Raw genomic sequence first — 144,179 nt, 5'->3', positions numbered from 1 at the left:
CACAGCTAGAGCCCCTGTTGGATGAGACGTGGTGCTTTTGTTTGATTTGTTTTTAAACCACTACAGCATTAGTTGCTGCTTCATCTGGACTGTTGACATACGGCCCACCACCTAGAATGAGTCATCAGAGTGAGGTCATCTAGATGAATTAAAGCCCTAATTACACAAGCAAAAGGATTTACAAGCCTGCACAGAGAACAATGTTATGAGTAACCATAGGTTGCACAGATTCGCAGATAACAAGTATTTGTCGTTTCAAATATTTGCACTGTGAAACTGTATTGGAGATAGTGTCATAGAATTCACTCACAACCGAAACCTAAATCATTATTTCAGTACAAAATTAAATTCCAAAGACCTTATCATAAGAGAGCACGCTTCACTAAGGTTGTGATCTCATTTTATCTATTCAGGTAAGTGTTGCCCTATGCAAGGCTGAAAATTTACTGCTTATTTTTATTCTTTTCTTTTCTCTTAAATGAACAGCCATAGATCTTTTGTGGGATGAAATCCCATTCCCTCTGAATCAGTATATCAGTAATATATTTATGCCTATTGGGAATACATATATTCACTTCCTAATTTAACAAATTCCCCTTCAACTTTATATTTTTCTATGATGTCCTGGTTAGTTTCTTAAAGCGTGTTTTTGGTCTGAATCTTTTTCTTCCTGTGGGGAATACACAATCTCCTTGCAATCCAGTTGGAGTTATTGCTGCCAACCGCTGTCAACATGGTGAGGAAGCAGACAGCCATGTATGTATGGACCCTCATGAGCAGCACACTACACAAGGATGGTGTTTACATCATTAACCTTATCTCATGTCAGTTCTTCATACAGTCCTTTTTCCAAATGTTAAATAGAGAAAAAAAATAGAGCTGGCACACAGAAGAGATTTGTTACCTGCTGGGAGACAGCAGCTGCCAGGTTTCCCCCAGCACTATCTCCAGACACAGCAATGCGTCCTGGGTCCACAGAGTACTGGGCCAGCACCCTCTTCTGGAGGAAGTGTTTGACCACATTGTATACATCCTCATATGGGACAGGGAAATGGTGAGCAGGGGCAAGGCGGTACCTGAAAATAAACCATAAATAAACATGAGCTTTGAATGGGGCATGTGCACAGACCAACCATGATGACATTTGCAAGGGGATAACACTTGGTAAAGTATAAATAAAAAAGGCTGTACAAAATTTAACCCAGACTTAGGGCACATGTACAGTGTTATTTTACTTTCTTATTACTTCTAATATTGAATACAAATAGCAGGTTTGAAGATGAGCTTTTTTCATTTCATGTGGACATGTTTGAGAGAACAAACAGAGAAGTCGCTCTCCCAGGCTGTAAAAGACAAGGTGATCTCACTACACTGGCCTGTTATACAACCTCTGCACAGTCTATGTTTAGACAAGACATATGAGGGAAATTCTAGAGGAAACTGACAAGTTATCATGATGCACATGAACTGAAACCAGTAACATAAATTCACCAGATTTATCTAAATGATTCATTTTCATTCAAGCTTTATTTAAATATGTATCTCCTTGACCAAATACATTTTCTGGCAAATGATGAATGATGAATGATGATAAAATCAAATAAAAGTAGTGACACAAAACTTTTTTTTTTTCAAGAAAATTATCTCCCAAAATAAAACTACATTAAAAAATGGAAAACAAAATAAATGTTTTATAATTTTCAATAAAGTAAACAACTGAATAAACTGCTAAACCTTGTTTTTTTTTTTTTTTCTTCACAGTTTTTATTCCCTGTTGGTGCCATCTCTACAAGTGTTTCAATCTAGAAACCATCTGTTACACATAAGAGATTGCGAAATGCTGGAATTACTCTTACTCTCAAATTGCATACAGGAATTTGGATGAGGCAGATAAGGCAACATCTCCAAACATCCCACAGAGCAATCCACTCTGCCTCCCAACAGTCAAATCCTATATGTCTACAAGCCCAACCAAATTAGTATGATTGAGTGCTAATCTTCCACCCAACTGTTGATCAGTAACGGCGGAAAAGCTATGAATAGCGAGGTGGAAGGACAGAGAAAGTAATGGTGAATGAAAGTTACAGCACTGAGGGTCACAGCTAAAGCCGGATGTGCCAAAGAACAACAGTGAGTGTAGCTGTGACAGGGAAAAGCTTTGCCAGACCCAAATGAAAACCTGTTAGCTTCACTCTACTGCATCCTCACTTCCATCTAGCCTGTGATTAATGAAGGCAGACAGGCGCATGACAACCAAAAAACCGTGAGAGACAGAAAGAAAGAGCAGGGGGATAAAAAAGAATGTAAGAGGAAATTCTGAGCTAAATAATTAATCCATTAAATGTGCCTGTCCCTGCAACACTTTCATGCTCTTTGCGGGCAAACTGTAATTACTCTGTCAATTTCGACATTTTGTGCAGTATATTACCATAACTGCATGTAACTGGTTATAAAATATGAAATACTTACTCTACAGAAAGAACCACTGCATCTAGCTCAGTGACTATTTTTCTGGCCAGGAAATCGTACGGACTCATCCCTGCAAAGACAGTGAAGACAGAAACACAGATCAGATTCTGAAGCAACACAAACCACCACAGGAAGTCACATCCTGACATCACGTCTCCTTACACAGAGGTAACACTGCACTAACAGGGATGAACCTACCATACAGTCAAAAGGTCCTTCCTGGAAAGATCTGTCACTGTAACTGTTACAACTGTTCAACAGATTGCAAAAACAGCATGAGATGTGTCAGATTGCATGTCATGTCTTTACGTTTTGGATTAGCAAGGGTAACCACCCTCTAAGCTTCCCACCGCTCCTGCAGACGGCGTGTTATTTCCTTGGGAAACTGTGAAACCGTGGTGGCTTTTGTTTGATAGTTTTTTTTTCCAGTATTTATGATCCCTTCATAACAGCTGTCATAATGAGTCCATATAAAACTGGAAAGTTATTTGGCACATCAATCAAATCGTGAAATGTCTGAGTGCTTTCTCAGAGTTGAACAGTTGAATTATTGCATGATGAACACATCACAAGAATGTGTATTATCCATCCATCCATTTTTCTGTCCATCATTAAAAGTCACAGAGTCATAATTCTGTGTGATAAAGGAGAAGACGGGCCCACCCATCAACTTACTGGCGCTCCCCAGACACCATCCTCCACCATGCAGGTATATGACAGCTCTCCTGAGCTCACTGTCACCACCCTGCTGTTTTGGCTGGTACACCACCACCTCCACTCCATCAAAGTTCTCCTCCGTCACCTTCACATGCTCGTCAGACACAGGCACCACCTTTTCAACCAGAGTAATGAGGTACATTACCCCCATATAGTCCTTCAGCCCCAGTAATTCACTGAGGTCTGCCTGTAGAGGGAAACACAGCATGAAACATAGAGAAAGACATTACATTTGTCATTGTTCATCAAACCTGAAACGCATATTACCTTTTGTACTTACAATTAGGCTACTGTAAGTCAGTTTATCCTAAAATAAACATATATCCCAAAGCTTATAATCTTAAAATGAGAAAAGTTTAAACAATGTGGTCATATCACAGAGTGTGGGATGCTATGGTCATGTGAATTTTTTTTAAAAATGTCAACAATCCCCTGCAGGTAGTTGTTCTGAGTAACCACATGAACCGAAAGCATGACCCATACTTTCATTCTTTTATTTTTGATGAGCTAGGCAGCCAGTGGCTGGCATGAGGCTAATCAGCTGATGTTCCTCTACAGCGGCTATAAACTCATCAAAGACACATGCACTCAAAGCTCTATGTGCCTTCAGGCACTTCCATCTGTCTGAAAAAAAACCCTATATCTCTATCATAATAGAAGGTTCGAATAAAAATACTTTTTATCCTGTTCATCTGTTATTTACTATAAAATGTACAGCACATTCTCCATGAGTAAGGTCTAATTAATAAATAAAACACTTGTTGTAATCACACCCTCATCCGGGAATCAATCATTTAAAAGAATGGCTGTACGCCTGGTCAGGGAGCATGAATTTTGCTACATAATTCAACAATGTAGGCCCAAATAAGAGGTTTGGCTCTGTGATGCACTACATCTTACATGATGATAAAAACAAACAGAATTTCTTACCTTATGAAAGAATTTTTCACGCTAAAATGATATTCTTTCCCCCATGAAGACTGTCACAGAGAAACTTTGGAACTGAACATTATTCCCCAACAGCACAAATAACAATGTCCTGTTATGTTACAGGGAGTAGCTTTGCAACTGCCCTTTTTCCCACCGCTAAATATTTCTTAAGATGTATGTTAACTACCACTACTACCTAAACACTACTCAGTGAGTGCCTTGCTAGTTGTTAAATGGTTATTTAACAATATTTCAAAAGGTGCTATTGACATGAAATTTTCACCAGAACAACCCAAGTAATCCACACATACAAAGAAACCAAACCATAGATGTCCATAAATTAAGTTATGTGTATTAATGTGAAATGACAGAGGGGAAAATGCATCGAACACATAAAGAAAGGGAGGTGCAAAAAGGCATGGAAAGCCAAGACACCAGCTGAAATCAGTAATTAGAAAGCAATCCTTCCCCTTGTCAGTGCAAATTAATATCAGCTGGTTCAGTCCCAACTGATGGCCTATAAAAAAGGCACCTCATTACCAAGAAACATCTCATGATGGGTAAAAGCAAAGAGCTCTCGCAAGAGCTTTGCAACCTTACTGTTGCAAAACATACTGATGGCATGGGTTATAGAAGGATTTCTAAACCACTGAATTATCAGAAGAGTTGTCCAAGAGCCAAAGGCCACTCGTGGAGTGCTTCAGAAAGACCTGGACTTAGCAGATTCCATGGGCCTCTTCTATGAACTCTGATCTTTAGTTTTCAATAGATTTTCTATGGGCTTCTAATCAGGTGATTGGCTGGGCCATTCTAGCAGCTTTATTTTCTTTCTCTGAAACCAATTGAGTTTTCTTTGCTGTGAATTTGGGATCATTGTCTTGAAATGAAATGTCCAGCCTTGTTTCATCTTTGTCATTCTGGTAGATGGTAGCAGATTTTTAACAAGGTTGTCTTGGTACATTTTTCTATTCGTGACATATTTTGCAGCGCCCGGGGAGCGGTGGGGGTTAGGTACCTTGCTCAAGGGTACCTCAGCCATGGACACCGGGACGGGAAATCGAACCAGCGATCCACCGGTTACGGGTCCGACACCCTAACCGCTGATCCACGACTGCCCAATTATATGAAGTTTTCCAGTGCCGTATGCTGAAAAACAGCCCCACACCATGATGTTCCCACCTCCAAACTTCACTGGTATGGTGTTTTTGGGTGTGTATTATGGCATCCAAAGAGCACCTGCTCAAGGTCGGTTTATGGCGAAATGATCCACTTCCAGATTATGGCCCCAACAGTGCTATCTGGAACATTCATCAGTTTGGAAATCCTTCTATAACCAATGCGATCAGTATGTTTTGCAACAATAAGGTTGCGAGAGCTCTTTGCCTTTACTCATCATGAGATGTTTCTTGTGACACCTTGGTAATGAGACACCTTTTTATAGGCCATCAGTTGGGACTGAACCAGCTCATATTAATTTGTTTTCTAATTACTGATAGATTTCAGCTGGTGTCTTGGCTTTCCATGCCTTTTTTGCACCTCCCTTTCTTCATGTGTTCAATACTTTTTCCCTGTGTCATTTCACATTATTACATTTAACTTAAATTATGGACATCTATGGCTTGATTTCTTTGCATGTGTGGATTGCAATGGATGTTACTGATGTCTGATGAAATCTGCAATGTCAATAGCACCTTTAGAAATATATTTACTGAGAAAAATGGTGACATGTTCAATACTTATTTTACTCTATGCGCATCATTTAATAAAGACAAAGTGTGGTAAAATAAACTGCTGCTCATTTCTACAGCCTACAGTTACAACCATGTGTGCTGCGTGCTGTGTTTAAAGCCTATAAAGATTCATGTCAGCCGCATCACAACGGACTACAGTAAACCACAGGCGTCCAACGGTCATTAACAAGTCCAGTTTCCTTAATAGGGTCTATTATTAGAACAGGTGAGCAGGGACTATACAACACATGGATTAGCATCTGACATAATCTGGTGTAACCAGCATGTACATCCACATCAGCAAAATACAATAAACGTTTAACCTGCCACTTGACTACTCTGAGCGAACACACCTAAGGAAGACAATGTTAAATATTTGTAATTTAATGCGTAACGCATGCGTAAATCATATATATACAACTGTAATGAGTGAGAAACCCATGCATGTCCACTTGCAGTGGACATGGCTTATTCTATAGGGATTTAAATCCAAAGTAATTATCAACACCAGCAGACATAACAGCCTGCAAGAATACCGGGTTTTCCTTACCAGGTGGCTGAGACTCCTGAAGAAAGAGTTGGTCAGCATGAGTTTCCATCTCTCCTCAATCTCCTCCGGAAGGGGCTCATAAATATAATAAGCGGTAAAAGAGCAGAGAGCAACGAATAAAATGATGCTTCCCAACCTCATTTTACGACGTGCGGGGTACAAACACAAACAGACTGTTGGTTGCGCTTGTTAACAAGTAGCTCCGGTGCGCGACAAAACGTACGCTCGGAATTAATTTTGGATCCACTCAAAGCTAAATATGACAGCACGTGTTTGTTGTCATTTGGTGTTTATCGGCGTGCATGTTCGGAGCTTTTCTTCCCTGCTCGTGCGCGTTTCGTAACGCATGTCTGTCTCGTGGAGAAGCAGAATTAATTTAGGTGTCAGTGATACGGATACAGGAGCGCGCACCCTGTGTACTCACGAGGCAGAACCGTCCCACCTTGGCCCGTGCCGCAAATTCCGCAGGTGCCTCCAAAGCGAGCGAGCGAGCGAGCGCGTGCGACAAAACTTTGTGCCAAGATGCAACTGATGCACACAAATATCGCAGCTTATAAAAACAGGAGTGACTCGCGTATTCAACTTTGCACGCCCCCCACCCCAGGAATATTAGGCCTGCAGTGATTTTCTTGGGTGAATGTCACTCCAGATCCCTGTAGCTGAAAGTGGCAGCTGTGCTCTCCACGAGATCCGCATGTGCTTCTCGGGTAGCCTAAGCTTTAAAATGAGAGAATACCTCAATATAGGTGTAACACGACTTGTAGCAGCAGCATGAATGAAATGACTCTGTAGTGCAGCTTAACAGCTATAGTTGCAAGGCAGCATAAGCTAATTATATTACTGGTAACAGAGTCAGATGAGATGTCTCGTTTCTTGGCAGGGCTTGCTGTCACGTTTTGGGGGGAAAAAAAGAAAAGCTTCAGTGCTGTAAAAGTTTGACCAACAGGTTTTAAGTGCAGTATTTATTTAATTTTTTGTTAGTTTGTTTTTTTCTCAGATCACCGGACACTATTTTTTTGTAGTTTAATGGGATTTTGATGTCCACGCCTTCATGCCAGAGGTACAACATTCACCACAACATGGTATTTGTGTGGGAAACAGTCCACGGGTGTGACAGGTGAGCAGTACTATTTGAAGGAGAATTTAAGCCTGACTGGGGTTGATTTAGGCCATTAAGTACTGACAAACCTCATCCATATTAGAGTTCGCAAAACGAAAAGCTAAAGTAGCGCAATAAATACTCACGCAGTATTCTCATAGGGCAGGTTGATGACATCACTCTACTCACAGAGGCTTTCACCAACCCTTTGGTGCAGACTACTTTATTTTAGCTTTCCATCACAGCCTGTTCACACTGTCCAGCAGGATAAATGACGAGTATGGAGTCGCTCTTAAAGAGGAGAGGGGCTAACATCTCCAAAGGAAACTCTGTGTGTTGCACAGTAGTTTTATCTGCAGCCTTCATCTTAAACCTACACCACATACCTCCACGTGACTTTGTGTTGACCTCTGTGTTAGGACCTTTTCCAACCTTCTCTCAGTCAAACTGGAATTTGTAATTGGACCGTGTTTAGGAGCAGGCAAGTGTCTCCTTCCATCAGCCATCAAACTTTATTGAGATGCCACCTCCAAGATCCAGGGTGTTATGGAGGCTTGGTGAAAGTCTGTGTAAGACTGATCACTGCTGGGTGGTAGAATAATAAATCTCTTCTTTGAGTACAAAATCATACTTCAGATACTCCGGGTTTTTTGCTGGAATTCTTTCCCTGCTTTTCACTTCCAACCACTGGCCTGCACTCGGCTTCTGAGGGAGACCACCTCAGCTGGTTAGTAAATCTTTCATGGAGCTGTCTTCACACTTTGACAGCGGGGAGGACGGCTGTCGAAGGGCGCGTGGGTGGGGATGCTGTCTCACAACTACGTAGAGCCATGCTGTGCAGTGCTCTAACACGTGGCCGCCAGACACCCTGCTGTGTGTGGGGGTAGCTCAAACAGATGTGAAATTGTCTGAAGACTCAAACACTGAAGTACAAATGCATGTGAATGCGTGTTCATGCGTTAAAGTGTGTGTGCGCTTGCCCGTGTAAGCCCGTGCACATGCTCACATATGAGTGAGCGTGCACACAGACAGGTCACGTTCCATTCCTTTGTGCATGCACAGTCTTGAGTTCAGCACGTCTAGAGAGGCACATCAAATTCTTATAATTAAGGAATTCAATTCAGGCTTCAATTGCCTGTGATGAGTATGAGAGGCAAACTTTGTGGCTTTTTAATTTGCAGAGCCCCTGCTGAGGCAAAGGAGACGAGCTGCACGACAAAGGGCATCTGAAGACACGCGTTCTGGCTGAGATGTAGAAGAGACCCCTTTAGATATAAAAATCAGATAACAGGTTTGGGTGCACTGCTAACTTCAGCCAACTAACGTCGGACATCATTTACATCGCTTCTCAATAAACTCAGAATCCCTCGTAATGATGCAAACTGACTCTTGACATTTGCAAATTTATTATGGATAAACATTGGCTGGCTCCCTTTATATGTAAAAATCTTTTTAAACAAATTACTTAATCTTATCTTTTGCCTACATGTGTTTGAACTGTTGTTAGCAAGCTGTTAACACTGGCTTCATTCCTGTCTGGTGAGAACAGGGGAACCTGCCTACAGTGGAGAGTGGGTATGAATACATGTGTGTTTGTGTGTAACTTGTTCAAATCTAACAAAATGTAGGATATTCTCCCACTTTTTAGTAGAAGAAAGACAAAAACCTAAAAATACACATGTATAAATACACTTATACACCATAGTTGATGAGAAAACATTACTCCTCTTTTCTCCTTAAAAGAAAAAATGGAAATGGATGGAAAGCAATATATCTGAACAGACTCAAAAACAGAACCCTCTGAAGTCGTACATATATCTTCACAGCAATAATAATAATAACAATAATAATAAAAAGGAAAGTTCAAGCAGCAAAAGTAAACAAAAAAAAAATCACAATCGTGTTTTTAGATCATTCAACAGTATCAGTATGTGCTAGTGTGACTGCCGCTGAACACGAAAAGTCCCCCATTTTCAAAGCTATCACTGAATAATTTAATATTAACAAACTGCCTAACACAGCATATAATCAGGGTAAAGATCCTATTCGATAATACTGTGACTTCTTCATGTTAAGACAAACATTTCCCCATTAAGAAGCTCATGTCCAAGAGTCTGAATTTAACCGGTAGTGTCCTGGGACGTTTTCAATTGAACATCCAGTCCAGATTTTTGATGGGATGGGATTTTGAGTCTGACATTTCTGTCTTCTGTCATCTCAACCATCACTGAATAAAAATCACGCCAAAATTCAATGTATAACTTGGTGCAGGACAATAACACTGCATTGTATATATGTTCATTGGTATCAAATAAAATCTGTTAAGAGCACAACAAAAAGTTTACATAGCAATGCATTAAAAGTTAGTCTTAGTAAGAGAGCAACCAGAACAGAGAGGAGTTATATTTCCCAAGATTAAGGCTGTATGAGTGAGATGTTTGCAACGGCACATTATAATGGATACTGATTTTTAAAAAAAAAACATTTTCATGTGTATACTATTAAGACATTGCACCCACGTCCATCAAGAGATACTACAAAAAGCAGCATTTGTGTTGAGCAAGAAAGGCAGTTGAGTTAAGTACATCAAGTTTGAGCAATTTCCTGAATATCTGTTTCTGTGTTTTTGCCAGATTACGTAAGCTACAACAGAAAGAAGAGACGGAAAATCTTTCTTTCCCATGTCATCTACCCAGCTTAACAGACAACAATAGCATTTTTTTATTTACAGTAATTCAGTGTGGCTGAAGAGGGTAAACAAGCTGGCTTTCATTTCACGCAGTAGACCAGAAACAGAGTCACAACCTGTCCATTTGTAATTATGAGCCTGGCCGGTTGCCTCGTGCTCTTGGTCCATCCTCCTGTCACTTGTCCAACCAAAATACTGTGCAGTGGTGCATCTCGACTTAGTGCTGGTGTCTGTTCTTGTTTTTTTTTACTCGTTTGGTGAGTTAATATGAGGGACAATTTATATGATGTTTTAACTGAGACAGAAATAAACCAGAACCAGATGAAAACTGATTGAAATAGTGAAGAAATTTAGAAAACCCACATGATGAATGTATAAAGGTAGTACAGTTGATCCCACACAAAGTGATCACTTACGTTAATAAATCAGTACTAAACCGGTTTCTCCATGCCCTGGTGCAGAATTTTATCGATGACTACAATGATCAAGTGTTTCTTACTTTGAGACAAAGTTCCACCAGAGCAAACAATGAAGCTGTATTATGTTGTATTGTATTCTATCTTATCAGTGTGGTGTCAGCCACTTCATCCAGTAAGTATGTGATTTTGCAAGTGTGAAACTTGTTTGTCCCTGCAGCACCCTCTTACATAGTTTTCCCTCATGGGCCATCACTTTGATTATGTGCATGGCTGAAAGATAAGCTATTAGCTATAAGCTAATATAAGCTATCTATTCTTTGAATGGGTATACCAATAAAGATTAGCCCATGAAATTGAAAATTTGTATAATTTATCAAGTAGGACAGTATGTGGTAAAGGAGAAGAACAAGATATTTAATCAGCCATCAATTTTTTAGGAGCTGAAAAGTAAATGAGTTTATATTTATTTAGTGAATTTATGTGCTTACATGATTAGCTGGCTTTTTTCATTCCAACAAACCCACTGAAAAGAATGTATTTACCCCTTATACTTCTGCCCAAACATTATTAAAAACACATAGAGGAAAAAGCCACAATGTTGAAATGGCCGGCCACAGTCTAATTTGTCCTGCCACAGTCTCACAATGAGCCAAAAATATTTTTATTATTCTCATAATACACACTGGTGTTGTGGTTTATTTTAAATCAATCATAAAAATGCCACTTTAAAAAAAAAAAAAAAAAATACTCACTAGCAGATCAAGTGTGTGTTAATTCATGGCCAGTTGGAGCTACCACCTTGCAGTCGTGTGCCTATACACAACAGTTGAGTTGCACTTTAAATTCATGTCTGCCAAGACTCACGTAATGCAGTATACTGGGTGTCGTGAAGACTCTGAAGGAAATCAACAGACGGTAATGAGTGTAATTCTAGAGTTAGTTAGTTATCGCTATATTGACTTAATTATGACTGTATTGACTATATTATGAAGACGATCTATACGATAAGCACAGTTTCAAGTTAGGCAACCGAGATTCCTGAGTAATTGCATTGAATATAGTGACAGGAAAAGTGTTTTCCTAGCGTTATGTTGTTACACTGAATCTGACCTTTGGCTCAAACACAGTAGATGTAATTGCTCACCATTTGACTTGTAGCATTTTCATGCCTTAAACTATCAAGCTTAAAACACATTTTCTATTTTTTACAGATTTGTCTTGTACTTTTGTGTACGTGGGGGATTTTACTATGACCTCAGTATGATATTCATAAATGTTTAACTTTGGCTTTCATCACCTTTCTTCTTCAAATCTTCCCTACGTGACCATGTAACCAAAGCAGCAGTAAGAATCTCGAGGTTTATTATTTCCACACTGTGCCTCATGATCATGGGACTGGGTGTAGCAAACAGCAGTGGATAAGCTCTTTATCAGTAGTTGCCTATGCAACACTTCTGTTATAAGGAATGTTGGCCTCTCACCTCATTCCATGTGAATTTCTTCTGTTATCACCAGACACAAGGATACCAGAAGGCATTTGAGTTTAGTTCAGACAAGACAGTTCACATTAAGTGTAAATGAGAGTTGATAAAGTAAACTTATCTTTAACACTTGCTTCAAAGAATATATGTGTTTTATGACTGTGGCTTAAATGTTTTAAGACAAATGAAATGGTGGTGAGGTTACATTAACCTGGACCACAGCTGAGGACTCAAGTTTGCGACTTGGACTCAAGCCGCACCAAAGCCTTAATCACGCTATTTTCTCATTTCCTTTAAGCTTCAGCCTGGCATGAGCTTAATGTTGTGATATGGCAACATTCTCCACAGAAAACACTGAGCTCTGTGCTTAGAAGTGTTGTATAAACAGAAAACTCCAAAAATATATTTATGGAAATTGCCAAGTCCATTGACTGCAACAGGCTATCGTCATGCATACATGCTCAAATTCCTTAGCTTGTTGCTGCACAATACGTCCACCAACTTTAACATTTACTGCCTGGTTTGTGTCACAATATTGTTCTCTACTTGGTTGTTTTAAAACCAAGTAGAAAAATGATTCAGGTAAAATTGTTCCGGTATGGGAATTTAATAAACCATTTTACAGGAACAGAAAACAGTGTAGAAATAAAACCAAGGCTAACAGTTATTTCAAATGGCAGTTATGTATTTATACTACATATTTAAATTACTTTACTTTTTTCTGTGAATATAATGCATGTTAAAGAAAGAACAGAAATTCAATTCAATTGCATCTCTCTTTGTTGAACTTTGCTCTCCAGCAGATGGTGCTATGACCTAAATGAACTGCTACAAGACTCCTACATGACAACAGCCCAGGTTCTCCAAAATGTCACTTGCATTTACCTTTAGGAACAAACAGCAATATCCATGTTTTAGCTGGACTTTTTTGATACTTTTCACAATTTTCCAGATGGGGATTAGCAGCCTTTTGCAATGGAAAAATGTCTGAACTTCAAAAGAAACGTGAAGCATGCAAAGCACTAAATCACACAGATTTTTTAGTGATTTTATCTGCCTCTTCATACTGTCAGCGGGTCAGATGATGAGTTCCCATGCCCACTTCATGGTGCATATTCACTGGTCTTGTCCTTGGAGTGCATTATATATCATAAATATATATCATATAATATATCCAGTATTTACATGTGCCGCATAACATTGCAGCATCTCTCTGTGATGTGATGTCCTTCCTTATCATCACGACTCATTCAGACCTCCTTCTCTGTAGATTCCCCCTGTCAAAACAACCTCATAAGGTCCCTCAAGTTGCATGTCGTGCTACTTTGCTGACACCTAGAGGTGAAGGGTCGAACTGTGAGTCAGCCCCAAACACTGTGTCTGATGTCTGAATCACAGGCAACTCAGTGACACACAAACTGCTCATCACTAATGACTAAGCCATGAAACATGGAGATTTCCCCTCCTTGACACCTCTGATTCACTTTCAAAAGACAGTTGCAACATCATTTCATACTCAGTAGCTGGACTTCCACAATCTGTTTCTTTGAGTTGAAGTGATGACAAAACCAGTCATGATAGTGAAGAGCTGACACAACTACTTATGTAGCTACTGGTGTTAAGTCGCTTAGCTTTTCTTCGTTTTGTTTAAATAAAACATTTTACAGAATGAACCAGATTATTGTGGAGTATAAGCACCGTGTTGTTTACTGTATATACTGTGCAAAAAACTCAACTAATGTAAATTGGTAGATCCCAGATTTCCTGCCTCAGTAAGCATACTTAAAATGTGCTATAAATGCCCCAGAGACCAACAGGGCTTGTTTCAGTCAACTAGCTCATACAAGCCACAACACAGATGAATCAGAATAATTTAGAGATCATCTTCCATATCTTCTAGTCGCATCCAGACAAAATGTAGAATGTTTACTACAGGGTCAAAATGGTTCTGCTCTTATCTATGATATCGTCAAAACTCTGCAATTCACATTAAAATAATCCAAATAGATAACAAGTACGATGAAAAATTATATATTTTTGATTTTGGAGGTGAACTATCCCTTAAGCCAAAACGTGGCCAAACATTTCAAGGCTGGTTTTACCGACACCACAGTGAAATCTCTGCAGGAAATACCAGCTGCTGCTCTCAAACTCACATCTTGTTTTACTCTTTTTTTGTTTTGTTTTATTCTCTCTTTAATCTACTACATTATTACACTGAGTACAGTAAAATGCTGCCATTTTCCTTTGTGCAAAATGGCACCTAAACTGATAATAAATCAAAAAAGTGGAGATTTTGTCCCTTTCTCATATGAGGGTGGAAACGTGGAAGCTTGCCTTTGCAGTTCATTGCCGTCTTTTGTGTCACCTAATGAATTGAACAATGCTGCACTGTGGCTTGTCGAGCCATCAGCTGAAAATCTGTTTCAGTGTTCAGTCAGAAATGAGGTTACAGGGGATAAATGGCCGACTTGTCTCTTCATGGTTTAGACTTCTGTGCCTTACAGATTTAAATGTTTCTGGAAGGGTCAAACTAAGACTTGTAATACACTCAAATTTGTCATCTGTGACAGAAAAACTTGGCCAGCATTGAGGGCACAGAAATACTGCAAAACCTACCGGGTCTGACTGAGCCTTATGGCTTATGAAGCTTTGACATCAGCTCAGACACCGTGAGCTCATTACATTGACTGAATGAGGGTGATTTAAAGTACACTCATACACAGACAATATTTTAGCCGTGCACCTTGGGAATTTTGCAAGTGGGTCAGCAGCACATGAACATTACCGCTTTATTTCATCGTAGCTATGAACTGTCTAAAAGCTCTAACCACGCTGAAGGGAACACTAATTGTTTTAGTGTCATATAGTCAAGAATTTCTTACTGAAAGCCCACATTTTCGCATGATTCTTAAGTTTTCATGTGGTTGTCTGAAAGCAAAGACTCAACAAGTAAGGGACAGATAATGTGTCATTCCCATTATCCCCCACAATACCTCTCAGCAATACAGGCCTGCAATCCCACCATTTTCCTTTGTTACTTTCTGCTGCTGCATCATTTTACACACATCATGTTTGCATTTTCACTGCTAAAATGGACTGGATTTCATTCCTGGAATCCATTCTATTTTTAATGCTGCAAAACAGATCAGTCACATAACTTCTGTCATAAAGCCTAGAATTTATGCTGGTCAGGAAGTGCACATCTTTCCTATTATTCTAATAGCAATGAAATGATTACAGCAATATAATATGTTCAAAGCATTTATTCAAAACTTAATATGCACCCCATTGTACTATTTGAATCATTTACTCTGTCTCACATACATTGCTTTAAGCATGGAAGTATGTAAAAAAAATACTTAAGAACTGAATAAGCATTTTATTCATGGACTTAATTTTATGGAACAGAGAAAGAGAGAGCTGTTTTTCATTAATGACATTCTCCCTCAGTGAATGAACTCACACGTGTTCAGTGTTTTTATGTATGTGCAGATGAAAGAGAGTGATGACAAACAAAGTGCAGGATATACAGGACTACCAGCAGGGCCATGATATCTTCTAATGGCTCTAATGGAATGTTATGTTTTTACTGGAGCCATTAGGACCCAAAGGGCCACTACATGCAAAGTTAAATGGCTATAAAAAAGACAGCACATGACACTTTGTTTTTACAGTTCTGGGTCATGCAGTCCATGTTGTGGAGCGTTAGATCAGAAACATATGCTTCCATGTTTTTTTTCATGTACAGTCAATGAGGCCTGTAGCTGTAACCTCTGAAATCACTCAGAGTCACAGTTAAACATGACAGGAACCTTCCCATCACAGCAGTGGGCCTGGTTCTTCTGTGCAACAGAATCAGTCATCCCAGGTAAGAGGCAGGTAATGTGCTCCGCTGAGTCCTGCTGCACCAGCCACATCACAAGCTTGTGACATCTTGTGTCCTGTGTATTACAAGTTCCACATCCCAAATACAGTTGGGAGTGCAGTTTTTTGATGATTCTGTCACGCTTCAAGATAAGAATAATGCTTAAAAAGTTCAACAATGTCACACTACAAAACTGCTCGCCTGTTATTCAATTGCGGTCAAAATTGAGGTTTGGTAACATTGCAGTGATATTTTTACTAATGACCTTGTGACTAATTTCACTTCATGTCTTTTCAGAGAGTGTGGGTGTTTTGGTCACCTTTGCACAATCGCACTGAAGCTACAAACCAGCACACAACATAAAATGCTTTTTATTCACCTGCGTGGCCAAGAACTAAGTAATCTAAAACACCAGACTAGTTGAGAGGGTAGCGAGTACGATACAGAAAATGCCTGTGTCACCATGGCAACCTAATCACTGCAATCAGAGGGATAAACAAAGCTGTAAACACATGAGTTTACGGGTCTCTAAAATGACACTATATATTCCTGGCAAGTTTACACATACCAGAATGAGGTCAGACACAGTCATGCAGTAACACGCTTGTGCACACAACTGCACATCGACTAATGGCCACATATATGCCACAGACACAAATATAACAGGGCTCTTTCACAAATTTCAAGAAACAACATCCCAATGATTAAAAAGGACAGTGTGAGAAACTAGGACATTTTGACCAAGGACAAAAACAATTGCCAGAAGCAAAGATGAAGTGAAGGAGGTAAATGGAAAATACAGAAGAGTTCTGATTCTTCTTCCTGCAGTAAAAATAACTTGCACTTGATCAGAAACTGACTCACAAGTTCCAGGTGGTAGTAAAGGAGGGACGCATCAAAAAAAATACGAGGGGAAAAATATCAGAAGGTTTCAACGTGAGCAGCATCCTTGCACTTCTTCCCACTGTGCACGTTGAGCATGTTAAGCTGGAGGATTATTGTATGAGCTGAATCTAAAGACAACGTGCACAGATCAACATGAAAATGGCAAAAAACATAATGGATCAGTGCAGTGGATGCATATGTCCAACCATAAATGTGTAAACCCACTGAATACATTACAACACATAACAAATCCTTGTTTATCAACTTGTTAATGTGTGACAGATCTAATAATGTTTAATTTATTTTATTTAAAACCTTCTTGTCACTGACAGGAAAGAAGAACTGGTCTTGTCTTTGTGTCTTTGTATTTTCACACACGAACATCATCAGAGTTTTTAGGGATGCTCTCGAGCAGAGGTTTTCGAAAGCGAATGCGAGCCTCTCGTGTGTGTGTGTGTGTAGGGGGGGTCCAAACAGTCTCAGACTTTGAAAACCTCTGATGCTCTACAGCCAAGGCCAGACAGTATGAAACCACAGGGCAGCCTTTAATACCAGTAATCAATATATCAGAGTTGCAGGAGTTTTTCATCATGTTCGGTAACCTTGAAGGGTTTCTCATAGTGAGGTCACAGTTCAAGTGTAAGGTTCAGTGCAACTTCAGTGCAAGATTCAGTGCAACTTCAGAGAGCTGTTGCTATCGGACTAGTTCTGCTTTAGCCAGTGAGCTGAATATATTTATGCAATCTGTATAGTTATAGCAATAGCTATATAGCAATCTATATAGCCTAAGTACAATTTTTCTCAGTTTATAGCTCTAATGTGGAAAGAGTATAAATCCCACAAACTCACAGAAATTGACAAATCTTGAGCATATGATGATGTTTCTCCGATTTAAAGGTACAAGAAGAAAAAAAACAACAACACAGGCCTTACATCATGGAGAGCAAATTGATAGTTTAGTAACACATACCAGGAAAAAAAAGTATCGTTTACATCTGTCTGTGTTAAAAGCAGCAAGCTGAACTTCTGAGAGACTCCAGAATGGGCTATAGTTTCACCAGGAGAGATAAACATCATCATAGGGTGCCAATAGTTGTTGACATACTGCAGTGTTAATGTTAAACCCCGCCAGAAGTAATAAACTGACTGATTAATAAAGGTGGAACTTACTAAAAACTGGCATGCAAGTTACTGATATTACAAATGTGTGTCACAGCTGCTCACAGTCTGTTTCATATCAGCACATTTTCAGTTGACCATCAACATCCATCAGCTTTCATTCTCATGAGTAAACACATTTGGCAGATTTTAGCAACATTTTCCAGTTCTGTTCCCCGTTAGTTTAACAGCATTGTTCATTTCAATAAATGTATGCATGTAGAAAGATAACACATGGGCAGGTAAGTATACACACACACACACACACACACAAGCATGAAAACTGAAATGAGCCCACTGACTGCTGTTTCCACTCTACACTGCGGTCTCAGTGTCAGAGTTAGGAGGGGCTGGGTAAAGAGTATTAGAAACATGACAAAGTTCAGCAAAGTTCATTAGACCACTCACCTCAGAGAGCAACCAGCTTAACTCACCCTCAACAAGCCTGTTGAATTTTGGACAAAAACAGTGCTGTGACAAACACATTGACAACTGAAGACAGCTATGAATTCAAACAGAGCCAAGCAGAGTTTTGTGAAAGCCTTATGGAACATTAGAGGAGAGGAAATCGAATGAGAATAAATTACTTCTATTGTTCTCACTCTAACCTCTATTCTTGTGTATGTTCATGAGGCCAAAATCCAACCATCTGGTTTTATTTTGTCTTGGAAACTAAAATACTCACTTGCCTTCACATTACAGTCACTACAATGAAAACATCCTGCTGATTTCAGACCTGGAAAACAGAGATCCATTATAAACTCATCAAGCAGCCCGCACAGAATCTCCTGCATTCACTCGCTATCATGAGCATCCTCCACGTTGCCAAAACTTTTTTTTACCGTCACTGTGATTTACAGGCTTGCCGATGCAGATGACAGTCTGTGACACGTTCGTAAATCAGCAATGACTAGGTCAATGCCAAAGAGCCATGTGGACTTTCAGGGCTCCAATAACTTTTCTGTGTAAAAATATCACCAAATTCCAAACCCAAATTCCAAGCCTTCAGTAAGACATAAGCTTTGTAAGTCTGTCTATGCATCATATGCTGCAGTACAAACTGCACAAACCCCTGATTTGTGAGTCCGTGACAAAAATAAGACTTTTCAAGCGAACGAAAAATGAAAAAGATATGTTTTACTGTAATTCTGCAGTAAACTAAGGGAAGGCTACGTATAAAGACTGGAGATACTGGCTCAACAACTGATCACTCAATTAATCAGTCAATCAACCTCTACAATAAATAGTGGAACTCTTGTGACCTCACTTATTCTCTCATATGCAAAAGCTTCTTCGAGTGTTGGAAAGCCAACTTCGGAGCCAACTTTGGATGCTGGGTTTCTTAAAGCTTCAGGAGGTGTCACAGCATGATCATGAGCAAACACATCTGAAGTCCTGGTATCCAGTGTGGTAAACATTAAAATTCAAAGCAAAGATTTGGAAAATTGCTCCTAGATTTATTGAGTAGGTAGGACAAACAGACAACACTGGACTACAAAATATCTACATATTATGTTAATTATATATCTGGGCCTTTCACATACACAATTAAAAAATGCAGTAAGTCATTCATGAAGTACTACTTTCCCGCAAATGTCCATAAAGATTGCACCAAGAAGTGACACATTAAGAAACTCAATTAGATTTTTAGGAGCAACTGGTACGTATCTCAGTTTGATGTAGTAAACAAAACAAGTGAAGTACGAAATGGACCTGCACACAAACCAAAAGAAGGCTTGTCCACAAAAATCATCCTACATGGTTCTGATCATAGCATCTGAAGCCAACTGAGAGCACAGGCTTAAACTCTCTAACAAAAGGCCAGTGTCTTGCAGACGGAAGGCCGTGAGGGCAAGCTGTCCAGGAGCTGGATGCACACAATAATCATTGTTACTCAGGTAAACAGCTCACAACTGAATTGAAGGACGCAAGACGAACAAACAAAGAAATCACTATTTGCATTTTTGTATCAAACTGAAGTTTGCTTTCTTTCCAAGTTTGCAAATCTTTCAACTGGAGACATATTATCTGCTCCATTTGCAACCATGCAAGCCACTGAACTTAAACTGCACTGATAAACAAATTCTAGAGGTCTTATTTAATGTGGCAAGACTTATAATCTTATCATCAATCTTGGAACAGTGTTGTAAAAGAAGTTTTACAAAACCTTAGAAAACAAGTACACAACATCTCCGAGGGGGGCAGATGTATTCTGAGCTGTTGTTGCTTCCCTGTCTCACACAATAGCTGCCGTGCCATGACATGACCCTAAAAGTCCAAAGGTCACATCAGACTCACGACAGACAGCTGTTAACACGTGTGACTAATGTCACACTGATCAGATGTGTCAAGAGAACTGGCCTCCTTTCCATCAGTATTGCTGAGAGTCTCTGAAACCTGAGTTGGAGCATGCGAAGGAGTAAAGTCACACAAATGAATCCAAGGAACTAGTGCCCTGAAACTCACATACGATGTTCTGCCTTACTATAAACATATTTATACAATGCTTGATTTCATTACAAACATAAACATGAACAGAACTTCTTTCAATTTAAGACTTCATGCCATCCCTCGGGACAATGAGGATCTCCAGTAACATTATCAATTTGTGACACATGGCTACAACCACAAACAAGAAGTAGTAAGAACTAGCATTTCATTCTAGTCTAGCATCCTGAAATACTTAAACTACAGCTCAGGTTACTGTCAGACAAGCCCATAGAGCAATCAGTAGGAGTATGCAAGAGTCAGAAAGACTAAAAAGGACTAGACACCCAACATGTAACAACCACTCCCATCAACGTGAACAGTTTTTAGTCTCAACAGTCAGAGAGAAGCACACATTAAACAGCTTGATAAATAAACAATACTTCACAAGAATGTGGTCTCTTGCATGCGATTTGACCAAAACAGAAACTGACATCCATCAAAAACTGTTTACCTTGCTAATTTGTTCGTGTTGAAAAGACAAATAAGCAGAGGACAGAAGGCTGGTTTGAAATGGTCGAGAAACCAAACTGTTAGAGCAAAAGCTGATCCTTCTGGTCGTTTCTCCCGCATCTTTCATGGAAAAATCAAGAGGCAACCTCTGGGGCCGAACAATGAAGCCAACACAGAAGCGTCAAAAATTGCACCTCCTATAGTGGCCACTTGAGGCATGGCTCCAAAAGTGAGTGAATTTTTCATCCATATATCATGAAATGGCTTGTGCTGCAGTTGATTTTACAAACTGACCAGAGGAGAGAGGAAACCAGAGCTTTTAGGAACAAAAAAAAGGCACATTCACTGGATCCTGCTCTTGCTCTGATCAGTAGCAGTTTACTATTTGGATTGAAGACTGGATTTCACTTTGCTCCCACTTCTCAACATGAGTAAAAACATGTCGAGGATGTTGAAAGAGCATCTCGTGTAAGGCGATATTTTTTCCAACCGCACTATTCCTGTCATTCGCCTCCCACAGCGGTGGGCCCCCAGTCATAACCGTGAAGCGAGTGTGAGGAGCCGAGGCCAATACTGTATGTGTCTACAGATTCCTCAGAGCCTACCAGCTAGCTGTGACTTCTAACAGCTGGCCCGTTCCTCCACACTTTCTTTAGCCCACATTGTGAGTAGAAGGATGAAGAGAGAGATATCAGTTTATTATTCCCCGCCGTGATCCGGTCAGTGAGGGGATGAACTCTGTCTACAAACATGAGGTCAAACAACAAGCCGCAGAATCAAAGTCATTTTAAAACCACCAGGAATCCCAGTTTTATCCCCCAGAACATTTTGAGTGTTGTAGCTTAAAGAATAATACAGCTGCCCTTCTAGTACTCCATCATCTGGAGTAAATTAAAGCCAAAGGCAAACAGTTTCCTTGGCAAGAAAAACGATGGAGCAGGATCAACTTTGTGATCAGCAGAATCACAAACAAACAAGTCATATTGTAAGGGCCACATATCTATGCACATGCAAACATACACACACACACACACACACACACACACAAAGCATGTTGGAAGCTATGCACTTCTCATCGTCAAATTAGTCACCAACTTGTTTGAGAATCAATTAGTTGTTTCATTCATGTTTCCGATTCCTGCCTATTAATAGTAAGTATTTTATTATTGTAACTGAAGAGAGCCCCTTACTTTGGGGGGGAAATTGTGATGAGAATTTTTTCACAATTTTTTGCATTTTATGGACTAAACGATTAATTGATTAATGAAAATGATCGGCAGAATAATCAAAAAGGAACATAATAACCAGTGTCAGCTCTAGTCTAAGAAGATTTAAATGATATGTTTATAATGATGACTTGAATCAATAAGACATAAGTAAATCTGCTATGTGCTTTTATTGTGGTTTAGAATCTAACTGAAATGAATTCCCCATAAGTGAATTAATAAGTTGTTTGCATCGAGATTAGCTTGCAGAGAAGAGAATCACCAACACCCACAAAGTGGCTGTTGCATTACTCTTCGTTTGCAGTAACAACAGCTGGAGCATGACATATTGAAGAAAAAAATAATCTGATCCGGCTATCAGTGAGAAGAGAAGAAAAGAGGAGAGAAGAGTTGCTTTTGGCCACATGTGTTGGTGTGTTGTCCAGATGTTTGAGTAAACAACACTGACGACACAAGCAATGGAACGTGCCAACCGCGCCTGTGACCTGAAGTAACTGATAAAAGGCATCCCCATAAATCCTCATTCCATGTAAATTTCAGGTACACTAACACACTCGAAATGAAGTAATCTGATGTGTTTGCTTCTCCTCTTCCTCTGCTGTTTGAACGTTGCTGAAAGGTTATACTGTGTCAACAATCTTCTGTGTTACCAAAACAATATCCCCCCTCTTTAAATGTGCCTATGAGTGCAACTGTGTGTGTGTGTGTGTGTGTGCATTAGTGCCCACAGTGTGTCTGTGTGTGCTAATGATGGGGACGTGGTGAACCAGTGGCTTGTGGCAGCTGTGGTTTGATGTGTACTGTTTCATGAATACTGTTTACAAGTGATTTGAAAGTTTACGGCGACAGTCACAGTGAGTTGATCGCAAACAGACAGCGAGTTGCTGTTTAGTCACAGATATCGCTTTATCTAAATGTTCACAAGCCTAATTTAAAGGACACATGTTTAGGTAATTGGGTGTAGTAAAAACAACATCATTTAATTAAACAATTCATCGTCATAGTCTTCTACAAGTCATGAAAAGTCAGACATATATTGTAAAACATCTGATACAGTTACTGCAAATAAACAGCACAATCTGAGACAAAAGTCTACATCTTTGAATATGCTCGTTTGTGGGGGCAAAGAGGCTTTTGGAATTCAACAAACCAGTCAAAAGAATTGGATTTTGGAAAAAGGACAAAAGACAAACTGACCCACACATGGCTAGAATGATGGGTGGTTTGTGGGTTTTTTTTTGCATAAGCAAAACACAAAAATAAAAGAAAGGATTCAATAAAGTAAAACGCTTACTGAGTTAATCTGTGACACATTTGTGCTTCATTGTTGAATGCCGCTTTCATCTGTTATTGTTATTATTGACTTTGGGCATTTGTCATGCTGTGTCCAAATGTATTCATGATAGAGTGACGATCAAGCAAGAATTAATATATATCCACATATATTCAGGAGCTATATCAACATCAGGGAAACATTTAGATGCTTCTTCTAAGACGTACTTCCGTACAAAACAAATTTGGTGGCCTGTTTCAAATAGTATTGTTTTGATAGCAATCAATTATTTCATTCTTGCTCCTCTCCTGGAGGAAGATTTTGTGTTTTTGATGGCGTAACAGACTGTTAGGTACTGCTATTTCCAGCAGAGCACTTCCCCGAGTATTTCAAAGTAGCAGTTACTCCAGGATTACATTGGAGCAGATTACAGGGGGGGCGGAGGACACCAAAGTGTGCGCTCAGCTGCTGGCGCTCAAATAGAAATGACTCCCTTCCCTCTGCGCCTCAGACACAAGTGGACTCATGTGAGGAGTCAAACTGGAGAACTAATGAGACTCAGTGTGGACCACTGAATCTGCCATCGGGATTTTTACATTCCTACAAGTGCAGCAGTTCCGTTTTCTGCAACTACTGAAGCGCGACGAGGGAGCCTGTCGATAATTCAATTATTTTCTGGGGTAAAAGATCTATCTGCCAGTTATTATTTATTGAACATTATTGCATGTGCGTGTGTGTTTGACTTTACTTACATCACCATCAATACCAAAAGCATTATGTTTTCTTACCAAAAATATACAAATAGGCAAATAATTCTGAATACGAGTTGTCAAAGTTTGAGTGAAGTGATGCAGATTTTGTTTTAGGCTAAATGGAGGAAACAATGTTGCACTTATGCAGTTTTTATCCAGTTTATTCTGTCTCTCTGTTATTACAATTTGGAAATTGTCTTTAACATAATGCGTCTCCCTCTCCAGGTCGGTTGTATTAATGCTCCAGGACAAACCACCGACCCCCCACCCCTTGTCCGTGCAGCTGAAGCCCCCGTCCGCGTCCACAATGAGTGGATGTGCCTGCAGCGCTCCATACCTGCGGAGGTGGCTGCTGGAGGCTCTGTTGTTCTTGGCTGCTGTGCTGCCGACGAGCGGTGACTGCCCCAGATCATGCGCCTGCCATGTCCCTACTGACGTGCACTGCACATTCAGATACCTGACCGCTGTACCTGACCACATCCAGCCAGCTGTGCAAAGAATTAACCTCGGGTGAGCTTTCGCTTTCTTTCCAGCTTTTGGCAGAGAGCTGCACACTGTATGTGCAGGATTGACAATCCAAAAATAAATAATTAGTAACTAACTGCCACTGGTAGTTAAAAGTCAACTAGTCAAAGTGGAAATAAAAATTCTTTTCTTAATTACAGCTAGCATACCTTAAAAATGTGCCCTGGGAAGGTTACCAAGCAAACATTAGCTCAGACTAATTTAGGAATTTAGAGAATCAGAATCAGAATTCCTTTATTAATACTGGAGGGAAATTCTTGTTTTGTTTTTTTTTTTTTTGTGGTAGATAGAAGACAGTGTAGTCCAGAGTAAAAAAGAAAGTAAAGTAAAGAGTAGTTTAGGGTTACTTACTGTAGTCACTACCTGTAATTAACAGTTGTCTTAACTAGCTAGACTAGACAATTTTTAACTAAATTTTACACCAATTACCGGCCAAATAATATAGATCGCTTTTGCGAATAGTAAAGTTGCCTCCCAATCGGCTTCCGTCTCTTCCTGTAGCTATTAGGCTGCTATGTGGAATGATAGGTTATTAGCCTTTCTGAAAATTGGGGAGGCTGGCTTGACTGCAGTCTCCTGTCCAGTTTTCTGTTGGTTCTTCTAAAGTGTGAATTTCCATACAGATAAGTTATGAAAGACATATATATATATACAATTTGTGGGCTGTCCTCCAGGTCAACATCATATTAAATCACATATACTCTCCTTAGCTTGATGGTGGTGAAAGAGATGTGCCTTTAAGTTCTGTGCCTTGCTGCCTCAGATTTCCACTATTAGAAAAACATTTTGTTAGCACCTCTGAAAAATAAACCTTTTTTTTGTATGCTGCGCACCCTTGGGGGTTTTCAGTTATTGTGCCAGATGAGATGTCTTCTTAAGGTGAAGTCAGATCAGAGCAGAAATTTCACTGCAGATGTTCTGACATGCCATGGCAGGATTAGCACAATTGTAACTGGCAATAAAAAACTTGACTAAAACTATATATTTCTCCATGGTTCGAATATTGTTGGAAACATTTGAAACATAACTGTCATATGTCTTTAAACATAGGCTACTCATGTTCCATAGAAGAACATTCGTCACGGTGACATTACCATATTCAATCTGAGCCAAGGCCTAATCTAGAAGAGTAATTGACAACACTTGTGTGGGTGTGCAGGGCCTTAAATGAGTCTGTTTATTGTTCATTAACTTCTTTTAAACTTCCATTAAGCTGATAATCTGAATCTGTCTCTTTTTCATTTCTCTGCTTTTAGGTACAACAGCATAACTGTCTTGAGAGAAGATGATCTTTTAGGACTTGGGAACTTAGAGCTGTTGATGCTGCATAGCAACACTATCCACAGTATTGAAGACAGAGCCTTCCAAGATCTCAAGTCCTTACAGGTAAAATCATGTGTTTGTCAGTCTCTTGTGAACAGATTACAGACCTGTCTTGGAATACTGGATTATAAACATCCTGCCAGCATCCTATGGTTTAGTTCACTTGTACACAATGGCACCAAATATCAAGAATGTGCAATCTTACATAAAGACAGGTTTTTGGTGTTGAATATATCATTAACAGTATGACGCAGTCCAGTACATCGGCATGACCAACTACAAACTTAAATATTAGAGCTTCTTTAACTCCTGTCTGGCACAAGTCTAAAAACAAAATAAATGAAAAAAAAACTGCAGGATTCATACTTCTTTTATTTGTTGTTATGAGGGATGCTGTCCAGTAATTGATTGCATGCACTTTTCTAAACTAAATGTTGCTTAATGATTCTGTAAATGCTGTTTGGATATTTCTGCATCTCAAGAATGTGTTATTAACATAATAGTCTTAAGTCAAACTTCTTTTGCCAAAAGCTTTTCAAACATGTTCTCACAGGTCCTGAAGATGTCCTTTAATAAAGTAAAGAAAATCAACAAAGAGACATTCAAAGGCCTGGACAGTCTGCTGAGACTCCATATGGATCACAACCACATAGAGTTCATCAGCCCAGAGGCTTTCTATGGCCTAACCAAACTGCAGTTGGTCCATCTGGAGGGTAACCACCTCCAGCAGCTCCACCCAGACACATTCATCACACTGAGACACAGCCAAGTGTTCAAGGTTTCCTCAGTGAGAAACATCCACCTGTCAGACAATCTACTCACTACTCTGCCTGCAGATATTTTCTCAGGCTGCAGCCAGTTAGAGAACCTTTTCCTCCATGGAAACCCTTGGACATGTGATTGCCGTATGAAGTGGTTTTCAGTGTGGGCACGGAGGAACACAGGTGAGGAGTGCATGTTTGCTATGGAAAGCATTTAGAGTGACGTAAGTTTGTATCGTGTTTATAGGGGAAGACAACCTTGTCTTTGTTAATTAAAGAATATTTCTTTATCTGTACATTTTCCATTCATACATGCAAAAAAACTTGATCCATTCGCTTGCATCTTTAATAAGACACAACTAGTAAAGTTGCTAACTGTTTTAGAACTTTAATAGGTTATTCTATTCAGACTTTTAAAGGAGTATGTTTTTTTCCCCTACAAACTTAAGGTGCATGGGATTCTATCCAAAACAAGAAAGGCATATCCAAGGGAAACATATAAATCATTGCAGAGACAATCACTCAAGACATCTTCCTCTCACCCTCAGGGCTATAGAAAACACTAAAGACAGAGAAGAACAAAAGTTTTATTTAAAAGCTTTTATTCATGACTTGGCTAATAAAAATCAACTCATGACTGAATTACAGTCCTGTATGATGATAATGATCTTTTCTGGTTCACAATTGTTACTGATGAATTTTGGTTTGGCTAGCCCATAATGTGGAAACTGTAAACATTCTTTTCTTACATGCAACCAACTAAATGCTACACCATTTGATTTAAATGTTTCCAGGTGTCCTGAAATGCAAACGAGACAGGAGATATCCAAGAGGCCAGCTGTGTCCTGTTTGTAAAAATCCCATCCCTTACCACAACAAAACCCTATCCCTTCTCCCCAGCAATGTCTTCACTTGTACCAAACCCTGGATTGAGGACCATCTGAAACAGAAAAACATCAGCCTGGACGAGGGGGATTTTACTCCAGTTTCCCCTAAGGACTTCATTGCCCCATTAGGCTCCATACAAATGAACCTGACCAACCAGTTTCACAATGATGCCAGTCTATCCTGCAGTGTCCAGAGGCCGTCTGCGTTTGAGAATCTGACACAAATCTTGGAGGGGGAGGACGGAAACAATGTCACCTTACTTACCACAGCCATAACTACATATTTGGTGTGTAATATTGACTATGAACATATACAGCAGCTATGGCAGGTCCTGGCCACCTACAGTGATTCTCCCATGAGACTCGAGAGAGGCTTAATGCTGGCCAGGAGCCCAGAAATGGTCTACAGATACAGTCAGGTGAAAGCAGAAGAGGGAGAGGAAGGAATCCACACAAGTGTTGAGGCTGAGATTAAAGCCTCCCCTGCATGGTTAATGCAGGGAGAGGTGAGCTTCCAGCTGGACCGCACTACTACCACATACTCCACTCTGCACATTAAGTATCAGTCTGTGATCAACCTACGTGTGGAAAACACAATGCCAAAGAGAGACCGCTATTCCTGGACAATGATCGTGCAAGATAATCAAACCAAGACTGAACACACTGTACTTACAGGTGGGAGTTAGAGATTAATGCTTATTAAACTAGCTAATAACTGACATAACCACCACTTCAGGGAACAAGCCTAAACTCTTAACTGTTGCATGTTGCATGATAAAAATCAACTTAGTATTTAGTAAGTTTTTTACATTTGAAAGCAATAATTACTGTAATAAAATATTTGTTTCATTGTTAACAGGTGGTGTGGCACAGTTGAATTGCCAAATTCAGGGTGAACCAAAACCTTTGCTGGAGTGGATTTTACCAGATGGAAATAAGGTCAGAGCTCCCTATTCCAGTGAAGACAGGAGGATCACAATCACAGCTGAAGGGAAGCTTACTCTACTGGGCGCAGATACCACAGACACAGGCGTGTACCGGTGTATTGCCACAAACTACCTGGATGCAGATATCCTCATCTTTCGTGTAACAGTTCTGTCCCCTGATGTGGAAGATGCTGAGATCAATGGTGTCCAACTATCAAGGCCCCTGGGTGAAAATTTGGTTCTTGACTGCAGCTTCTCAGGGAGTCCTGAGGCCTCTGTCCATTGGATACTGCCTGATCATTCCGTGCTGGACAAGTCTCATGGCAACAAGAAAGTGTATAAAAATGGAACCTTGCTTATTCAAGGTCTCACAGCGAGGGATAGAGGATTTTATTGGTGTTTGGTTGCTAATCACCTAGGAGCTGACCTGCTTGTGTCTCAGGTAACAGTGACTGAAAAAAAATCAGAGAAAGTAATGATTATGGACAGTGAGGGATCAGGGGTAGAGACTGAGGACAAGATTGACCCTAGATTGACTGCAAACACAGTCACCATCAATGACATCTCCTCCGACAGGACTAGTCAGGAATCCAGGACCATCACCTCAGATCGACCTTACCTCAGTCCCGGGTCACATGGCAGAGGAGGTAGAGTGGGGCAAAGAAGGAGGGGGACATTCGGCAACAGACGCTTATGGAGTAGTAGGGTTTTTGATAAAACTTCCAGAAAAGTGGACCCACAAAAATTTGCTGAATTTATGAAAAAGGCTCAAGATGGATCAAGAATAAAGACTGGCACAGAGGAAGAGAGAGTAAAATATGCAGGGCCAAACATTGGTCTTTCTGGTGATAGTGAAACTGGCTCTGGTGAGGTTGATAATGAAGATAATCTAATAATACTTCCAGGGATAATCAATCCAGCTACAGATAATCCACAGAAAGAGAGAGAGAATAGGCAGTCTGAAATTATAACAACCACACAGACAGGTCAGCAAGGTGATGTAGCAGCAACACATCAAATTGCTGTCATGGAAACAGTCAGCAATTACATTGATTTAAGTAAAGGGACAGAAAATAAAAACACACCAGAAACAGAGTCCTTTGTGCAATCAGATTCTACAGACAGTCCAACAGAAAGAAGCAGCAGTCAGAGTGGTGCCGTTACACCTTTTAACACAATTTCACGCCACACAGGTCTTTCTAGTTTTGATGAACCTTCTGAAATTTATGTCCCGGAGAGAAGTGCCAAGCCAGGCTCAAGTGAGCGCCCAGTCACTCTCCAATTTACGGTGACAGACTTGTCACATGAAACTCAGTTACAAGTCTCAGGAGAACAGCCTGCAGAGCCAGAGACGTCCACTTGGGCATCACCCTCATTTACTACAGACCCCAATGTCACTCCAATGAGGGATGCCCCAGGCCCAGTGGAAGTAATTGTTCACACATCCACAAACCACGAAAGCCAGACGACTTTCACAGCTGTCACCACCACAGAGAGACAGCAAGATGAGATAACTTTCCACACTACCCAAACAATCAAATCCCCACGCCTCCCTGCAGGATCAACCATCATCTCCCAGCAGCAGATCCATATCATTCCACACAAGAACAGCAGAGGAGGGGCCCGCAGGAGGACTTTCCACGGTCGCAGGAGGATCATCAAACCCAGCAGAATCACTGATATACAGTCCTTCATCAATAAACTGAAACACCCCTCAATGAAAACGGAAGGGAATGCAACAGTACCATATAAAATTGAACTGACCACAGGTAAGCAACAATATTTTGTAAGCGAACAGAGCCATTGTGAAAATTTGTGCATGTGTGTGTTTCTTCACCTATGTTCCCATTTTTTTATTTATTTTATCCTTAAGACTGTGACTGTGATGAAGACAAAAAGAAGACAGCAGCCACTGGTCTGCAGGTGATCAAACCAACATCTTCCTCAAGTCCTGCTTTACACAGAACAGAAAGACCTGCCTCTACACAAAAGAATGCAGCTGTGACCACAAACTATTGCGTTACTTCAGATGCCTCTTTTGCCCAGACAGAGTCAAGGCCGGAAGTTTCCAGTGGCTACATAACCTCTGCTGATGCCTCTGAGATGGACCCTACAATTGATCCATTCTTGACCACCCGCAAAGAACCATCAATTTCCACCACAGCCAGGACTACTACATCTGCCTCTAAAGTTATTCGTGGAAGAATTCCATGGAACAAGCTGTTTGCAGGTAGAGAGAGGGAAAAGATACTAGGCAAGCTAAGGAGGCCATTCATCACCCGAAAAACTACTACTACTACAACTACAGCTGACACTACAACAGCAACCCCAACTACAATCCCTGCTGTTATGCCCACCATCACTACAAACTCACTGGCTGAACCCGAGACTCTGCCCCCGTCCAGACACACAGCGTACAAAGAGGGCTCATCAGATGATGACTATGGCGATATGTTCTCTGCAGATTTTGAGTTCACAACAAGAACTACCAGTTCACCATATTATTCCAGGTCCTCCACTACTTCTGAAACACCACCAGAATCACAAACTCTGCCTTTTCCACATACTGTTAAAACATCTTCAACTGAAAATCCAGACGAAACTATATCATCTGGGTCTGGGGGACTCCCTGATAATTTAGTTGTAATCAGACAGAGGCCTAGTGGGACAAGAGGAAGGCAGGGGCGCAGAAGGAGGCCCTTTAGGGGCCGGAGACCCTTCAAGAGACCTTCTATCACTAAATTGCACCCTAGTACCACAACTGATGTTTTAACTGCAGCGGTAACAACTATGGAAACTACAGTGGAGACAACTACATTATCACAACAGAGTATTTCACTCTATAAGCCATCTAAGAAAGAGGACAGAGACTCAATAGCTGTTTTCACTGACTCAGCGTTGAAGGAGGAGACTGGCCTATATGAAGAATTTGATTGGAGCACATCTAGCGATTTACCAGCCCATACTACAGCCAAGACACCTTTGACCCTCTCAACCACATTCACCCCGACCACCACATTCAGGCCAATTACCACAAAAGCACCTTACACGACAGCTCGTACCAGAGTCCACAGCAACACCAGACCACCAACACAGAGTAACAATAGTCATAACACTCGTAGGCCACTAATTAGACCCCGACCTACTGTGCAGAGCAGTGGTCCCAGGGACGGAGCAGATAAAGGCCTAATCTTTGACACACTGACCATCCTTACAGCAGAGCAAGCATACACCAGCACCTCTGCCCCATTCAACAATGCCATCTCTAGTTTTTATGATCATCTTGCTGGAAATGAAGCTACAAGCACCAGTATTGCTCCCTTTGAACCTACTACAAAGGTCATGACAAGCAAACCTAAGATAGTTGGAGGCAATGCAGCCAGCTTCACTGTGTTGTCCAACTCAGATGCTTTCCTGCCATGCGAGGCTGTTGGAAACCCTCAACCAACAACAACCTGGAAGCGCTTCTCCACAAGCACAGGTAGAAAAGAAACAATGTCGTGTACTTGTCATCATCAAGAAAACCAAAAGAAAGCCATAAGTTGTTGGGTCAAAGTATTATAGAAGCCATGTGAAAAGCATTCTTTATTTTCAGGTGTTGTTGTATATGTGATCAGTTAGGTTGTTGTAATATTTCTTTGTGTTTAAAAAACAGGGAACACAGCGCTGTCTATTTAAGTTGACAGACAGGTTCCAAAATACTACATCTGATCATGACATTGTCTTAGAAAAAAAATCTGTTTATAATAAAATCACATAAAAACAAATAGAAAACATCGAAATGGGCAAAAAACAGAATTCAGATTTTAATAAAGTACATAAAAATCACACTAGGGGAGTTGGTGAGTTTTAAGAAGTAAAGTAAAATAATATTACTTGATGTTTAGATGTATTTTTAGTAGTTTTGTATCTGTATTTGTGTTTTGGATGTTGTTAAGTTAAATGTTTCTTAGAAGAAGTTCTTTTTCTCTTCCCCTTAGGAAGCACCATTACCATAAAAGGGAGGATGGGCAAGTTTGAGGTGTTGAGCAATGGCACACTGTCAATCCAGAATGCCAACATAAAGGACCGTGGCCAGTACCTCTGTCTAGCTGAGAACAATCATGGATCAGATAAACTTCTTGTCACCCTCTCTGTGGTGGCCTACCCCTCACGCATCCTGGAGCCTAAAATGCGTGAAATGAAGTCTCATGCAGGAAACACTGTGGAGATGAAATGTAAAGCGGAGGGTCGGCCCACGCCCATGATATCCTGGATCCTGGCCAACCGGACTCAGGTTAGGGGTCTGAGCACAGAGAAGGGTAGGGTATCAGTATCTGCTGAGGGGACTCTGGTCATTCAGCAAGTGTCTGTCTATGACAGAGGTCATTACAAATGTATCGCCAGTAATCCAGCTGGAGCTGATACTGCTACAGTCCGACTGCAGGTGGTGGCAGCTCCCCCAGGTATCGTGGAGGAGAAACGGCAGCAAATGGCAGCTGGTGTAGGCCAAAACTTGTGGCTACCCTGTACTGGTCAAGGCAACCCTCAGCCTACAGTTCACTGGGTCCTCCATGATGGGTCAATGGTACAATCTAATAGACCTAGCAGTAACACAAGGATATCAGTGTATGAGAATGGAACCCTCCACATTGAGAATGTGACTCAAGCAGATATTGGGAAATATGAATGTATTGCTACCAGCTCTACTGGCTCTGAGAGAAGGGTGGTGACTCTGACAGTAAAGAAGCAAGAGTCTGCACCTCGAATAGTGGAGGCTTCCCAGCGCATGACAGAGTTGTTTTTTGGGGACCAGCTGAGACTAAACTGTCAAGCTACAGGGGACCCTCAACCCAGGATCGTCTGGAGGCTGCCCTCGAGAGCTGTGGTGGACCAGTGGCACAGGTAAAAAATCAAATATTTTCTTAAAACAGACAACAGGAGAGAGCATTAAGAATATTGGCTGACTTGCAGTATTTGCTTTGTAAGCAGTTATTGTGATTTCTCTCTTTGCATGAAACAGCAGAGAAAGAACAGCTGAGGAAAGACGCTGAAACTTTGTTATTTTCAAGAAACACATGATAATGCAGCACCAGTGTTTTCCAGTTTATTACGAAGGCCTTGGCTTCAATTACTCCTTCTAGCCGTTCATAAAATTTTAATTCTCTTAAACCTCCCCAGTGAATTTATGTTCATGTTTGTTTGGTGTAAGCAGATAATTCAGTTTCATCACTACTATTGTTCAAGTTTTAACTTTTTTTTTTCAACCACAGCGTTCCCATTTGTGTTTGTTTTGTTTTTCATGTCCCATCTCCCCTTTTAATGCACTAATAGAAAAAATATTTACTGTTATTATGGGTGAAACTGTGGTGTGTGCAAGCCCAAGACAGTTTTAGTAGAATGGTAAAGAATGTAGTAGATTTTCTCAAAGTAATGTACATTGCATAATGTACTTGTGCACAGCAAAATCCATGCCATAAGATTATAATGTTTTATGATACCACATGAATACCATAATAACCTACATGGACATAGAGCATTTGCATGCTCTAAATACCAGTTTTACAATAGTACTGTAAAAATGTCAGCATTATATGTGTCAGTTGTCCTTGCACATCTTAAATGGTGCTTGCTTGTGATGATCAGGCTTTAGTATTTTCTGAATTTCTGTAATTTTTGTCATTTCTCCAGAATGGGCAGCAGAATTCAGGTCCTAGATAATGGCACACTTATTGTTAGCACTGTGAGTGATAAAGATTCTGGAGACTATCTCTGTGTGGCAAGAAGCAAAATTGGCGACGATATCCACCTCATGAGGGTCAGTGTGTCAATGACACCAGCCAAGATAGAGCCAAAGCTCCATGGAAAGAAGCAGGTGCCCTACGGTAATGATGTGAAAGTGGACTGTAAAGCCTCAGGAGCACCAAAGCCAGAGATCTTCTGGAGTCTACCGGATGGTACAGTAGTCAGTAGTGGTCTTCAATCTGATGCCAGCAGTGGAGGAGGAAGAACACGGCGCTATACACTTTTTGACAATGGAACTCTCTACCTCAACCAGGTACGCATCTGCATGTCATCTCCCTCCATCAAATATGAAAACCTTTTCAAAAGATTTACATCACTTTGTCATGTTTCTCTAGGTTGGTATTTCAGAGGAAGGGGACTACACCTGCTATGCTGAGAACCAGGTGGGCAAGGATGAGATGATTGTACATATCAGTGTGATGACTGCTGCCCCAAGGATACGTCCACCCAGCCGGACCTATGCAAGGGTGAAACCTGCTGGAAACATTCGCTTTGACTGTGATGCGCTTGGGGAACCCAAACCCAAGATCCTGTGGATACTGCCCACCAATGATGTGATTGCAGCATCTAATGAACGCTACCTAATACATGTCAATGGCTCTCTGGACATCAGGGATGTGAAGGTTATCGACGCTGGGGATTATATTTGTATGGCTCGCAACCTCGCTGGTGAAGACAGACAAGTCTACAAGCTTGATATAGATGGGAATCCACCAGTGATCAATGGCTACAAGCAGAACAGGACGGTAATCAAAGATATAGCTACTAAATTCTCCAGGAAATTAATAGACTGTAAGGCTGAGGGTGATCCCACTCCTAGTATCACTTGGATTATGCCTGATAACATCTTTCTGACAGCACCATACTCTGGCAGCAGGATTAGTGTTCACTATAATGGGACATTAGAGATTCGTAATGTGCGGCCAACTGATACAGCAGAGTTCATTTGCATGGCAAGGAATGATGGAGGAGAGGCAGTAATGGTGGTGCAGCTGGAGGTGACCAGTATGCTCCGAAGGCCGATCTTCAAAAATCCCTTCAATGAACGTATTGTGTCTCAGATTGGAAAAACAACAGTTCTGAACTGTTCTGCTGATGGGCACCCAGTGCCGGAGATCATCTGGACTTTGCCTAATGGAACACGGTTAACTGGTGAACCAGAGCGTGGCTCTCATCACCACCGAGGAAATGATGGGACTTTAGTCATTTACAACCCTCATAAAGAGGATGCCGGGAAGTACCGCTGTGGTGCTAAGAATTTCTTGGGTTACATAGAAAAGCTAATAATTTTGGATGTTGGGCAGAAGCCTTACATCCTGACAAGGCCTAGGGGCATAATACGTAGTGTATCTGGAAACCCTCTCTTCCTTCACTGTCTCTCTGAGGGGACGCCCAGACCCAAAATCTACTGGACCATTCCTGGTGGTCACACTCTTACTCGGCCTCAAGTCCTTGGACGCTTCCATTTACTAGTAAATGGTACACTGGTTATTCGGGACACTACTCTGCATGATAGAGGGAATTACATATGCAGGGCTCGTAATGATGCTGGTGAGGCTGTGCTCAGCGTCCCTGTTGTCATCATCGCCTACCCTCCTCGAATCACTACAGGGCCACCTCCCATTGTGAAGGCAGTGACTGGGACTCCAGTCCAGCTCAACTGTGCTGCCACTGGGATCCCCAAGCCAGAGATCACCTGGGAGCTGCCCGGTCGCACAGTTCTGTCAGCAGCAGAACAGGGTCGACCTATGGGCAGCGAACTGCTCCACCCTCAGGGCACACTTATCATTCAGAGACCCACAGCCTCGGATTCTGGCATATACAAATGTCTGGCCAAGAACCACCTGGGTATTGACTCAAAGGTCATATATGTACGTGTACTGTGAGGGAGGACATTGGCCTATCAAAATGTACACGTTAACAGACATGCCGTCACTTATGTCAGTGAGGTACAATACAAGTTTTCTCACATGGATTTGGGAAGATCGTGGCTTTTGGAATATTATTAAAGAAGAACACGAGAAGAAAATGGAGACAACACAGCCTGGAGCTAGAGAGTTGTTATTGTAACTTTGTAACTGTCGTGGTCCTCATGGGAGCAAAAAGGCCAGTGCATGGACTCAAACTCAAAAGTGATTTCTCTGATCAGGCTGGCAGCACATAAGGATATTATTACAGCACATACAGAGGTACTGTACAGAGTGGGAGAAAAAAATGTGTAAGAGATTCAAAAGCAAAAGACTCCCAAGAGGATTTTAATCCCCTTTAGACATTGGCCAGAAGTTGTTGCTGTCGTAACATGTCGCATTGTCTTTTAACAGCAAATTAAACAGACAACAGGCCAAGTATACAGTAAAATATATTTCAAGAGCAATTCACTGAGTTTCATAGTGGAAGAAAATAAGTTTATTCAGAAAACATATGAGGCTTGTTTTACACTGGATACACATATCATATCTGCATAGACAGAACAGTGCTTTGATACCAGAATAAAAACAAAATGACACCCTATCAGTCTATTGTGTTGTACACAAGAATTTACAGTAATGTTATACATTATGCTAATCTGTGAAAATACAGTATATCTATTTGTAGTATCTACTTTATCAAAGAATGGGAGACATAAAAAGAAATTAGAAAGAATGAAATTAAAAAGTAAAGATTGTTCATGTGTTTTTGGTGATTTTATTGTACTCTATTATCTAAATCTAAAACATACTTTCAGTGAGACGTGTTTTATGCATAGGAATCACAGAAAATTGTTGTCAAGGGTACTGAGAGTTGGCTGTTATTATGAGATGGCTAATAAAATGCTGTTGTAGTGAAGGTCATTAGGATTATCAAGACGGACCTCACCCTACTGGAGATGGTTATGGCTGTGGCTGAAAAACAAGTCTTCCAAACACACACATTTTTAACTCTCCAGCTGTGAAAATAGTCTTTCACCAAGCTCGTTAATGAGCAAGGCCCAAAAAATTTGAATCCGTATGTAATTAATTGAATGTAAAATTTCTGTTTCCAAAGTTGTATTCTTAGGAAAGACAAAGATATTACATGCAACACACCAAATTAAATTAAATATGGTGAATTAATGTCCTTGAAATGGTAGCTTTCTCTAAGCTTTATGCAGTGATGTTTCCTCTCTAACCAGACTTCAAATGACTTACAAGTCATTTTTTGTGTATTCATTTCCTTTGCCTCAGGGGCCACAACTGGGAACAATTTCTAAGTCATTGCACCAATTGTGAATTGCCTATAATGATGCACATTTAAAACAGGCTAAAACTTCCTTTTTGCAAGGCCTTATAAATGATGCTGTGACTTGTATGTTTTTTTCATTCATCAGGAAAACGAGAGAAACCAGAAAAACTGGAATCAAAACAAATAAAGGAATCTGTTCTGTGTTCCATAAGATGAAAATTTAGATTAATGTTAGAATTACATTTTAAAAAGAACAGAAATAATGAATATCCAAAAATATGCAATGTAGTCATTGTAGTCAGTCTTATTTTTGGATATTCATTATTTCTCTTCTTTTTGTATATGTAGCTATTGACCATGTCATAAAACATTTCTGATAAAGCCATATCAGAGCTTCTCCTGATGACAGCTTTAAATACAACCATTAAATGCCATGTAATTAATTTACTGTGGCTTCCAGGATCTAACAGCTGCATTTTTGTGGACACACACAACCGGTCAGAGATATGTCCTCAACAGATATTCTCCAATAAATCAATTTTTGAGATCTCAGCAAAGAAAAAAATAAAACAGTTTTTTCCAATGTTTAGAGCCAGTCTTACTGCAGTGTGATATTACCCAGGCAGATGCAGGCAAAGAGGGAATTGTCCTCCATAAACTTTGGAATGTAAGCTACTTGCACCACGATTTGAGAGAAAAGTGCTTGCATATGTGCGCTAGTCGACAATCAAACATAAATTAAACTAGTTAAGTGATGTATTGATAAACCGCAACACATTTATTGTGCTTAAATGTGAATGACAGTTCATTATTCACACAATGTGCCCTCTGGATGTTGAAGAGTTTATTTGTTCAGTTCTGGTTTTGCGGTTCATACTTGGAAAATGTTGGGGTTTACCTTCCTCTGACTGGGATATTTATGAGGATTTTAAACATGTGATTTTCCCATTTGTTTTTTTCCTCTTGGGTGTATAAAGGAAAAGAACTGAACTCTAAAATGCCATTTAAAATATGGTTTTATATCTAGCTATTCAAAAGGGTTGTGTGTTTTTTATGTCTGTGTGAATTTCACCTTTACAAGGTCAAATATACTGTACCTCTGAACCCAATTACTGGCTACAGCTGGTGAAGTGAGACGTGTCAACATGAAGAATTGCACTACCACTGCCTTTTCACGAAGTGAATAAACAAAACCTGTTTTTACAGAGATGATGAGGTAGGTAAAAGCGTGGCCACCTCGAAGACTGTGCTAAAACAGAACAAATCTGCACTGAATCAAATGACTTCTTGCTGGATAGATTGTCCTCACAGTCCACCTTTTCACGGAGCATGCAAGTTAAGTCATATTTCCTGGAAGCAGCTTGTCAATCTTTTTTAATCAGATTCAGCTACCATTTTGCTATCATCCATCCATCCATTTTCTATACCGCTTATCCGTCAGGGTCACGGGGGAGCTGGAGCCTATCCCAGCTGACTACGGGCGAAAGGCAGGGTACACCCTGGACTGGTCGCCAGTCAATCGCAGGGCCAACACACAAAGACAGACAACCACACACTCTCGCACTCACACCTAGGGGCAATTTAGAGTAGCCAATTAACCTAATGTGCATGTTTTTGGTATTGTGGGAGGAAGCCGGAGAACCCGGAGAAAACCCACGCAGGCACAGGGAGAACATGCAAACTCCACACAGAAGGGCCCAGACCGGGATTCGAACCTGGAACCCTCTTGCTATGAGGCGACAGTGCTAACCACTGCACCACCGTGCCGCCCATTTTGCTATCATCTTACTACTTAATATTAGACCTGTGTATTGACAAGGCCCTGCAATTGACTGCAAATTCACCTTAAAAATGCAGTCAGAATTAATTTTCTTACTGTTGTATAGTACCATTTATTAAACATTTGTGCCTAATTTACAGTGTATGTTATCAATTATCTGCATGTAGACAATATCTGAGTAATGACAAACAAAAAAAGAAGAGCTGTGTGATAAAAGGAAGAAAGGAAAGATAACATCTACAGAACTGCTTGATCAGGGAGACCAGGGAAGGGTGAGACCCATTTTCGCTCTGTGGTATGAATTCCATACTTCCACTTGAATACTAGCAGGCTGAACATGGAAACTGAGGATCTCAGGAGACGACTACTGGGAGCTGACCAACATTCTGAGACAGTACTCCTCTGTTAGCTCAGAGAGTCTGTCTTATTTCTTTGATGCTGCAAACTTGGCAATAGTTTGCTGCAATCCAAGCTTATAGGTTAGGGAAGTCTCTTCAAAATATTGAAGTGAGTCTTTCCATTACACATACACACATACACACACACACACACACACACACACACACAGTTGTGTTTCCTTTTGGGGACATTACATAGACTTACATTCATTTCCTGAAGGCTTAACCACCACTGAACCATAACAATAAACATTACTTACCTCAACCTAACCATAACCTCAACCTGACAGGCAAATGATTGACATTGTGGGGACTTGCATTTTGTTCCCATAAATTAAGCAGGTCCTCACAATGTGATAGTGTAAATAGATTTTTGTCTCCCCAACTACAGGTATGGACACACACACACACACACACACACACAGTCCATACAGTAGGCTGGTGTCTCTCTACAGTACCTGAAGTGATGCTGGAATTTCACATCGGCACTGTAGAATCCACACATCCACCTTCCAGCCACAACTAAGACAGATTAATCTTTGCACATCTCTGCCAGGTAGGATCTGTCATGCTGTGATGGTGGTTCCAGGCTTCCTGGACCACTGCTTCTCAGGAAAGGACTCAGGATTATTTTTGATAAACTTTCAGTTTCACCAGGCACAGAATATATTAGCCATTAGTAAGGGAAAGTACACAGATATCAGTTGTCATTTTGATCCCATGGATGCAATTAAAACAATGACTTTATATATATATATTATCATCTGTAAGTGTTCATAGTGAGCCTTGAAGCACTAATCAGCCAGGTGTAGGAGCCAGGTACACAGGCGTTTTAATAAATCAACTAACATATGCCATAAATTGTCCAAAGCTTGTAATAAATCCAATACTACAACCATTAAATGCAACAGGGGCCTAGTAAATACCATAAAAAAGAGATTTTGTGTGTACTATAAGGCATGGGACACCCCATACACCCCCAGTCCCTGTCCTGAGGGCAAAGGAAGAATGTCAGTGGGGGTTCTCAGATCTGATTGGGTGCAGATGTGTTACTTTGGTCCCCAGAAGAATAACCAGGTGGACTGGAGGAGCCCACTGCTGTATACCCAACCTTCCCTCACGCCAATCACACAAATGGCAAACTAAAAACATCAAAGCATTTCTAAATTATTGAGTCCCAAAGGGGGGAGAAGCTTTTAAACAAGCCAGCTCACCCAATTAGGCTGCATCAACAATGTGGCACTGCGACAGAGGTTGATGTCTGACAGGGTTAGCTTTTCCAGAAATCTTTTCAAGTTCAGTGATGTATTAATAAAGAGAAGTGGGGTGGGGCAACTACTTAATGAAGTTAAGGGTAAAGATACTTCCAGGGGCCAGAACTTCATCAGGGTTTGTGGCATTTACGACCTTGGGGATACTTGCATAATCTCCTTTATCAGCCTGCAGTAGTTGTTGTAACATTGGCCAGGCCTTTAATTTAATCCAAGGTTGTACAACTTTACTGAGACAATGGAACAAGTTCATACACCGTTCTATGTCCCTGATTCATGGAAAGAGATTTAATGTATTTCTCCTGTTTGACTGGTTTCCCATGTTTTTTTTTTGTTTGTTTGTTTTTTTTATTTTTGGAAATTTCTTTGTTTCCAACACAAGAAGAGACAAAGCCCAAGTTTGAAAAGAGAATCTTGTGTTTGCAGGCTGCATTCCTTTACTCAGACGCATCCACAGTCAACATTTCCTCTGTGCTTCTGGAAATAAAGTTTAATTCACCACTCTGTACTAAATCCAGTGTGTAATTTAGATGCAATCTGGAGGAGCTGTAACATAGCTGAGGAAACACTAAACACCTATAAATAAAAAACGAGACGGGAGGAGAGGTCCTACCTTTGGACTGCTCTGTGTTAATAACTTCTCCTGTTTAAGTAATGTGTGCTCAGGTTTTCTTTTCTTTTAAATTTATTTTCTGTGACTGATTTAAATATGTTCCCTCCAGTATCAATTTCATTGTTCTTTGTGCTTTAAAGAGCAATTTATTAGAAAACTAGGGCTAAGACAAAGTTTTATGTGTCTAGAGCACAATGAAATAAGAGTGTAGTCAGGCAGGATCTTTACTTTGAGATAATATTTTAATATTGGAGACCTAACCAAATCAACTATACACCCTCATTGTGTTATCCTGACAAGCAGCCAATAGATGGCATCAATAGCTATAATCATCATACTGTATCTGTTCTGTAATTCTATAAAACACAGATAATGAAATAATATTTAGTATGTAATTACGAAAATCTTTCTAAAAAAAAATCCTCTTGTGTTGAAGAAACAAAACCAGTCGAAGATAAATTCCGTCACCCTTTTAAATCTCGTAAACAGGCTCACGGGTTTAGTTTCCCACCGGGTGCTGCAGTGAAATCATTTTACATGACATCATTTAGACCACCTGCTGCAGTTTGTCTGCTCTGCACAAACGTCTTTACAACACCTAGCAACCTTAGATACCACAGTGACGTCACAGGAATAACACACTCTCATTATAGCGCTGAGCTGACTGGTTGAGGGTGAAGACTGAAGTCATGTTTGCTACTTTGAGCATCAGCGTTGCTCCAGACATTCCCTGAAACAGTTTCCTGTCATATCATTTTATGACATATTTCCTTATATCCAAAACAGACAAGGAAGCTGGTGGGATGGCCTAGTTTCAACGAACACCTAAATGAATTCTCGATGTTTCACTGGGCCTTGAAATTTTTTTGTTAAGGATTTGTAGAATTTACTTGAATTTACTGTAGGTTGCACATGAAGAAAATGTGTTTAAGGTTTAGTCCACTTGCATCTACAGTAATGCCTTCTGTCCTAGTTTGTACATGACAATGACCTTTTTTCACACGTTTTCCTTCCACGTGGTTAACAGCTGAAGCTGACACTTTCTGCCCTGTCCCTTGGCCTATATGCTGCCCTCTGTGTGCACACAGGTCTCTGCTGAGCACACAGAGACACCCTGTCAAATATGCCTGGTATCCCACGCTGGCCAGTCACTCAAAGGGAGCTGTTGTCCCTCTGTCTTTTTTTCATTTTTTTTTTCAAATTCTCAGGCCACAGCTCTGCATCCTGGTTTCTTAGGCAGTGTGGTGAGGGATTATCAGACAAACATCGACACCCTGGATGAGAATTTAAAAGAGCAATGCCACTGCTGACAGGTGCCAAAGGCTCTCAAAAAGTGCCCCTACTCTGGTTTCACTGCAGTTGCAGACAATTATTTTCATTAATGTCTTACTGTCTCATCACTATGTAGTGATTTTTTTTAGTTTTTAGTTTAGAACCTCTGGGAGGAAATATACCATAGGCTATGCAGGCCACATAAGGGGTGACTCTAGAAAGAGTTGTACAGCTGCTTTAGATGTACACGTACTCACACAAGCACTCATATTTCAATACAGACCACGATGAGAAGAATTACTAAATCAATACTTCTGATGACCTTAACAACTGTAATTCATTTTTGTTCTCTGAATATTAGTAAGTCAGTAATGCACCCTTCTAACAACATTGATCTATAATGATAACAATATTTACTTCCGAGGTAATGAGCTTGAGAAGGTGAGATCCCACACTGCCAGGATCTGTCATAATGGCACTGGTTTCAGAGAGAGTTGATACATATTTTTACACAAAGATTTACATGTTACATGACTATATTTTACTGTCATGGTTTTAAGATATAGTATGTAATGCACCTCCTTACAACTTGGAAGCAAACATCACATATTATCAGCTTGTAAAATTGTGAATGGTAACTTTTTATACATCCAGCCAACACAGAGCAACTTTTGTTGGAGTCATGTTTCTGTCAATTTTCACTCTTCTTTTCTGCTTTGATTTGGTGCCAACCAAATCCTGAGAAAACTTTGGCTCTTCAGCTGCTAAATGCTCTACTATGTTTCCCACCAAATTGTCAACTTTGTCTTTCTGACATTTGGAACAGAGCAAGTAGCATACAGAGAGTTTTTTGGAGCCTTTTTCTAACCCGTCTGACGAAGTCAAACATGGCACAGATGAGAGCAATAAGAGTGAACTTAAACAATAAGTTATGGCCTGTAAAACCAACTGAAAGATACCAAAACAATAGTTGTGTGTTTGTCGTTATGTGCACTGCAACTTAAAATTTTTGGAAAATGAGAAAAGTTTGTATTAATCTCGCTTCACAGTTAGACATATTCATAACATTAATAAAATTACCATTAAATCTTGAAGTGAACTTGGGTTACTCTGCCCTGGATACATTTTTTTAAAAGATCTGTTGTGCAAGTTTAGTAGGTCATTCACTGATGAATATGCCAGACAAATGAGATGAGAATGATTTGTGGCAATACCCAAACAAAAGCAGTTGCTAAGAAAACATACAGCTGAGTGACAAACTGGAGCTCAGGATGGAATCATCTACATCATTCACCGGTAGAAAGTTAAGAAGCCAGTTGGACCCACTGATGTTCGTTTGTGTGTGAATGTGTGTGTGTGTGTGTGCAGTTTTGATGCAGACGGTCAGCACACTGGGGGCTCATGACAAATTAAGGAATGTGAAGTCAGTAGTTACCAAGAGCTCTCATAAATCTCCTAAAGAGATAAAACTTGCAGCTACAATAGGACAAGTGGACCATTTCAATACATTTTTATGATCAGCATAGAACACTTTCATGGTGCAAGAAGGCAAATGTGGTTTCAACCTCGGTAAAAGCTAGAAATACTTTAGTTCCCATCATTCTTTAGAAGAATCCATCTCCCCCTTCACCTCCGTGTGAGCTGCTGTGAGCTGACTTGTCTGTGTGGATCGCCATATGGGAGGCAGACCCACTGGAACCTGCACCAAGCAGCACACCAGCAGCAGCAGTAGCTAAAGAAACCTTACACTTTCAAAACAAAGTGTGGCCCACGCATTTCAACTATGCCAGCAGAGGCTAATTTGAAAGCCTGCCAAAGGAAATGTATACACATAAACATGCATAAATAAAGACAGAGACAGTCACAAACAATCCACAAGAAAAGACCACCAGGAGTGTTCTGTTTCTCTCTCTCTACGTGCTAACAAAGTTCCTTTCTTATGCCTTTCAACCTGTCATGATGACAACATGATCAACCGTCTGTAAAGGTCAGGGGTCACAGTTCGGCCAACGTGCCCTCGCATCAACCAGGCTCTTCAGACAACAGCTGTGTCTGTTATTAGCTTGATGTTAACCCTCAAGCACCGTTACCTTTTCTCTACTGTTCCTCTACTAGCTTCCAAAGGCTAAATACAGATAGGTTATTTTTGCTCAAAGCAGTGCTGCGACACTTAAGGCAATACTCCACGTGTGGAGAGGAAATGAAGTTTTCTCCTCCAGCTCTATTATCAATGGGGAGGGGGGAGGGGAGGGGAGCGCAAGACGGTAGCCGTGTTAAAGTAGGCTTATGGTCTGGGATTGGCAGAGAGTGAGAGTGATGAGTGGTGACTTAAAGGTCAAGGGGTGACGTGGGAGGTGAGAAAAGCAGCTCTCCTACAAAGAAGGAAAAGCATGTGTGTGTGTAAGGGGAATTACTGAGGAGGCTCAGAGGGGTTTAAATGGAAAGTCATTCATGTCTTGTGTTACGTTCTTTTTATTTCCTTTCCTCATTCCCTTCTTCCTGTCTGTCTGAGAGGGAGCTGACGAGGATTACTGTGTGTGACTACGGTGCAGCTTTGCTCATGTCTGTGCCTCTGCGGTCCTGCATTCACACACTATTTGATTATGTGTTTGTATAAATGATTCATGTAAATCCGAAACATCAGTGCTAGAGGTAGGATTACACAGTGAACTCTGCCCTGGAGAGCTTTGCGATTTTAGAGCTTGATTACAAAAAGAAACACATATCATATCATTTAAAAATCTCGTCAATCATTTGTCCAACTCGTGTGAGACCTGAGGTTAAACCCAAAACATTTAACAAGGAACAGGAGTTAAAGAAAGGAAGGAAAGCAGAAAAATAGAGCGGAGACCAGAAAGACACACAGATAGACATGCGTTAAACCGAAAAGCAGCGAGTGTAGCTGTCGAGTTCCATCCAGGAGAACACTTGATGCCGTCCTGATTAGACACAGATGTGCCGAGAGCACAGCTGTGGAAAACGTGACTGGATGTCAATATGTTTGCCTTGGAAATTGACATCACACAGTATGTTTGATCAAATTTAGGCTGAGCAGTAAGTGACAACAATCTCAAAAGTGACATAAGGAGACCTTTAGATAAGCATTTTATTAGGAAGTGAATGCTGCTGACAATGTCAGTCTTGTTCTGGACACAGGAAGTCAGTCACAAGGACCTCGATAGACTGAAGGGAAGAAGGCCACCAGACTCACATGTTGGCCCTCAATTCCTAAATTGTTAATTATTTAAAAAGGTCTTGTGCATGAGCCACCCCTCAACTCCAATAGCAACTCCAATTGTAACCCCATTTGGAACTGTGGAGCAGTTGTTGTGATCGTCTTATAATTTCACAAATGGGTTTACATTTGAGTTGGTTTGAATCCTGGTGCGAGCTTCCTTCTGCATCTGTTTGACAGATGAAAAAAAAAATGAAAATAATTAGATTGCTTTTAGTGCCTATCTATTTATGGAAGATAGTGAAGCATACCTTGCTTTACTTCCCCTTGATCCCAGGCTCTGAATACTCAAAAATACATCGAGAGGTCTGGTTGGACTTCCACGTATTATACTGAAGCAATACTACTAGTGATGGATGCCGTGACATATGAACTAGAAAGCAAGGTTATATTAAGTTGCAGGCATCTTCACTTTAGCCAGAATAACATCTAGACAAAGTTTTATTTTGTGTCATGAAGTGTCTTGAAAGCTTTTAGATAGGACCTTTTCTGCTGTACTGTTCTGTTACTTGATCTGGGTCTTCAAGAGGATAGTTGGAGAGCGAAACAGTTTAAATAGAGACAAATGTCTATTTCACAACATGGATCATGTCCTTGAGACCACTGGTAGAACACTTTACAACCAAAAGGATGTGGGAAGGCACTGAGTTCAAAATCTGAATGGGACTGTGACCAAAGGGAAGGCTTTATATCATCAGTGCATCTGCCAAAAAACTGTTTCATATTTTTCCACCTTAGAAAAGAAGCTTTTACTGCCATATGCTTTGAAGCTGTTTGTTTTTAAAAGATTTGTATCAAAAGTCCTTCTTACACTGCCTGAGGATATATTGTAAATATGTGTCGCAATGCAGAAATGTGTGGTACAGTGAATATATCTGATTTAACTGTGTGTAGACAGCAGGAATGCTTAGCTCAAAATTAAAAAAAAAACAAAAAAACAAAACCAAAAACGTTCATAGAAGTGGAAGCAGTGGATATTACACAAGAATAAGTGAATAAGAGGAAACGCATTAACTTGTTCTTTATTTTGAAAGGACAAGTAGTCATATATTTATAGCATCTTAACACTTTAATCCAAACAACTTGTCAATATTAGAGTCCACCATAAAAGCATGCATGCAACAATCACTCAGAACACAGCTTTCCGCACAGCTATCCACACAGCTATGTGATATCTGATTTTGTGTCTTTTACCGTGCATTTTTGCTGTTTATAAGATGCAATTAATGATTTACTTTGTGATTAACTTTGTGTTTATCTACTCCAAGACAGCAGCCCTCTGGAGCCAATGAATGCATGGAACTGAAACTCTTTGTGTCTGTTAAAATAGATCTAGATGTGTAGTCTGTGGCATTTCCACATTACAGGAAAGAAAAAGGAGAAGAAAATACAACAGGCTTCCTTAGAATTAGGTTTCACCATCCTACACACACATATTTGGGCATGTACTTGTTTGAAACTTTGACACTGTGTGGACCAGATAGATGATCACGGTCAGATACAGAATCCAGGAGAGAGAGAGGGGGCAAATATCTCAATAAGACATGCACTGAGACCTTAATGGGACTCCACTGGCACAAATCTGAACCACCAACAGGTCAGTCACAAAATGTTTAATTGTATTTAACATACACAGACAAAAGTATTGGGACAGCTTCCCATTATACTAACAGTGACTTTAATGGCATTGCATTCTAAACACATAGACAGCTTTGCAGATATAACAGCTTCCACTCTTTTGAGAAGGCTTTTCACAAGATTTTGGAGTGTTTCTGTGGGAATTTTTGCCCATTCATGTGCTGATGCTGGACATAAAGGCCTGGCTCACAACCTTCATTCCAGTTCATCCTCAAGATGTTGAGGTCAGGGCTCTGTGCAGGCCAGTCAAGTTCTTCCACACCAAACTCACACCTTTATAGACTTTGCTTTGTGCAATGGGGCACAGTCATGCTGGAATAGCAAAGGATCTTCCCCAAACCTCATTAACATGTGCACAGTATGTGTATGCTGTTTGTTTTTTGAGTAATTTGGTGAGCACATTGAGAACTACTTTCTCCTCTATTTTTCAGACAACACTCATGGAGAGAAATGCAACTTCCACCCTGTTCCCCTTCAATCTCAGCCACAGCAACAATACCTGCTCCCGTGACAACGCTTTGAAGACGGTGGTGTTTCCTGTTCTCTACTCCTTTCTCTTTCTGTTGGGGCTGTCACTCAATGGTGTTGCTGTGTGGGTGTTCTTTCGCATCCCCTCGAAGTCTCACTTCATTATATACCTGAAGAATATTGTGGTTGCGGATGTCATCATGACCTTCACATTCCCATTTAAGGTTTGTTTTGGCTGATATCACTGAATTATAAGGCACAATTTATGAAGCTGGCTTTATTTGTGATTAGTGAGCCATTTCTAATAGATTAATTCATAAGAACAAGATTTTTGTCTCTAGGCTGTGAAGAAAAATCTCTCTTGCCAATCAGTTCTATTTGGTTTATTAATAAAGGGTCAAGAGTTTCTCATATTTTAATGAGGCCTTAAGTTTGCTGGTATAAAAGTTAAAAGCTCATTAATAAAGAGTATTAAACATCAGTTCTGAAGTTTCACATGTTAATAGTTGTCATCTGAGGGCCAGGGTCATCTGCAGTTATAAATGTTAATAAATAAAAGATGGAGTGTTTGATTTTTTAGAATAATCAGTGAAGTCTTCAGGTGTAAATGCTGCAATAAATAATAAACATGTCGTGGTCCAGATGCTTTCCTGCTAAGACAACAAAGTAAATGTCCTGAGAGAGATGCTAAAAAGTCCAGCCAAACAGATTTTGTTGTCAACTGGAATGATATGCTGATTACCAGCTCATAATTGAATTGTGATTTAATCAATAATTAAGTCATTAGTTACAACTTTGAAACCCGCAGAATGTCATCAGAAAATGTGCAGTAAAATGTATCAGAGTTAACACTGTATTTCTGCAGGTGTTATCAGACTCCAACATTGCCTCCACTGGGCTGCGGATATTTGTATGCCGAGTTTCCTCAGTGCTCTTCTACCTGACCATGTATATCAGTATCCTCTTCTTCGGCCTCATAAGCATCGATCGCTGCAGAAAGACCCTCAAGCCCTTCAGGGGGACTAATGCAGCCCGTCTGGCCCGTCGCAAACTCCTCTCAGGGGCCATCTGGACCTTTCTGCTGGTTCTCTGTCTGCCTAATGTGATCCTTACACGGAAGACCCCGACTTCTCCATATTTCAAGTGCAGTGAGCTGAAGACCAAGGCCGGGCTGTACTGGCATGAGGTGGTAAATCATGTCTGTCAAGTTATTTTCTGGGGCAACCTGGTGACTGTAATAGTATGCTACACTCTAATCACCAAAGAGCTGTATAGATCCTACTCCCGCTCTAAATCTCACAGTCCCGGAGGTACCATATGTCGAGCAAGTGGGGCAACAGCTCGGAAGCCCAGGCAGGCCAAAAGGAAAATGAGTGCCAATGTGTTCCTGGTCCTGGCAGTGTTCTTTGTGTGCTTTGTACCGTTTCACTTTGCCCGTGTGCCTTACACCATGAGCCAGACCAGACAGGTTCTCTTTGACTGTAAACTCAAACTCTTCTTCTTTCAGCTGAAGGAAAGCACGCTCTTCCTCTCATCCTTAAACTCTCTGCTGGACCCTCTCATCTACTTCTTCCTCTGTAATTCCTTCAGGACCACGTTGTTCAAGACCCTGCGGCTTCCTTCTGGTACCTGCAACTGGCTAAAAAGCCAGGGGTCAGACACAGACACAGGCGGTACCCCGCTGAGAGACTCCTCTGTCTGTGCATAAAACCACTGGACAAGACAAAGACTTCCATAATGTGAAATGTGATCTGTTTTCTGTCATTTGCTGTAATTAATATGCTGACTCGGACTGCAGTTTACAGGAAATGTGTATGCCACAGCACGTGTTGCTTGTAAGAGGAGTTTAACATGAATACATACAGCATCTTGCTGATGTTGCTTGCTTACTGTACTTACTTGTGGCAAACCTGTAGAGCTGACACTGGCATGTATTGCCTTTCTGTTCTCCATTCCCATCGCATATGTGTGAAGTTACTCTCTCTGTTTCGATACCCACTTAATCTTTCAAATAAGAAATGTGATGGATACACTAACTGAAAATAAATCTTGTTTTAACAGAGAGATAAATTATTCTTTTTTATCTGTCTAAGTCAGTAAGTATCTATAGCATGTAAGTTATTCATAAATTTCTTTTTATCATATTTTTCAGTGCTTAAGACAACAGAAGCCTGTCAGTTTAAAGCTTGTATATTATACACTTCATGAAATTGTTGGTTGTCAGTTTGTACAGCAGAAAATGACTTATCTAAAAGCTTCCAAGGAATACTTAATGACACAAAATAAAACTGACTTTATAAGGACAGCAAAGCATGCTGGCACTAGTAGAAATAAAACAACCTGGATCTGATGTTCCGGTATTACTTCAGAGCAGCCTGAAAACACACGGCTTACCACAAACTATATTATCTGAGTCATTTTCCCCACTCACAGCAGCTTCATTACTCTTTTGGGATTTGCATCTCTTATAGGATGACATACGTTGGTAAATCATCCTGTGAAGGAGTCAGTCCTCCAGGCTGCAAACTGTCGAGTTAAGGCAGAAAGGCATTGTTGGTGAGTGACTCGATATTATGTTTTGGTTCACAACATTTTGGAAGAAAAATGTTTTTCAGAATAGGTTGAAATTTAGGCTGAACATGAAATAGCTTGAGAACATCTTAGCTTTGTTTAAGGGTTAGGGTTATAAGTTTTCTCAAAGTAAAATGGTTTAAAGCACACACAAGCAAACTATCATCTTGCTATAGAAGATGAGAGATATCTTAAAGTTACCCAATTGGATGATGTTAGAGATAAAATATATTACATTGTTATAAAAAAGGTGTTGTCTATGTATTATATAAGATTGCTCAGATTTCATTTTACATTGTCAAAGAGACTCATTAAAATCAAACATAGCCAATTGTCTATATAGCATATTGACTCTTAATATTGATTTAAATTTAGCTATACAACTGAACAATGGATGCATGAATGAATAGAATGCACCAATGAGATCAATCCAGGTAACACCACAAACCAATTACAAAGGGAGATGAAAAAGAGACAAAATGAGATAAAAAATGAAGTTTTAAAGTAATTCAGATCTATTGTGCAGAAAGAACCCTAACTCAGCACAAGTTACTTAAAGTTTGTAGATTCTGTGTGTTGTATTCTTCATGTTTCTGTGAGGTGAAAAGAAGACATTTCCATTTCTTGTCCATGTATTTAGTATGATGAAAACAAATCCAGCAATTGCAAAACTTCAGTCATAATGTGTCAAAAGTGGAAGCGCCAGTTTCCTCACCCAGGATGCATTCAAATGCTCTGGTGGAGCATTCAAAACCAAATAATAGTTTTTAACCTAATGACAAATGCAAATAGGGTCCACCTGGGCAAACAGGAAACATTTAAAGCAGTCTATGAGTTCTGGACCTCAGCCCTGTCATTTACTCTAAAACCCCTTCTGTCAAAAAACTGGATGTTATTGTCTCACATTACTAAATGTTTATCCGGTACATCAAGTCATACCAATCCAACATTTGTAGCAATTAATCAAATCTGCTCATTTTAATTCCAAATGTGTTGAAAAATTATTGAAAGCAAAAGATCTAATTGAAGGTCTGACTTTTTATTCCATGAGCAGATCACAGACTAAAACCAGTCCAGGATTAGAAAGCTAATCAACAGAAGGCAAAACTTCTGCAGTTTCTCTTTGATATATATTTTTTGTTTTCCAGAATCCATGATGGTGTCCAACAACTCAGCACTCTTATCCTCCAATTGTGCTTTTTTCAACCTTGAGACCGTAAATGAGGCTGTCTCGTACCTTTACTTCTTCTTGTTCCCCATCTCGTTATTGCTCAATGGGGTAGCGGTATGGGTGTCTTTGCACCTCCGTTCCACCTCTACCTTTATAGTGTATCTTAAAAACCTGGTGGTTGCCGACCTGCTCATGACGCTGACAGTCCCACCAATGGCAGCTAGCAGCCTACCTGGAGCTGCAGTTGAATTAAGGGTGTTTGACTGCCGTTATTCTGCTGTGATTTTCTACTGCTGTTTGTACACAAGTATTTCTTTAATGGGTCTTATAAGCCTTGACTGCTTCTTCAAAGTTGTTAGGCCTGGTGGAAAGGTGTTAGGACAAAATGTGATCTTCAGTGTGGTAATGTCCTCCTTGGTCTGGGTGGTGTTATTTGGCATAACTGGTATACCAACTATCATTCTAACAGACCAGGATCCTATTAATATTACTGAAGAGTTTTGTATGTCCCTGAAAAGTCCAGCTGGTCTGACTTTTCACAGGTATGTGGTCCTGTCTATGGAGATTCTCTTCTGGCTTGTTAGCATAATGATTACGTTTTGCTACATCTGCATCACTCTGAAAGTCCTGCAGTCCTTCAGAAACTCTGGAAGCAACAACAGCCAGGCAAAGAAGAAGACCAAGCTACGAGTCTTCTTGATCCTTCTTGTGTTTTTTGTGTGTTTTCTGCCTTTTCATGTGATCCGTATTCCATTCACAATATATGAAGTCTTTGACATTGATGGCTGTGTCCAGATGTGGTTGGTAAAAAAAAATGTTCTGTGGGTGTCTACCACCAGTGCCTGCCTGGACCCTCTTCTCTACATCTACGTCTGTAGGGAGTACAAAGACAAACTGGTTGACATGGTGAAAGCTAGAGGGATCTGTGTCTGGTTATATTCAGGTGAAAGAGAGAAGTCTTCACAGTAGAAAATAAGTGATTTATTAGTCAGCATATTAGAAACAAAAAAAAGATGCCACAAACTGAGCTGTTGTTTTATTTTGTGGAACAACACACATGAATAACTAAGGAAGCTAAAGATGTTCAGAAGCATTGAAGTAACTCTTGAGTTTTAAATTTATGTTGTACTGCCCTCTAGTGAGCCAATGAAGATTAGCAAACATTGAGACTAAAGGAACATGATAAAAATGGTGTCAGTGCAAAAACACAGCATGCAGATTGCTATTATTAGAATGAGATTTATTATTATGATTAAATCAAATGAGTTTGAAGAAACAAAAGGGAAAACAGGTCTCATCAACAGAAAGGGGAGGTTGTTATCTGTGAGGGCTGTGGGTTTGTCTGCATGGATATTGATTTGTGTTACATGGGTAGGCAAGTGATATGAAAAAATGGGGTCGAGCATAAGTGAAATTAAGCTGTTTGATTGTTTATCGATGCTATTTTTCCTTGTGTTGAGATCTATTGTATCTACTTTCAATTTCCTGACTCAACACTGTTTTAATCCATATTGAGGCGTTATTCTGAGACTTAATAAATATGATTCAGATGTTATGTTTTGTTCTTCTGACATGGGATCACTGCGGGTATTCTTACTGTTATTTAATTGTATGTGTGATGGTGTATCATTATTTCATCATTTTTACTTCTACTGCTAGCAACATTAGGACTCCTTGTTCCTCTGCTGCACAAAAACACTGTAATTGCATTCTAAAAAGTTTGGGCTTATTATTTCAAGAGATAAAATAAATAATAGTATGACATTTTTCATAAAACCTGTAATTTTTTCTTTTGTTTGAATGAATTTCTTTTATTCAGTTTGGCTTCATTAAATGATTTCATTATCTGTAATTATTCTCAAAGTAATAAACTATTCAGGAATGTCTCAGTGAAATGAATCGAATTGAAACTGCGCCCACTTTGTTATTCATGGCTGCACTCCAGGCTTTGCACATGCAACACACAAAATACCAAGGACATGTAATTGGCTTAAATTCAATGGAAGTGAAACAAAAACTCACAAAAAAAAAATACACAGCAAATTTTCTCAGGGGAAGTTGCACTTCCTTTGTTTAAGTAGACAGTAAGCTCCATTAAAGCAGTCTTTAGTCCGTTGTAACCACAGAAAGGCCAACCTTTCATGAGGCAGTTTCTGAGTTGTTATTGCCGCAGGGTCAGCTATTCAATTATTGCAGTAGTTTGTGCAATCAAATAATCAATCAATCATTAAGCAAGCAAAGTTAATGAAGTAACAAGAAGAAAAAAAAACAAACAAACGGAGAGCAAAAAAAGAGAGCTAACCGCCTATCCGCTTAGTGTTATTAATCATCATCTATTGCTGCTGCAGTTATTCTCAAAGGAAAATTTATTATAAAAATAAACAACACAGTGATGGTAAGTGGGGAAACAATGGTGTGTGTTTACCTTTCCAAATGATGCTTGGCACTAAAGGCATATCAATATGAGGAACATTTGTTATGCTAATGGGGGTATAGAGTCACACATGTATGAGAGCTCAGACTGAGCTTTCCTCTCTGTTAACAGCTGTGATCAGCCTCGTCTTAAAGGTGAGACAGAAACAGTGATGTCTCAGGCTCATGTGTAAACGAAGAGAAGTATAGTCTCCCCACCGTCAACTGAATCTAAATCTTTACTCCATCCGGTCTCAGTTTTAAGAGGTGTTTAGACTGTGGGATAGGTTTATGATGTCTGCTTTTCTTTTGGCTAAGGACCACTAAGTTTTTAATATTTTTGCATATGTCATGATAAAGTGCCAATCTTATGACAGCTGAATTGTTGATTTGCTTGCTAGGAAAATCAACAGTGTTTCTTAAACACCTACTCTGTCAGCACATTGTCGCACAGATCCACCCGGCAACTTCGAGTTGGAGAAGAATAAGTGCAGTCATCCAACGTAAGTTACAATCAGAATGTGCTTTAAATAATCTAATAATGTAATATCTCATCAATGATATGCTTTAAATAATGCACTGTGATACAGAAAAGTATATCTTGTGTTTTGTTATTGCAGTGTCACAAAAATGCAACACGCTGAAGTTAAAATGCTCACAAGTAAAGATGGAAAAAACTGAGCACACTAAAAAGCAACCACATCATCTGAAAAGTGCTAATTAATAAACATCTGTTATTGCATTCCTTTTTAAATCCTTTTAGCAAATTGGCCTTTTGTTAAGAAAATACTTTGATTTGAGTTTAGAAAAAAAAGGCTTTATTTATTAATCTTTGAAACTAATGGCCATTTTAATGTCATATCTTTAATTAGCTGAATTTTACTTTGTTGGCTCTAACACAGACATGAGAGTTCATTTGTAAAAACAGATAAATGACATTCTTCTTTTATTGATATTTCATTCAGTGCAAAAAAACAACAACATGATTTATGAAAAAAAAAAATTAAAATAGATACAGTATGTTATTAAACAATCCAGCATCAGTTTGATTTATATTCTGTGGAGTGTACAGGAAAAAAAATGATTTTGGAAAATAAAGACAAATTTATTTATTATAGTATGTGTAAAATAAATAGCTGCCAGTTAATTCAGACAAATTATTTCTGTGTGACTGTTGCATGCTATTATAATTATTATCACTCTACATAACGTTGCATTTATTCAGAGGGGAAAACTGTGTTGTGTTGTATTGTAGCTTATGTGAAGATGGTGCTTCTTAATTGTGGGTTCTAAAATGTGTTTTTAAACTGGTTTATTTTCCTCAGGTGCAGCGATGTCATTCAATCAAACATCTCACGATGATGTGGAGTGCGAAAGTTTCAGTTACAACCCAAAAGTTGTCCCCGCTCTCTACCTTTTGATCTTACCCTTATCTTTGCTGCTGAATGGTGCAGCAGCATGGGTGTCTCTGCACCTCAAGTCCACCTCCACCTTCATGGTATACCTGAAAAATCTGCTAGCTGCTGATATAATTATGACCTTGATCGTACCGTTTGAAACTGCAGATGAACTGAACGATAGCTCAAACGTATTATACCTAATTTCATGTTATGTCAGTCCCATTTTCTACAGCACGCAGTACACGATTATCGCTTTGTTGGGCTTGATAAGTCTGGACCGTTTCTTCAAGATCATGGCACCCCGCAGCAAGTTTGGCCAGAGTCTGACCTTTAGCAAAGTGATATCACTCTCAGCTTGGGTCATACTGTTTGGAAGCTCAGCTTTACCAAACATAATTTTAAGTAACAAACCAATAGCCAATATAACAGAGATCGACTCTTGTATGAACCTGAAAGGACCAGCTGGACTTGAATTTCACGAGAATGCTGTGATTTACCTGAATGTTTTCTTCTGGCTCGTCAGTGTGGTCATTGTGGTTTGTTATATTTGCATCACAAACAAGGTCATCCAGTCTTTTAGGAACTCTGGCAGCAACAACAACCAGGGAAAGCAGAAGATCAAACTACGTGTTTTTCTGGTTGTCATTGTCTTTTTTGTGTCGTTCGGACCGTACCACATAGTGAGGATACCGTACACCTTTCAACAAGTCAACCAATCTTCTAACAACGGCTGCTCTTATTTGGTGAGCAAGTTTATCAAGAAATTCAGCCTCTGGATTGCCACCACAAACATCTGCATGAACCCCCTTCTCTACATCTTTCTGTGTAGAGAGTTCAAGGAGAAACTGATGTCTCTGATGGAAAATGTTCCCATAAAATTCCAAGTGGACTCAGCAGGAAAAGACAAAGGCGCTTCATCGCAGAGTACATAAAGATAGATACTAGATAGTTATTGAAGATTTTGTAGACTAAATGTTTTTTAGTATTATTTGAGGTGTACATTAAGATTGTAGTATCTGCTTCCTTTATATTTAAATCCAGGTTAACGTTGTGATGCGCTTTTTGGTGTTTTGTCAAAGTGTCGCTCTAAATAGCTTGAAAACCATTAACATTTTCAGCTTATATTAAAGTTGTTTGTGGTAAAACTGTACAACTGTCTTTAATAGGGTGCTGCACATATGTCTGTAATGTGTCTATCAGTTTGCAGCATGCTAATCAGTGCTTAACATCTATGGTTACTGCAAAGAATAAACGATGTCAGTGTCAAGTCACTTTCACCTATGTGTGTATTGTTATGGCTGTAACATTCTCAAGAATGTGTTCAGCTCTAAACCAAATCAATCATTCAATCTATCTGTCAATCTAAGAAATGTATTAATCAATCCAAAATAAACACAAAACTGAGGCCCGATTCTGCTCAGTGTTTTGTAAGTTTAAAGTTTTAACCACTGGACAGTCCCTAAATAGTTTGTGATTCTGCAACAAAAAAAAACTCGACTGCTGGTAAATCACAACTTCCTTTGTGATGGTCTGTTAAAACTGGAAAAGACAAGTCTTGGTGTAATTTCCATTTAAGAAAATGACTCAGATTAAACCTCAGCAGTAAAGCATGTGTTGACACTCACTTGTAGTAAACACAAATGTGCCATTTCTCAGCTTTGCTTTTTTTTCCCCCATTGCTCATAATTCCTGGCTCATGTCCAAGTAAAATCACACAGGAAATCAAGTTGTGTTCTCAGAATGCACAGAATGCAATATTTTTTATCAAGAGAACACCAAAAGGGAATTAAAACTCTAAAAAAAGTTTTGAGTGGAAGAGAGTGTAGTGTGCAGACACTTGTAGTGTGTTGAGTTTGACAGTACCTCACAAACACACTAACAGAGTTGTGTATGTGGTTTCAGTAGAACATAAGATTTAAAAAAAAGAAAATACATTTTCCACATAGTGCTATTCATGACTTGCATTTATGGTAAAGCAGCGCACAACACTGAGAAAGCAGTCATACGGTATGCATATCATTGTCAACCACTGAAGCCACAGCTTTTTTTGAAGTCTTGTGATTAGAACACATAGGCCAGGCAGACAGACAGACAGACGGAGGTGCGCTAAATAAGTTGCAGGATGGAGGGAGGTCTCTCAATGCAGATCGCGAAATGAGTCCGTGGCTTTGGTGTTTGCCAATCAACAGTTACTGAGACTGACGCAAGCTAGTAAAGGAAAGGGGGACTGGCACGGAGCAGAACAAGACTCCGTGCAAACAATTGGAACAGGAAGCGAGGAAGGAAAGGGTCTTTCACCCGGAGGAAGACTGGCAAACGCATTGGGATTGTGACAAGACAGCCACACAGTAGCTCCAGAGACCACCCATTGTAAGAGCATCAAACACACACACACACAGATAAAGGGGGAGAGAAATACTGCAAAAGACGGAGAGGCTGGGACTTATTTAGAAGTAGTATATTTCTTGATTGATTAAAGGGGGTTTGGGGTTTTCTTTCATTTCATTTGTTTCTCACGTGTAAGGAGGAGAAAAAGGAACTGGTTATTTCACTTCTTCTTTTATTCCTTTTTTAAATACTGTAGAAGATAAGGACACGATAAAAAGGTAAGACTCATTATTTTGCATTACAAGTACATGTCCTTGAAAAAACACCTGTTTTTTCAAGGACATGTAGTTTTAATGGTGCTAATTAACATGAATGTGTACTAAAACAGAAAAAAAAGGAGTCTGGGAGTGTTGTATGTCATGGTGTGCATAGCACCTGCTCCTGGCCTCACTGTTCACCAAGCTGTTGAGGTTTTCAGGGCAAAGACGGCACAACAGGCAGATATACTGTCAGACAAATTCACAAATTAGTGTTAGGCAGTGGTGGAATTTAACTACATTTACTCAAAAGCTGTACTTAAATACAAGTTTGGAGGGCTTGTACTTCACTTGAGTGTCTTCTTTTCATGTCACTTTCTATGTGCACTCCACTACATTTCAGAGGGGAAATATTGTACTTTTTAAATTTATTATTATAAATTATGATATTTGTTTACAAAACATATCTTAAATATAACATTTTGTTCTAAATGCTGTATCTTGGCTGTTTTACCTTTGTTTTATTTCAATTTTTGTTTGGACTATTGGCTAGACAATACAGTGTGAAGATGTCCCTTTGGGCTCTGGGTAATTATAATGATATTTGACAATTAATGACATAATGACAACTATTGTCTGCATTTTTACTAAACAAATAATGAATCAGTTAATTAAGAAAATAATCAGCAGATGAATCCATAGTGAAAGTTTAACTGAGTGTCTATTTGTGTAGTGCTTTCTTTGAGTGCTAAATGGTCTTAGAATAGCATTTAGTCATAGTATTTACTGGTATTAAATATTATTTGTAGAATGCTGAAAGGGGTCTTAATGAAGAAACCTAAAAAACAAAAAATGAACCTGTAATTGTCAAGTCTTCTACAGTTCTATTGAGGACCCCTGCACACAGCACAGAGTGGTGTAATATTTGCATATTAAAGATTAAAGTTAAAGATTAAAGTGACATATTTTGTCATTGGAGGGAACTCACTCCAACGAAATTTGTTCTCTGCATTTAACCCACCCAAGTGACGTGCACACACACACAGCAAACCCGGGGCAGTGGGCGACCGCGTGCAGCGCCCGGGGAGCAGTGGGGGTTAGGTACCTTGCTCAAGGGTACCTCAGCCATGGACACCGGGACGGGGAATCGAACCAGTGATCCACCGGTTACGGGTCCGACACCCTAACCGCTGATCCACGACTGCCCCAATATGTAAAAAAAATATGTACAGCTGGTCTATGTATCTGTCTGCCTCTCATCTTATGGTCTGTCCTCTCCTCTTCTTCTGAAGGTCCACTGAAGATCAGAAGATGAACAACACCCTGTCAAACACTTCCATCAAGTGTGTGCGGGATACCAGTGTGACAGCTGTGGTTTTCCCCTGCCTGTATAGTATCCTCTTCATAGTCGCCATGATACTGAATTCCCTGGCTGCATGGATCTTCTTCAGCATCCCCAGCACTTCAACATTCGTGGTCTTTCTAAAAAACGTGGTAAGACATGAGGGCTTTTGCATAATAAAACTTATCATGACTGGCTCGAAAGATCAGGCAGTCATGACACTAAAGAGACACCAAAGATGCACTTAAACTTGGAAAACTAGTCAACAAAAAGACTTTAAAGACCTCTCCAGGCATCCCTGAAGCAGAGCCGAGAGACATATACACTGAAGAAATTTTGCTCTAGACCGAATGGAGGCAATAGGATAATGAGTGAATGCTCAACTGGTACACATTTTTAAAAAGAAATCCAACTTCAATAGAAGGATCAGCCAGCTGTTTTCTCTGCACTGAAGAAAGAAAGTGAACAGTTCTCAAGAGATCACAGTGGTTCTTCCTTATCAGTCACTTTGTCAGAGTCAGTATTAACAGCACTAGCTGTGGCACACGTCACCCTGCACTGTTCAGACACCTCAGAGCAGTCATATTTTATTTTTTTGATCATCATCATGAACACCATTAACCACATTCACATTTGGTGGAGGAAGTACGTCTGGCCTTATACAACGTATGAGTCAAGCCATTTTATTCGTTCCAAGCTTTTTTTTCAAAGTCGTTGTCTTCCGTTATGTTTTTTCTTCTCAACATTAGCTTTGTGCTTGAGCTGTTCTTATTCAAATTTTTTGGCTGTGCAGAACAAATAAGTAAAAAAAAAAACCCTTCATTAACAGGTGGTGGCTGACTTGCTGATGACTCTGACCATCCCTCTGAGAGTCTTAAGTGATGCAGGTGTGGGCTCCTGGCAACTACGCGCCTTCCACTGCCGATACTCTGCCGTTCTCTTTTACATCACCATGTACATCAGCATCCTCTTGCTGGGCCTCATCAGCCTGGACCGCTACCTGAAGATAGTCATGCCCTTTGGGAAGTGTGTCCTGCAGCGGGTTGGTGTAGGTCAGGTGCTGAGTGCAGCCATCTGGGTGGTAATGCTATCTTTAGCATTACCCAATGTTATCCTGAGTGACCAGCCACCACGGTTCTCTGGAGGCAGACTGAAGTGCACGTCCATGAAGAGCAAAGCCGGCTTGCTCTGGCACGAAGGATTCAACTACTTCTGTCAGGTATCTATTAAATAAAGATAAAAAGCTTATGTGCTTTCTTACCAAGAATTAAAAGACAAGTTCAATACCACTTTCATGTATGTACAGATCATATGTAATTGGAGCCAGTGTCTGGTTGTGTCAGAGGGAACAAAATTAGCCCAAAAGCAAGTCTAAAGCTCACCAATCAACACATTACATCAAGTTAATTGAATATAGAAGTGTGGGGAAAAAAACACACACACAAGGTAGTTTTACATGGGGGTTTAGGCATCAGACTATGTCACTAGCAAAAACCAGAGTTCATAACCTTAATGTTGGCATCTGTTGCCCTAGTTTCCAATTTCTATGCTAACCAAAGCTAGTGGTAGCTTCATACTAACTTACTAAGTATACTAATTAAAGTAACTAAGTAATACTAAGTATAACGTAACTTCACCTCTTTCAACTCTCAGGAAAAAAACAATGTTGATGCTACACCTCACCTTGGAGTTACTCAACTGTTGCGGAGCAAATTTCATTTTGTCATGAGAAGTCACTGTTGTACTTTGTTTATGTGTTCTTACAGGTGATTTTCTGGGGCACGCTAGCCTTGATGGTGGTTTGCTACACTTTCATCAGCAAGCGGGTTTATGAATCATACAAAACCTCAAAGAGCAGGTCTCAAACAGCCACTCGCAGAACCAAGGCAAAGGTTTTTGTGGTGGTGGGAGTGTTTTTCGTCTGCTTCGCCCCATTTCACTTTGCTCGCGTTCCCTATACTTTAACCCAGACGGGCAGCATGGCGAGTCATTGCCAGGCACAGAACGCGCTCTACATTGCCAAGGAAACCACCCTGTGGCTGTCAGCCACTAACATATGTCTGGACCCACTTATCTATGTGTTCCTCTGTAAGCTGTTTAGAAAAAGACTGACGGCCACACTGTACCGTAAGCCAATCCACAATGGCACCATGGAGTCTGCCACAGCAACATCGACTCAGCTGGAGATGTCACAGATAACCAAAAGTAACAGACTGTCATATAAAGGGATACCCCAGTAACAATACAAGTAAACAGTGTGTGTGAGTGGACGATGTACAACAGGACAGAATTAATAACTGTAGCTGTTGGGATGAGAAGTAAATGTAAATAGCACTTTATCTTCATGGCACATGTTGTAAAATGAATGCAATGTGATCAAAATGTCAAACATGTCTGGAGGTTGCCTTGAGAATTCATGCCAACGATGATTACTGTTTATGATGCAGTACCAACCAAGCACTTCTGGTCCAAGTTTGCCAACTCATCCACCACACTTCCTCCTATCACTTTCTACTTCCTGTACTCTAATCTTGTTTAAACTGTACTTTCCCTTAAAACATCTTGAGCACACATTCTCAGAGGATTACACCACACACAGTGTGACCAAGAATGCATGCATGCATAAAGATTGCAATAGAATTTGCTTAAAGCTATAACTGCTGAGTAATACAAAAATAATAATAAAATTCATATTCATATTTTTCATACTACAATGGCATGGTGTGGAGGAGTTTTAATATGAATCTTAATAAAAAATAGTGTTTTTATGGGACAACTAAGTTGAGGTCGTAGGATAGTTGAGCCTGCATTTGTCATAAAAGAAAGCGTATATTATATGCACTGCTGCACGTGCACCAGTGCAGCAACAAAGGCAGCCAACAGGAATGGGGGGACAAAACCACCTAAACGCAGTTGCTCTGCCACAGTGATGTACACAGAAGCCGTTGATATGATTCAGTTCATATGCTCAAGATCATGTAAAATATAACAGAGGAAATGAAAGGGAAAAACACATCTAAATAACACCCAGCAAAGCTGCAAACATCGACAAGCAGGACTTTTCACAATATTGCAGTAGCTTCAGTACGTCATTAATTTTGAATTGAATAAGAGGATTAAAAAAAACATATAAAACTGGAATAAATTCACTTTTTCAACACCCAGAAGACAGGTTTCAGGATATTCACAAACTGGTTATGCAGGATTAATGTCACCCCCCACCTGATTTACAATCGTGTCTTCATGTGGGTCTGATTAATGTAATAATGAAATATGATCTTTCTCCCTCCCACTCTCTGTTGGCTATGACAGAGGCTGATATTTGGGCAGGAAATTAATGAGCTACAGAACGGTCGGCACGGGGACTGCAGCCTGGGGAAGGACCGTTCATCACCCTCAGATTAAATCCCCTGACAGATGACCCCGTAGTAGTGAATTATGAAAAATTCTAAATGACATTCATGGAAATTAAATAAACCCTGCAGATAGTGTTGCCTGGCAGTATGCGCAGACACAAGTTGGGGACAGAAAAGTGCCAGATAAATAGGGGGCAGGTAAGGTGTGGACTGACAGTTTCATATAACTGGATGCATGTGGAAGGCCTAATGAAACAAGCTGGTACAGCTTGCATGTCAAAGAAACCTGTCAAGTCTGCATGTCACTGCTGCCAATCAGCAGACATGGAACAGTTTCATGTCACAACACCCCAGAGAAATGGCTTATAGTCAGCTTTTTAGAGTTTAGATTTAAGATTTAAGCCACAGAGGTCTGGTAAACTCACCTTTCACTCTGTCCACTTTCCAGACTTTTTTTAACACTGAGTCAGGTAACATTATAATTTATCTGACTTTATGCAGTATGATTTATATTTTTATGATTTTGAATGATTTATTCAAAACATTTGTATAATAATAAATAAACAAAGATCTACCTAAATTATGCTGTATCATGAAAACCTAGTACTCAGTTTCTAACTCAGTAACAGCAGAAAACAATTGTGTTTTCATTTTTGGCTGGTGTGCATACAAATGGCTTTTTTTTCAGACATGGACTTACATCCTTTGTCTTGTAAGCTAAGTTAATTTGATATTAGTGAGAAATATTTGTGAGAAAAATTATGGTTAAAATGATTCACAGGTTCTACCTCGGCAAATCTTTTCTTAAAGGTATAATATGCAACAATTGTAAATTGCTGTTTGTAATCACACCCTTTATTGATTCTGGATGATTAATACACCTAACAAAATAAAATAAACGTGCCTTGAGGTTGTATTTAGTGTGTATTTATGTGTCATTTATATGTTTTCTATACACTTTTGAATAAAGTGCATTTTTTGACTGTCTAAAATGTTTCATTTCTATCAACATGTATCATTTTTCTAGTCCCAAAGTAACATTAAAACATATTTGTAAACTAAATTAAAATCAAACCACCGGATATTGTATCACTTATTTTCATTCATTCATTGCATTTACAAGATTTTATCTTGATTTTATCTTGTAAATGCAATACACGTCAAAACCTTTAATATTTCTAGCACAGGCTGCTAACCGCGAAGTGCCGGTTTTAGCCGTCAGTCTGTTCAGATAACCTTTGCTGCGCGCGCTCCTGCGAGCTGCTCGAACCTCTCGACGGGCACGTGCGGATATAAACACCGGATGGGCAATGGTGACAAGCTAAAAAGGCTAACGCCACGTGACATGCTTTCCTGGTCATGTGATCACAGGCTACGTATTCGTCTCTGCCGTCAACTTTTTCCCCCCGCAATTCCCAAACAAACGAACATGGCGGACTATGAGGAGCGGCGGAGCCTGTTGGGAGATGAGGCCGAGGGCTCGTTCAGCGGCAGACAGACAGCCAGGGGACCCGGCAGATCCATGCCGGCCATCTGCGACCCCAACCACCTACTGCACCGAGTGGTTGTCCTGGTATTCATGTGCTTCTTGGGATTCGGTGAGCAGTAAAACGCCTAAAACTTCCCGAAGCGCTCTAAATGGTTATTGTTGAGGATTTGGGGCTGAATTCAATAAATTGTATTGCTGTGAAAGAAAACTTTTAGTGTTGTTGCCCATTGTGGCTCGTGTAACGTTAAACACATGCGGTATCGTTGTGTATGAAGTGCGTAAATGTAGATAATCTGTTCCAGGAAGCTACTTCTGTTATGACAACCCGGCTGCACTTCAAACTCAAGTCATCCAGGTAATTCATCCTGAGTAAACGCAAAACTGCATACCAGGTTACTGTTCTATAAATGCAACAATTCACATTTATCGTAGCCAAAGACATGGTTCCCCGTTAGTCAAAGATTTTTCACAAAGGACAAATTGGGCTTCTGCATTTTTTTCACACTGTGAAACCTGCATAATAAGTCAGCCAGAACAGTCAAATTAATTCACTTCTAATTCATGCCATTGCTGGGTTATATTTTAAACCCACGCACTGTATTTAACCTGCGTTTCACGTCTAGATTTGAATAAGTTGTCGTGACTGATGAGAATAATATGTTTTCTGCCTGACTGCACCAGGATCTGAACCTGAACACAGCAAAGTTCATGCAGCTGTATGCCTGGTACTCTTGGCCCAACGTGTTTCTCTGCTTCTTTGGGGGATTCCTGATTGACAGGGTCTTTGGCATCAGGTACAAAGACCAATAAGTCGCATTTATTTTGAGCTCAGTATGTGTTTGTTACGTAGACTCGCCATAAGTGAAAGTGAAAGTTACGTAGCTTTTGTTCTTGTCAGTCAGTGTTCTCAAGTTGTTTTTCTTTTTTTTTTATAGGCTGGGAACCATCATCTTTTCCTTGTTTGTCTGTGTTGGACAAGTACGTTTACTTTGAGATCTAAATGTGAATGAATTGGGGGGAGTATAATTATGAAAATGTTCATTCTATTTTTTTCACCATGTATCTAAATAGGAACCATTGAGTACAGAAATTTGATGCCAGTTACATTGTTTGAATTGTTTTAATTGTTTATCTTTTCCACTCTGTTAAGGTAATATTTGCTACTGGAGCTTTGGTGAATCGTTTCTGGCTGTGCAATGTTGGACGTTTCGTGTTTGGGTGAGGGGGGAAAAAAATGCTAAACTTGTTCATTTTACGAACATAATCTAACAAATTGACATACCAGTGGACGGTAAGGAAATCTTAAGCTGAGGTTGGTCGCGCCCTCTCTCTGTTTTCTTTTCCTGGATAGTATTGGAGGAGAGTCCTTGGCTGTAGCCCAGAACACATATGCAGTCAACTGGTTTAAAGGAAAGGAGCTAAATCTGGTTTTTGGCCTTCAGCTGAGCATGGCTCGAATAGTAAGTACATTTCCAGCAGATCATGAAGTTAACACATGAGTGCTTTTCTGAACTGTAGCCATGGCGAAGCGCCAACGACACAAAAATTGTTGATACAGCGAATGTATGCCTTAAGCCCCCTTCACCCTTCTATGCACTTGTCCCAGGGCAGCACAGTAAACATGAACATCATGGGCTGGGTGTACAGCAAAATGGCGGACCTTGTCGGCTCTTCCGGACACACCGCACTGGGCGTATCACTCATGTTAGGTAAATATTAGGTACTTTTGCTTAAACGTTTTTTTTTTTTTTCTTTTTTGGTTGGGGGGCGTGCAAGAAATTGGCAAGTGTTAAACATTAAGACTCAGGTTACATGTGCTTTATCTCAGTCTCTGCTTGAGATACTAGATCCCCTCTCTGTGACTAATGATCTCAAATAACACGGCCAGCAGAGACAAAAGAGAAGTGACATAGAGAACTAAAAGTGCTGCCGGCTGCTACAGATGAGTCACAGGACACATGAGTTCGAAGAAGTGTCAGTTCTTAATCATTTTCTCCAATTACTGACTTGTGCTAAAACTGATTCCACTTTTCTACACCTTGCAGTTGTTTTTTTTTTTTCTTTATAGTCTGTCTCTGCTGTTGGTTAAACTTTAATGTGAACTTTTGAGATAAAGTCAAATGAATGATAGAATCCCTCAGCAGTAGTAGTATTATTATCATCATCATAATGTTTTTACTGGTACTCACATTTCCTTACTTTCCTTTTTGTCTCCTTAGCTGCCTTAACCTGTCTGTTTTCACTGATCTGTGCCTTGGTGTTGGCGTTCTTTGACAAAAGAGCAGAGAGGATCCTCCATAAGGAAGAGGGCAAAACAGGTACTGATACTAAGATAAAGTTTTTTTTCCCCCCCCTTTTTTTTCCCCTCTTTGGGTTCACCTGTCAATAATTACTAACCTGATTGTCACAGTCAGCATGGACCATGACAGAGCCACGTTTTGTTTTTACTGTTATCTCTAATTGACATCCTGGCTGGTCACTTCACTGCACTTTCTCTGTTGTGGTGTGGCTTCTTTGTTTTGACCTGACCGGCCGTCGTGCAGTTTGCTCTTCTTTTCAAAGTTATTCAAAGCAAATAATGCTGTTAAGATGATCTTCACTGTGTGTTAATCTTCCACATTAGGTGAAGTGATCAAGCTGACAGACGTGAAGGACTTCCCCCTCTCCTTGTGGCTCATCTTCATCATTTGTGTGGGCTACTATGTCGCCATTTTCCCCTTTATTGGACTGGGACAGTGAGTACTGCATTGATACCATCTCTCACACAAACTCAATCTAATGTAGCTGTTTACTACCACGATGCCTCTAATGTTTAGTTTTACATTGTCATAGAAGTGTTTTTGATCATGGAGGTCATAGTTAAAGGTGGTGTACTGGAGTGCAGTGTCACCAAAAACTAAACAACATGAACGCTGTGGCAAAAGACCTTATGACACGACTGTTGTGTTGTACTGTGACTGTACAGGTGTTTTGAATAAAGTTTCCAGTGAGTGTATTATTTAGTAGACCCATAAATGATCAGAACCAGAGAGTCAAACATGGCTTTGCCAGTTTTACAGGAAGACAACGCAATTGTATTGTATTTGCGAAAAAAAAAAAAAAAAATCAGCACGGTTCTCATAGAGGAGGGAAACACAACAAATCTTGTAATCTTGCTATGGGATATTAAATCATCAGTCTTGGTTCACTACATCTTAGCCTTTCTTTCCCCCAGGTGTACATAAACTGCAGGTTATGAACTCCTTTTTAAATTAAACTATTTGTAATCTTGATTATCTGTTATCTTAAAAAGAAAAAAAAATGGGCATCACTAGACCTCAGGCGCCAATGCTTTTTGTCTTCCATACCATGTGTGTGTAACAAAATTGTGTAATTGTTTAAAACAGCTGGGCCCCCACATATCAGAAAACTACTATCAGTTGCACATTAGTAGACATACGATGCTCTAGTGAGTATACTGTACATGGCAACAAGACAATAAGCACTGACAAACAAACAGTGTCCATGTTTGTGCAACAGTGTGGCTCCCTGACATGTTTTTATTTATAGTTTTTGTATAACAGTGAATGTATGGCACTGGATAATAAGATTTATCAGGCTTTGGATACACAGAAAATGGACACATCCTTTAATGTGTAAGAATCATATTTTCTGTCATTGCTGTTTCCTGGAGTTTTGTTTTGTTTGTTTGGGCTTTTATTTTTTATTTTTTTTTGCAAACTTTAACTAAAGAAAATTGATATGTGCTACAATCACATAATAATCATTTGCTGAAATGATGGAACAACATATTTGGTTTACTGTTTGATGAAATTATCTTGGTCTTGCTCATCCTTCAGTAAATGAAAAATATATTTCATTTCACAATGGACTTATGGTTAAATTGTGTGCTAAGAACTAAATAGAGAACCTCCATTAAACTGGTACAAAGCCTGTATCTTAGCACAGATTCAACAGCGCAGACTCACAATGCTATGTTGTCATCGAGCCACAAAGGCAGGGAGGGGGGGGTCACAAATGGAAAGAGGTTTGACAAATGGGTTCGCACTGAAAGAAACCAATTGATGCTATCACAACATGCGTTTCCTTCACTGAAAGGCACTCTCAAATCACTTAGCAACCGACGTGGTGTTTCCACAGAGGGTCAGTGCTTACAGAGCAAATAAGTGTTATGCAAATAGTGCAGAAAACAATGTATGGAAGAGTGAGACTACGTGCTGCAGAAGTCAACTCGACTTGTCTTCCTTTTGTGGTCACATCAACAGGAAGGCTGAGCAGCACTGTGAGCCTGTCATCTTCTCTTTTGTTTGCAGGGTGTTCTTCATTGAAAAATTCAACTTCTCTCCAGCTGAAGCCAGAGCTGTCAACAGGTAACTCAGATCAGGTGTAACTGGCCACCGGGACCAGTCTGTTGTGTCTTGCATTTCCTTTAGTGAGGGGCATTTCTTATTCCACCGGATAGCTGGCCAAATTGCTTTTCTATAGATGTAACAATAAAGCTGAGGAGCATTCAGCTACAGGAAAGTTTCCCACATAAATATGAAGTAAATAACTCCATCACTTACGTAAAGACTGACTTTTGCATGTAGATTTCACTCTTTGTTCTCTTCTTTACCTTTGCCAGTATTGTGTACATCATCTCAGCCCCTGCGTCTCCAGTTCTGGGCTTTCTGGTTGATAAAACGGGGAGGAATGTGGTTTGGGTGATAATAGCCGTGGTCACCACACTTGCCGCTCACATGATGCTGGCCTTCACCTTCTGGAACCCGTGGATTGCCATGGTAACGCCCCTGGCACCCTCATGCACTTTTATTCTTCTCAAAAGTTACGTTTTATTTGCGTTTACAAACAGTCATGGAATGAATTGGATGAAGAAAATAAATGTCAGCAGGTTCACTGCCACAGTTAAATGGCATCCACAATAGATGGAATAAGTGAGTCATGGGTTGAGTATAAAAGTTCATTTTCTGTCCTACCTCTGATTGAAGACACATTCATTTCAGACTACTAATTTATTTTATGTGACGTGTACATCCAGCCTTAGTTGGCAGCAATAATAGAAGTTTGTATATAAAGAAATTAAAATATTGATTGTATATCTATTTGATGTAAATGTATTATAGTATTATATTCAGAGATTTTGTGGGGATATTTTTGTAGTATTTGGAGTAATGACAGCCTGTGTTTTCCAGTCCCTGTTGGGCGTCTCCTACTCCTTACTGGCCTGTGCACTGTGGCCCATGGTGGCCTTTGTGGTACCTGAGCACCAGCTGGGGACCGCCTATGGCTTGTATGTACTTATGTGAACATACATTCATAGTTAAAACACATATTTATGCGTGTTATTTATTGTTATATGTTCTTCTTATATTTCCTTGACTTCTGATGTTGATCTTAGCATGCAGTCAATCCAGAACCTGGGACTGGCTCTCATTGCCATGGCAGCAGGAGCCATCCTGGACAACAGAGGATACCTGGTCTTGGAAGTGTTTTTCTGCACCTGCGTCTGCTGTTAGTATTTCCTTTCTGTTTGTGTGTGTGTGTCTATGAGATTATAGTTTTTTCCCCATCTCCTGTCTGAGTGACTTTATCTGCGATTTTCCACATTGTTTTTCTTTCTTGCAGTTGCACTGATGGCAGTGGTGACGCTGTACTTTGTGGATTATCTCAGAGGTGAGAGGAAACGGGAGCTTCGAACTCTCACACTGCTTCACTTCTCTCACTCCTCTCTGCTTTTCCTTCTCAGATTTTCCTCTTTCACGTTTGACATCTCCTCACTTTACCCCGTCACTCTTCGGCACGCTTCTCTCCTCGCCACCCGACTCACTCCCTTCTTAATCTCACCGCCTCCCTCTCTTGCTACAGGAGGAGATTTGAACCGATCAGCGGCAGACAGAGCCAGACTCCAGAAAGAAGCCACTTCAGATGCAGAGTGAGTAGCTTTGACCCTCTTTCACCCTCCATCACCGCTTTTCCGCCCACTTACCCAACAGTTCGACAAGCATCTCAGAAACATAATTAACAACCCACTCATATAATCAAGTACAGCAGTCATATTTTCGATGGGAACACTTGTAAGAGCTCTTGTACTAATTCCCAGTCCTCAGCTGAACCTTAAAATTGGTATATTTACTTTTCCGTTGAAGTTTGACTGTCCGCTAAGATAAAGAAAAATTATTTAACAGACTGGTTGCAGGTTTCAGTGTGAGAATAACAGTCAGCAGTGATGTTTTACTCATTAGGTGACTGTCAGAGTACTTTGAGAGACACCTAATTGCTTTTTATGGATTTGTTCTTTGCTCTTATGTTCTACACTCTGACCACATGACTTGCATGCAACGTTGCAAAATCATGCCTCATTTTACTGTGTAGCTACAGTTTTCATAGTTTGGAAGGTAATATGGGCAAAAAGTGAAGTCATCTTCGGACAGTTTTACTCGCCTACTTTGTGTTATCAGTGCTGCATGGACCTGCAGATAAAAATAAAATTGACTGCAAGCTAGCTGTGCTGTGTTTCATTGTGCTTTGCATAAAGGCTTTGCATACTTGCGCTTATGCAAAAGGTTTTTTTTTTTTTTCCAAATAAGCCATTTGAGCCTAACTAGACCACATTTACCAGAGATATGACAGAAAGAGACACAGAAAGTTAATGAAGCAAGACTGACACATGTCAGTGCATGCCATGTGTGGTTGCTTTACTTTGTTTTTCAAAAAAAAATAAATAAATAAATAAAACCACGTTTTTTTAGTGGCTGTGACTTCCTGTTCTCATTCTTGGCATGAAAGTGGTCACATCAAGTGCTGAGGTTGCATCTGTTTCTGTCTGTCTGTCTCTTTGTATATCTATGCTGAGAAATCTCAGTGTTGTATGTGGGTTATGACATGTGAAAATACAGACTAATACTCTGTGGTGCGTGCTGTAACTGATATTTTCCAGATGATGATGATGGTGGTAATGATGAGGAGGGAACACACATAGTCCTGGGCTTCAGAGCCAGCAGGCTGCACTGTCCACCCCAAGAGCTGTCAGTCAACTGCCATGGGGCGGGACTGCACTACTGACTTCGCCCAGTGCTGTCATCTGTGGCTCTTCCCACCAGAACTGACTGTCTGGACCTGCCTATTACATAACCATCCCTGTGTTAGTAATGTATTATGTCCCTATCAGGGACACGGGGCACACCTCTGTTTGGACTCTTTTCTCACTTCTCACACTGACTTCATCCCTCTAAACTGACTCGTGTGTGTGTACGTGAGAGAAACTTCTGCGTGAAATTTCGCAAGTTACAGAAGGAAGAGAAGATTTTTGGAAAATGTTTGAACCATTTTAAATGTTCAGCAAAAGTTGAGATTCTTATCCCTTTGAAAAGGTGCCTGTATGAAAAAAAAATAATGCTTGATTTTTATTACGTGCTAATGGAGCTCACACTATAGGATTCCTATATTAATTCACTTGTTTTATATGTATATAGGGGTAACTTTGTGGGTCTTTTTTTATGTTTATTTTATACAAAATATTTTCAGGATGATTTTGTTACTTGTCTCGCTGCAGTCGATGCAGCATTTCATTGATGCACACATCATTTGTCAGCGTTCACTACTGCCAACCAAAATCTTCCTGACTGGACTCTACTTGGGCAGGACAAGTTCATGTTAATTTTAATTATATGGGTCATAGAACTTTTATAGTGGATAATCTCTAGAAGTGCGTAGCTCTTCATTGTTTAAATCTTTATTGGTCAATTCTTTTATTTCTTAATTCCTTTATCCGCTCTCCACTGGGTTTGGAAGTTTATAAAAATTAATTTTCTGTTACCTATTCAAATGATACATTACTACAATGATTTTTTTTTAAAAAAAGACAGCTTTATTGATGTGACCTTTTAAAGAATCAGTTCCACATATAAATTTTAGGGCTGTTTTTTTTTTTTTTTTAGACTGTTTTGTCAAGCTCAGGTAATTAACTTGTAAGCACTGCTAAAAACAAAAAAAACTGTTGCTTGCTTCATTTGAATGTGGGAGACAAAGTATTCGTGCTGTCTGTTTCACTCACGCGAAGAGATTTGCCTCCCTGCGTTGTCGTCATTGCAGACTGTGGATGATTAATGTTCACTACCTCAGTTGGGCAAACAACTTATCAAAAATGTTAAGAGTAACTCAGCGTTTTGTTTTCTTCTTTCCTCTGGGGTTTTAAACTTCACACTCCTACCGTGTCACATACAACAGCCTGGTCTGTGGCCCTACACTTCTGATTATGACCTTGTATTTACTCTTCCAGCGTCTTTTCCCGAGGCACCCCTTTAGTTCGAATCCCAAGTTGACTCGAACCCTGGTCGAGTCCCAAGTTGACTTGTTTTTAATTGTCTACTAGCTGCTGTATGTGGCAGATTGGGAGTGACAACATGTTGGTCAGTACACGAACTGAAATGACAGTTTGTTTTTGAAAACACTGTTTTTCAGTCCAGTGTTAAGTTACTTTTTAAGGCCGTAGCCCCAACACATGAAGAGGACAGTAGAATTGAAGTTTACGTGTTGTGATTTGCACATTAAAATGACCACTGTGTCATACAGACAGGAACATGCAGCTCTCCTTACCCGGCGCTCATTTGCACCATGGTGTTGTGACAGCAGTGCATCTTAAGCGAGTGTAAACTGTGTACTAATGAACTGTATAACTGAGAAATTGCAGAAGATCGAAAGTACAATCAAAGATGATGGACTTTGGGAGGAAAGTCGCTTAAAATAATCTCTTCTTGTAGAACCAAATCAGCATTTGATATGGGATTGTTCATGGAGCAACAATGAATTAAACACATTTTTGTTTAAAAGCATTTGAGTTTTCCTGTTATTGTACAGTTTTTTTCCTGCACTACACCAGCATTAAGTTGTTTTTTCAGCCTTTAGCGACAGGATGCAGGTGATTAATCCTCTTGGTAATTTTAACATAATTGAGCTCGTGTTGATGTTTGCTGTTGAGCTGTTTAAAGATGGCGACATTATTATTCCTTCCAGGATTAAACGACCACCCGGTAAGCCGACAGAGGGTCACTTTGCTCGACTAGCACCCATGTCTGCATTTGGCTTACGCAACCGGTACCTTTCCAGACTGGGCGCACAGGTACACACACAAACACACACATGGATGAGATTAGACAAAGTTCAAGCAGAAATAAATTTATTAATTCATCCGGCTTCTAATCTTGACACTGCTGTACATTCTTTTTTTCTTCAAAGAAGGCCAAGAGGGCTGGTTTTAGTGCTGCACTGTATAATTAAACACAAGCCTCTCTTCCATTTCAGCTGTTGTCTTTTTTCATCCCTTCCCTTAATCTTTCTTCTCCTCCCAGCTCCCAGACCACTGCTCTACCCATCTGTCATCACTTGCCCACAGGAGTATTCTGAAATGATGCCCTTCATTCAGCTCTCTGCTCCTCTGACACCGCAGCTTCAGACAAGTACTGTATGCACTAAAAAGAAGAGGCTGCTTACAAAGTGTCCCCTTTTCGAACAAGATGTCGTTGCACTTTTCTGTTTTAAATCTATTTAAACAGGTATCGGTTCTGACTTTAATCACCAGAGGGAGTAATTTTGGATTTGTCTTCAGCTATTTGCCCCACATTTGGGGTGTCGTTTTTTTTTATGGACACCACATGACAGAATTTTTTGTTTTCTGGTAGATTTGTGTAAAACTGGACTGAAGCTCCATGGTGCCTTGATGCTGTTTTAGACACTAAACCCTCTGCAAACGACAGAGGGCGCCACTTCCCTCAAATGTTTAATGTCACCTCCGGTCAGAATATTATAAGTTTTAATAAGCTATAAGACCGGTCGGGGTATTATTAATACGCCTTTACAGGCTCAGTATTTGCAGTATTAGTTATTTCCTTACTTCTGCTGATCCTTCAGGTCGTATAGTTTGTGAAACAATAAGTCGTAATGTTCCAAAAGCCTCTCAAGTTAGTAACTTCTGTGACCTGTTGAACGCTGTCAAACATTCGTATATTTTAAATAATAAAAACGAGTTATTAAACAGCTTGTAGGCAGTGTTGGCACAGTCTGTGTGTTATTGCTGCCAGCTGAGCCGTGATTAAAGTCAATCTGATGGATGTTCACTACCATCCGGACCTGTTTGTGCTACCTACGTCCACCAGACACACGTTGGGCTGCACCCTCTTGTTCCTCCTTGACAGCCAGGCCCAGAGCTTCTGATGCTCCCGACCAGACCCCCAGAAGTACAGGAGAGGATTTGCGCAGCACTGAATACTGACTACTGGCTTCCAGACCTTGTATGAGATCATAGCTATGTTCACAAGTCCACAGTCTTCGGGCATGTAGGCCCTCACGAACAAGTAGAAGGTCCGAGCGACGTGATAGGGCCCAAAGCACACCACGAACACGAGACACACGGTTAGGAGGGTCCGCAGGGACTTGTTGCGCATACGACCTGACCTGGCAGTAGATATGGCGTCCGCAGCCCTACAATAAAGCGCCTTCATCATGGAGCAGTAGCAGGTGATGACGACAAGGAACGGGACCATAAAACCCACTATGGCTAAAAACAACCCGTACGGGAAGTAAACTTTAAATTGACTCGGGTTAGTCATTTCAAAGCATACAGTCATGTTGTTGATCACACCCGTGTGCGCAAACGCCAGCGTCGGTAAGATCTCCACCGTGGTCAGAATCCAAGCCGAGACTGACGCGAAAAGGGCGAGTTTTTTAGTCCTGAGGCGCACAGCGGCGATGGGGAAGCACACTCCGAGGAGACGGTGCACGCTGACGCAGGCGAGAAGCATCATGCTGCAGTGCAGGTTCACAAAAAAGAAGAACCGCACGATTTTGCAGATGATGTTGCCGAAGGGCCACAGGCCCCCCATGGCATTGCTGATAATGAGAGGCGGCATGGCCAGCACGTAGAAGAGATCCGCTATGGCGAGGTTGGTCATGTAGGTGACCGTGCCGCTCCGGCGACGCGTCCGGCAGCAGACGCACCACAGCAGGGCGCCGTTTAAGATCAAACCCAGCAGAAACTCAAGGCTGTAGGACACTGGCAGGAGGATCCTCTGGTAGTAGTCGGACACCGGACAAATTTTGAAGTTCTCCATTCAAAAGATGAGTTCACGTGGTTTAATAATTGAAGGCCTAACACGTAACTAACTTCAGTTCAGTCAGCTCTCCTCACACCTCACCTGTCTGCTGCTCACCTAACTGCTCTGTAAGGGTGACGTGTACTTTGTTTTTTTTAAAAAAAAAACAACACCAAATGCAGTTGTTTGCTCAATTTGTGCGTCCCTCCTGTTCCCAGCCCACATCTGTGTGATGGAAACCATTATAACGTCATATCTGAGATGTGAGCAAACAGATTATCACACCGTGAAGCTTTTCAAAAGCCCGGCATAATGGGCCGAGATACTGTGGCAGCTATGCGATTATCCTTGCCCACGGAGAAATGTGTGCAGAATAATTAATGATATTATTAAATCCGATTGCCAAGTTAAATGACACAGTCAACACACGCGCAATGGGAGCTGTATATATATATATATATATATATATATATATATATTTAAACCGCGCACACGGTCGGCATCTCATTGGCTGCGAGAATTTTCCCAAGTCTGGTGTCTCTCCGGCTGCTCCCGGCTCTAACTGTTCACTTCATCTCTGTCTGACCGCCGAGACAGAGAGAGAGAGAGAGAGAGAGAGATCATCATGCTGAGGAACAGCACGTACAGGTTAGTGTCACATCCGTCCACCGATCTTGCTCATACATGCATGGCAACAGTGTTTATTTAGGATGAATGAAAAGCTCAAGCACGGGCTGCTTCGACATGCTCTGATGAGTTAGAAAATCCTGCATAACGGCACACTCTGCAGCTGCACGGAGATGAGCACAGGCTGTTCGCGCGCTGAGGGCTTATAGCCTATTGCATATTTAGGAGAGTTTTATTTTTGTGTCTTAACTTGAGCGGTGTCCTTCCAGAAACATGTATCATCAGGGAGAGGAGGCGAGGCTACGCAGCGGCAGTGTGGCTGTGGCTCGGGAGAGGAAACACCTTGCGCTGTGCATCAATAACCAGGTAAGATGCAATCAGTCGAGAGGGCAATAGGCGGTTAAGTAGAGGTCTTTACTCTAAACTGGTTTGTATTTACTATTCTGCCTCTCTGGGAAAATGCTGCTGATGGATGAGTGGCATCTCCTCTGTTGGTGAGGGGACATTTCAGCAATGATGTAATTCACTTTCTGACCTTTTTAGAAGCACTAAATTGTTGCTGCTGAGAAGCAAAGAAAAGGGGAAATTTTAGACCATAGACCATATAAACATTAAATTTAAAGAAGTGATAGTGAAAGTGATATTTTCTGCAGTTTGACAACGCTGAGGCAACTGCTACCCAGTGGTTTTGCAGCTGGAGAAGTATCAGCACCATGGACAGTGAAATCTACTGTACCGCCACTACAAAACTACTTCACATCAAACTGCACAGATGACTGAATTCAGTATGGTTGAGGAAACTTCTTTTTCACATTGGCTTGATGCCACTTAAAGATTTTTGTCATGGCAGCAGCCGAAAAGGTCTCATTAAAGCTACATATCGCAGCACCCGCTTTAAATGACTTCGTTATCTGCAGGGAATAGTGATAGGGCATAGCCTGAACTGCTCAGCTGACTGAGGTGGCGTGCACCTCATGTCCCCCCCCTCAAGTTTGAGACCAGAGCTCATGAATGGGGATGATATATGCTTTTCAAACTCGGACAGTTGGCTTGAGCAGAGCGGTTCTTGTACTTCAAAGTCTAAATCAGATTTGCTGGAATCATCTTTAACAGAATGATGTTTCCTGTGTGTGCCTGGGTGAGTGTAGGTGCACAAATTCACCTGGTTGTATTGAGCTTCTGAATATTTAATGCCAGTGATGTAGTGTTGCACATTATCGGCAGCTGGGGATATTGAGCGCATGAGCTCTGAAAGCACTGTTCCATCACAGCTTTCGATTCACTCTGCAATATATTATGATGGTGCAACCTCCCCAGTGTGCACACACACACACACACACACACACACTCACATTCACATACTCATTGCATGTTCCCCTAAACTTTATCATTTTGATTGCAGATTTGTTCCAATCCCTTTCCGCTGCATCACCTGACAGCTGAATTTCATTATCGCATTCCAAAAAATGACATTTCCAAATTGATCCAGCTTAACTCTGCGAGACGCCATGTCAGAGGAGGCTCATATGAGACTGCCAAGGAGGACGCGAAGCAGCTTGGCGAAGGACTAACCAGTAATTGGCGTGTGAAATATGAGCGAGGATGGAAATGCAAGTTATTGAATATGGAGGCTGCTCCACTTGCTGTGCCTGCGTGAGTCATTCCGATTCATTGTTGAGGCGTGAACCCCCCCGAGAAACACATTAATCTATCCAGCTATTACCCCATAATCAATGGGACAGCTGGATTTTACGGCCACGGGCCCGTGTTGTTAACCATGTTACACAGAGCTTATTTAAACAGTATGCCAAAGCGGGGAGAGAGGGGGGAATCATGTTTAATGGGGTTAAGCATGAAATACACAGCACAGGTGACACTGTTGACACAGCACTTGCAGTTTGAATCTTGAAATCATTCATCAATATCATGCATGAAGCCCCTTGTTGCTCCTAATTGAATGAACATGCAGAGAAAACATCCCAGAGTGCCACCCCATTTAATGAACTTGTGTTGTAATCCAGCATAGTCGAGTGTCATTCAGACCCTGCATGGTAAGATGAGCTGGCTTCAGTCAGAGATAGACACAGGCGTGCTGTAATATATGGAGGGATGTACACAGTGGGAGAGCGGTGCCAGGGAGGGGTGTCATATTTCAGAAGTGCATTATGGCCCCCTCACCCCCCCACCCCCACACCCCCCACACACACACCCCCCTCTCTGCAGTAGGACAGAGCTGTGCCGAGTGCTCTTTGCGGCGTCTCACTCAAACGCTCTGCGATTGAGTCATAATAACCTGCGCATGGCGAGAAGAGCTCGCACAGTGACAGACAGGTGTCTCTTCTTTTGCTACGGTCACATGACGAAGACGTGCGTATGTGTGTCCTCTGTGTGTGTGTGTGTATATGTATGCTCAGGTTCAGTGGCACAGAAACAGTGAGATGTGCTCAGAAAAAATTAAAATCTATCATAACTTCTCCAAAACGTACACAAAACTACATGCATGGATGGACACACAACGCCTATACACACACACACACACACACACATCATTCACTCACATTCCTATCAGTTTTATGGTTATTTCTATCCTATCCCATTACCACGTCTTGGAAGGCTGGTTTGGTCTAAATTAGTGAGCTTAGCCTTTGATCGCTGAAAGAAGCTCCTTGCCTGATGATGTGTGTGTGTGTGTGTGTGGATGGGTGCACACTGTCACTTCCTCACCATATGTTAACCAGAGCAGCTCCCTTTCGGTTAATAGTATCGTGGGGAAAGTCCCGAACACTCTGTTTGGCATTTTGACAGAGTGTATGGTCATTTTCACACTTCCTTCATCTCCGCTCGTCATATCCCACCCACTTCCACACTTCCTGGGATGTATTTCTACTCTTCTTCCTTTTTCTCATTTCCCAATACGGAATGAACGAACGAATGAATGGCCTCCTTTTCCATCTTATTGATAGTCTCTCGCCTCCCTCCTTGTGCATCCCAGACACCTTCGTTCCAATCTGTCAGCATTCATCACCGTAGTGTCACTGGCTCAGAGCACGTTTGAAGACTTTTATGTGTTCTGTATGTATTCATGCTGAAGTTGTTTATCAGCCGAAATCAACAGAAAATTAATCTTTGATTTCAATAATAAGTTAGATTTATCATTTATCAAGCTTCTCAGATGTGAGGAACTTGATGCTTTTCTTCTGGTTTTACATTACTGTAAATTGTCGACCTTCAGGTTATGGGCTGTTGGTTGGACAAAACAAGCACTTTTAAAACATAACTTTAAGCTGTTAGAACTTGCGATGTGTATTTTTCACCATTTGTTGAATTTCCCGACCATGAATGGTAATGAGTTCAAAAGATAAATTTATAATCTTAGCCTGTGTGCTTTCAAACATGTCTTCTGGGGGAACCATTTCTTTTGGGTCACACCTACTGTATAAAACCTGTGCATGACTTTGAAAAATTGGTCTCTATATTTGATGAACTGCTTATTCACTGATATGAAATTAGCCTCACATCTGTGCATGTGTGCATTATTCAAGCCTCCTTGGTGTTGCTATTCCTTATTCGTACCTCACAGGTCAGTTTATACCTGCTTCTTAAGCCTTTTATTGATGGCTGTGTAGCCACAGCAGCCTGTGTGAATGCACAGGCCCGTACTCGCTGTTATCTGATCAGCATGAAACTGCTTTCTCACTGCGGTTATTAGACTATAAAAGTTTTTCATTTTGATTCATTGTCAATTTACGCCTCCAAACCTGAGTGTCTTTTTCATTCGGCCTCGTTCTTTTGTTGCTCTCCTCTCAATTCAAACACGATTTAAATGTCTGGGAAAAATTACACGAATGCATCTATTTCCCTCAGAAGTTTAAAGCCATAACAGTAAGAGAAAGTAGCATTTGAAATCATGTAATCCAACGAGGACATCAGTAACACCTGCATCTCCAACAGGCACTTTTTTTTTTTTACTCAGTCAAAAGAGTAAATGTTGACTTCCATATTACTCCCCCCTCACAGTGCGCATGTAAATTGATTTCCGATGTTACGATTAACGAGCACGTCCACTGGCACAGCTCTTCGCCTGATTGGACATTTCCCCTGGCTGATCGACAAGTCGAGCTGCGGCTAAACAGCCAATAGTCTGCATGCAGATCTCTCGCCGCATCACCAAGCTGCAATCAAATCCTCCGAGATCGGATTGATATGTATGTGTGTGTGTGTGTGTGTGTGTGTGTGTGTGTGTGTGTGTGTGTGTGTGTCAGTACATGTGCACTCAGGTGTGTGTTCACATGCTTGGATCTGTGTGGGAGTTTATCTCACTAACAGACCACACTAGTCTGAAGGGCACAAGCAGCTTCTCACACACTCCAGAGGATAGGCTTTTATCTGTGTGTGTGTGTGTGTGTGTGTGTGTGTGTGTGTGTGTGTGTGTGTGTTAGTGTGGACATTCAGCCATGCTTGCCATCGATCTCTGTGATAGAACTGGGACTCTGAGAAATTATGATTTTAATAACTCATAAATTAAAGGGCAGCAGACTTTCTGCTATGTGTTGTTGTTTTCTTCTCCCCTCCCTTCCTCTTTTCCTTCCTTCTCTCATTTTTCAGTGACATAATGTTTATTATTGTGCGCCTTCACCTTCTCCACCCTCTCAGTCTATTGATTGCCCTTATTTTCATATTGAAAATAATGCATTGAAGCTCTTAACACGCACAGCAGAAGAGGATTAGTTCTGTTAATTTCCCTGTTTTCAGCTATTGATTTCAGACTGTCATGTACCCCATATGCTGAAAGTATTGTGTTTCTCCTCTCATCAGCTGCAAATGTGTTGCTCCCTTGGTAATTTCTATTGGTCTCATATAACTGTAATACATTCTATTGGTGTAAACACATAAGATATAGGAGCTGTTAAAAAAAACAAAAGTCAACAATGATAGCTAAACAGTATAAAATTATGAGAAACATATGTTATTTATGTATATGTGAAACATGTATTAACACACAGCACTGATGCTCTTAATGTTCAATCGGTAATGTAAGTAGAGAATTGGTTATTATAATATCATGTCATAAAATGCAATATTGTGGCTTTAAATGAGATGATTCTGTCATTTTAGCACTCCCGTCTGTATATTTCAGCACAGAAAACATTTGTGTTTAACAATGAGTTTTAATAACGCATCATTCTATTCTCACTAACAGATTAAACCCACCTCACTCATATCATTTGTCGGTGATTTTTATTTTAGCACGAGCATCATGGTGGAATCTGCAGTTAATACAACACAACACTTGATGATAAAGTTATATTAAACCCTTACTGTCCTATTGCCTCGCATCCTGAACACTAAATCCCTACTGCCTTCACTGAGACGAAAGGCAAAGAACATTCAGAACTGCTGAAGTAATACAGCAACAGTACACAGTGTCTGCAATACATGTACCCAAATTTACATTACCTCACCAAATCCTGACAGAAATATCTGGCTCTCTATCTCTTAATGCTCCACTATGTTCACTGACTGACTGCTGTTTGGTACTGGGCGGGTTGATCAAAGCTTTTTCTTTACAGCTGCTTTAGCCAAACGAATAAAGCCGTAAAGGTCATAAAACTAAAATGTTGGACTTAAAGATGCTGATACACTCCTTAGAGCCGAGGGCAAATGCCGAGTTGGATGAATTCCTTTTGGGTTTACCACTGCAAGGATCATCTTTTTTATTACTCATCCATCCATCCATCCATTTTCTATACCGCTTATCAGTCAGGGTCGCGGGGGGGCTGGAGCCTATCTCAGCTAACTAAGGACGAGAGGCAGGGTTCACCCTGGACTGGTCGCCAGTCAATTGCAGGGTCGACACACAAAAACAGATAACCACACACTCACACCTAGGGGCAATGTAGAGTAGCCAGTTAACCTAATTTGCATGTTTTTGGTATTGTGGGAGGAAGCCGGAGAACCTGGAGAAAACCCATGCAGGCACAGGGAGAACATGCAAACTCCACTCAGAAAGGCCCAGACCGGGATTCGAACCTGGAACCCTCTTGCTATGAGGCGACAGTGCTAACTACTGCACCACTGTGCCACCCTCTTATTACTCATATGATAGTCATTCAATCGTGCATCATAAAGATATGTGAGCCGAATGTATCCTTATACTCTTGATGTAGACACAAGCACATGAACACGAACATGAACAAATACTCACAGCTTGCACCCCGCTGGCTAACAGAGAGATGAGTGAACACAAGAGATGGAGTGGAGCAGCTTTGCTGCTTTGGGAGCACATCCATCTGTCTGGTCCCATTGAGTTTTATAGCAGTAGCCCCAGAGCTGCACGAGATCGGCCTCACCTCCTGGCCTGCTGCCACCTGCAGCCGCCTGCAGGCCAGGAGGCTTTTTTGGCACCTGCAGAGCACACACATGCTGTTATACATTAGCAATAACCCATGCATACACCCTGTTGTTTATGTATGTATGTGTTGGCGATTATTTAGGCCAGCATTAACAGACCCAGAGAAGCTGCCACTCGTAAGGTTAATAAACAGATAACAGAAAGAAATCATAAAAAGAGCATTTTCTTTCCATTTTGCCTTAGTTATGCAGCTATGCCAGAATGTGTGGGTGGCAATTACACATAAAGGAAATGCTGCAGATTTATTATTATATTATCCAGGCACAGCTCCTCTGGTGTCATATTCTTGGCATACAGATTTTAAACCTTGTTGACATATTGGTGCTTTTCTCTGTGCAGGAAGAAGTGAAGAGGTATCATCGCTACTGCAACCACAGTGGAGGTCAAGCAGTTCCCAAGATGGAGAGGTAAGACTGGACACCATAGTGTCCCCACTTTTACATGGAAAAATCTTCATGTTTCATGGACACCAGTCAATCTACAATGAGGACAGTATACTGTAATGTAGAGGCCTCTTTCTATCATGCAAGAGCCTTAATTCTGTCATAATAAGGCTTTTCTATCAGGCACAACTGCTTGGCGTTCTGAGTGCGATGCAGTCATCAGAGCTGATTGTAGGCAATCTAGATAATACTTGTAATCCCACCAGACAGTCGTCCCAGAGTGGGGGGGCGCGTCTCCTCTCTGCTCTGCTCTGCTTAAAATATGCGACTAGACTATTTTTTTTTTACAGAAACTGTGTCAAGCTGCACAGAAGAGATTGAGTCTGGCAGGAAGTATGAGATATCCAACATATCTAGTCAGTTTTCAAAATAAAACACTCTGTGACTCCTGATCGTGCATCATATCAAAAATGTCCAACAAAATCTCAGAGGGTTAACAAAATCAGGCACTGAAACACTCCCACTGGGGTATGAAATTGTGTGTAGGACAGAATTAAAGCCACGATGCCTCCAGGACCTCATGAACGAGATGCAGCCTTGCCCACTGGAATCAAATCATTGCTCTTGAACATCCTCTTACCCGCATGGCAAGTGGAGCTTCACACAGTGTGTGCCGTGTTTAGTTGTTTCTGATCTCCCATTTCTGTCATAATTCTGTCTTTTCCTGTTTATTATGACAGAAGCCGTCCTTGTAGGAGTGAAGAAGAGGATGACAACAGTCCCCATCGTCGTGAACAGCAACAGTACCTGGAAATCAAGGCTATTGTGTGAGTATCACCTGTGGCTTTTATTTTTGTCCATATGTGTGATTGTTTTTTTCCTCCCCAATTATGTTTCCTTTCTACATTTTTAATCAGTTTCACGTTGTCACCCAAGTTGCATCTGATCTTAAAGGTCCACAATGTTTGTTATGCAAGAGAGATCAATTTTGTGATTCAATTTGTGGCTTCAGTTCAGTCTTGCCTCCGATTGGGTTTTGGAGCAGGGGCCAAAGTGCACTTCTGAATGTGTGAACCGTTATAGACTGCCATCTAATACCATTCTACTTAAAAATGAGTCCACACTTTTATAGGTATAACAGGGAAGGACAACTCTCACCTCAGGCTTTCACTTCCTTGAAAGTCGAGGACAGAGAAGAGAAAAGCAATGTTTCTACGTAGAGTTAACATGATTGGGGTGCAGAAAGGTGACATGGATTGAAAAACAAATGGTAGTGGAACGGGGGATGGGGGTTGTGGGGGGGGGGGGGGGGGGGGGGTTATTTTGGAGCTAGGACTTATGGCTTAATTCAGTTTGTTCCATTTGGCTCAGCTGTCTCTCTGCTCCACTGGAGGTGAATGTGTTTCTCCAATGGGTAATTGATCGAACACTCCATCCTGGTCCCTGGTGGTGGGGTTACTGCAAGGATGAAAGAGAGTGGACGAGCTGGAGCGATCTGTGGAGCTTGAGAGCAGGGGCGAGATAGGTGAGGAGGGTTCGAAAAAGTGTAGGAGAAAAATAATAATGACTAGAAAAAATACTGAGGAAAAAGACATTTGACAAGAATGAAAAATGACCAAAAGTTGCGAGAGAAAAATGAGATATGGCCGGCTGTGACATCATTTAGCAATCCATCATCACCCTGTTTCTTCAGTGTTTATCATCAGGCTCTACTTGATAGTTTAATGTGTTTATGTTATAGCCATTAAAAAAATGAATTATTGACTATTGAACTTCACATGTAAGGCATAGTTTTTTTTCTGTCAGTTTGGTGTGACAGGTGGATCTACTGCAGTACCAGTCAAGGGCAGCTGCAAATCAGTGCAGTTGTGAGCTATTCTTGCACCAAGGTTACTGAATTTATCTAAATTTGACCCAGAAAGTGTATTCAATTCAGTGACTCAACATTTGAACAGTTTCATGTCTGTACAAGTCTTGCAAATACTCAACAGGTAACAGTCATATAACATTGTCTACAATGTTATATAAGTTTATACTTATTAAAACTCTGGGCCCCTCAACACTGGCTCCTCCTTCGCCTCTGTTCAGCTCAGGTTATAAGATAGATGACACTGATGAACATGCTCTGTATAGGATCCAGCGGGCCTGGCGTGCAAGCACGTCCCGCAGGGGGAGCTGGCAGGGACAAGACAAGAACCGTACCAGCCATCATCAGAGTGAGACGGAGCCTTCTGAGAGCCTCCAGGACCCTGTGATGACCAACGATATTTCTCCGGTAAGCCCACATAAAGAAAACAAATGTGCATATGGTGAGGCAGGTGGCGAGAGGCCAAAACATCTCTAAGTTATCTGCCTGTATAGTCTGAGTTATCAGCTGTGATCTGCTGTTTCTGTTCAGGATGAAAAAAGAGCGAGAGGCGAGTGGATGCATGAATGGATAGACTAATAAAGAGGAGAGAAAAGGAGGGAACAGGGGAGGTGTGTTTACCTCTGGTGTCATCTGGGGGACTGCGGGGGTCGGTATTGGTGGAGGTGGATGGGATGCCAGCTGGCACTGTGCCCAGATCTGTAATTAGCCATTAATTAGGCAAATTTTCAAAGCTGGTTGATTGATTAATGAAGTGCCTCTGCCCTTGTCCTCCCGCGTCTCACCCACCCACCCACCTCCTCACCCGTTTCTTCTCCCCAGGGTGCACGGGAGAGAGAATTAAACAGTGCTCACAGGGCATGACAGCCAAACAAAAAGCCAGAGAAAACAAAATGACTGTACGAGCAGCAGATAAAAAGCAAGAGGAGGAGGAGGGAGAAATAAACAAAGTTGTGGCGTGGAAGAAAAAAACAGAGAAAAGGAGATGAATGCGGAGATGAGAAAAAGATGCCTTTAGATCGGTTCAAGTTTTAAGTGACAGACGAGGACACGCAGGCACAAATGAACACACACATACACGGTTTGTCCTGCTGGTTCCTCAGTCCATGTTGGCGCTTGGGGTGTAGTAATCATGAGACGCACAAGCTACCAGCGCACGCCCGCCCACGCTCTTTACAGAGACTCGGCACAGAAAAATATGATGTCATGTCTGCATACTCACAGTGAGCACAGCGAGTGTGTGTGGGATGCTCCCCCCCCCCCCACTCTCTGTTTAAGCAGTGCTAGAGGAAAGCAAGATTTCCTCAGCAAACAGATGGGCCGGTTTCCTGGTGTGTGTGTGTGTGCGTGTGTGTGCGCTTTGTTTTTAGGTTGTTTGTTCTGCTTGAAAGAGTTTGTTGTTCATTAGCACAGCAGCAAATGTCTCCCTAATTAGAAAGTTGCTGTAACTTAAACACCAAGACAAGTGGGACAAAAAATCCCCCTCTTCTCCTTTATGTTTTTTCTTCTTACTTTTTTTTCAACCTTTATTGGGAATATAGAGTCATGTATTATAATATGCAACTGAGTACATTTACTCAACATGAGCATTTACTGTTATCAAGTATAAAGGTGATTTCTACCTTCTCTTGCTGCTTTACACTGCTTCTCCATTACATTTCATAGGGGAAATTTATCTGATAGCATTAATTACTTGTTAATGGACAAACCAAGTTTTTCAAACAATGCATTTGATGTTATAGGTTTTCAACATTCTGTACCATGTTTAAAAAGAGCTTATAATGAATTATAGTAATAGTAATGCAGCTAGTATTTTTTTAAACTTTCGATGTACTTTTACTCTTTTTTTTTTTTTTACTCTTTGTCAAGTCATATTGCAACTTTTACTTTAGCTAATGATCTGAAATTTCTTCCACCACTCATCAACACACAGATTATTTAGAAGAAGTTAATATGAGTGGCTGCAGTATTCCTTTGCGTGTTATGCAATGGTACATATCTCTGGTTAGGAAGGTATATGATAGTAGTAGTAGTAGTAGTAGTAGTACATTGTCCCTGATCCTCAAAAATGACATAAATAGAAACAAAATACATTTAAAATCTACCCATACAAGTTCGAAAAACATTCATCCTAGCACATTCCTCCTAGTTGCCAGAGTAGCTTATATTCCATTTCAGTCCAGCTCTTTTACCTTCTCTGCCCCATTGCGTCACTCCTCTCGCCTCCACCTCTGCCCACGAGACTCTCCTGCCTCTCAGTGTTTTTTTTTCTTACGCAGCCTTTTCTCCAGCTCTCATCGTCTGTCCTCGTTCACACTGTATCACTCTCCTGTGGCTGTTGTGCTCTCTGAAGGACAGACATTCATCAGTGTAAGGCCAGGGTGCCACATTATATAGAGATATGTGTGTGTGTGTGTGTTTGGGGGGGATTGTTCATCTGAGCTTGTGTGGGCCTGAAGGACCTTGCTACCAGCCAGAAGGGGAAAGATGCTGGAGGTGGAGGTGGTGGTGTTGTGGGGGTGGGTGGTTCAAACATACTTCATGCATATTTCATAGTACTCTGATACTGAACACCACACAGATGCACACAAATACTCACACTCACTGGCATATACAGTATAAGACACAGTGCAACACACACTGAGGTTTTCTTCCATCATCTGCTCTAACATTGCAAAATATCCATAATCCACGCTCTCCCACCTCCCAGAATTCAACTCTTTGACTTCATGTCAAGTTGTCTCTTGCATCTTTTTGTCTTGCCTACACCATATAGACAAAAGCATCGGGATAGGGTTTGGGCTCAGCCCCTTACTTTCAGTGAAGGGAACTCTTAATGCATACCAATACCTTTTGGACAATGCTATGCTTCTAACTTTGTTGCAACAGTTTCCAGCATGACTGTTCCCCAGTGCACAAAGCAAAGTCCATAAAGACAAGGTTGGGTGACTTTGATGTGGAAGAACTTGACTGGCCCACACAGAGCCCTGACCTCAATCCCAATGAACACCTTTGGGATGAACTGGAACAGAGATTGTGAGTCAGGCCTTTTCATCCAACATCAGTGTCTGAACTCAGAAATGCTCTTCTGCATGAATGGGCAAAAATTCCCACAGAAACACTCCAGAATCGTGTGGAACGCCTTCCTAGAAGAGTGGAAGCTGTAATATCTACAAAGCTGTGTATGGGTTTAGAATGCAATGTCATTAAAATCCCTGTTAGTATAATGGTCAGCTGCCCCAATACGTTTGTCTATATAGTGTCAAAGTTTCAAACATGTATGTGCCTGCATGTGCATGTGTGTACATACATGCTACCTATATAGTGTATATTACACAGCAATGGTGGGATCATGCTGTAACCTTTGAGCCAAATGCATTATTTATACACGTGGCGACCAGGCCCTACATGTCCTGCTCTGGTCATGCCTGATAGTAAATCAATAGGCCTGAATGTTCTGAACACACTGCTGTTGCTGCTGCTATGTGTTGGCTGACCTGCGGAGGCTGCTGTTTAGATGATTACGTAAGGTGTTGAGTGAGGCGTTGTCCCAAAATAAAGACTACATGAACAATATGTGAGACACAACACCTGGGAAAGTGATGATTGCTAACAATATAAAATCCACTCAGACATGGCCATCAAGTGATATGGACAAACTCTTAATTAAAGAAATATTTAGGCATATTTGGGAGATACAAATGCACAATTTCATGTGTGTCCTTGTCCTATGAAGCTACAGCCAGAAAGCAGTTAGAATAAAGACCAGAAATGGAAAATGGTTCAGACTCTGTCCAATCTAAAGGTATCAAAACCCACCCATCAGCATCTCTAAAACTTACCAATTGCCACATTGTTGTATCTTGTTCTAATTAACATTCTGAATGTCCACTTATCTTAGTGAAATTGAAAAAGATACCTAATAAGTGATTGGCTGCAGTCTTGAGTACAGATGAAGTCTCGAACACAGAAGAGATCTGAGGCTTACGAAGTCTAATAAAGTCTAAGGATCTGAAAGGTGTTCAGTGGTGCTTTTGATTAGCATAAACGTAGATTATCATTAGGCTGCTTACCATTGAAACTGTGCTCTTTTGTAGTGTGATGTTAATGTGTTCTGAGGAGTGTATGGGCGCATTTGCATGTGAGCATCTTTACGTGCTGATTTTGTTTCTCGAGCGGATCCCCGTGATTCACAGCCAAGTGTGACACTCTGGGATAGTTCGGTGAGTTTTCCTCATAGACACAAACCCCGATCAAAGAGAAAGTGTTGAGAGGAGAATGAAAATGAAATGCTTCAATGCTGTGCCTGTCATTACAGAGAAACCAATACTGCTGCTGGACTGCCTAATCACTAATGAAATGATTTCAGTGATGGATAGTTAAGGGAAGAGAAGGCCTGTCAGCAGAAGAGAGAATTGAGGGTGAAATATAGATTTAGGAAAAAAAAATATGCATGGCATCATCTATGCATGGGCTGCGCTAATACAAGTTTGTGTGTCAGTGACCGTGTTTGTTTGCTAGCAGCGTTTGTGCGCATTGATCTGTTCCTATCTCTGCGACATGTTTGCACTTTTTCCCCCTCCTTTCCTGGGGCCCAGGCTGAGGGAAAGCGTTAGCGTAAGCATTCCTGCAGCCTGCGTGGGAGATCATTCTCTCATCTCTCACCGCCAAGAATCTCACAAAGCAAAGTGACGACTTCATTCGTGCCTCCACCTATACCCCCCCCTTAATCCTTTTTCCACCCACCCTCACTCTATGTCATCCCTCGCTTTCCCTCCCACTGTCTCTTGATGCACGCACACACACACACGCATTCTCACTCACAAACACACACCAGTTCCCCCGTTCCTGCAGACAGATGCTAACAGATTACTTGTTTTATTGGTGTCAGTTGGTGTCTCGTTTGAAATAAATTTATATACCTCTGCCCTGGAGTTGACATCGATCGGGCTTAACTCATTTAATAGCCGTGACATTTGCCTATTAGCTTATTTACTGTCAAAACAGGCACAGGCTCAGCTGGCTTCCTGAGAAACGGTGACTCTCACATTTGTATCCGTTAGTGAAGAAAATTAGATTGCTTGGGCAAAATATAAACTCCGAGAGGCATATTTAATTCAAGTACACACACAGGCATGGACTCACACATACCAAAGGTGTAAACACACATTCATTCTATACCATGCATTTCCAAACAGCGGCCAAGGACTTTATTTGACTCGGCTGCAAATGCTTAATTAAGAAAAATTGGGATAATTAAGAGAAAATGCCTGTGCCTTTTAGTGGATTTACTTCTGTCAAGGAGGTTATGCTTTTGGTTCAGTTTTCTTGCTTTGTCTGTTTTCAGAACTCTATTTTAGCACACCTTTTAGCTGTAGTATATCGGGCTGCCTTGTTGAAAAAAAGGACATTGGAGGACAGAGAGGGACTGACAAAACCAAACAACAGAGAACCTCAGGTTACATCACACACAGAGGGAGTGCGACATCCTCACTCAACTATATTTTTATATCAATTTCGAACACCTTTGGGATGAACTGAAACAGAGATTGTGAGTCAGGGCCTTTTCATCCGACATCAGTGTCCGACCTCACAAATGCTCTACTGCATAAATCAGCAAAAATTCCCTCAGAAACACTCCAAAATGTTGTGGAAAGCCTTCCCAGAAGAGTGGAAGCTGTTATAGCTACAATGCAGCTTCTTTAAAGTCCCTGTTGGTGTAATGGCCAGTCCCAATATTTTTGTCCATATAGTGTATGTGAAATATTTCCAGTATATAAGAAATGCACAAATGAGATGATGAGACTTTAGCAAGGCACAACCACATTGTGACAGCAGTGATTGATTTCTCTCTGGATTGGTGTTTATGAATGTTGGAGTGAAGGAATTAGTGCTGCAGAAATGCATACTGTATAAGTGAGCCATTACAGCATTGGTTATTACACCCCAACCCTCCCACCTTAATATGTTTGATCCTTCCTTTAATTGGTCATGCTCAGCACGTCACCAGCATGCACACAATCTTATACTATGAAGTTCACAAATAGCCAAAGCCCACTGGGAAGATATCTTTTGAGATTTTTCATGGCTCTTTGTTGAGGAAGAAAAAGGAAAGGAGAGAGCTGATGTCTTCAGGAGGGGAAGAGAATGATGAATGGCTGGAAAGCTGAAAGGAGGAGGTGGAAAATCATAGGGAAGGTGTGGGGGATTTTGGAGTGATTATGAGGATAACAACTCCATATTAGAGCCTCCATTTGTGTGGGTGTGAGATTGACTGTATTTCTACACACAGGTATGTCTGTCATAGTCCTCTTTCTCTTCTTCTTCTTCTCCTTCCTCTTCTTTCTCTTCTTCGTCTTCATCTCTGTCTTCTTCTTCTTCACTGTCTCTGCCCAAACTGCACCAAAAAAAATTGATGTTGATCATTATATGTTTGGACCTGCAAAGATACGCCCACACTTTAATGCACACATCACATCAGTTCATGTGCACACATATAAACACTCCAACACCCTTCAGTGGCACATTAAGAACATCTTATGAGCCCTCCAAAACATCAATAAAGCTGTTACACAAATGGAGAAGAGCTGACAAGCGAAAAAGAGCAAGACGGCAAGATGGATCCTTATCAAGGCACTGGGGGGAGATGTATGGACTGTATATGGAGTGAACATTTCGTGAGCATTTTAGCTTGTTTCAGTATTCTTACTTTATGGCATTTATTGTTGTTTTTGTGCGCACAGGATCCAGAATCACTTGATTGGCGGTTTGATTTACAGCAGGCTGCGTGCGGCATTTTACTGGGCGCGATTGTTTACAGCTGGTGTATGTGGATTTGATTGGATGCTGTAGCTCACTGCAACCACACACACACACACACACCCAACCCTGACACCCCCACACCCTTCCGACCTCGCACCCCAAGCTTCTAATTGGTTATTTATCAAGAAAACATGCTGTTTAGCCAACATTACTTAAACTAAACAAGCATATAGCTGCGTGCAGGCATCACATATGGCCTCATACAGACGTGAACGTGACACAAAGATACACACACACTGACGACAATGAAACATCATTCTGGTGGAGGCGTCTCAACCATCTGCAGCAGTAATAACAATCTGGTACCTAAGGCTATGTGCTCTGCTGTTCTATTGCAGCAAACTTCAGTTATCCCCTCTACTCTCTTCTAGGCAGCTTCCAGTTTTCCCTTCCTCATTATTTCCTCCGCAGTGTCTTCCAGGCTCCTGTTTTCTCAACCCACACTTGCTCCCTTCCTCTTTCGCATAGGGCTTGTCCCCCTCTTTTGCCCATCTCATACACAGATGGGCAAAGTCCCCAAGGGCAGTGAGTTTTCCATAATGAGATCCCTGGAGGAGAAAGGAGTAGCATCAAGAGTAGAGGACGCAGTGGCAGCAGAAAGGAGAAGAAGATCTGAGGGTTGATCGCCTTTCTGACCGGCTCAGATAGGAACCCTCTCTATCCTTATACCCCTTCTTTCTGTTTGACTCATGCCATCACCCCTCCCCTCTTCATCAGCCATCTACCATTACTGTCCATTAACCAGATCAGAGGCTTTGTAATCCCCTCCTACAGCATTCCTGCTGCGTGTACAGTATACGTGGTTGTGAGGAGGGGCTGAGGGAGAAGTGGAGCCACAAAGTGGTAACAGTCCTCAGAGAGGAGATGGGTTACTGTGTTACAGAGTAAAATCAAAAGCACACATATGTAAGAGAAGGCTGTGGTGCAGGGGTCGGATGACAGCATGAAAATTAAGTCCAGGCTGTGTGCTAACGTGTTCTTTCTCATGGTGAGCAGCAAGGTCCATAAGGTATCCTCTACTGATCCGATCATTGGCACCTTGCTTGTCACATAACCACAGTCCATAAAGAGAGAGAAAGCTAATGAGACGTTTCTACAAAACACACTTTTTTCTCTTTTTTTTTTTTACAGACCTGTGCTGTGCGGCTTGAAGCTCAATTTAAGGTTATTTGTCCGCTTTCTTTAATGATCTCTCTTCCACTTATTATGCAGCAGTTAAAACCAGATGAGTCCACTTTCGATCACAGGGAAGCTAAGTAGAAAGGAGTGATGAGGAGGTCGATGACTGTTAAACTAGAGGCTCCTCCCTGATATCATAAAGTCCGCCCTGTGACAGCTAGCCGCTGATTGTCTCATTAGTTTGTAATGGAGAGGCAAGTTTATCATCACTACTCTAACTGTGTATTAAAGAGTTTAAGCAGGAGTCTGATAAAAGGGACTATTCGAGTTCAGTGCTCCCTGGCCAGTTAAAGAGACATTGTTTCTGACAGTATGGTTGTCCTTACAGGCTTACAGGTATGCATGCATTTCCTAATTCCCTCTGTCTGTTTATGGCCCTATCTATCCATGTATATGCATCTGTATGATCTGTTTCTCTATTTTTCTGTCTCTGAGGCGTGCCTAAGGTCTTCAAATGGATTGTATTAAATAAGAAGGCTGATACTTCGTCTTGTATTTTTATTTTCAGCTAAACTTGATGGGTATTTGTTGTCATAAATGACCCACAAGAATTGTTTCTTAGTAAATTGGAATTAAGCAATACAATATCAAATGCATGAGTTGTTTTATTCCTACAATTTTAAGGTTAAATAGTTCAACACAAGTTAGAGGAGATTTGTGAGGCAGTGCATCTTGTTATCATCTCCTCAGAGTTTGCTTTTTGGTCATGCTCACAGCTGCAGGGCTCGGTCGATTCTCAGTCGATGCCTTCCAGACGAAGATCTCATACTGAAAACTGACCTCATGAGATTTAGGCCATCTTCTGCGAGGCTAATCTTCGACCACTCGGCCATGCTAAATGTGCATGTCTGTGCATGCGAGTATGTGTTTGTGCTGTTGGATAAGTGTGTTAAGTATGCCAGTGGAGGCTCCGGAGATGTCCTATGGGTGGATTTCTCACAGGCACATTTGATCTCTGCCTGCCCTTTCTCATGTCTTTTTGATCTATGAGTCAGGGATGAAGGGAGGAGGTTTTGTCCTCTAGTTTGATGCACATAATGAATATCCATTCTTTACTGTATCACAAAGAAAAGGACATAACACATTAATGGAGGAAAAGATAGATTGGAGATTTGCTGTGGGCCGAACGCCATGTGTTCCCCTAATGTGGTCCATGCGTGTAAAAAGTCAGTGTTGTCACATGAGAATGTGCTTCGGGTGTTGGGTAATCTTCCCAGCCAAGAGCCTTGCTTTGAAGTTGCGCCTTTGTCTATAATAGATTGCCGAATCTTTGAAGCCACTGTGCAAGCACTTGTATTTGCATATGCATTTACATTAGCTGTGGAGGTACTGTACGGGCATGTGTGTGTGTGTCATGTGCACCCACGCACAGAGCACCTGTCTAATTGTGCCTCTAGCAGTTTAAATATTGGCCCAATGCGTCCTAATAATCTTCTGCCGTCGCCATGGTAACACCGTACTTTCTCAGGATGTCCTTATTTACTTATGTAAATAATGTCGTGCAGCTCTACCAACCTGTCAATCACGATCCTAAGCGTATTGTAAAAATTCAGCCAAAAAAGGTGAGATGTGTCGTGTCGGCTCAAAGTTATGCAACCTTCACTGAGTGCCAGTTTGTCCAAAGCACAGGATGCATGGGCTCAGTGCTCTCTGCAGAAATCAGTGCCTTTCAAAGTGTTTGAAGCTGGTCATGTTGGTGAGTTTTAAAAGAGAACTTCTTTTTATCTTGTTGATCTATTTATAAGCATATAGTCCATGCTATTATTTGTTGTGTTGCCATTTTTGTAACTGTTTTGAAAAACAGTTACCTTTGTTTGTCTGCATATTTACTTCTTATTCAAATGTTCTGATTTACTGCACTTTGGTCTGAGCTGTCTCCTCTCCTCTTCCATCAATCCTTTCCTTACTCCTGTCCACTCTCCTAAGCATCTCCTTTCTGAAACACCTCTCCTAAATATGTCAAGTTCTTTCATATCATCTTGTGGATTTGTGGCGCAACTCATTACATGTGTTAACATGTGTGTAACGAAATTGTATAGGAAAAATATTTATTCCAGGTGAGGCTGCTGTGTTTGTTGTTAACTGATGCATCTGGGATGGCAGCCAGCTCTCCTAAGTCTCATGCTGGATTACTTTGAACTAAACAAAAACATCTTCTGGCTTCTTCAAGTCAAGGTAAGATGTGGTGTGAGATTGACAAACTGTCAATGTGGATGCCAACCCTCATTTAATGGTCATGAGCTTTGGTTGGTAACCAAAAGCACAAGACTGTGGATACAAGCATTAAAACAATTCCAAGTGGAGCTGTTGTTCCTTGTGCATTTGAAAGAGTTTAGATTGAGAGTTGAGATGCTTTGCGATGGTTCAGATATCTGATTAGGATTGCATCAGAATATATCGAAGGCAATAGACTGTGTATAAGGCCTTAAAACACCTTGGACTCCTCAAGGGAGAGCTGGAGGAAGTAGCCAAGGAGATCTGAGGATCATCTGAGGTACTTTGCTTGCTTCCATGACCAAAACCTGGAAACAACAGTATCACATGTCCTGACATCTTGGTGGGTGATAATTATGATTCAGACGCCTGCTATTCTTGATTATTTTTGAGGGTTTATGTTTTTCTTTTTTTTTTTTTTTAAATAAATTATTCTGATCTTGACATATGGAACACAAATAGCTCAGCAATCCTCTTCATGAAGCCATTTCAAGGAGCCTAATCAGTAATGGCAAACAGGAAACACTCTGGTTCTGTAGCCACTGTGTATGGTTAATGACTCCTCATGAATTACTGTTCTATCTCTGTGAACTGGTGTGTGTGTGAGGGAGAGAGGTTTATGATTCTGTTTACAGTAAAACGTTTACTTTGAAGAATGATATCATGCATCAGCTCCCACTGTTCCTGCTCCTGCAGCAATTTAGCAGATTCTATTTCCTGCCACAGAGAGAACAGGGAGCGACAGATTAGTATTAAGCCCAAAATACCAAGACAGTGAGAAGACACAGAGGACAGGAACACTGGGAGACGTCAGGCCAAAGCAGCTGCATTACTGTAACTGAACGTCATCATTTCTCTTCCTTGTGCTGCTGTTGACCACATAAAGATGGGCTTGGTTTTGGAACGCTGAAAGGGCTTTTCGATGGCTGTGTTTTCTTTTCTTTTCAATGAGAAGCCAAATACACTGCACTTGTATCACTAGACGATAAAAAGACAGGAAGTAGCTCGCATGAGGCATCTCATCTCAAATTTTTTGTATTTGCTTTTTCAGCTGTTCTAGGCATGTTTTAGTCATTCGAGGTTGAAATTTGAAGTTATACAATAAAGATCTGATGCAAATGTCCATTGTGGTGTGGAGCAAATGTGGTTAACTTGACTGTAATCGTTCCAAAGGATCTTCAGTCCTGAAGTGTTCAGCTGGTCCAAGTGAGCAGTCATTGATGCATCCTCCTGCAGCCAGTGCTGAGTCATAGCAACAAAGAGCTTTAACCACTGGTGGACCCTGGTGCCCTCATGTTTGGAAAAAAAAAAACCAAGCAAACAATGCTGCTATGGCAGATAAAGCATGATAAAGAGCTCCTCTTGGGTGGCCCAATATACAAAACAGCATGATAAAATGCTCTCTAGGGTGCCCTTTCAGTGAGCAAAATCTGATGCAGTGCATTAATGGTTGCCCTTAAAATGGAGAAAACATGATGCATTGGCCTCTAGGGTGCCCAGCCAGTGGAGAAAATGTGATGCAGTGCCAAGCAGGCTGCCCACATGCTAGAAAACGAGTTGACCACCTTGTGCCTTTCGTTAAATAGTTAATAAGAGCTCCTGTGTGTTTTTGTTACAGAGACGTAGTAGTTCTAACATCTGAGTTTCATGATAAAACTATTTTAATTGTATTTATCTCACCCCTGCCTCTCATATAACCTGAGCCCACCACTGGCTATAACTGATAATTATTTTCAGGATTTGTCAAAGTCATTATTTGCAGTTATTGAAAGTAATTTGAGTCAGTTCCTTAGTCTATTAAATGTTAAAATATAGTGGAAATACCAATTACAATTTCCCATGGCCTTAGGTGATGTCATTGTTTTTTTCCAATCAACAATCCTGAACCAAAATATTCAAATTAAATCCCTGCAATTTCTCACGTTCAAAAAGCTTAAACATTTTAAAATGGCGCCTTTTCACTCAATAAATAACCCAACTGACTAATTGAAAGTCTGAATAGTTAACTATTAATCTTCCGTCGAGCAACCAATGGATTTATTTGATCTGCTGTTACGGCATTAATGTAAAACGTGCCATGTGTGAGTCTTGAAACCTGTGCTTTAGCTGCTCTTTGTAGCCCTCTGATCTCACCTCATCTCATCGCACACACTATTCTAGGGTTCTAATGCTGAAAAATCTGGGACGAAGCTGTATTATAAAGTAAGCAGTGTTATGGAGGCATATATGTGCAGGACAAAAAGAGAAACAGAATATAACACAGTTACAACTTTTTTTTGTAATTATTATTGTAGCACAAAAAAAATGAACATGATACATCATTCCATGCATTCATAAGAGACCAACTTGCCAGGAGGATGAGGAGATAAAGAGCTGAGATGAAGAATGGGAGGTATGAAACTTTAAAACTAATATGCAGCTTTCAGGAAGAAAAATGACTTGTAAAATAATTTAGCTTTTTCCAATTTATGGGCACATGGAGCCTTTTAAAAGAGGCAGCAATAAGAGCATGTTACCCTTATTAAATACTGTAGGAGGGTGGCACCATTACAGCACAGCAGCTAATTACTAACCCCAGATGGCATTCTGGGGATCCAATTTTTCCCTCCGGTGGAGTTTTATTTACTCAGCACAAAAGACAGTTGACTTCCAGAGGTTAAAAATTTTATCCATAAATTTTTCTCCTTTTAATTGGTGCAGTGGTTAACATCTCCTCTGGTGGTGAAAATGGCTGCACAAGTTTAGAGCGTCCGTTTCGAATATAATAAAGACAGAGGAGGGATTACTGGGCTTTTGAGCTCAGTTTTAATTACCTCTCATCTTACAGTCTCTGTATCTTTTTACATCTCTTCCTCCCTCTTCCTTGTGCTCGCACATCGTCACTGTGTTGACTGTTAATTGGCTTGTCTGTCACCCCGAAATACTTCTCCTTGGTGTGCGGGGACATATAAATATCCATTTTCTTCTAGCCTCACTTTTTGTTTCTCGTCCTTTGATCGACTTACATAAAATCAGAGCGTATAAAGCAGTTTTGTACAAAAGGGGATATTATTGTTTGACAAAAGTGACATCTGCACTTGCAGAATGACTGAGGTGAGGAGTTTAAGGTGCTTTTGAAGAAATGGTAACCTAGAATAACCTTGGGCTTGACAAAATGATTAGAGATTTGTAAAATATTGCATGACAAATTTGAGATGTATCTTTTTTTAGTGCTTTCCAACACATTTTTCATATTTTGCTCTTCATACCTTCCATTTACTTCTTTCTCTAGCTCCCTTGCCTTTCTAATCTTTTTATTTTGCCTCTTCATACTTCAGCCAAAAATAGGGACCTCATTAAATCTTTTCTGATGCCTTGTTTCCCATCCTTTCACAGTGGCACCTCTGGACAACCTGAGGGTACTCACACAGGGACTACACACATTCCCTTAATTTTGCAGGGTGGAGCTCAGGAAGTATAGAAAGCAGTCTGAATTTCACTGTTGCCATGTCTGCAACAAAAGCTTCTCATTAACCTGTGAAGAAGTATGTAGCACCTTTATCACCTCCATCCTTGACACAAACAGGACAATTTTACGCACAGCCACACATTCAGACGCCTGCATTCTTTCACCTCCTTAAATGAGAGACTGATGCTTCAAAAAGCAAAACAAGAAACTTGACAGATACAGAGGTATCAGAGGTAATTATCGCTTGTTCTAGAGGTGGTGCTACGGAGCTCGTTTCACTGCCAGTCAGTCCTTAACAAAACAGCTGGGAAATAAGTTTTTTTCATTTTCTCGCTGTGGGTTGGATGAAAAGATTGATACCACTTTCGCTTGTCTGTGCAGTAAATGTGAAGCTACCGCCAACACTTAGCTTAGTTTAGCACAAACACTGGAAATGGATAGCAGCTTGCCTGTCTCTGTCAGGTGGTAGCAAAAAAAAATCCACCTACCAGCACCTTTAAAGCTCATAATGAACACACTTTATGTTACTCTACAAATATGACCGGGATCTCAAACTTCTCATCTAACGTTTATGCCAAACAATCCGGTTAACCGGTTAACTTTCTCAGCTCATTTGCAATCATAGACAGCCAGTTAACAGGACCATCATCAACATAGCCATCATCTACGACACTGGACGACGTGATCGACTGTCAGATTATCTAAAAACATGTGTGTAATTTTACCGGCATCTCCGAACACACTTGAGCTAAATCTAGATAATTCGGCGGCCTGTTAGAAGGAGCTTGTCTGCATCGGTGACAGCAGGGCTGGTGTCTGTAGTAGCATGTGTAGAGACTCTGTAATGGTTATATTTAGCTTCTTATCTCCCAGACGTCTCTCTGAGCACACAGTCGCCTGGCACGGCGACGTGTTCTGGTGAGAACTGTAGAAACTGGGAGCAGTTAATGCTATTCTGGCCCAGACAAAACCATAGTCTGAATAATAATCTTCTATTTGGGCAAAATGTCACCCTGTATTTCTTGCCCCTTCGTCTATAATCATAGTTAAATTTTTTTGCAGTGTTTATTTTTTCTTTAACCCCATCTTCACTCGAGACTAAGAAATGAAGGTTTCCCTCATTTTCCACTTTCATCAGTTCCTCTGTGTTTTCCACTCACGTGTCTCTTTACCTTCTTTCGTTCTCTCCCAGAGCTCATCTCCAGAGTTTGACAGAGGGTTTGTGTTGTTTGTGACAGTGTGTGATGTTCCTTCTGATCCCTCTGAGTGTTTGAAGCTGCATTACATCAGCTTCTCTATACGGCCTCCAAAGCCCCTCTTTCATAGTGTGTCTGTGTGTTAGGAGTACGAGGGGTGTGCTGAGACACTGATTTTCCCACACATCCCGTATAAACATGAGAAACACAAATACACACATGAATTGTTACCTGAATACACTCACAGTATTGCTCCCAAGCACAAAATGCGTGCTCGAATGAATTCATGCTGCACTCTTTAACACTTACAGGTATGTGCACAGATGAAATCAGTATGTTCTGCTACTGCTGCTGGAACGCTGGGGCTTTCTCTTCTGCATTATAGATGAGGAAGCTGTGAACAGCTTGTTTTTTCTTTCTAAATTAAGTTTTTCTTTGCCTCTCTCTCTCCCTGAGAATTGCGGCATGTAGGCTCTTGATACCACAGGACGGACCAAAAGCTTGAGCGTATCTTTGTGCGTTTTCTGAACATTTGTGTGCTTGAGTCCACAAGTGTGAGGAGGCTCTCTGCTGGTATCTGGTGTGAGCAGCTCTCATCTATAATGCATGCTGCCCTGCGTATGTGGAAGTAACACCCTCCAAGGTAGAGGATTTCCTGCTGGTTCGCCTTTAGCAGATTGCTGCTAGAAACTATGCATGCGCTCACACACAACTCATACATTAGACTCTACAGCGCAAGCTTTGAACACCTGCCATCTGACACTGAGCCTTTCCTTCTCCAGGAACCACATTTGTAGCCAGTGTGAGTTCAGAGTGAAGAGAAAGACAGCAGTCTTGATATCTTGATTGACTTGTCTTGATTCACTTGTTTCAGTAAAGATGATCTTTTGGGACATGCTTTGCTTTGGCTGACATAAGCAATGGCCAACAAATCCCCATCATCCACAAAGGCTGCATCTCTGGAAATCTGAAATCCACCCTTCAAAAATCCCTTCAGAAACCCTGTTGCGACATTCTGTCCGTGCTTTTGATTATCTTCCACAAAACATCTACTGTTACCGTCTCGCTGTGTCTCTGTGTCCGTCTCTGACGCTTTTCACTGATCACAGGATGTTAAAAAAATTGAGGATAGGAAAGTGATTAAGAAGAGCGATGGATAGTTTGCTTTTTTTTTGTCACAAACTGATCAGAGATGTTGTGCACACTTCCTTTTGTGCTCCTGGTTTGATTTATTTGAGAACAGCAGAATACTGTTTTTCGAATTAACAGTGGCATTTATTCACAATAAATCAAATGTTACAGTATATACTGCTCTGCCGCACAGTCTCTGTTACTGTAAGTAATAGTTTGCTTTTAGAAAGATGTATTTTTCCCCGTACTTCTGTAGTCAAACAAACATGTTGAGAAACATATGTTGGTTTGACAGACATATGGTGAGAAGATCGTCTCTTGGCTCAGTTTCTGGATGTCTACTGGATCAAACTCTGGTTCCACTCTGTACAGACTGATCGGATCAGACTGTACAACCTCGAGATTTTCAAAAGTCCAGCACTTACTGAGGTCTGGGTGGGTTGAGGGGAAGTTCCTGCACCTTTGTGTAACCTTTAGCTGGACACTGCTGTCCTTTCCATCCCTCTCTGGTTTAATTTTCTGTGGTCAGCTGGTTTGGAGGCCATTGATTCACAGAGAGACAAAGAGGAAAGTAGAGAGAGGACGACAGAGTTGCAGCACAGTTTGCTGGTGTAAATCACACTCAAACACACACACACACACACACACACACACACACACACACACACACACACAAAACACTCTATTTTTTTTCCAAGAAAGGCTTGTTTATCTGCTTCACCAAACGAAAATGAGAACATCAGTGCTTGACTGGATGGCAGTGACTGTCCTGTGAATGCCTCCAGGTTGTCTTTATCTTGTGCTGAGGTTGATCTCTAACCTTGAATGCTCACATGCTCATCGTATGGACCCACACAGGCATTATATAGTCTATCGAATCCACAGACCATGTGGTGTGATGCCTCTCTCTTATAGAGGACTCCCTTGTGTCCTGGACAACCTTTTCACATGTCAAGCACCCCAATCACCCTGAATGTCGAGGAGAAATGACTTATCAGTCTCTATCAGTCCCATCCATCTCTTCATCTCCCTTGCTCATGCTGTCTGTCAGCGTGGCCCCCAGGGGAGCAGCTAGCCAGAGGTCAGTCCTCCCTACTCTTCTTCTTCTCTTCCTTTCCAACTTTCTGTCCTCCCTGTCCAGTGGGACAGAGGGTCACTGACTGACATTTATCTCCCTGGATGTGGAGTTTGCTTTCAGAGTAGGAAATGGCTTTTTGTCCATGTATTTGTCTGTGTGTGTGTGTGTGTGTGTGTGTGTGTGTGTGTGTGTGTATAGATGAGCCCTGAAACAGCTTCTAAATTGATGCTCAGAAGGTATCACAAGGTGAGGGCCTATTGTGATAATCCCATTACCTAAGAGCAGGATTTATACATTTAGTGCTTTCAGAATCTGAAATCTTGCTGGTGCCTTCAAAGGTTCTTTGACTTTGAAGAGGCACGCATATAACCGGGGCAAATAAAAAGAAAAACTTTCTGCATGGCGAGACAGATAGAGGTATCTAACAAAATCATCTCAATTCAGTGTCCACTTAATAGTTTTTTCAGCTTATAACCACGTTTCATGGTCTTCATCATTTACTGTGTATGACCATTTGTTGATCACCTTTTCACAAGGATGAGGAACAAAGATGTGTTTGTGATCCCTGAAAAAGCTAGTAAGTGCACTATGAGATTATATTGTCATCTCAAGGTCAAAAATGAACTTGAATGCTGGTTTGTTTAGCGTGTAATGCTTTATGAACCACAACCTTTACTATTTCTTCTGCAGGAACAAAACAAATTCTGTGTTTGTTTGATTGTTTGGAACAAATGTATTGCAGAGACTAAAACCCACATCTGTCACAGGATGCAAATAATAATTTTTACAAACCATTTGGCTTTGAGAAGATTGAACAAGAGTTAAGTTGAGATCAGCAAAAAATGCTTTCACTTTCCGGTGTCCTCGTGAGGGTAACGTGAAAGTAAGTTCTTGACCTTGGAAATAGGAGTTTGAACCAGGACATGATGTGCTGATATTGTTGTCCATCCTTATTTCAACCACATCAGTGGTCCCTATCAGCAGTTTGAAGGGTTGTCATGGAGATGGATCTATAGATGTGTGCACTCAGTTATCATATGTGTCCATGGAGGGTTCAAATTAGTCAACTCAAAATAAATTATTATTTCCAGGTTCATAAATGGAACTTATGCTCAAGATACATTGTATTTATGGGTTTATATCATGCATTACCCAAAACATAAATAAAGCTTAATGTCTATTTTAAAATAAAGATAGATAGATAGATAGATACTTTATTGATCCCAAAGAAAATTTAAGTTGAGCGAGAGTTGAGCAAGAGAAAGGTTGAGTGTCCTCAGAAACAGAAGCTGTTTTTTTATGTTTTTCATTGTGATTACTTTGTTAAAAAAAATAGCAGTCCTCTCAGCAGCACTCAGGTCGTGCTGTTGAATTGTGAATTGCTCACAGCGACACAAATGTTGCATGTTCGATATCGAGGACACTCTCCAGATTAACAATAAGGCAGAGCTTGTGAGAGCGCAATGACTTTTCATCTTCTAAAGGCTGCCCACAGTGCTGCTCTCGTACCAGCAGATGGTAAAGTCACCCATCTACTGCATATAGCACTTTCAACTGCTACAACACACACACAAACAAGCCACAGTCCCCGACATTCTTATCCGGGGTTGCGTTATGGATTCATTGAGATTCTGCATCAATCCTGCGCGTTGCTTTTATCAGTGGGCTTTAATCTCCAACTTCCCACCCCCCCTTCCTCTCCCCACAACCTCCACCCTCCCACCTTGACCTGGCAGTCAGATATCACAGCCTGCCCTGGAGCCCCCGCGAGCTGCTGGAGTGGCCAGCTGCTCGCTCAATCTTGCAGTGGTTTGACTTTCGAAAACTAGAGCCAATCAAAGTGCGCAACATCGTCTCAATATGTGTGACGCAGAACAAAGGATAAGCATACCACGCAGTCACACATAAAGCAGACCACATGGTCGTCCTACTGTACGTCTAACCTACAACAGTACATGGGACCAAAGCTACTGTCTGCTTTGATGTCCACTTTTGCTCTTGTGTGCAGGCGGGTGTGAACAGACAAATGAGCTAAAAAAGGAAAATGAGTAGCGATGTTGTCAAGACTTTGTTTACATAGTTAGGATGGATTTGTCTCTGAGCAGCTCTTGTCTGAGGGACATTTAATTAGATCTGGCCAATTTTCTCACTTGCCCTCCATCCCCCTCCCTACGTTTTCCTTTTACATATCTCGATTTATTATCTCTCCAGTCTCACACTTTCACAATAAGCTGCACACACACACACACACACACACACACACACACACACACACAGCACTTTCAGCTGTTGCCTGTTAGAGATGACCCCTATAGCTTGTTAGGCGTGTGGTGGTCAAAGCAGAGTGTGAGTATGTGCACACACACATTTGTGTTCCTGTAATGTGTAAATACTGCAGCTGCATAAAGGTGGGTGATTTAAAGGCTGTTAAAAAGACGGATATGTAAAACAGGTCACATTGACAAGGACGCGTGCGTGTTAGCGTGCGTGTGTGTGGGTGTGTGTTTGAATATCTGCTGACACAGGCTGTATGCCCTCCAGCAGTTCTCTTTGCTTACCCAACTCTTATTAAAGCAGTAAATATGGCCGGGACATAAATTTGACGTCATGATTTAATTCCACTTCCTCTCTCTCCCTCTCTCTCTTTCTCTCTCTCTCTGCGGGTTTCTCTACTCTCTCTCCTTTTCTTTCTGTGAGTGTGTGTGCGTGCGCGTGGGCGTACTCGTGCTCGTGTGCTGATGCTCATTAATATGACATTAATGTTGCCTTCTAATTACACGAAGCTAAGAATTGCTTGAGGGCAAAGTTTGATGCATTCTGTTACAGGGAGCTCCTTGCTCTTTTGAAATATGCCCACCTTTACATTCCTCATCAATCTAGTTTAGAGATGGTGATATATTGTAGCATGTGTGAGTTTTTATGAGCGTGCGTAATTGGAGTTTTACGTCGATGTTTTTGGGGCTGTTAAAGATCCAAACACACTCCAGGTGTTACTATACCCCCTGCTCACATCTTCAAGGCACTTTGAGAGGCTGTAAGGTAATGTGATGTAATACAGGAATGCACTGCATAATCAAGTACGCTGTAGTATGTAGATTTGCTGGCTCCTTTACGGAAGATGAGACCCCAGCCTATTAAAGAACTGGCAGATTTGTTGTAAAGATAATTAATTCCCTCTTTAATTTGGAGTTTGGCACATTTAACTTTGACGAGATGTAAGTGCTTCAAGTAAAACCCACGTCCACTTTCTTTATGACACATTTATGACCCCAGAGGAAAACTTTTAATTTATGTAGTCACGCAGTTACTTTCTGTGTCATGCCAAACCTGCTGTATATTGAAGATGAAAAATACAGTAAGACATCCTGCAATAAAGGCAAAAGAAAGACATCAATCATAAGTTTATACACACTTTATGTTCCAATTTTCAAATAAACTGTCCACAGAATACCTGAAGAAAGAAAGAAAAAACATATAAATCACCAAAAAGAGCTTTCTTAGTCATTTTCCATCTCCTGTTATATTTAACGGGCAATCTGAAAGATGTCTTCAAACTGCATTATAAGAAATGTAGGATCAGGTGTTTGGGGGGTTACTAGTGCCTAATAGAAAGATTAGTTCTGTCTCTGCTGCACAGACTTTATGTTATGTATGCAAGTACTAGCATATTCTAATATTCTGATTTTTAATTTGTCTTAGTTTGCAATTCTAAAGTGAACTCTCACGATTTTAATGAAACTCACAAAACACAGTACAACACATTCCAAATCAAGTGTTATTTAGTACATGAATATATGATATTGAATACATACAAATGAAATGAAATGAAATAAATATGAATGCAGCAAGAAGCCACTTTGTTCCTGACAAGTATTTATTCTAACTTTTACGAGCCAGCTCATTATCATATCAAGCCACAACATTGTTTTCTTAATTCATCTGACATTATGGCATTTTGTAGTAGTGGTATTGGTGCAAGGGGTGGGAGGAGATGTGCCTGGGAAGGGCAGGCAAACTGAGTGGACTGTGAGGGATGGAGGATGATGACAGACAGTGGAAGTGAAACAAAGAGTTATAATAATGATATTGGAAGGAAACAGAGCTGACAATATAATCAACTTACTGTTCAAAAGACCAGCTTTCTTATGTGGAAGCTGAACAACCCCACCCCACTCCACCCGCCTCACGTGCATGTCCATAGGCCGACACACAAGTCACACACGCACACACACAAAACCAGTTTCCTCTGTGAATAGCTGTGAAGGAGGTTTCTCCGACTTGTGAAGGATCCATTTGTGGCAGTGCAGAGAAGAAATGGGATGGAATAGCACAAAGGAAAGAACACTTTGTCCCCCACACTTCCCCCATCTCTCCCTTTAGACTGACATGTAGGGAGAAAGAAAGTGTAAGTAAGAGCGTGAAAGGATGAGAGGATAAAAGCTGAACACCTCAAGACTACAGATGGGACTGTGATTCTCATCACCCAGCTGATCGAAAGAGCAGATTGATTTTTTTTTTTTTTTGGCGAATTGTTCTGTTAAATATGATCCCATACTTGAGAAATGAGAACGTCCTAGCTTTGAACAAGAGACACAAGGTTAGAGTGACTTTCTGTTAAGGCCGCCTCGTAGAATTAACTTAAACCATGTCGATTTTCTTTTGTAATGTTGAACATCTCCTTTTGAGTTAGTCATTTTGAATATTGCCTTTCCTTCTTATCTGTCTCCCTTTCCACCTCGTGACTCCTCATTTCCCCTCCTCCTCTCTCCTTGTCCTGCGGTTACCTGGGAAACTGTTTCTGAATACTTTGCCTTTGGTGGCCAAACGTAGTTAACGCTCTTCCTTTGGAGCTGAATTAAAATGAAACAGCCCTGAATTGCAATGGCATGTTTCATGCACAAATTCTGTGCGACACTTGTGTCTGTCTCTTTATGTCTTTCATGACTTGTGTCCAAAGTTTTAGTGTTCCTACATGTCACACTTTTGGCCTAAAATTGTCTTATTATATAAAACGTGAGCTGAGTGCAGCATAAAATTTGTGTCTTTCATTTATTAGCAGCTTGCAAGAACCCAAATGCTGCATTACTTCAAGTTTCGCTCATCTTGAAAAGCATCCTGTAGACATTAGACATAAGACATTAGCAGGTAAGACATGATCATCTGGAGAACTAGGTTTTATCAGTGGGCCTGTGAATGGACCATGTTAAGTTTGAGCTTTGAGTCTGGAAACATCATGTTATTCCAAACACATTCAGTGAAAGTGGAAGGTGCAGCCTGATGAAATGACTTGTAACCCATAACCTGTGTGTATGGTTTTATATGACTGACACATTCCTGTCAAGTGACATTAGGCTGAAGATTTTCTGAGAATCTGATAAGAACTCAAACTGTTGTTGTTTTTCAGCAGTTTAATATGTGTACAGTTTAATCTAGTATTGTGAACAGGAATATGGCCAAACAGTGTTTGCTTTGCTCCGTAGACCTGGAAACTTCAAATAGCACCACTGGCTTTCATCAGCTGCAGGCGCTAAGAAAGGAAGAAAAGACTAGCAGATACTTAGAGGAACCAACACCTTTAGATTATATTTAAAGAGTCCTGTGAGACAGGACAGTCACAATTTAAAGACTGTTGGAACTTAGCTGCCATCAAACACCTGTAAGCAATTCAACCCACTCAAGCACAGGCTCATGCACCCCGTGTTTACTCTTCATTATACTCCATTTCAGTTTGGACATAATCTCATGCATGATTACTATTTCACTGCCATTTCCTCCACACCTGTAAAGTTTATTTCACCCCTTATCTTGGATTGTTATTTAAGTTTTCTTGACAAACAGCTGCACCGCCATGCAGCTTTTGTTCAATCCTGCTGTTTGCTTTGTCTGCGTGTGTGTGCCGTGCACATACCTGACAGGGCCCCAGTGTGTGCTAGCTGAGCCCCGTCACCCGCTCCCACAGTGAGGTGAAATGCTTTTCACTGCTCGCTGCCTTTCTTTTCCATGCTCCTCAAGCTGCATGAGCATCCAGGTGAGACAGCAGGCAGGGAATACCGAAACCCAGAAACTGTGGTGTGTGTGCATGTCCGCGTAGCTGGTTTCCGGCATATTTGTGTGCGGGTAGCAAGTGTGTCGGCATGATTTTCTACCAGCGTAGTGTATCCAAAAGCTGAGACATCGCTGTAGGCAGGCTTTCTCTATCCAACAGTCCTGTCACAATGCTTTCTCCCCCCTGCTGCCTTTACAGGATTAGAGATGCCACCATCACCTTTCTCTGTGTTTGTGTGGCTGTCTGCTGCACAGCAAGGATGGCATAGAGATTGGACAAAGGAAGGGAGAGCAATACTGTACATCAGTGTTTCATTTAAGTGCAGCCACAGTGATTTTTTTTAAAATAACAGACGCAAAGCAGCAATAGTTTTGCCTGCAGCACAATACACCCACCTCCAGTTTACTGACATGCAGGTTGTCCTATTGGCCATCGTCGTCCTGTCTCAGCCAGCGCCTCATTAACTATGGCATCAGGTTGCATGACTAATGCACTAATATTACACTGATAACAATCCTGTTTGTGGTGGTAATTGTGTGAGGCATTTTCCATCCATATTAGCACATACTGTATGTCCTGAACTGATAAGAAGCAGGGATACCTTCCCATTAACTGGCTAGAATTAGTCATTAGATCAACAAATATCATGGTTGTCACTCCTAGTGAATGTCAGACATATGCTGGGATGCAGATAGGACGTGTCTGGGAGCTAGCACTGGGTCAGATATACGATACCCCAATTTAAGTTTTTGGAGTATTAGAAATAGAAACAGTGCAAGTTTCATAAAATCACTAAATTCACACTGATCATTGGATAAATCTTAGTAACTGTAACTGTAACTACTCTGCATGTGTGCATCTCCTCTTGCACGCTGGTGACTTGTGTTACATTTTGGGAACAGATAACACAAATTCACACTATGGACACTAATCTCCATCACCAGATCCATTCAAGGCAAACAATTAAACAGTTGAAATCGGTGAGAAGCATGCTGAGGTGCTTTGTGGAGCTGTCAGGAGCTGCAGTGTGGTTTATAGCCATGAGCAATACCTTTCACATTACACATTGTCATTTGATCAGTTGATGCTATAAAAATGTTGATACATATTATTAATCTTTAAGATTAGTGTACACTGTGGGTCTCCTATAAGTCAAAAACACTCTTCTATGTCTGCGTGTATCTCAGGGAGTGAGGTAGGATGAACGTCTGCCTACATATTCAAGGCCCCATGCTTCTACACTATATAGACAAAAGTACTGGGACACCTGACTATTACACCAAAAGGGACTTTAATCACACTGCATTCTAAATACACAGAGAGCTTTGCAGCTATAATACTTTCCACTCTTCTGGGAATGCTTTCCACTAGATTTTGGAGAGTTTCTGTCGGGATTTTTGCCAATTCATGCAGTAGAACATATGTGAGGTCAGACATTGATGTTGGGTGAAAAAGCCTTCATTCCAGTTCATCCCAAAGACGTTTGATGGGTTTATAGGTCAGGGATCTGTGTGGGCCAATCAAGATCAGGGGGGACAGAGTCATGATGGAATAGAAAGGGTCCCTTTCTTTTCCATCATGACCCCAGATTGTTGCCCCATAAAGAGGTTTGTCTGGATACTTTTGTCTATATAGTGTATCAAGCATTGAAATATATTGTGTTGCACACACACACACACAAACACCATAGTGCTTCCCATAGGATTTTAAGCAAACACCACTTGGACAGTAAATATTAAAATCAAATTGTGCTCTCACAAAATTGTGTGTGTGTATTTACAGTGTCCTGGAGTGGCTGCACACACACACACACACACACACACACACACATACATTCATACATGCTGCTCAATCATCTATTGAGATAAGCTGCAGAGCTTATCAGTGAGGAGCACAGGCTGAGACACGGCAGCCAAGTAACCTGCCTGCTCCCTAAGAGGAGGCAGTAATGACATTCACAGAGCACACATGAACACACAGATGTGCATGCCCTTCACTGTCAACACAATGAAGCAGATACAAGCGTAATCAGACATGTCCACTGCGTGAGAATAATGACCCATTCACTGAAGCAGCAGATGATACATCTCCAATCCAAATCCATATTCCTGTTGAGGATTTATCCAAATTAGGGCAGCAGATGTTCCAAGAGTTGCCTTTATTGGCTTTAGCCCTCTTCTGTAAAAGAATATTACAATATTGACATTCACCAATGGAGCAGTTACGCCAGAGATTATATCGTCTGCTGAGACGCAGCAGAGTATGAGCCACTTACATATTGCAGGTGGCGTTGGCAAAGTGCCAGACATCGTAATGAAGAGAGGTTGTGAAGGTGAGATGGCTTGTGCTCAGTTCAGAATTAAAGGGCTAATGCATACCTTAGCAGAAATCCGCTCCCTCATACTTGCAACTGTGTTTCAGTCCTGAACAATAAATTCTGGAGATTCTGTGAGTATAGTATTTCTGCCCATAGACCTGCATACATTTTAGTGCCATAGGCGACACTTGTAAAGGGATCCTTTCAAGGCTTCTCTAACTTGTATCACCTCTGTACCGTTCTGGTTCCCATTTTCACAAGCAGGTTTTTAGAACTTGTGCTGCAGGAATAACCATACATCATGATCTTAAGCTGAAATGCCAACAGCATATGAAACTAATATCAGGTCATAAAAAAGATGTAGTATAGTGCAGCATGGTGGATAAATTCTTTCTTTCTCCTGGCCACTTCATATGAGAGTGGGTGTCTCCAACGACACACTCCTGTCTCAAGCAAGCCTCTTAAATATATGCAGATTATTTCGGATGATTTTTACAAACACACAATTCAAAGTTGCACATTCTTCTGCTGTTTAATGAATGAAATGAATGAAAAAAGCTGCAGTCAGCATTAGTCAGCAACAGTATCTTAGAAATAGAACATTGTTGTTTCATTGTTTCACAGCGGTTTCATACTAACACCCCCATCCTGCTTCACTGCTCCAGTCTCTCTGTGCAGCTAACTCTTTAAAACAGACCAAGAAATCTGAGGAGAGAAACCACTGAGAAGAAGAAACCACCATATCCTGGGTGCTAATTTTTTTAGAGTCCAGACCCTGTGCTGTAATTGGCGGGGAGCACTGCAAAGATGCCCAGAAACGTACCGACACAGCAAATATGAAGAAAATAAGAAAATAGAGTCAGAGTGCAGGGTCACATCGCTTCTTGTGGGTCACAGGTGATGACTGAGAGCAGGGGTGCCCAAAGTTTTTTCCCTCGGAGAGCCAAAGTTAAAGTTAATTGTGGGCCATGAACCAAAAGCAAGCACCTGCTGTATCATATTGTTAAGATGCAAAATGATACCGCGATCATCATTTCCTGTCAGCGTCTGACATTAGGAAAAATGTTTAATAATTAAGGACTTTACGTATTTAAAGAACAGTCTTACTTCACAAAAAAATAAAACAAAATGAAGCATAATTTAAGTTATATTTATTTATTTATCTTCCCCTAGAAACATGTGCTGGACTAAATGGAACCATTTGGTGGACAACTGTGGGTACCCCTGATTAAGAGAAATTAATTTTATTTGAGTATATACGTTCTTATTTTTAGGAAAGTGATGCTTGTTTATGATTATGTTTATACTTATTTTCTATAGAATTTATTTAATATCTATCTATATCTATATCTATCTCTATCTATATCTATATCTTAAACTATGTGCATTTATTCTGTTCGTGCCTCATTTTAGTCAACATTTTCACATTGAACGTGTATGTGACAATGCATATCGTACTGTGCATAGTCAGTATGAGGTATGAATACATTAAAATAGGCTGTCTCCTCATATTTTGAACCGATTTCAGATTTGCCTTTAAACAAATTATCTGATTCGACATTCACGAGGAACTCCCATTTAATCCCAATAATGCATCAGGCAAGACTAACTAATGTATCATTTATTCACAGGAGCTACGCAGTAGTTGGGTGTACGATGTTGTCATGTAACACACAGACACATACACACACACTTATTCTCAACAGCAATGATCTTTTGGCTGGTGTGGCCTCATAAAGGGTTGCCATCCAGAGCAGCATGCAGTTCAGGTACAGCAACATGGGCAGACAGGTGGAAAAACATGGCAGAGGCTCTGCTGGGGCTTTGCGTGGTGCATGTTTGTGTGTGGCCATGTGCGTGTCCCCTCCACCTGCGGGTTTTTGAGTGGATGTCATAGATGTCCCACTGAGAGTGAGATGCGTTGTGGCCCATTGAACATCCCCTCTCCTGCAGCCAGCTCCTGCCCTGTCTCTCCATCTATCCTTTTTTGTTCTCCCCTCTTCCATTTGTCCTCCTTCCCCTTAACCACCCTCCTTCTTTTGTCTCTAAAGAAAGCCTACTTACTCTATGTCCATCAGTCACCATTTTCCCCTCCTTAACTTTATGCCACTCAATATGCTTGTTTCCTTATTTTTACACTGTAGTCCCTTGTTTTTTTTTTTAGCACTCCATCCAAACCTGCAAACGTTTATCCCTTCTCCCTTCTTTTCCTCTCTTTACCTGTAAGAATAAAGCCTTGATGTGAACCCTGTAGTATAATGTATCACCAAGCTGCTGTCAAAGGGCAAAGAGGCATCAGATAGAAGCAAGATTTACTCGAGAAAGATTATTTTATTCATGTTGATGGAGAAACGGGAGATTCACAAAATGATTTAAGAATAACCTGGGGAAATTATTCAGTATTCAGTATAACACAACACACAACCAGACTACAAATCACGAGTTCAGCTTTCACCTTGAAATGTCTGAAATTAACCACTCAACATACCAGACAAACCAGACCAGACAATAAGAAGCTAGTCTGCCCCAACTTGCTTTAAAGATTTGAGATAATGGATAATTCTAAAACAACATAACTTTATCATACCCAGAATTTACTCTGAAAAGTTTCTGGAGGAACTCTTGTGTCATTTACACAAGCAAAGACTAATGACAAAGACATGGTGTCTTCATCTTCCAAAACGTCATGTCTTTTTCACTGTAAAAGCAGCAACTACTATAGCATGAGCTTTCTGGTGCTGTTTTTTTTGTCCTCTGATTCGCCTTGCAGCCTACATACATGCTATATAAAACAACTCATATTTCAGATAATCACAGTTAATATTCCACTAAAAAGGTCAGACGTTTTATTTGATTTACTTTTTCTCGATATACCCTCCTAACATGTTTTGCTCCATTTTCTCTTTCCTTCTCCTGCTTTGTTTTATCTCCCGCCACTCCCAGTTGTCCCTCAGTGTGTTGTCTGAGATGGCCTCTTGGCTCTGCTTTAATCTCCTTCTGCCCTGAACATCAGTCAATCACCAGCAACCCAACCTGCCACCTGTCTCCATTTCCTTTGCTGCGTGGTGTAACGCTTTCCCTTCAGCTGCTCCTTCATCGCTCCTCCCCTCCTTTCTCACCCCATCTTCTCAATCTGTCTGTCCAAATTGTCCTATTTCCCAGTTTTCTATTTCTTCCTCACATTTATTTTAAGTGCTCCAGAAAGGCAAACACTTCTTATCCTCATTCTAATTTCTACCTTTTCGAAATTTGTCTCCTCTGTTAATGAAAATGTCAGTCGTGTGTGTGTGTGTGTGTGTGTGTGTGTGTGTGGTAATTTGTTTGACCTTTATATAGCCCTGCTCGCCAACCTATCTGATTTGTTAAAGGATCAACAAGGAAAATAGATGCAGGTGTCTGCTGATTGCTTCATCCGTAATACATTATTAATACTTCAAATTAGCTGCAGGATTGGAAAATTATCTATTTCATATGAACATCACCTTGAAATGAGGCCAGTGAGATGTGAAGAGTAAAAAAGCTATCCATCAGAGGGACAGGGAGGGCGGGGGTTTGTTTGAGGTGAAAAGACTGATGGGTGAAGATGTGAAGACAGAGAAATGAGGGAAGGAGGACGGGCAGACAGGTGGGTAGACGGACAGGTCCGGTGATGAGTACAGGGCAATCTGTGGGAAGAAGCAGAGAGACGGAGAGGAGACAAAGGGAAAGGGATGCGAAGGGAAGACCGAGATTTCTGTTTTAAGGAGATTAGCTTTCAGATAGGGCGAATGAGACAGAGAGGGGGTGATGATGGGAAAGCCACAGCTGTACAGGCAGGAAAAAAGAAAATGTGTGAAGAGGCCATAAATGCTTACAGGGTTTGTTTTAGTCCCATCTGATTGATGAGGCTGTTTGGACGCTGTAATGTCCACAGAGCAGGTTATAGAAAGTACTGATCAATTGAATGTCACCCTTGGTGGAAAAAACGAAAACATAACATGCGCCATAAAACCACTGCGAACATTATTAGCGGGCCCACGATCCATTTTCACACACAGATACCGCACACTTGACAAAAATCGTCACGATACAACCAATCATTACAAATCGAATGATGATAAGTGCTTTTTGTTTGTTTGTTTGTTTTTTTACAGAAGGATACCAGCTCTTAATTTTTCTGATGGTTTGTTCCTCGTTTGATCGCAGTGCACGGGTGAAAGTATGTCGGAGTTCAGCTTGGGTTTATGAGGCACCATAAGACAGGATTTATATTGAGGGATAAGCCAGCAGGAACAAGGACAAGGTGGGTGCAGGCAAGATGGATGGAGAGATGAAGCGGGAAGAAGGAGAGGGTCAGCAATCATGCAGCAGTGCACTTTCAAACGTGACCAAAACTCGATATTTACTGTGTGTACTGGCTGCCTGACATCAGTACAGCTGAGTATAAACAGATGTAGATTTCATTTCTTGCAAGCTTTTGATACACTTACTGTGAGAGGAATGAATATACCAGCAGAGAGAGAGATCCATTTTACTGCCACTCCCTTTGCAGCTTATTGCCATCAGTGTTGTTCAAGTTTTACTTGGCAGTGCAGCCCAAAGAAGGTGCTGACTTGTTTGAAAATATGTTTAACATTGCATGATTTTGTTATATTCCCAACTGAAATCCTGTTGTTTCAACTGTGTTTTCTCTTCCTATTAACAGTTAAAAAAATTAAAAAAAACATGTCGTCGCTTAACCGGACCAGAGTACCCTCTCCCCCTTTTCTGTCCTTCACCTTGCCTTAGACTTTTCCTTAACTTAGATGAAGTCGCACCCTCCACCCTCTTCATCCTGTATACGTCCCCTCGACGTTCAGTTATCTTGGCCTCCTTGTGAGTGTTGCTATAGTTACCGATCTAAGAGAAAAGGGCTGCTGGTGTGAAGCGAGGGAGGGGGGGGGGACTGAGAGATTTAAATGAAAGTCAGGTTAGGACCTGCTGTAGTGCCACATGTTGTGCCTGAGCTTAATGCACTCGCTGAGGCACACAAACATTTTGCAAACACGCGTACGCACAAACAGAAGTGCATTAGAAATAAAAAAAAGCTCTGGGAGGTTTTCTGCTGTTTTGGGGTGAAGCAAACCAAACATGTATGTAAACATGTAACAGTATGGACACCGTACTCTTTGTCCCCATAACCATTTGTGGCGGGATGTGGAACTGCTGATGTCCTTCTTTTTGCAGCTGAATTATTCATTTGGGCAGCAAAACTCTTTCATCCCTCTCTGGCCCATTCCTCCTGCTCTCTGTCTCTCCTGCCCTTTCAGTTTGACTAAACTCAACACTTTCTCATGTCCACTCCTCCCTCTTGCCCATCTCCTTTCCTCACTCTCTCTTCAACACATATTGTTTTTCATCCTCCCTCCATTTCAACTCCCTCTATCTGACCCTTTCCCTTGCTACACCTCTTGCTCTGGTCCGCTGCTCTCTTCCCCTCTCTTTCTTTAATTTAGATTTTCATCTCACTTTGTTCTGTCTGTCTTGCTCAGACTCCCTTCCATTTTATTTCTTTTGATGGCAATCTCTCATTTTCACTTCCCCTTTGTCTCACCCAGTCTCTGTCTCTCTGCACTGCCTCGGTCTCTATCTGTTTCACTGACTTGCTCACTCATGGTTCTCCTCCCTATTAGTATTCCCCCAGGGTGGCTAGACTCCGCAATGTGTCGTGTGTCACCTCACCAAAAGGCAAACAATGAAAAAAAAAAAAAAATGAAATGTCTAGAGAAACCCAGCTGTGTTGCTGTATGGCAGAGAGGAGGAGGAGGAGGAGGAGTGTAAGGAGAGGAATAGGGTGATAAAAAAAGAAAACAAAACAGACTGTGCTTTGTATTTGAAGAGCACAGTCAAGTTTGTATGGAAGGTACAGAGAAGCAGACAGACTGACTGCCCTGGAACTGCACTGCACATGTAGAGTGGAAAACTGCTCATTTCTCTGCTGCCCATAAAAAAAAAAAAAAAAAAAAAAAAGGCCCTGCTGAGGTGTGCTGTGATTGGATGATAATTATCGGACGCAGACTGCAAAAGTTTCGTTTTCAGTGACAATGTTTGGATTTAATATTACAGGATCGATCTGTAATGATATGCAGTGGCGGAAAGCAACTGCATGTTGTAAGTAAATAAGAATTTGAGGTACCTGAACTTGAGTTTTCCATTTTATACGACTCTATACTTCTATACTACTGCACTCTCAGAGGGAAATATTGTACTTTGTACTCCACCACATTTGTCTGTCAGATCACATACCATTTTTATGCAGTGAAGACTATGTATATCCAAACGAGGTGATTTGAACTGTCTCAGACAAACTTAAGGATTAAGTGTTCCTCCATGGGTTGAGAAAATTCTCTCACTTCTTTAGCTAAATCAACTGTTTAAAAGCCCTCTTGGATTAGCTGTGAAACACATCGTCACACAGCTGAAAATGGGGTTGTTTTTCTGAGCTTCCCGAAAAGTTGACTGAGAGCTGTGGTTCTAGCAGGACAGCGGAGGCACCAATGTATGATGATCTTATAGAACATGATACACTGCTGAAGATGAAACTAGCCAAGAGTGTAAAAAGTAGATAAATTTAGTCAACCTCAAACATCTACAGCAGCATACATGTGGAACATGCACATTAATGCGGCAGCAATGTTAATCCAAAAGCCTCATACATAGTAGTAAAACACTGAAAGGCAAACATACTTTAACTGCATTTCCTGGTAATACTTACAGTACACAATACGTGAAGTAAGTGATCTGGTCATAGGTTAGAATGATATTCACAGATAATTAAAAAGAACAAGGTGAAAAACAAAGTTCTATGTTTTTTTGTTTGTTTATTATGAATAATTTGGTTTACATCATGTAGCATAGAGGGTCTATATGAGGTTAGATGTGTGAGTGTGGCCAAGCAGGGTCCCATGGGTAAATTTGTGGCACTGACACAATTTGATTATTCTGTGATCAAAAAATTTATTTTGATAACTGATTCATCATTTAAGTAATTTATCAAGCAGAAAAGCCAAACATTCGAATATTGAAGCCTCTGAAATACAGACTTGCTTTCCTCTTTACTATGTAATTGTGTGAATATGTTTTGCATTGATCACAATAAACAAATTTCACAGTTCCCAGAGCCCAAGCCTATGGCTTGGCCTCTCAGAAAGCAATTGATTGATAAGAAAACCAACCAATGAGTTAATACATAATTAAAACAACCATTATTTTCAGCCCAAGATTGTAACACATTGACTGTACGAATGTATGTATCTGCATGTATCTTCTCAGCTTTTTCATGTTAACTGCCTGTGTATATGCCAGTGCACAGTGTGCCTTCAGACCCGATCTCCTCACCACAGCAGTGCGGCACAATGAGCAGGTGCACCAATGTTGAGTGTTTTCCTCTGTGTTCCTGTACTGCTCTACCTTTAGCTAAACAATAGCTGGCGGTTATAGCCCTGAACGGTCCTGTCATCCCGCAGGGTATTCATGAAATGCACAAGCAGCCATGAATATGAAATGCATGCATTATTCACTGTGACTGTGATCTAATCCTGTGTCTGGTTTGAACCACATGCCTGTCTTTCCACAGTAAAACACCAGTGGCAGGTCCAGTCCTTTTTTATTTGCAAGAGAAATATAGTCTGTGTGCTGCTGAAGGGAGGCCTTAACTCTCTTTATTCACAGCTTTGCTTGTAGGCACCTTCTCGTATACACTACACTGACACATACACACAAACACACACACACACATTTGTTGTGTTGCAGCAGCCAATAATCCTTCCTCTCTTATCCATCTTTAAACTTTCAAAATCAAGCATGCACTCAAGGTCTCTCATTTTCCTAGAGGGGTGTGAACGAGGGGGTTCTCATTGGGTGTGTGTGTGTGTGTGTCATGTGATGTAACTCAGCAGCAGGGTTGGCGACAGAGTGAGGAGGAGAGGGAGGGAGGGATTGGGGCAGGTGATAAAAGGATAAGATAAAGAGAGGACTTAAAATCAAAGCATTGTCACACAGCTTCTCTCCCAGCACCGAAGTATCACTCCTTTTTACTGTGAAGCACTTGGAAGACCTGCAGCACGATGACCTGGCAGGTCACACACACACACACAGGCAGACAAATATCAATCAACAGTCATCAGCATGTCTGTCACACTAGCCGAGCTTTATGTAAAATTTACCACTTTTAACATCGTTGTGCGGTCATGTGTTGCTTCAGGGAGCTAACAAGATTGAAAAAGAGAGAAAAAAAATGAGATAGTGTTTGTGTCCTGTGATAAAGTGCACACACTCACACACACACACACACACACTGACCTTCAGTGGGTGCCTTGGTAGACAGGTGGTAGTGCCATAGCCTGTTGCTAAGCAATTACCAAGTCCATTACCCCTGCAACATGTCCATAATGTGTATCCCCCCCACAGTCTGTGTGCTGACTTATTTGTGAGAAAGCTTTCTTTAAAGAAGGTGTAGTGAATGAAACACAATCTACAACACAACATTTCGTTGTATTCTTGCTATACGCCACTGCCTCCTGTTGCTGACCCATAGTACACACATTTTACTGCAATGTGAAAAGGCATAAAACTCAATTTAAGTGTGGTCACGTCATGCCTCCTGGCCAGATTGGATAAGTATCAGACATGTCAAAAGGTAAGCGTAAATAAAAGCCATTTGAGATTGATTCAAATCTGATTCAAACCACCTCAGGATTGAGGAGAGGTCTGGATATTGATGCTTCCCTCTGGATTGAACTGGACTGGACTTTTTGGAGGTACTTGTACTTTACTTGAGTATTTAAATGTTGGTTGAAGGGAGGTGCAACTTTAATGGATGGAAGTTCAGTTTGTTTGTGAAAGCAAGAGAATTAAAGAGTGAGATTTATCGGTATGTCCCTTCTCATTCAGTTCTAGAGCATTACTTCACAGTGTGCGCGTGTGGTCATGTGTCTGTTCTCAACACACACATCTTGATATATGACTGACTAAATGGAGCAGCGTGTGTTGCTGTAAATAATGGGCATGGTACATTAAAAAAAAGAAAAAGGCTGGACAACTGCGGCTGGTGAAATACACTGCAGACTCAAACACATGGACGTACACAAGAGCTTTCCCTGCATTCACGCTCACAGGTACGTGGACAGATGGTCAGATGGATGGACGCAAGCCGATAAACACCCCCACCCCCCTTCTGTTTCACTCAGCCAGGAAGAGAGTTGATGTGGTTTGATAGCCACTTGGAGTCAGATGCCTTCTCCCTAACAGGCTGCCTATTGCGGGAACCCACTTTTGCCCCACTAATGCAGAAATGATTGGCACTCTGATGCAATTATCTCTCCCCAGTATTCTATTAAAATCACTCCCAAAATAAATGTTAAGGGGAAAAGGCAGCACTTACCCTGTCTGACTGCTGCGTCGTCCCCTCCCGCCTCATTCTGCTCTCACGTTCGGGTCAGGTCTGCTTATTCTGTAAAGGGAAGGATGATTAAAGTTGACCTTCACCTGTACAATCTCACACATAGACGTGATTATGGACACAATTACGCAAGTATTACTTGCCCCTTGAGTACCATTTCAAAGTCAGAACTAATCCGACATTAATTTCATTTTATTTTTATTTATTTATTTTTTGAAGTTGGGTTTGAGTAAGCAGACAAAAGAAATCCGTCGGGTTGGTGTGGCAGCGCTTGGCTCTCTCATCTTATTGTGTACGGTTGTTTTAGTGGGCAACGATCACCTGGATCAACCGGATTTGTTTTAGCCTCCTTCTGTCTCTGCGCCAGATTCCTTTCGCAATCTGTTCACAGACCTCCATCTTTCAAAACTTCATGTCACCACTCCTCTTTACCACCTGCATCTCTTTCTCCTTCCTTTTCATGCACAGCCTCTCATCCTGCTCCCCTCTATTTCTCTCTGGGTGGTGGCCCAGTGATAGTAGAAGGGTGATTTATGGTGCATGGCTGTTTGCTCTAAATGGGATGTTTTATTCAGTGTGGGAGGAAGTCACTGCCTTCTCTGCCGCTCTCCAGAGTCTTGCATTAAAACACATAACACAAGCATGTACACACACACACACACAATCTAAAGGGATGATTTACATTGGCGTTTCCTCTTACATTTAAAAAGCAGCGAGGAGAGACAGACAGACTGACGCAGATGGGCTGAATGACAGGCGTGCAGGCAACTGACAGAGTCAAAGGCAGAGGAACAACTTCTATTGCAACCGCGGAGTTAACTGTGGTGTGTGAGTGTGTGTTTAAAGTCAAGGTCACCCCGGTGGGCTGCATTTCTCTCCCTTTTGTCAGCTCACATGCTGACGGCTACGCGTACAGTTGCAAACAGTAGAAGTGGGAATTCATCTGTCTGACTGTCTTTCTGTCAGGGAGTTAGAATGCAAGCTTGCTGATGTTTGTTTGTGCATGTACAGAATGAGCAGTGTGTGTGTGTGTGTAAGAAAAAGAGAAGGTTCAAGCTGGTGTGAATAATGCAGTAAGAATAACAGTATGAATATTCATTAGTTGTGTACCAGTGACAGTTACCCATGTACCTGTCACTCATAGTCTCAGGTGGGTGCAGGTTGGTGAATACTACACCTACACACACATATCCTTGAAAGGTTGCTGTAGTGTTTACAGTGCACTGATGTTTGTACTTTTTTTTGTTTTAATTCATGCTGTACAGTCATATTTTGGCATGCAGATTTTAGTTGATAGTAATGCAGTGTGTTTACTTGACACTGGTGGTGGTGGGGGGGTTGTGCTGATTTATTCATTGCATCTGTCCCTAGGAGTCATCATGTAGGCAGGGATAGACTCCAGCTTGTCTCCTCTGTGTGTTTACGACCTCCAGTTGATGCTTTCGTGGCAGAGCTGCTGAACTCTCAGCTCTAATTCAAGCACGAGTCCTGCTGGAGAGACAGGTGCGCTAAATATGACTTATCCCCCATGACCCCCAACCCCCACCCCATGATTGGAAACTAATTGAACCTGTGTCTGTATGTGTGTGTGTTTCTGTTGTGTACTCCTGTGCACTTGAATCGCATGCACTTTCACACACATATATCCCCGGAACTAATTTCAACTTCATTCTCCCTCTGCGATCCTGAGTGCAAAGACAACTCACGCAATAGCTCAGTGTGGAGCCGTAAACACGGCAGGTGAAATGGGGCTCGGCGAGCGCACAGCTCTCCCTGAGCTCCCCAAGAATATTCAGAGAGTTTTCATTTTCCACAAGATTGGTTCTGGGTGATGGCCACTCGCTGAAAGAAGAAACAAGGAGACAGAAAAATATGAAATTAGGGGGCTCGTGCTGGGGAAGGAATATATCTTTGATTTTAACTTAACATTACTATTACTGACTCCCTCATTGAGGCCAAAAACAACCAGATTGTTTGCAACACGGATGACAATCTATTTTCTTTTGGCCACCTTGCACGTAGGAATGTCACGTTTTCTCGCATGTCTCTCGTCTCATTTGCCTGTTTGTACATTACAGCCTGATATTTACTGGTTTGTGTTGCCTCAGTGAGCTCACAGACCCTGAAGGGCAGAATAACACCTTACGAGACACGCTGAATAAATTATAAAGTCAGGGTTAAGAAACAGACAAGAATTTCATGCTTTTTTGAAATAATGGGGAGAAGGACAAAGTGTCACAAAGAAAGCGAATAAAATGAGTGAAATTTTGAAAGGAAAGCCGGGGAGAGGATATGTAGAAAAGATAATTGGATGTTAGGAAAGTAGAGGCTTCCTCTCTCTTAACTCCAGAGTTGACCTTTGGTGAAGGAAAAACATTTTGTACAGTTTTGAGTCCACTTATTCTCCAGTGTCTTCGTGTGTTTCCCTCTCTGTTTTTCTGTCTGTCCTCCACTTTCTCTTCCCTGTGTGCCTGGCAGCTAAAGCATGTTCTGAATCTGTGTGTACATGTATGTGTTCGCGCCATCAGTAGTTTGTGTGCAGGTGTTTTTGTCCAGCGTTGTCACAGCCTTTGCTGTGGAGGTAAATCTAGTTACAGTGTAGCCGTAGGGTCGGATAGCAGGGAGACAATCCCACTATTAAAGCTACTAGCAGCTTACTATTTTTAGCTCAGGCAATCACAGCACTCTCATTATTACTCAATAGGGTGGAGGCATGCAATTCGTGATCGCTCATCATCTGTTCAGCCTGCAGCAATAAATGCACACACGCGCACACACACAACAGCCATTATCACATATTGTATCTGATGTTTTATTGTATTTTTTATAAAAGTGAAGTAAGTGGAGAGGAGCAGTTCATCAATACTAACTTTAGCATCGGTATAAAGCTTGTTAATTCTCACGCTCAGCAGTGGAAAATTACTTTACGTGTTTTAGGCACTCGGGCTGATGCTCTCATTGCTTTTTGAGATAATAAACATCTGCTGTGAGGGAAATGTCTTTGACTTAGACAAGATGATGATACAGATATGTGTTGAGGTCAAATAAAACCAGAGGAAAAAATTAAGTAAGCAGATGCTTAGGATCCAGATGGAGTTCACAAGAAAATAAATTTACACTTTTAGAGATTTGAGGGGATTTTTTTCATATGAAAATTGACTTTTAAAGTTATTACAATGTTTATAATATTACTGCTTTTGTTTATCTAGTTTTTTGGTTTGTTTGTTTTCTGTTTTTGTGTAACTTCTTTGTATTCATCACCCAATAGCTGATAAAATTTAATGCCTTGTCAGGACCATCTTGAAAACATTGTGATGAATCTTAATCCTTAATCCCATTATCAGAAGATTGCTCTTATAAATATTGCATTATGTAACTGGTGTATATCTTTCCACAAGGACAGGAATTAAAGTAAAAAAAATGCACAGTTGCACAAACCTGTGAGATGACATCAATCACAGCTCCAGAAAAAACATCTGCATCTACACCCAGTCTGCTGATCTGCAGCAAGTGTGATATGAGACTTTTTACCCACCGTCTGTCTGCAGCCAACTCTAAAACTTAACACTGCAGGATTTAGATAGCAACACTTTTTAGATTAAAAAAGCTTTAGATCTGTGGATTTATCTGAGTAGTTCAGAGAAACAGGATCAGATAATGAGAAAGAGAGCCTGGAGGAACGAGAGACAAGGCTCTGCTCCTCCCCTCCTCCCTGCTCCCACTGTCATGCCCGAGTGTTTGTGGGTGTGTTGGACAGGAGGAATGGCTTGTTTATGGGCAGATTAATTGCTTTTATGGCCTTGTTTCTCCCTGTGAATGGTGCTGGGTGTTTTAATGAACACCCACGCTGCCTGCCTGCCTTGCCAGCCTGCCGTGCCATTCATGCTGCTGATTTTTAGAGCGTAGCCAATCTTTAGCTAGAGCCCACCACAGCTAATGCCTAACGCTCACTGCATGGCCCTGCACAGGTGGCTGATTCTACTGCTGTGTGTGTGGCTATGCGGTTGTACCGCTGTGCATTTAGACCAGGCCCAGCACTTGTGGGTGGATCCACTCAAGGCTCACAAGGCCGAGGGCGAGCAGCAGCTAACTGGACCGTGACTTTAATCATTTCCTGCTGAGCTGAGGAGCAGCGAGCCAGGCTTTCCACAGCGTTAAGCTACAGTCATAGACGCAAAGATTCTTCAAAAGACTTTCACAGAAGAAGATTGAGTGATAGCTTTGAGGAGAGGTGAGCGGGACCGTTTAGTAGAGGGGTTGGAGGAATTAAGACTAGGTAAGCTCTTTTCACATAGCAGCTTCACATGGATCAATTAAAAATCAAGCAGAATCTCTCCCTTTATAGTTCTCTGCCCTTCCCTTTATCACCTATAATTATGCATTACTTGTCTTTCGTGCTTTGCAACCCCTGTTCTCTCCTTTTGTCTTCATCCATGTTCCTCTCTCTCTCTCTCTCTCTCTCTCTCTCTCTCTCTATCTATCTCCCTCTCTCTCAGTCTCATTAATCAGGTCTGCAGGCTTTCTCTTTCTTCTGGCTTTCTACTTCATTAAGCCTGAAATAGCGATGGACCACTGCTAATGGACAGTCTCAGCACTAACTCACAACTCAAGCCTGGCTTTAATTGTTCACGCGTGTGAGAGCGAGAGGTTTTTACTTTTTTTTGTTTTGTTTTGTTTTGTTTTTTGCAGATATGGTTCTATCATAGATACTGGGAAGGTTTACCAGGTTTTATGTTTATGTTTTGAGCGTGGTTCCAAAGTCACAGTAAATCAGTCAAAACCATTAAATCCTGTTGCTCTTCTTCCTTCTTATCACTCCTTTAAAGGTTCACTCCACTAATTTTTCATGTCACAACCAATTTGACAGTCACGGAGAATAGAGCACATCCTGTGTAAACGAAGTATCATATGGCTTTGGTATGAGCTTTGTCAAGTCCGGGAAAAATGATCACTCAGGTGTTTTGGCATGGGATTGTTTTTGTATGTTAACCCACATTGATTAGAAATCAGGATGACTGATCTGCGGTGTTCTTTTTTTCAAATTAGCCTCTTCCAAGTTAAATTTAGTTTAATGCAATACTAAATCACTGGAGGACTCTTATAAGGCCAAATGGCACTTTTAAGTGCTCTTTGGTTTTCAATTTAACCTCCTGACTCCTGAAACTCTGCACTTGGCCTGAGTCCTCTGACTGAGAACCCTGAAAACTAATTTCCAAGTAATGTGAAAGGCTGTCATGAAGTTGTATGCACATGAGAGGCCTTTACCAAAGCTTGTTCAGATGCAAAATAAAATTCCAAAAAGGATCATATAACCTTAACTAAAAAGCCCCCGGGGAACTCGTAATCCTTAGTCTGCATGTCTTTTACTACTCTTTCCACAACTGCCTTTACAATCTTATTAAGCAACAATGCTGATCCTTCCATTTGACCATAATGTCCAATAAAAGAGACTTTATAGCTGCATACATTTACTTTCAGATCTTTGCATAGATATTGCTCTCCACCCTGCAGTACAGTCGTTAGTACGTGGGTGTTCTGCTCGGCTGCCGTGGAAGACAGGTAGTATTGAGTGGCATTGTAAAAAGAGCTGCTTTACAGTGTGTTTGTTCTGGCATGTTAACGGCTGCCTTTACAGCTCTGATTATGGCCCACCAGGGAAAGCGGGACTGCTAACTACACAGGGGAAAATGCTGCAGGCAAAAAGGACTAGAGGAAGTGGTAATATACATTACCTCAGGGTGGGTATGCTTTTGCAGCAAAGGCTAAAAGATCATCTTAAGCAGTGCATTGTCATCTGCTGATTTCTAATAGCTGGTGCGAGGGGAAGCAACATGTCACTACATGAAAAGAGAGAACGGTGTACACATGATGATTGAATCTTTCTTTTATTATTAATTATAGGGATTTGTTTTACAGGCTGCACTGCCTTCCTGCCTCTGCATCACCAGCACAAATTTCTGATTGTACTTTAAAAATGAATTTATTTTCATGTTTCTCCATAGTTTACTCACACAACCAGCAAACTTTATGGAATTAATTAGACACAGAAAATAATAATTCTCTACGCTGGCCTTTGTGTGTGTGTGTGGGGGGGGGGTCAATATATTGACAAAAGTATTGGGACATTGGGACGTCTTTCACCTCTGTCCATCAACATACTTCTCACCTTGTAGCCATCACCGACTAATTTATTACTGTTTGTATTACAGAGCAGTGATGTCTTGTTGCACCCTTTCTCTGCTTGGCTCTGCTTGTGTGACTTTAGGTTTTCTCTTCGCTCCATTTCCTCATTTTCAGTATGCAGCTCCTCTCCTCTCTGTCTCTGACACTGTCAGTCATTAGCGTAACCCCCGGAGCAGAAAGAAGGACTCTGTGTATGTGTATGAGAGAGTGCCAGCCAGCTCTGATTACAGGGTCACTCAGAGACGACATTGCCAGAGTCTGGATGCTGAATCCCTATGGACGTTGGCAAAACTACACACAAACACACACACACACACACACACACACAAAAGGAGGGGCCAGAAGACACAGTGTCTACCCAGGAATGGCTATAGACAACAGCACCTGTCTTCGGTTGCTATCGCTCCCACGCACAAACACACCCAACACAGAGTGAACTGACAGTTTCTGTGTCCCCATGGCAGAGGAGAGCGATGAGGATGTAAGCGTGTTGGCAGAGATGGTGCCGGCTGGCTGGCTGGGGCAAAGGACCCCAGGGAGGCTTGACTGATCGAGGCTGCCTACAAGCCCCCTCTCAATAGCTTTTGTGTGTGTGTGTGTGTGTGTGTGTGTGCGGGGGGGGGGTCTTTGTAATATGACAGATGGTGTGATGGTAGTTAAACCACTGAGGTTATCGTCGATGGAGGACCAGGTCATGACAGCTTTTTGGCTGAAAGGTGGCTGGAAGAACTCCTAGCCTCAAGGTTACACCATCATTGGGTTAGCAGTACTTGGTCGTCGGCCATGCATGTGGGGAGGGAAAATTAATGTTTAATTGGCTTCAGTTGTCTTTGTTTTCTTCACGTAGTGTGACATGTTGTTTGTTCCAGAAGCTTAGAAAAGGCAGTGTTGAAATGTAACTAAGTATATTTATTCAAGAATTGTATTTTTTACTTTATTATTTCCATTTTATTTCCAATTAATTCTGTTATATTCTTTATACTTTTACTGAACTACAACTCAGAAATAACGTTACACTGCATTTATTTTACAGCTGCAGTTACTAGTCATTTAAACTGACAAATTACTGGTGAAACGTGATGAGTTTATAAAATGTTATGCATTATTGTAGACTGAGTCACCCAACAGTGTGGTTAAAATGAGCTGTACTTTGACCAAAACAGTAAAATGCTACACACACATGAATTTATCCATAACAATAAAACTCACAGACTGATGACTCACTGGGGCTATTTTATTGCAGTGAGTACTTTTGATAATTTAAATACATTTTTGCTAATGTGCAGTACTTACTGCATGAGTGTAACATTTCATTATGCATGAATGTGAATTATTTCTTGAGGTTGTATGTGATGTATATGCACCAAATTGCAATTCCTGAACTGCACTGTAAACTGATTTGAGCCTGCAATGTCTGGTCTCTCTTGATAATTCAAAGCCATTAAACAGGAACAGGTTTAATACAGAGCTCATTTTGGTTTTAATTTTTTGGAGCAAAGAGGTTTTGAAACTGCTGTTTTTTCATTGGTCTATCAGATATCAGGCTTTACACAAGATAGATGTCACTTTGCATATTGTTGCATATTGTTGGACTGCACCATATGAATCAACTAAAATTATAAGGTTAATTGTAGCTTAAAAAATGCATACTGTATGAGTGTGTTTGTTTGTGTTCCATATAAATGTCTACGTGCGTGTGCAACTCTCTCTGTAGACTGTTTACCAGACTTAATTGAGTTCATCAGGAAAACAAACACAGCTGGCCAATGTTCTGCAGTGCAGGAAGACGATGGAGTGACGACCTGGAATGTGTTGCCAGCACTTCACATCAGGAAGCTCATCAAGTATTGAAGAGGAAAACCAACTTAGACTGAGAGACTGTGGAGGGAATGCAAGACAAACAAGAGGAGATGAGAAGAAAGAAGTAGACTCAGAGAATCATGTCGTATTGCGGGCAGAGAGAAGAGGGGGAGATAGTGACCTTAATAGCAATAGAGATGAAAATATAGTGCAGCAATGAGGGGAAATAGATTATGACTTTCTGTTTTTATAGGCCCTTTAGATGTGTGTATGTGTGTCTCCTCTCTTTGTCTGTCACTCTGTCCCCTGAACTGAGTTAAGGGGGCATTTAGAGGAGCAGCAGAGCTATTTAAATCATTTGTGTGAGTGTTAGTATGTGTGTCTGGATCAGTTGGAGGTGCAGGAGACAGATTTACACCCCATGTACAGGAGAGATGAAGGCCATTCCCAGGCAGGCCATTTCTCTCTTTTCTGTGTTTCTCTGGCTAGCAGGCTGGCATTGGTCCAGTTCAATTTCTTCAGAGCCCACAGGCTTGTTCTTTCACCTCTATATACCTTCTTCTCTTCTAACCGCCAATGAAGAACCTACTTTCATATTCTCTTCCGCTTTAACTCCACTGCCAGCTGTCAACCGAATGGCTTTCTGCCTCTCTGCAAAGTGCTGTATCTTTATCTTTCCTCTGCCCTTTGTCCCCTGCAGCTCTGAGGTATCTAACCTTTCAGAGCGTCAATCAGTCAACTACCCCCCCACCCTCCCCCTTGGCTTTTTCTCTCCCTTCCCCAGTGAGATGAGCCTCACAAGTTGATCACAATGTCAGAAACACGTGGTTATTTTTTCCTTCGTAAGGTCAAGTCAGGTTAAGTCATTCTTGATTGTCCTATTAAAGAAAATGTGATGTGCAGCCAGGTTTATAAAGCCTAATATTAACAAGACAATGGGACAGCCCTGACATCATGCGTAAGACAATAAAAAATAAAACTACTATGAGGCAGTAAAAACAATAATGCTGTAAAACCAATAAAAAAACAATAAGCAGTATAAAAACCCTGAGATCATATCAATAAAAGGCAGAGAGGGCAGCTGTTGGTGTAGCTTGTGCTATTCCATGTTCAGCATATCGATAGCTATACAATATATACAAAGACAACCTTTAAGTGGTTTTGTCTTCATAGCAGGAGATCCATAGCTGCAGGCCAAAGGCAAGAGCTCAGATTCTTTGGCAGAGTGGTCAGGACAGCCTGAGATGGTTTTGGCTTTCCTAAAAACCTTCCTGTCATAAATATCCTTAAACAAGCTTATCAAACCTGTCCTTAAGGGCCATGTGTACAGCCGTCAGTTCAAAAGAGTAAAGAAGTTTCTATCAAATCTCTAAATTATAGCAGCACAAATATTAAATAAGTTTATTTTCCAGGTAGTATTTATATGAAGCTGTGAACACAGTTTTATGCCAAGAATTTAAAGTGTCTTTGCAGGTATTGAAGCTGGTTTCTTTCTTTCTCCTTTTTTTTAAAAAAAAAAGAAAAAAATCAGAGCTCAGTGTCACTAACTGTACAACATGGAGCTGTGAAAAGAATCTAATAAGGTTGCAAATGCATGAACATCTAAGGGAAGCCTGAAAATCCATTTTCGGTTTGTTGAAAGGGAACGTATCAGGACTAATTTAGGCCTGTGTGAACATTCGTAGGTATTCCATGGGGACTGAATTTAAGTGAATTTTGGACCAAAGCAGACAGTCAGGCTAATGTCTGGCTCTAATTTAACCCAAATCCTACTTGTCATTGCCCCATTTGCTCCATGGACTGTCAGTAGAGTGTGTTTCAGAAATGATTCATCTGACTGGAAGCATAAACGAGATCCACCAGCGAGCCTTGACTACTGGACATTCATGGCGGAAATAATGGCAGAAGCCTTTTCCATGGACTCCTGACATGTGGTCCAACAGTTGGTCCACTGGGCTCAGTACATTTCTCACAATATCATCAAATCATCAATTCCCCCCTCTTAACTCTGTTTTCTCTTCTCCTCCTCACACATGTCCTATTTGTTTTTTCCATTGGAGTTTGCAGAAACAGGCTGATGAAAGAGGTGAATATAAGGAGGAAGGGAGGGGGGTGGATAACATGAGAGGGCTGGTGGTCTGTATTTGGCTGTCAGTAGCTCTATTTCCTCTGTTGTTGTTTAGCGTACCATGGGTTCAAGGTCTCTTCTCCATCAGCATCGCTCTCTCGCTCTCTCTCCCTCCCTGCTTCAGTTGCTTTCTGCTCTGCCTAACTCTACCATAAATTTACCAGCACACATATTTGCACACACACAAACACACACACACACGCACACACACACACTAATCAATACAAGTCTGCTTGGCGCTGCCAAAGCCCAAAATGACTATAGATTTTCTGTCAACTCTGCCACTAAATTATGCAAACCTCTGGTTTATGTTCCAGTACTTTTTTGGCATTTCTTATCCGGATACAGGATGGGGTTTTCCACAGAGGCAGGGATGGAAGGATACGTGGGATTAAATCGGGCAGAAGAGGAAGCCTTTGGACAGGACTCCCTTTGTAAAACTTTGGTTAAAAAAAACAATTGTTGCAAAATGTATATGTTTACCCAATAGATTTAGCAAAGCAATTCCATGCATTAAGATGGTTGTAAATGTCCTGCTGAAGTAAGGGTTTTGTTTAAGTGGTGAATAATGGACTCTGGATATCAGCATTGCAATTTCTGTTTTGCAAGCACACACACAAAATCGTAAAATCAGCGACACAAAGGTAAAGATATAATTAGATACAGTAAAGATTTTATTCCAAAAGTCCCCCTTGGGAAGTTCAGGGCTGAATAAGTAAGATTTGTCCTTTGCTGTTTGTAAACACTACATTCAGAGTGTGTGCAGGCACAGACACTCCCACACACTTCTAGTGGGTCACAAGTGATGGTTGACGAGGGATTTTCTTTTCTTTTTGGGAAAACTGTACTAATTCTTCCTTTTAAAAAACTGCAGAATTTTCACAAGCTTAAAATTGGAATCTAAAACAGAGTTTACACTGTGAGATATTGTAAAACACATAAGAAGAAGATTTTAAAAAGGCAGATTTATTGAAGTTTGACAGGCTAATTTTTATTCAAACCAACATTATTCACCATTTTAATGAAATCTAACATTTTCTCCTTTTTCATGTTGTACAAAACTATTTTTAAAAATGTTATGTGCAGTTTCCAAGTCATTCTAGTCAGATTTAACCTGAGCTCTGTCTGGTGTAACTTGTCCTTTGTACCACTGATAACGCATTACTTACTTGTTTCAAGGGAGCACTAAATAAGGATCCGAGTGGGGACAGGATGATGCTTTTAGTTAAGCTGTTGTTAGAGGGGCCAGAATATAAATGGAGATGCTTCTGTGTGTGTGAGGTTGTGCTCATGTGTGCAGGTTTTAGCGCATTTTGTCCATGTGGAAATTTGTATACTTTGTGTGTGTGTGTGCGTGTGTGTGTGTGTTCCTGAGGTGGGTTAATAGTTTGCCTGGCCAGGCTGTGGCAGGGCCATCAGTAACTCTAAAGGGAAATTGAAATGATCAGTTCATTCAGTCCGCCAGCAACTCCATTACCCAGGACCTAACAATCACACACACAACACACACACACACGCACACACACACCTCCTCTTCCTTTATACTAGGCTCACCTTGGTAACATTGCCACTTGCTCATTTCTCTCTCGGTCTCGTCTCTTTCACTAGTCTGAATCTCACTGACTTGAAGTTATTTTTCTGTCTTTTAAGTTCATTCTTCTTCCTTTATTTCTCTTACTCTTTCTTGTCTTTCTGCCTCTGCCTCGCTCCTGCCTATCTCACACTTGCCAAATGGCACTTTTTCAAGTCTGTTCAAAAGTGTCTGACTGTATGTGTATGCGATGGACTGTATAGGAGAGAGAAAGCTTTCTGTCCAGGATGGTATTAAGTCGGATTTGGAAAGGCTGAGGTGACATTGACTCTCAAAGCAGTAGAAAGTTCAGGGAGGTTTGAGCTGTAAGAGAATCCACATCCGAGCCACAGTTAATGCTCTCACAGATTCTAGATTCATCAGAGTGAAAGTGAGACTGAAAGACAAACGGACTGAGATGAAAAACAGCCGCTTGAAGCAATCATTGATCACCAGTCAAAGTCCTTGATTCTGTCTAATGAGCTGCTTGTTCCTTCTGGGAGGGAGAGTAATGGGAAAAACAACACTGCCTGCCACAGTGAAATTGGACACGCAGCCAAACAAGACAGACCTTTTTATTTTAAAGGAAGATATGATGCTGGTGTGTTTAGACAGCGACTTTGCGTTTAGCTGAAATTCGCCAAGACATGTTTCAATTAGATATATATGTATATGCTCATTTGCACTTCAAAAGGCTATTTTTCTGAGAGCCTTTCAGAGTTCATTGAGCTTATATATGGCTATATAATGAATATTAAACACCCACACCCAAAGTATCAAGTAACCACTGCAGTGAAGCCATTTTTCTTAGTGTGGTAGTCTAATAGATGTAATGTATTTCTTAGTGTGAGTCTCTTTATAGAGCAATCTACCATCTAATAGAAGCAGTATATTCTTTCACACAGACGTCATTATGCAGTAATGGAGCAATCAAACAAAAAGTCAAAGTCAAAGTGGGATTTTGCAAGTTTCACTGTCAGCACACACGTACACAAACAAGCACATCGTGATGTAGCCGGTAGAGCTGCTCAGTACCCTGATGTGACCCTCTTGGCTCATCAGGAAGAACTGCTCCACTTAAACTTTGTTGCTCCCTTGTAATTGAATTAGTCTGCTCAATTATGTAGAGGCAGGCCTGTCCTCATTACGCAGCACTATTAAAGCTCGAGGACGGAGCCGAGGGGAGGAGAGCAGCAGGCGAGGAGCCGAGAGCTGAGCTAAAAGTCATTTTAGTGAAAGTGTAAAGTTTCATTGCGGTAATCTGCCGCATCTGTGCAACAACTGTGCCATACTGAACATGAATTATGTCCTGCTGTATCTTCTCCTGCCTTTCCTGTCTCTGTTTGACTTTCCTCTTCTACTCTCTCTGTGCTTCTGGGCTAAATGCCTGGAAAATGCTGAACCAGCGCTTCCGAATCTTCCTTCACCAACTTCACAGGAAAACATCTAACTGAGTCAGAATGCTGCCAGATTACTTGCTTCGGGGGTCCTTTGACTCAGCACAATGATCATACATATCATACACTCATATTTGCACACATGCACTGTAAGACGTCTCCCTGTGTCTTCTCCCAAAGCCACATATCTGAGTTGCTCTGATTTCTTATTTCCATCTCTTTGTCCCTCTGTTTGTCCCTCTCTCTCACAGGAGCAGCTGAAGAGCCTCCAGAGCGACTTCAAGCATGTTAACGATGGAGGTTATCAGCTGCAGAGGTGGGTTTACGCTCACACACACTAAACATAACACAGACACAAAATGAGCCAAGCCATCGCTGTTTAATTACTGATAACCCAGACTGAATTTGGACTTGTGTGTGTGTGTGTCCTCTGAATGTCCCCCACAACCCTTCCCCTCCTCTCCCGGCTCAGTAATCATCTGACCACAAACCTAGACAACAACATCAATATCAACATGCCGCCAGATGAGACCAAGGTGTTGATGTGAGTATATCTTCTATCTTCTAACTACAGATGAAAAAGAGCCACTGTGAGCTTTAATTTTGAGCACATACAGTATGTCTAATAAAATAGATAAGCAGCTCTCTGGATACACAGTTCCTCTAAGTCAGTGGATTCGAGACCCATCCATGAGGTGGCAAGATAAATCCAACTGATAGGATGACCTCTTTCCGGTCTTGACCTTTCATTTCTGAAATACTGTTTTTGCTCCACTAAAAGTCATTAAAATGGCACATTATAAAGTCAGGATTGAAATCGTGGATCATAGAAACGTTCACATCTGTATGGAACCGGTTACAAAGGGTCACAAGCCAAAAAGGATGTGAACTGGGATCGGACTTAGCTGGGAAGTATAAACCATGATATGTAACATCAATTCTGAGAATGCTCTAAAATTCAAAGAAAACCCACTCCTGTGTTTATATGTTATATCCTCATTTGTAGTATCCAGCGGGCTTGGCGTGACTTCCTCCAGAGACAGGAAGCAGAGAAGAGAAGCCCCTCCCCTCCCTCCCTCTCTTCCTCTGACAAGATGAGCATGTCTATCAGCATGATGACCCTGTCGGATGGCAGCACCCCAGTAAGTCACGCCTATGTCGAGGCTATTCTGCATTACGATTAGGCATTCAGACACACGCTGTGACTGACGAGTGTTGCAGGAGGATGTGCGTCTTTGCTCGGACAGGTCAATGGAAAGGACTGCGAATGGCAGTGATTTTTAAATTTGCACTTCAGCAGTCTCGGTGAGGCTTTGCGTGGACAGATTTGTGTTATAAGGATGTAACACATCCTTAGTGTGGGGTGTTTTGCGCTGCTTTATTCAGAGAATATGGGACAGCGTGTCAAGTCCCTTTCCCGTCCAGAAGGTGGCATCATTTCTCAGCGGATTTCTTCAGTATGCAGACTCACAACCAGCCTCTTCTCTGGGAGCAAAGAGTAAATATACAAGGATTTGGTCTGACATATACACACATTGCTTCTCACAAAGCTGCAGCACACTGAGAATTGAAATCAGCGAAAACAGCCATTCTCATTCAGCACATCTTCCTTTCATTTAACCAGACCTCAGTAAATCCCCAGGATTTTCTCTGCTGCTTCCGTTCTGGTCATTATAATTCTATACTGACGTCGTCTGCAGACTTCTGGCTGAATAGCAAGTGTGTGTACACTTCTTCACTAATCTCTGAGCCTGAAGTCAACAGGCAGGTTAAATCTCAGAGACTGCTGGGAGAGTTGTGTGTATGAGCACACTTAGGTGGTACTTGTCCACTCAATCGCTACAGAGAAAAGCTTTTACACAGAAGAAGGCCGTTTGATTTGGATTCTTGTGGATAAAAGATGGGTCACATAGGTTTTGAGTGAAGAGAATTCAGAGCGGTTAGCGCCTGGAATAAATATGTGCTCTCTTCAGAGCTGTTGGGTTTACAGTTACATGTGATGTGAGCAGCTGACAGTCAGTATTCAGGCCAAGAAGGTTGTGGGTGAAGCTTTCTGTAAGGTTACACACACGCACACATACATGCACATAGTAAATATTGGTTTTCTTTGAGATCCTCTGGGACAGCCAGGAAATGCTTAGCTCAGTGACTCGGACCTGACAAAAGCAAATGATCATCACTGAGAGAAAGAGATAGAGAGAGAGAGAGAGTGAGCGTGTGTGTGTGTGTGTGTGTGTGTGTGTGTGTGTGTGTGTGTGTGTGTGTATGTGTGCTCTTGCTCATGCTCCCTAAGGTCAAGAGAGATAGATGTGGAGAGGAGAAGAAGATGAAAAACAGATGTTGGTTCGCTGCTTGAATGTGCTGATCCTGTAGATCTGCTCTGCTCTGTGGGGGCTCAGCTTCTCCTTTCATATGGTTTCATGATTTTTTTTTTTTTCAAACCGATTGATCGCAAAAGTCCACATGATATCTGCTATATTATCTTAGCTCTGTCTCGCATCGTACACTCTGTCTCACTGTGCACTTTCCTCTCCTTACTTCATAGTCCTTGCTTTAAGGTAATGCATTTGGTGGATGTGACAGCTCCACCCTGCATGAATTTCTAACAGTTCCATTTCTGTTGACCCAGCGATACATTCTCAATCCACAGTGGGGTCTTTACATTCATGGATGCACACAAACACACACGTGCACGCAAGGATGGAGACACAGTGATGTGGCAGCCGACTCTAAAGTGATTGAATTTGTAACCTTTGTGCCTGTAACATCAGTCTTTGACAAAATCTCGCTGCCTGACACTACAGCACATGTTTGAGTGTGTTTGTCTCTGTGTGTGTGTGGGTGTGTGTGTGTGTTCACGCAGGTTGTACATAACCATGCTTGTGTGTATCTATATCAAACCAAGCTATTTTATCATCCAAATGTGTTTTCAAGAATGACGTGCATAATATTCACAGTGTGTGACTGAGATGTAGTTGACATGTGACTCTTTGCTGTGTAAATGATCTTTTCAAACTGTAACTTAGCTCACTCTTTGCGATGGCAATCCTACAACACAGAGCAGCTCTGGATATCTCTCTTTATGATCTGCTCCGTAACAGCACCACAGAGGGATGCAGAAATTATAGGTTTCATTAAAAAGGAACCTAACAAAACTCCCGCTTTTATGCCCAGATATGAATCATCTGTCTAAATTTTATTGTTTCATATTACTATACCGCATCAACACACAACCACATTGCCAATACCACCACCCACCCACCCACCGACCACCTACAAACACACACACACACACACAGACACAAGAGCTTGGACGCACAGTCCACCACAGCTTTAATTTAAGACTGTCTGGATGATAGATGTCTTTTTATAACCAGACATCAATCGATACTGTTTGGGAACTGACCGAATGTTTTCCTAGCAGGCTTGCCACTAAATTTCTTGAGAAATGAGGACAAAAACAAACATCCAGAGAAGACTGAAACCTTCAGAAGAGGTTTTGTTGCCGTTGTTTAGTCTTAAAATTTTGAGGTGTTTCATTCTTGGATTTGAGAACAAAGTCCTCCTTACTGTCTTGTTTCTCAGCTCGTCCGTGGTTACTATTTTATGTTAGAGGAGCTGTCCGTTGTCTTGGTGCTGGACTGTGATCTGTGATGTAGTGGCTGAGTTTTGACACTAGAGGGAGGTCCTACATCGCAGTGGGTGCTTTGGTTTTCTGGGAAGTGATTGGACCAGTTGGAGCAAACACACATGCTGACATTTTTTGGGGGGAAAGCAACAACCTCAAGATCTTGTGTTACCACTAGTGTTCATGTAAATATGTGGAAGAAGGACAGAAAATTGTAATTTTTGCTTACTTTTGAGTTCTCTCTCTCTCTCTCTCTCCCTCTCTCTCTCTCTCTCTCCCTCCCTCTCCCTCTCTCTCTCTGTATGTGTGTGTGTGTGTGTGTGTTAGCTGGTGAAGGGCACACAGTGGCAGGTTAGTCCATCTGGCCTGCTAGGGTGCAGTGAGACTGCGCTCGAACAGAGCAGCGCCGCCTTCTCCGCCTGCCAGCTGTCATGCTTCTCCGTCTCTGCCCTCTCCATCAGCGCTCTCTTAATGCCCCCCCTCCTTCCCTCCCTTTTCTGTCATGTCATAGTTTATTTTTGCATTCGCCTTTTCATATTTAATGTCTTTCCCTTTTTCTCGTCTCCTTCTTAATGCCTCTCTCTCTCTCTCTCTTCCTCTCTCATTCTGGCTCTCGGTCTCTGTTTCAGTGTTCGTCTCTATCACTCGCTCACCCACCTACTGTTCTCTTGGCTTTATCAGGTCATGCAGCCGCAGCAACAGCTATGGAAGCCCGGCAGGAGAGATAAAAGAGGTTAGGCAAAGTTTGTGGATTTTTTGTGAAGATTCTGTATGTCTACTTTTTACATGCAGTACAGATGCATAAAGCAGTACTTGACTCCACTGAGATAAGAGACATTCAGCAGTGTTGCACTACCTTTTCAGGTCTCCAGGTTAACGTGTAAGTCTGCTGCGTGTTGTCCTGAAATAACCCACTGACTTTGCTGTGGCTGATGCAAATTCGTCATTACACAAAGCATTAGAACTTCCAGCAGATTACTGAGCCAGCAGCTTGCACACTGCACCCTGTGTCAAAGCATTTAACCCCGAGCATTTACTTTCACCCATCTAATCCAATGCAGGGCACAAAATTGTTGCCCTGTCACTGAACTCACATCATTTTAGCCCTCGCTGTCTTTTTTTCTATTCACTGCGCAAGTCGGTCTGTCATTACTATAGATGGAAGAAAGCAGGAAAGGTCGCATATATTGTCACCCCAGTATGATGGTTATGGCCTCAGCATTGTTATTGCATGAATAACTCCCCCTCAGGCTCACGGTGCCCCCTTTATGTTGTACTTTGTACGTTAACCCTATGGTGTACGATATACTGATAGGTAAACAAAGGCAGCTCACCAATCTTCACTGAATCAACCACAGGGAATCTAACAAGTACATTAAACATCCAAGTAAATCAGCAGCAGATTATTTCTCTTACAACAGTTTTAAAAATGTATAAGTCAAAGTCTGTATTTCAAACACAACATATTAAAATGAATAAACAGTGCAGCAATCACTTGTTAGCCAGTGAAGCCTTTGATGCTGCAAGTAATAGATTCTGCATAAACCTTCAGTTTCCCAGACACAAGGACATGCATTGCTGTGTACTTTGTGCATTGTTTCAAGAGCTGCATGATTATTCTCACTCATTTCCATGTCTGCTGTCAAGTCATTGCTCTACTGCACACTGTCCCCCTTCCAAGCAATGCAATTTCCCAATAGCCGCTCCCACTTCTCTTCCTCTGTGGACCAGAATATCCCTGTGATGATTTATGGTTATTATGCAAATGCAACATAAGGCTTTGGAAATTAATGCTAACCCCCACTAGTCTCTTCGTCACTGGAGGATGGGTGTAACTGGAGCCAATGCTTTTACAATCCTGTTACCGTAATACCAGGGACAATGCAAAAAGCCTAGGTCAGGCGATTAAGGATTCCTTTGAATTAGTTTAGGTTTATTGAAGCCTTATGAAGGCAGTTCGTGTGTAATCATTGCTTTTCATTCATTAGGTGCAAATTGATTGAGGAGGCAGGCTACACATGGCTTCATACTTTCTCTTTTTCTTTGGCCGTGATGCTGGGTCTGTAGGCTGCTGATTTAATTGACATAATCCGTCTTGTCACAATCTCTCACCTATAACATGTACTGTATGGTAGTGATGCAGGTGTGGGTGTGCAGGGTCTCCCCTGGGTCTGACATGGGCCGGGCAGAGTGACAGCCCTGGCAGGGTGTGAGAAGACTGCTGGGACACGACAGTCAAGGTATTGATTGACAGAATCATTAGTGACCCCTCACCACTCCATCACCACCTTGCATGGAGAGAGAGAGAGAGAGTCTGGTTCTAGATCTAGAAGCTACAGACTTTACATCGTGACTGCAGCCAACCAAACTGACTTACAGCAAAAAATCTTAGCCTTTTCTGTCTGTGGGCTCCAGCTCTCAGTTTCTCTGTGAAAGCTTTAACCCCCTCCAGACATGTCAAGGACATTCATATGACTTTTATAATTATGTATTAGGGAGATGGAGCCTTCTGTGCAATAATGTCTAATGGAGAGGCAGCAAGGCCTGACCCTCTGCTAATCACCTGCCAGCGGCATGTCAAGTCGAACATGGAACCTTTCACACCTGGGACATGTCATGTCATACACTCTCTGAGGTGTGTAATACACATTACGTCCATTCGACAGACTGGACGTGATGTGTGTGAATATGATGGAGAGGTTGTGGGTGGAACTAATTGCACACCAAGTCTTGATTAGTCAAACCCCCAAGCATATTCTTTAATGCATCAACTGTCTAGAAAAGCCAGCTGAAAGTAATACTGCACTGGTCCTGTTTTATTTTGCGTTGGATTTTGCACGATATCGATCTGTATGTTTGTAGGACAGTAGTTTACAAATGTCATCAGCTCTTGCTTCAGAGTGACGTCATGTTGCATCTGTATTATCCAATAGAATCCACAGGGGGTCACTGTTCTGCTTCCAGCCAAACAGCAGGGAGTAGTCCAGGTTCAGTAAAACCCCTGGGTCAAAATGCCTCCAAGCTCTTCTCTAGAGGGTTTTCCTCTTCTCCTGTACTGGACATCAATACAGCATCTGTCTGGGTTTGAAAGTATGACGCTTGCAGATTCAGAAAACCTGATCCAAATTGCTGGAACTGCATGGACTCTTGATGTTGTTGTGTGGAGGGCACTCTAAGTCAGCAAACAGCCCCTCTGATAATGCTAGTCAAGGGCCTCTTCTTTCAAAGATAATAACCCTTTATCAACATATTGGTAATTAAAATGAGAGGTGAGCTGCTGTTTTGTATTTCAGTGGCTTATCTAGGATCCCCCCCCCCCCCCCCCCCCCCCCCCTCTCTGCCAGCTCTCCTTGAGCCTTTTAATTTCATGACACTTCAATTAAATATTAAAGTGTTTCAGGATTACGTCAGACTTGTGAACAAGTTGCTGGGTTTTTCCAGCCTATCTCCTATTTATAAATCTCCTCCTTCCTTTTTTCCTTTTTTTTTTCAATTTCAGTTTCAGCTTGTTTTACTGACATGATATGTAACAATGTATTTGTGCTGGAAGAATATACGGGGATGACATGACGATAGGGAATTTTGCTTCTTGTTAGTAATGCTGCATTAAACTATTTTGTGTCCATTAAGTAGATTTTTACTCCCACCATTGCATTGCACTGCCTGCAATAATGCTACCCCATATAATGTGTCTATATATGAATATATAGACATATTGTATAACTATATACCTGATTTTCCAGGTCCTGATCAGCTGCAGCTGCCTTGTTCAGCTCTGCTTTTAGCAGTTTATGATGGTAAATGGATGATAAATGGACTGTATTAGCGCTTTTCTACCTTAAGGGAGTAAGTGTTTTATGGTTTTAGACGGAGAAGGAGCTCCACCCTTGACAAGTCTAATGATGCCCTTACCACCCAATTGTCTCGTAAAATTTGATTATATAAATACTTTCCACTGAAAAGTGCTGAATGCTGTGTTGAAATGTAAATTAGCATCGAGGCAGCAAAATGCAGATTGTTTCTGTGTTTATGTTGTCTTTTGGTTCTTTCTCTCTCTTTTTGTCTCATCTTTTCTCACACCAAGAGTGCCGTACTCTCCTCTCCAATCCCACAATCACCACCGTGTTATCTCATTGATCTGTACTTGCTCAGCAACACAGCCATAATTGACCATTAATGTCTGATTTGGGACAGTGGTGATATGGAGAGGAGCAGACTGATACAATTACGAATCATCGTAGCTCTGGAATCTATTGATTGGGGTTTTGCAGAGGTAATCAAGGCCAGATTAGCCACTTGATGCAAAGTGTGAATCTTTGTTCTGGAGAACATTTAAGATTTCTGTGATAACTGTAAGTGGATCATTCAACTGAGGGAAACTGCACACAATTCGTTGATGAAAGTGTTCTCTCCACAATCAGTACAGTACTGTAAAGAAGGATATCTTCACTGTAAGAAAGACGATCATTTAGTGTGTGTGTGTGTGTGTGTAAGGGAATGAAGATGAGGTACAAAGACCATCATAGACCATCAAACCAAAAGATGAAATTTAGGCAGTCAGTATTTATTGATTGATTTATTTTACTTTTATGTAGCTTTTGAATTAATTTGGAAAATTATGCATCATTTGTGCTGGACATTACATTTTGCAACGTATGGAAACTCATCTTAGTTACCAAAGACACATTCTGCCGATTCTTTCTCGGTCTGTTCACATAAAACATAAAGCTCATAAAATTTTATGAATGGATTTGAATGAAAATTTGTAGAAAGGATAGTTGTTTTTACATATTTTGTCTAAAAACACACGTTAGTGCGATAGTGTTATTAGGTCCACAGAGATCTACAGAGCAACATTTATTTTGCTGTAATTTGTGATGTGCACTGATGGAGAGCTATTGGTCATATTTATCCACAAGCTGTCTATATGTCATTATTGGAATTTAGCAACGAAATCTCTGCTGCAGCTCACTAACTTTTCAGATGCATTTGTGTTGCGTGCATTAAAGTAACATTTAAATATGTCACCTGAGCAGAGACAAGTGTAAAAACGGGCCTCTTGTTCCTGTGAATCAAGCACTACACCTCTTATTACCAGTGCTAGTGGTGACAATGTTTCCTTAACAGGTTAATTATCAGCGGTCACGCTCTCAGCCTCACACATCGGAAGTAACGAGCTCAGGGAAAATGTGGCGCCATTAGTTCGTATATGTGTCCACATACTGTATACCTCAACAGCTGTGAGATGCGTGAGCGTGTGTGGGCATGTGTGTGTGTGTGTGTTTGTATGTTTGTGTGACACTGGGTGCAAAGCAACAGCCTCCAGCACTGTGCATATCCAGCCTCATTTACCAGATTCCACTCCTCCATTATCAGCAGGATCGTTATGCTCTCTCCTCTGCCCTCACTGGCTCACTTCTACTGGGACTCAAGGTGGCACACCAAAATATTTAAACACACATCTCACACACAGCACACGTACACACCCAGAACGCTTATTATACTGTGCTGTTTTTACATATGAACCAAAGCCTAAAAATAGTCAGTGTGCACATATGCAGTAAGTGCATTTTTTTCAGTATTCCTGTGCCAGTTTAAAACAATGACAAAATGAGGTTAGTGTGGCTGTTTGTGTGTCTATGTGTGTGTGTGTGTGTCTTCTCTCCTGCATCATTGCCTTGCAGGCCTTGTGGTTGATACAGCATCAGTTTAAGGAGATGCTGAGATAGACATCCAAAATGAAGATTAAGTTTCAGTACGTACCGCTCACTCATTGCCTTCTTTCATGCACATGTATGTCAAGCTGCTGACTGTGACAGATTACCATTTATGTTGCACGTCAAGGTCACATATGTGTGCTCATGAGAGGACACGTTTGTCTATATACACAGGGTAACAGGAAACAGTGCAGTTACAATTCCTTGGTGTAGAAAAAGATCAGTGAGGCGAGTTGTTGTAATCCATGTTATTACATTACTGCTCTCGAGTTTTTCTCTCGCAAAGTATTTCTTTCTTTGATTGTGTATACCACTGCATCATTCATGTTTCTTGTCAAACTGACAGCCTTCCCCCACTCTGTTTCTCTGATTTTCACTGCCTGGTCCGTAGTCGTACATTTCCGAGAAGTTTGCTATGTTGTTATTCAACTTGAACAATCTCGCCGCTTATTCAGTCCTGGGAGATCCCACTAATAGCCATAGTAGCTGCTGAGGCGTGGAGCAGTAGGTTACACCAAACCGACTCTGGAAATATATTAGACAGCAAGCTTGCAATGTTGTGTATATGTCTGCATGTGTTTGAGTGTGTGTCTGCTCTCTCAGATGTGACCATCTAAGCTGTGATTTTTATTAAAATACTGAACATGCCGTCTGTTTGAGAAGGAGAGACGGAGAATGGGGAATTTTGTTTCTCGGTTTATTGGTTTGGCATTTAGAGACTGGAGAAATCCCGGAAAGAAAGAAAAAAGGAGGGAGCTGTATTGAACAGAAGGGAGATAAAAAAGAGGGGAGAAAGAGCCTATTCTCCTTCCCACTGAGTGGTCTGCTCTCCAGAGAGAAATATACTGATTTGTGATTAATGAAAAGATGGAGAAGAGGCTTCCTCCCTCTCCCGCTCCCTCTCTCTCCCCCACCTCTTCCCTTTCTTTCCCTCTCTCGCCCAGAAAATCCATCTCGGTAATGATGTCTGTGTGTAGGGAATGATTATGGAGCAGATAAAGAGAGAAATCAGCCAATAAAAGGAACACAAAAGCATGCTACAGTATTATCATCACACCACCACTCTGCGGGAGAATGGAGATAACGTGTTATCATGAAGTAAACACCTGACCTTTCACAAACACAAAAGTCACATCCTACTCCTGTGTAACTTTCTCTCCACTTTCACAAGTTTGCATAATATACGTGTGCAGTTTAGCAAAGTGGTGACAAATGGGTAACACTTCAAGTGAGAACCAGCTTTGCAGAGGTTGTACATGAACGATGCGGGCTGATGATGCAGCATTCAGAGTAGGTTTTGATTTTAAAGAAAGATTTTTAAAGGAGGCATACAGATGGGGCAAATGAGGGAAAATGCTGAGTTGTGTGGAGCTTCTTCATGCCTCATTAGCCTAGTAAACTGATATCAGCTGTGCTGTCCTTATCACCACCTTCACCACCGCCTCCTGTCGCACAAAACACACACCTGTGCTCTGCTGATATTACAGGGCATCACTATGGCCTCCTTATTTAACCAGCGACAAACAGAAAGTGCAAGGAGCTCAAGAGCTGTGGATGACTGAGAAGGAAATTTAAACTGTACTCACAAGCAATAAGTAGGCAAGTGTGGCAGGGAGGAGAAAAGGTTGAAAACAAGTGAAACAGAAGAGTTGTGAGATATGAACAGGGGTGAGCAAAAGTATCAGCGTAGGATTCACCTGGAAGATCAGAAGCCACAGTGCAACGCTGCACCTGCCTGTCACAGGGGAGACTTCACAGGAAGCACCGTGCAACCCGTCATTCAGAGCACATTACTCGAGGAGAGCAAACCGTTGTTGGCATGTCAAAAGTGGGGACAGGAAAGCGGAGGCGTAAAGGGAAAGATGGTAATTAGGGAGAGAAACAGCATTTCTACTGCAAAACCGGATGCTGTCGAGACAAGATCTGATTTTACGCAC

The 144,179-nt window shown here is 41.2% G+C and overlaps 6 protein-coding genes across 9 annotated transcripts in view; 4 read left to right on the top strand and 2 right to left on the bottom strand.

Moving 5' to 3' along the window:
* Positions 1-7,180, bottom strand: part of aadac (arylacetamide deacetylase) — a 10,634-nt gene extending 3,454 nt beyond the window's left edge. Inside the window, exons 1-4 of one of the 2 annotated variants that reach the window (XM_046389287.1) lie at positions 6,397-7,180; positions 3,145-3,373; positions 2,470-2,539; positions 905-1,076 (exon numbers count right to left, since the gene is read on the bottom strand). In XM_046389287.1, coding sequence (XP_046245243.1) covers positions 905-1,076; positions 2,470-2,539; positions 3,145-3,373; positions 6,397-6,537 — 612 coding nt within the window. In that variant the 5' untranslated portion in view covers positions 6,538-7,180. Of the gene's footprint in view, positions 1-904; positions 1,077-2,469; positions 2,540-3,144; positions 3,374-4,116; positions 5,082-6,396 lie in introns of those variants that run through there. The other variant, XM_046389288.1, reaches the window with a different exon arrangement.
* Positions 7,181-23,878: 16,698 nt separating this feature from the next.
* Positions 23,879-36,903, top strand: igsf10 (immunoglobulin superfamily, member 10). Its single transcript, XM_046389784.1, has 10 exons — positions 23,879-24,114; positions 24,412-24,696; positions 25,968-26,097; positions 26,588-26,978; positions 27,590-28,357; positions 28,542-30,377; positions 30,482-32,089; positions 32,589-33,492; positions 34,279-34,645; positions 34,728-36,903. The coding sequence occupies exons 2-10, from the start codon at positions 24,425-24,427 to the stop codon at positions 36,276-36,278; spliced, it is 7,827 nt and encodes a 2,608-aa protein (XP_046245740.1). The 5' UTR covers positions 23,879-24,114; positions 24,412-24,424; the 3' UTR covers positions 36,279-36,903.
* A 10,696-nt stretch (positions 36,904-47,599) lies between these two features.
* p2ry12 (purinergic receptor P2Y12) lies at positions 47,600-51,095 on the top strand. Its single transcript, XM_046390213.1, has 3 exons — positions 47,600-47,759; positions 48,232-48,492; positions 49,134-51,095. Exons 2-3 carry the CDS (start codon positions 48,241-48,243, stop codon positions 49,974-49,976), a joined length of 1,095 nt encoding a protein of 364 aa, XP_046246169.1. The 5' UTR covers positions 47,600-47,759; positions 48,232-48,240; the 3' UTR covers positions 49,977-51,095.
* Positions 51,096-57,947: 6,852 nt separating this feature from the next.
* p2ry13 (purinergic receptor P2Y13) lies at positions 57,948-62,916 on the top strand. 2 transcript variants are annotated; one of them, XM_046390189.1, is made up of 4 exons: positions 57,948-58,192; positions 59,700-59,901; positions 60,579-60,968; positions 61,516-62,916. In XM_046390189.1, exons 2-4 carry the CDS (start codon positions 59,719-59,721, stop codon positions 61,987-61,989), a joined length of 1,047 nt encoding a protein of 348 aa, XP_046246145.1. In that variant the 5' UTR covers positions 57,948-58,192; positions 59,700-59,718; the 3' UTR covers positions 61,990-62,916. The 2 variants fall into 2 exon arrangements, with proteins under 2 accessions (XP_046246145.1, XP_046246146.1); XM_046390190.1 differs by lacking the exon at positions 57,948-58,192 and adding an exon at positions 58,228-58,428.
* A 1,512-nt stretch (positions 62,917-64,428) lies between these two features.
* Positions 64,429-74,629, top strand: mfsd1 (major facilitator superfamily domain containing 1). 2 transcript variants are annotated; one of them, XM_046389279.1, is made up of 17 exons: positions 64,429-64,703; positions 64,897-64,949; positions 65,276-65,388; positions 65,530-65,572; positions 65,745-65,812; positions 65,946-66,054; positions 66,201-66,303; positions 66,814-66,912; positions 67,218-67,329; positions 68,908-68,964; positions 69,219-69,375; positions 69,787-69,884; positions 69,993-70,105; positions 70,220-70,267; positions 70,460-70,526; positions 73,607-73,712; positions 73,942-74,629. In XM_046389279.1, exons 1-17 carry the CDS (start codon positions 64,451-64,453, stop codon positions 73,999-74,001), a joined length of 1,659 nt encoding a protein of 552 aa, XP_046245235.1. In that variant the 5' UTR covers positions 64,429-64,450; the 3' UTR covers positions 74,002-74,629. The 2 variants fall into 2 exon arrangements, with proteins under 2 accessions (XP_046245235.1, XP_046245236.1); XM_046389280.1 differs by lacking the exons at positions 73,607-73,712; positions 73,942-74,629 and adding an exon at positions 71,532-73,425 and having other exon boundaries at positions 64,431-64,703.
* A 72-nt stretch (positions 74,630-74,701) lies between these two features.
* On the bottom strand, positions 74,702-75,890 carry LOC124059360 (P2Y purinoceptor 3-like). The gene has a single exon (XM_046389286.1). The coding sequence runs from the start codon at positions 75,697-75,699 to the stop codon at positions 74,707-74,709; it is 993 nt and encodes a 330-aa protein (XP_046245242.1). The 5' UTR covers positions 75,700-75,890; the 3' UTR covers positions 74,702-74,706.
* Positions 75,891-144,179: the final 68,289 nt, after the last annotated feature.

This window comes from Scatophagus argus, chromosome 5 (assembly GCF_020382885.2).
Source record: "Scatophagus argus isolate fScaArg1 chromosome 5, fScaArg1.pri, whole genome shotgun sequence".
In the NCBI taxonomy this organism is placed as follows: domain Eukaryota; kingdom Metazoa; phylum Chordata; class Actinopteri; family Scatophagidae; genus Scatophagus; species Scatophagus argus.
This window is presented reverse-complemented; position numbering and strand designations above follow the sequence as displayed.

Excerpts from the sequence above, each read along its gene's own strand:
- igsf10 (XM_046389784.1), top strand. The coding sequence starts at position 24,425 with ATGCTCCAGGACAAACCACCGACCCCCCACCCCTTGTCCGTGCAGCTG. Across the intron at positions 24,697-25,967 it reads GTGCAAAGAATTAACCTCGG|GTACAACAGCATAACTGTCT; the intron begins GTGAGCTTTCGC and ends CTCTGCTTTTAG. Across the intron at positions 30,378-30,481 it reads TAAAATTGAACTGACCACAG|ACTGTGACTGTGATGAAGAC; the intron begins GTAAGCAACAAT and ends TTTATCCTTAAG.
- p2ry12 (XM_046390213.1), top strand. The coding sequence starts at position 48,241 with ATGGAGAGAAATGCAACTTCCACCCTGTTCCCCTTCAATCTCAGCCAC. Across the intron at positions 48,493-49,133 it reads CCTTCACATTCCCATTTAAG|GTGTTATCAGACTCCAACAT; the intron begins GTTTGTTTTGGC and ends GTATTTCTGCAG.
- p2ry13 (XM_046390189.1), top strand. The coding sequence starts at position 59,719 with ATGAACAACACCCTGTCAAACACTTCCATCAAGTGTGTGCGGGATACC. Across the intron at positions 59,902-60,578 it reads TGGTCTTTCTAAAAAACGTG|GTGGTGGCTGACTTGCTGAT; the intron begins GTAAGACATGAG and ends CTTCATTAACAG. Across the intron at positions 60,969-61,515 it reads GATTCAACTACTTCTGTCAG|GTGATTTTCTGGGGCACGCT; the intron begins GTATCTATTAAA and ends GTGTTCTTACAG.
- mfsd1 (XM_046389279.1), top strand. The coding sequence starts at position 64,451 with ATGCTTTCCTGGTCATGTGATCACAGGCTACGTATTCGTCTCTGCCGT. Across the intron at positions 67,330-68,907 it reads CCCTTTATTGGACTGGGACA|GGTGTTCTTCATTGAAAAAT; the intron begins GTGAGTACTGCA and ends TTTTGTTTGCAG. Across the intron at positions 70,106-70,219 it reads TTTCTGCACCTGCGTCTGCT|TTGCACTGATGGCAGTGGTG; the intron begins GTTAGTATTTCC and ends TCTTTCTTGCAG.
- LOC124059360 (XM_046389286.1), bottom strand. The coding sequence starts at position 75,699 with ATGGAGAACTTCAAAATTTGTCCGGTGTCCGACTACTACCAGAGGATC.